The sequence below is a fragment of the Podarcis erhardii genome (assembly GCF_964252035.2).
Source record: "Podarcis erhardii genome assembly, chromosome: 3".
NCBI lineage: Eukaryota > Metazoa > Chordata > Lepidosauria > Squamata > Lacertidae > Podarcis > Podarcis erhardii.
Genome location: NC_138507.1, coordinates 100,747,030 through 100,891,208, shown reverse-complemented (window position 1 = coordinate 100,891,208; position 144,179 = coordinate 100,747,030). Strand labels below are relative to the sequence as shown.

The window sequence follows — 144,179 nt, the reverse complement described above, 5'->3', positions numbered from 1 at the left end:
ATCACAGAATTGTTGCTGGGTAAAATGTGCTCTGTTCTTGGAGATGCTACAATGTGCCCATGTGCCACACCAAACGTTTAAAGGACCTCCCAAAGAATTATGGGAACCGCTGTTTGTTAAGTGGGCTGGAAATTGTAGCTCTGTGAGGGGTAAATCACAGTTCTCATGATTTTGGGGTGGGGGGAGGAAAGCAATGTGCTTTAAACATGTCCTAAATATATTTATATTTATAGTGTGTATGCAGCCTTTGAGTGGGTTCAAATTCCCACTCTGTTGTAAATCTCACTGGGTGACCTTAGGCAGCTTGCTTACTACCTCTAACTTACCTCGCAGGGTTTGTGTGAGGATTAAATGCGACTGGAGGCGGAGGGAAGGAAAAGCCATGAATCCTACCTTAAGTTCCTTGGAGGCACGGTGGCCCATGAATGCAATAAAATAACTATTACAGTTCTGCCAAAGTCATGGAGACACAAATGGATGGAATCTGACTGCATAGAAATGACATAATGTTTTTGAATTATGTGTGGATCCTGTGAACTCTGTCTCTTGTGCAGCCTGAAAGAACTCAAGAAGGGAGGTCACATGAGGTCTCACAGCACTGAAGCATCCTGCCAGCTGAATACTCTAAAGAACTCATCGCTGTCTCTAAGGGACCCCATCTGAGCAAAACAGGTGAAACAGATGTTGCAACTCACTGCCCTGAAAAATCACAATCAGACCAGGGAGACGCAACTGAACTGACAAAAAAATGAGCATCTGGTTCATCATAGATTGAAATGGTAGGATATGTTACCTTCCGGACAGTGATGTGCAATTATCTGAAACAAACACAGAAGACTCTGATTAGGATGATATTCAGCCTGTATCCTTAAGGAGAGAACTAGGAACCTTATCTGAGGCCCTTTCATGAATAGGATGAAGCCCATCATCACCTGGAATAGCTCAGTTGGTAGAGCATGAGACTCTTAATCTCAGGGTTGTGGGATCAAGCCCCACGGTGGGCAAAAAGATTCCTGCATTGCAGGGATTGGGCTAGATGACCCTTGTGGTCCCTTGCAACTGTACAATTCTGATTCTGAAACTTCCTCTGAAAACTTTGCTGTATGGCAAACACCTCTGGTCACACAGAGGTCAAAGACAGCACAGTAAGTCAATGGTCCTTCAACCAGCTTCAGCAAAGGAGACAGCACCTATGACCCTCCAGGTCTCTGTTAGGCTTCAGTTATCCCCAGCTCCTTGCAAAGACAACATTTCCAGCAGCTGGCAGAGAAAGAGGATGCTTCAGCCAGCAGCGCTATCCAAGGTCCTGATCTTGTCTGCTTTGACTTGATTCAGAGTGGACACCGCTTGCTTCCTCTGCATGAACCAACTCTGCACCACAGAATATGTGCCAAAATGTTCTGCAGTGTACAGGGGTTCCTCAGCAGATACTTCAAAGATGAAAGGGATCTCTGACGGCACAAATTTAGCAAATGGGCAATAGGAGACCTCGTCATCTCTTCTCTAAGTACCACCTGTTGTCCTTTCCTTAAGGCCATGGTTAGGGAATCTTCTATGCAAATCTATGGTAAAGGTAGAGGAAAAGACCCCTGGATGGTTAAGTCCAGTCAAATTTTACTATGGGGCACAGTGCTCATCTCCTCTTTCAGGCCAAGGGAGCTGGCGTTTGTCCGCAGACAGCTTTTTTGGGTCATGTGGCCAGCATGACTAAACCGCTTCTGGTGCACGGAACACCACGGCAAGTGCCAGAGCACATGGAAAGGCCGTTTACCTTCCCACTGCAGCGGTACCTATTTATCTACTCGTGCTGGTATGCTTTCAAACTTCTAGGTTGGCAGAAGCTGGGACAGGGCAATGGGAGATTACCCTGTTGCACGGATTTGAACTGCCGACCTTATGATCAGCAAGCCAAAGAAGTTCAGTGGTTTATACCACAGCGCCACCTGCATCCCTTCTGCAAATCTATGAAGGAAGACCTGAAGTGCTTTCATCAGAAAAACAGGACTATGTTTAGGGGTAGCCTAAGATGACATAAACCCTAAACATTAAAAACTCATTTAAAGATTGGGTTAACAAGACAAAGATTAATATGTTCACACTGCGGCTTCTGCATACTGGCACAACAACACCTCCAGTTCGATTTGCAGCTCATCATCACTAATGGAATGTAAATGTTGCTGTCACTTTTAGTGTTCCTCCTCACTGATTCAGAAGATATCATTTTGTAAGAAGCGTGTTTAAAATTTAACAAGTTATTCTGCAGGATCAATGCAAAAACAACTTAAGCAAGATTTTGCAAAACTATTCTGATACTTGTCAAATACAGATTATAGCTCTTAGGTTTGTTTTTACAAATTATACCAATCCGTTTAAAAAAGCAAAAATGCAACCTATTTTAGGACCAAGCTTATGTGACTAAGGTGATACCTGAATGCATCTACTGACAGGGAGGGGTTGTCAAGTCTGGGGTGGGCATTGGATAAAGATGGATCCTGAACTCTGAGGCAAATCAGAGAGCATAATAGGGGAAGAGGGGGTTTTGGCTCATCAGAAAACCAAGTGGAATCTGTAAAAGGCTGCACGATTCAAAGTGAGGGTGCCAGCAGTACTTTGTGGCATCTCAGGGATCCAGACCTAAAAGAAATATTCTAAATACAAAAGCTGACTGAAAGCAAAGTCTCTAAACTTACTCTAACCCAGGGGTTGGCAATGTACGGTCCATGGGCCAGATGTGGCCCACGAAGACCATTTTACTGGCCCACGAGCTGCCCCTGAACTGAGCCGCCTGCTCGGCGAGTCCACCGCCCACTCCACTAAACCGTAAATCGCATCTGCACATGTCCAGATGTCAAAAATCGCTTCTGTGCAGGCATAATTTTCAGTGTCTGGGCATGCGCAGAAGCCATTTCCAACCCCACAGACATGCACAGACGCAATTTCCGGCATCACACTGCACCAGTCTGGCTCATGGACGATCTCTGTGGGAGTGATCTGGCCCATGGCCGGTAAACCTTGCCAACCCCTGCCCTAACCTAATAAAGCCAGGATGGGATGATGGGGAGGGGAGAGAGAACAAACACTAGAGTCTGGAGAAGACGGAAGATGAGGTCTGTTATGGTTTGCTAGTTAAGCTCATCATCAGAGGGAGTTATTTTGCCCAGAAAACAAATCCCTGTTAATTCTTCTCATCCCTGGGCCAATTTCTTTGAAATTTGGTAGGTTTATTACCCTGGGGTATCTCTCATAAATGTCTTCCATTTTCAGATCAATTGTCCATGAAACACTAGGGGAAATTACATTATTCTTTCTTTACTCACCCAAAAACAATAACAGCTGCCCTTGTGGGAAAATCAACTGCAGCTTTCCTTCTGAAATTTTGCAGGATTCGTGTTTTCAGAAAGGGTGAGATTGGCTGCAGATTTCATCCATTTCTGCCTCAAATTGAAACGTTGCAGATGGTTCATTGCTGAGTGGGAATTTGAACCCTGGTCTCCCAGGTCCTAGTCCAATATTTTAACCACTGCAGCGCACTCATCTCGTTCAGCTTTGCACCAAGACATTTTTGAAGGGTTTCCTTGGTGGATTCTCATGCAAATACAGTAATGGAAGTAGGAGAAATGGATTTTCATATGAGATACCCCAGGTGTGGGAGAAAAAACCACAATGGCAAACTATTGCAGCTTCCCAACCCGGGTTTATATGTCAGAGTCCTGAACAGAGCCGTGTGATTCATTATGCTGTGGAAATTACCAGGGTTACAGAGCTCTCTGTCTAACAAGATCACCTGCTTGGCTAATTAACACCTCCAGCAATTACAACCTGGTGTCTGAAGATTCCTAAAGAGCCCCCCCCCCCCACCTCCAAGCAGCAAGTAAACATTAAGCAACCTGGCACAGCTACAGCCCTTCCTGGGCAGACCACTTTTTCTACATCTCATACACCCACCACTGGGTCATTTTAACATAAAGGCCATTGCTAAATATTTGTACAAATATATGCTTTAAAAAGCAAAGACCTCACCTTGCCAACAAAGGTCCGTATAATTAAAGCTATGGTTTTCCCAGTAGTGATGTATGGAAGTGAGAGCTGGACCATAAAGAAGGCTGATCGCCGAAGAATTGATGCTTTTGAATTATGGTGCTGGAGGAGACTCTTGAGAGTCCCATGGACTGCAAGAAGATCAAACATATCCATTCTGAAGGAAATCAGCCCTGAGTGCTCACTGGAAGGACAGATCATGAAGCTGAGGCTCCAATACTTTGGCCACCTTATGAGAAGAGAAGACTTCCTGGAAAAGACCCTGATGTTAGGAAAGATGGAGGGCACAAGGAGAAGGGGACGACAGAAGATGAGATGGTTGAACAGTGTTCTTGTAGCTACCAGCATGAGTTTGAACAAACTGTGGGAGGCAGTGGAAGACAGGAGTGCCTGGCGTGCTCTGGTCCATGGGGTCACGAAGAGTCAGACACGACTAAACAACAACAACAATGCTTTACTATAAGGCTAAGCAAAATGCCCAAACACAAACACACAAATCACACCACCACATTTGAAAGTGGAGAATTGGGGAGACATGGTGTTCATTCGGTGACAGGAAATATTTCAGATCAACATATCAGAAGAAAGTTGGAAGAACCCAGTGGACCATCTTGTCTAGAATCCTGTGGGATGCCTGTGGGAGCCCTGCAAACAGGACCTGAAGACAACACCACTCCTGTGATTTCTAGCAGATGACTCTGCTTTACCTCCACTGTTGGAGGACATATGCCTCTGAATCCTAGTTGATGGGGAAAGCATCCCCTCCAGCATTTCTCCAATGAAAATAGGGACATCCTATTGAAGGCTAAGTAGGACAGTTTGGGGTCCAATCAGAAACAAGGGTGGCTTCTGTAATTCCGAGACTGACCCTGGAAAATTGAGACTTGGAGGGTATGGGAGAGTGCTGTTGCACTCAGGTGCTGCTTGCAGGCTTCCCGTAAGCATCTGTTTGGGCAGGATGCTGGCTGAGTTGAGCCTGATCCTGCAGGGCTCTTCTCCTCTTCTTATGTTAAGTCCCATCAGCCTCAGGCAGCAGAGTCAGGGATGGTCAGGGATGATGGGAGTTGCAATCTCTGCAGCACATCAGTTTGGGGAAGTCTTTCCTTTGGAGACAAGTCAGGAACATATTGTGCTGTACGGCCGGTAACTTCACCTGTGCCAGTTTAATTACACCAGTATTTATAGAAGCTCCAGCCAAAGTTTTGCAGGCCACAGATTCCCTCCTGCAATATCCATTAGGCCTTGCCTCGCTCAATTATCTCCTTTGAATCAGTCCTGCAAACATTATGAATAATTAAGGCCTTGGGAGACTTGCTTCAACTCCCACCCTTTGTTTGCAGCAGATAGACATGTACCGTATATTGATTTTGTTCCACTCACAGGATCATTAGCCTTTGAAGTCATCTGAATAAATGCAGCTTTTCCCCTGCAAGATGAAGAGTTCTTTCCCCATGCAGCCTTTCCTCTGACCGATAGCATATCAGCTTTGAATAGTGTACAATATTAAGCAGAGGCTGGGATGGATGACCACCTCTCAGGGATGCAAAAGCAGCAGATTTCCTGCGTCAACCAGGGAATGGACTCAGTGAACTCCCAACTCTGTAGTTCTAACAGGGCAGGAAGTCATTGCAGAGCCATCAGAAACTAGACACAGGTGTCCCAGGTTAGCTCAGTAGGTAGAGCACGAAACTCTTAATCTCAGGGTTGTGGGTTTGAGTCCCATGTTGGCCAAAAGATTCCTGCATTGCAGAAGGCCGACTAGACAACCCTCTTGGTCCCTTCCAACTTATTTATGCAGACAAAGATTAAGTGTAAGCTATTGGTTGTGTTTAGAATAGATTTATGAAAGATTAAGAAAACTTATTGATTAGAATATTTGTATGAGATTGTATGGGGAAAATATGGAATAACAGATACAATTTTGCTCAAAATGTATATAGGAAGTGTAGTGTAAGTGATGGAAGTACATCAATGAAATTTTATTATTGAGATATTTGTAGAATAAATTTGGAAGAATTTCTTCCAATTTTTCTTCTTCCAATTTTTCTTCTTATTTTTCCTTTTTCCTTTTCTTCCTTTTTTCTTTTTTGCTCTTTTTTATATACATGCGCTTAACTGAAATATATATGTATGTATGTATTTGCAGTATTTTGCTTGTATTTTTTAATAATTATGTTAAATGAAAATTAATAAGAAAGAAAGAAAGAAAGAAAGAAAGAAAGAAAGAAAGAAAGAAAGAAACTAGACACAGGTGTCCCAGGTTAGCTCAGTAGGTAGAGCACGAAACTCTTAATCTCAGGGTTGTGGGTTCGAGTCCCATGTTGGCCAAAAGATTTCTGCATTGAAGAGGGCTGGACTAGACAACCCTCTTGGTCCCTTCCAACTCAACAATTCTATGATTCTATCACTTACTGTGCTTAAAGTAATAGGCAGATCAATCCTGTGGGGGCTGGGGGTGAGCTTCTATGGTGGAGGAACATAGGAAGCAGCCTTAGACCAAGTCAGACCATTTGTCCATCTAACTTAGTATTGGTGACACTGGCTGGCAGCAGCTCTCTGGTCTTTCACTAGCCCTGCCTTGAAATGTCAAGGATTGAACCGGGGACCTTGCAAAAGTGTGAGATCGTCTACAGAGCTTCAGCACCTTCTTAGGTTTTTCTGGCATGCTGAGGTTGGGGGAAAGTTGCAGTGAATGGGAGGGAATTAACTGCAGCAGCTCCAGGGTTGGCACAGCTGAGGGCTTCTTCTGGGGTAATGTCAGAGGAACAAGGACTGGAAGCCTGTGAACACATTTCATTTCACTTTTAATTTGTGTACTGCCTTTCCATATTACTCTACACAAGGCTGTTTGCAAGCTGAAGAAACAACAAAGTAGACAGCAAAGATCACACACCTAATAACAATCTGATCCAATAAAAAAGTCATAATAAAAACATAACTTTAAAATAAACAATTTACAGCAAATAAAGCAATGTTCAATAATCCAAAAGAAAAAAACAGTAAACAGTAAAATTAAACATCAGCAAATAACCATTAAACCGTTTACACTTAACAATTACAATAAAAAATTACTAAACTAAAATAATGGCAACTCACGATGCATAAAATGCATAAAATACTACCAAACCATACAAAAAGATCAAATTGAGAAACATCTGTGCCCATAGTTTTCAGGGGCATATTGAGGAGCTGTCTGGGGCATAGCTGCCCTCCAACTTGCTGAGTGGCACTCATGCCACATCTGGCTAGCTTTAGGACTGAAGCCTTAATTGTATTAAATATTATTAGTAAAACGTGGGAAATGATGTTCTTGCTTCCGAATAATACCAGTTGCTGGAAACGGCAGATAGAGTGCTGCTGTGCTCAGATCCTGCTTATGAGCATACCACAGGCATCTGGTTGGCCACTGTGATAACAGGATGCTGGACTTCATACCCTCCAACATTTCTCCAATGAAAATAGGGGCATCCTAAGGAAAAGCGGGACATTCAAGGATCAAATCAGAAACCGTGATGGCTTCTCTAAATCAGGGACATCCCTGGAAAACAGGGACACTTGGTGGGTCTGGGACTAGATGGGACACTGGCCTGATCCAGCAGGCTTTTTTTTTCATTCTTAAGATGAACCTATTACAGGTTCTGGCCTGGTTCAAACCTTTTGCTCCACAATTGTTCTCTAGAAAGGCAGCTGGGGATTTGCTGTCCCAAAACTGTGACCCCTTTTGACAGTGACGGCATCCAAGTCCCCACAGGTTTAATGTTTTCCCCCCTGCGCAGCCCTGCCAATGTCATCCCAGTTGTCCCATCTTCATTGAAAATTATCTTTCCTCCCCTCCTTTGAACTCTAATGAGCATGAATATGAAAGAAAGCTTCAGCGCTGTTTGGCTGAAGACATAATTTCTTCTGCTGTTAAGTGGGAAACAATAAATATATTCCTTTGTGTAATTTTTTGTGACAACAGAAAGTTATGGTGACAACTAAATTAGAATTTTCCATGCCAAAAAGAAAAAAGAAAAAAGGATAGATCAGTATGCAATCATTTTGAAAGCGCCAGGGAATTTGTTGATCAGAACAAAAGGTAACTGGAAGTTGTGCCATGGGAAATTTGTTTCTTAAGAAACTCATACTCATTAGTTCATAAAAATTGCTTGTGCATTCACCCGTCATTAATTCAGAAAGGTGCTGGAGTTATCTAGCTGCTCCTGGGGCAAAGCAGTGCCATGTCATCCTGTCTGCTACTGAGCCAAGTTCATAGGTCTTGTAGTTGTGTACAAAGCCCCAAATAACTTAAGCCCAGGATACATTAAGGACTGCCTTACCCTGTGTGCCCCAATTCAACAATCAAGGGGAACACAATTAGTTGTTCGTTGTGGACTAGAAGTACAACTCATGTCAACAAGAAGACTTGTTTATGGGAAAAGTTTTTAATTAGCAATAATCGTGCCTCAGATTAACCTCATTGGCTACAATACTGCCACTGTGCAAAGTATAAAATGGAACCCAGCACACGTTAACTGGTGGATCAGGAACCATTACTGCAGGGGTGGCCAACACCTATGTGATGTTGCCTCTCTTACTACCTTCAAATCCACCCCTCCTCAAAACACACCTTTCCTGAGAGGCCTTTGGTACAATCCCCACATTCCCATGTCCGACGGTAACTTGAGCCTATAACAAAGCTATAAGCCCAGTTAACTGAAACAATAAGCTATTGCCTCTCTGTTTGCCCCTGCTTCCACTTTCTTCATTCGCAAGCTCCTCACATACAGTCGTACCTTGGTTTTCGAACAGCTTAGTTCTCGAACGTTTTGGCTCCCAAACTCTGAAATAGTTCACTCTGACTGTGAACTATTTTGGGAAGCCGAATGTCCGACGGGGCTTCCATGGCTTCCGATTGGCTGCAGGAGCTTCCTGCAGTCAATCAGAAGCCACACATTGGTTTCTGAACGTTTTGGAAGTTGAACGGACTTCCAGAATGGATTCCGTTCGACTTCCAAGGTACGACTATACTCAGTAAAGCACAAACACCAAGCACACCAATAGGTCTATACAAAGAATACATTATGTTATGAGTCTGGTGGGGTCAGAGCTCAATGGACACAAAAGTCTGACCTGGTATAACAAGGGAGCCAACACACACAAGATACAATTCAGATTTTGCCACCCCTTTGAGCAGGGCTGTTGCAACCATAGCTCAGTTGGTGGAGCATGAGACTTTTAATCTCAGGGCTGTGGGTTCAAGCACCATGTTGGGTTTTTCCTCATGCTCCTCTCCAATTCTATGAATCTATGATTCTGTGATTTACATCATAACTGATTTAAGTTGCCTTTATTTCACTGGGTCTATTCTAAACATAGCTATGCCTGCATCCAACACTTAATTTCTAGGGCGTGTGTGGGAAATCAGTGGCTCCTCTAGATGTTGCAAGGACTACAACTCCCTGCACCCCTCACCATTGGCCACACTTACTGACGCTGATGGGAATTGGAGTCCAAGTGTATGTGGAGAGCCACAGGTTCCCCACCCCTGTTCTGGAGACCTTGAGAAGAGGTTTGAAATAAGAAGTGTCCCCAAAGCAAAAAACCAAGCACAACCTGGCATGTCTCCCCAAAACAAGATCGCAACATGACAAGGTCAGAAATTTAACTGAAAAATGAACGGCTGGGGCATATGATATCTCCATGAATTTAATCCTGGTTTATTGCTTATAGAGATCAGACCAGTTCTGGCCCTAGGCAAGGACGTTGATTCCTGAAGATTGTCCTCTCTCTCTTTCAAGCAATTTCTCTGATTAAAATAATAACTTGGGAAGAATACAGTTTTGTCATATGAAGAATATGGACTGCTTGTGTAGCGATGTTGTGGCTGTGCTAAGTGAGGTAGAGTCGTGTGTGCTCAGATTCTAACGTGGAAGAAACGAGTGCAGTCAGACATGCTGTGGGTTTGCCTGTCTTCTTTTATAGAAAAAAAAGGAAGCTTTGGAACTCAGCTCTCTGTAGTAAAAGTTGCAGTGTGCACTGCTCAGTCACCTTCGCATGAAGATAAAACTGAAAATAGCTGTACTTGCTCAAAATCCCACAAAATCAATGACTTCTTGTTAAGATTGGACTCACTCCTTGCTTAAAGTAAAGTGCCACGCTAGAGGGAAGGATCTCCTGATAAAAGTGGTGCCTCCAATCTTTAAACCCCGATTGATGTTCCTCCTCTTCTCCCTCCTGCTGCCTGTAGATAATCCAAGGGTGGTCATGACCTACATGCAGTAATCATTCTGCTAAATTCTTTGCTGTGCCCTCAGTTTAAGTTCAAATCCGTTCCTGATTACAAGACAGTTCTGAGAGTTACCAGGGGCTTACATTTAATCTTCAAGGAGCAGACATAGCTGAGAGATCCAAAAACCCTTCTGTTCACACTCTTCTACCTAGTTCAAACTAACTCAAAGCAGTCACATCCTAGTTTTAGTGCCCGCTGTTGATGTTCAATTTCATTGAAAACACACACAAGCCATTTCATCCACAAGCACAAGAATATCTGTTATTTATCACCAGTGTCAACTCCTGTTCAAACATGTTCCCGGCTTGGTTTATATAAAAATACATCAAAACAATGAAATTTACAGATGTCATAGTCAATTCATTTCTGTCTTGCATCTTTTTTTAAAATAAGATTTTATTAAGACTTTCATAATACATTACAATAAAAAACACCATACTAATCTAAACAAAAGTAAAAACAGAAAAACAAAGAAGTATACAAAGTCCTCTCTCACATGGACTGCATTTTCCACAAATACGTCAGTGCTCAAGGGGGATCTCGTTAAAAGAAAACCCAGTCTAAATTCAGTAGAACAATGCAAAAGAATTACTAGGACACACTTTATACAGGTCTGACCTTGTATCTGGTCTGGAAGCTGAAGCTGGTGCAGAATGCAGAGGCCAGACTGCTCAAGGGAGCAGATCTCTGGCAACTCTGCTGTTGAGACAACTGCACAGGTTGCTGATTTGTCAGTGGGTCAGTTTCAAGGTTCTTGTTTCAATTTACAAAGCCCTAAACAATTTGGGTTCAAAAGTACCTCAAAGGCCACCTGATCCCTTTTGCTCCACCTCAGCCACTGATACCCTCAGACGGGGCACGACTGGTGGTGCCCATGGACCTCCAGATATTGTTGTACTCCATCTCCCATCAGCCCCAGTCAACATGGCTAAGGGCCATGCCTGCTGGGAGTTGTAATAATAATAGTAACAGCAGCAGCAGCAGCAGCAGCAGCAGCAGCAACAACAACAACAACAACAACAACAACAACAACAACAACAACAACAGGGTGTTGAATGGTCTCTTTAAATTTGAAGGTTCATTATTGTTTCACAAGATGTGTATTTTTTTAAGGGCCAGAGCAAATGACGTGACATAGTTTTACAGCTGTGAAACAGTATAGCAGGTGCTGCTAAGTTGTGTTAATTAAGCTGTGTCAGCAATTGGGTATAGTATATAAAGAGCAGCACCTAGCTCTCCCAGTCCCCTGGGGGATGGGTTAGTGGTTGGGTCATGCTTGTTGATATATTTAGTGTAAAATGAGTTTTTGTTTTTGTTATTAAAACCTAGCTAAAGTTATTTTGTGTTCCTTGTAATGTGTGGTCTCCCCAGCAAGCTCTCTGCAGCGCAACTAATGTGCAAATAGCCAACACAGGGTTGCCCTGGCTGCTCTGGGTGGCTCCCAACAGAATATTAAAAACACGATAAAGCATCAAGCATTTAGAAAATGTTGTAGTCCAGCAACAGCTAAATTGCAAAAGGAGCTCCACTGTTAAAGAAGTATAGAATTGCACCCTAGATTATTTTGAGCAGTCCATTCAGCATCTAGAATTGTGTATTTTATGAAATGTAGTAGAACTGTTTCAACTTTGTAGCATTTCAATGATGTTGCTTTATCAATAATAATGTATTTTGCCCCTCCCTGGGCTCTTTTGGGAGGAAGTTTCAATTGGAATAAAGATGGATGGATGGATTGCATAAGTAAATGGACTGTGGTCTTGCATTTGCAAAAGCTGGTAGCCTGAATAAGGTTTTGAACTGCAGGAAAATCAGAACATGCCTGACCACTGAAAATATGCTCGACCAGACATTCCCAGCCCATATCACAACACATGCTCCTGGAAAAAATGCAAGCAAGGAAACCTGACATCCAGATTAGGCGAGGAGTCCGTTTATCTCTTACCCTACTTGGCTTGCTCGAGCTCTGCCGTGTTGCGGAAACTTCTCTGCCAAAGGAGATCAAAAGGTTTTTGGCACCGAAAAACCATTCAAGGAAATAAGTGGCTCAACAAGTACATCATGAGTCATGTTGATTTATGTTCCATACGTGTTTGTTTTTGCAGGCTATTAAGCGAAGGAAAAATGATAACCGGCTACAGTACATCGATCACTGTATGGAACTGCACACAAAGGTAAGCACACGATTCTCAACACTATTTATCACCACCGCTGGAACGTTCACAAAATGTGAATTAAGTTCTCAAAAGGGAGGCCTCTCTTGTGTAATTGCGTGTTCCATTCTTTCTTTCTTTAAATGGGACAAGCCTTCAGATCACTTAAAAGCCAAGGCTCTGCATAAATGAAACCACAGGGGTTGGCTGACATTGGTGAAATGAATCTGTCTGGCCACTCCTTCCAAGCCTATTTGTATTGTCACTCCAGTGCTATGGCAATATTTCACTTACTGGCTAAGACCCCTTCTGTCATTAAGGCCACAAGTAAATGTGGAGTGATCCCTGTTCAGGATTTCACAATTCAATTCTGTTCCCTCCTGCCTCACCCAGTCTTCCACCCTTGTCCCCATTAGTCTGTCAGAACTTCATGACCAACGTTCAGTTTTCATTGGACCGATTACTAAAGTAACTCAGAAGGTGGTGGACTCTGCTTCCTTGGAAGTTGTTAAACAGAGGTTGGATGGCAATCTGCCAGAGATTCATAGAATCACAGAATTGTAGAGTTGGAAGAGACCCCCGGGGTCATCCAGTCCAACTCTCTGCAATGCAGGAATCTCAGCTAAAGCATTCATGACAGATGACCATCCAACCTCTGGTTAAAAACCTCCAAGGAAGTCCATCACCTTCCACTGAAGTCTATTCCACTGTCTGACACCTCTTACCATCAGAAAGTTCTTCCTGATGTTTAGTTTGAATCTCCTTTCTTGTAACTTGAAGCCAGTGGTTCAGGACCTAGCCTCCAAGAGGGAGAAAAACAAACAAACAAACAAACAAACAAACAAACAAACAAAATTATTTAGCTGTGATTGCTGCATTGCAAGGAGTTGGACAAGATTACCCTTGAGATCCATTACAAGCATACAATTCTATGGTTCTATTATTCTGGGGCCCCCTTCTCCCTTAACCTTTTTCAACAACAACAACAACTTCCAAACCTGCTGATATCAGTTGCCCTCTTGCGCCACAGTGGCACAGTTCTGCAACAACACAATGTTGGCTTTTTAATGAGCCGTCATTCTTATTTGTTTGCAGGCTGGCTGCACCATCAGAAGTGTTGTGCCACACTTTCCAGAGCATTTCCCCCCCCCCCCACACACACTTTCCTTATCGTAAAAGGTCCACTCTTCTGGGGGAAGCCGGTTGATTGCAACAACTATAACTGCACAACCTGAATTTGCCACCCGAAAATACTGACCATCTGAAAATGCCCGCAAACTCATTAAAATTATTGTCCTTTTATACCCGCCCACTCACCTGCTTCCTTCATATAGAGGAATGGAAGCAAAATAATATATATTCTGACCAGTTTCCAAATGCTCAGCATTTCCTATGCTACCCTTAGAGTTTTAGGATATCAGGTCAAAGTGGGTGGGTGCATTTTGGTGGTGGTTGTTTTGTTGTTAATTAAAAATTTCCTGCTCAATGGACCTGATTTATACTATTTTTTTTCCCAGAAGGGTGCATGGTGTTTGGAAGAATTCTGTTCTCTGAGTATTTCAGATATATCATGCCGAGCTACGGAAATTAAAATCCATTCCTCAGCAGTTCCGGTAACTGTTTATAAATAAAACTAAAAGAAATTTCATGGTAATTTATATAAGTTAATTAAATAGGCATGCTTATTTATTGTACTTTCATATTCCTTTAAGGTTTTTTTAAAAATAGGTGCTTATCGAGAAAACAGAGGCAGAAAACCTGCAAAACTACTGAATAGGAACTGATTGAAATGGTAACATCCAAAGTCATAGAAGCTTTGCTACTTATATATTTATTTGTATTTTCAACATTTATATCATCATCAACATAGATTTACATTCCTAGGGCAGTTAATAAAGTAGCACAGCTGTGGGGAACCTTTGGTCCTCAGATGTCGCTGAACTACAGCTCCCATCAGCCAGCATGGGCAATGGCCAGGGATGGGGAGACCTGTAGTTCAGCCATATCTGGAACACCAAAGGTTCCCCACAGCAGGAGTAGTGCATCTACGTTATGGACTACAATTCCCATCATCCCTGACCTTTAGATCAATTGGCTGGGGCTGATTGAAGTTGTAGTCCACAACACCTGGAGGGCACCCATTGGCAACCCTTCTTTTAGAGAAAAGAGAAAGTGGATGTCATGTTATGTCATGTTATGCAGGTCTTTGCAAGCATTTCAGGGAAAGATCATGTGTGTCATTGCAAGGTGGACTCTCCTTCCTTGGAGGTTTTTAAGCAGAGGTTGGATGGCAATCTGTCATGGCTGACTTAGCTGAGATTCCCGCATTGCAGGGAGTTGGGCTAGACCACCCTCAGGTTCCCTTCCAACTCTACGATTCTATTATTATATTTTTCTATGTGTATATTGCTTTTTAGGGACACGGGTGGCGCTGTGGGTTAAACCACAGAGCCTAGGGCTTGCCAGTCAGAAGGTCGGTGGTTTGAATCCCCATGACGGGGTGAGCTCCCATTGCTTGGTCCCTGCTCCTGCCAACCTAGCAGTTTGAAAGCACGTCAAAGTGCAAGTAGATAAATAGGTACCACTCTGGTAGGAAGGTAAACGGTATTTCCGTGTGCTGCTCTGGTTTTCCAGAAGTGGCTTAGTCATGCTGGCCACATGACCCTGTATGCCAGCTCCCTCGGCCAATAAAGCGAGATGAGTGCCACAACCCCAGAGTCGGCCATGACTGGACCTAATGGTCAGGGGTCCCTTTACCTTTACCTATATTGCTTTTTAATGAGAAGTCTCCAAGTGATTTACACTATACATAATGCAGCCAGACATATCAAAACAATGAACAAAATCAATACAGTAAAACACGTCTGAAGGACGCCAGGACCACATCCAAAGCATATGCAGTGGTACCTTGGTTCTTGAACTTAATCTGTTCTGGGAGTCCGTTCGACTCCCGGAACGGTTCGAAAACCAAAGCACAGCTTCTGATTGGCTGCAGGAGCTTCCTGCGCTCAAGTGGAAGCCACGTTGGACATCCAGCTTCCGAAAAACATTCACAAACTGGAAAACTCACTTCCGAGTTTGCGATGTTCAGGAGCCGATTTGTTTGACAACAAAGGCGTTCGACAACCAAGGTACCACTGTATTGAATTCTGCATTATACCACTTTACGAGTCATGGTGTCCTCCAAAGCATTCTGGGAAGTGTAGAATGGCTTATCGATCTATCCCTCTTCCCAGGGAACACTGGGAAGTTGTAGCTCTGTGAGGGGAACAGAGGTCTGCTAACAACTCCCAGAATACTCTGGGGGTTACCTTGATGGTTAAAGCAGTATAATCATGCTTTTGATGTATGGGGTGGATTGCAGCCTGTGAAGCCTGGATTCTGAAACAAAAGCCTGAGCTAGCGGATTTCTTGAATAGCTCGATATTTAATGTGGTCTGGTGTGATGAGGAGCGCAGACAGACCAAGCAAGGAGAGCTGCCAGATACTGAAGGCTACCATAAAACCAAGGCAGATTATTATGCAGAGTTGTGAATACAAACAGCTGCTCATGAAGCAGCAGCAAATTACATTAGACGGTTATGGTCCAATTTAAAAATTGCAACAGCTGAGAGCATTAAATGGTGACCCATGTCTCTGCCCCCACCCAGCTAACTCTCTTTTCAAACTTATTTTGTTAGGAAGGAGGAGAGGTTACGAACTACCAATGAAAGGCTGGCAGCAGCAGAAATGTCACCCATAATTTTCCTTGCTCCCCAGTAGCTATGGAAGCCTCTGTGCAAACCTAGGCCATATTCACACCACATGTTCAAAGCACTAGGATACCACTTTTAACAGTGATGGCTTCCCCCAAAGAATTATGAGAGCTTTAGTTTGTTAAGGGTGCTGAGAGTTGTTACGAGGCCCCCTCACAGAGCTACTGTCAGTATATGAGAACATCGCAGCTGCAGCCAGCTAGGGTCTTGTTGCAGCCTACAGCTCAGTTAGGGTTAAAGAGATGGGATGGTGTGTCACAGGCAAAAGCCATATACAATGTTTGTTTGTTTGTGACATCAAGTGTGATTATCTTTGGAGCCCACCCACAAGTGAAACTCTAACAGCTTGAAGATGAAGACAAAATGGGCAATGACACTGTCTGCAACAAAATACACATTTTCTTTTCCAGTCAGAAGGACTGTAGCTCAGTGGTTGAGCATCTGCTTTGCATACACAGAGGTCCAGGTTCGATCTCTGGCCTCTCCAGGTAGGTCTGAGAGGAAAACCTAGATGAAATCCTGGAGAACCACTAGCCAATCAGAAAAGACAAAAGATGGACTAGTGATCTGACTCTGCAGTTTCTTATGCCCTCACAAACCACGTTGGATTTCCAAGTAAGCAAGAATCTAACTTGGTCATCCCAGGTCTTAAGGCATATGCTGGGAAAATGCTTTTCAGCTAACTTATGGGGATGAAACTGGGAAGTTTCCCAAGTCAGAGGATCTTTAAATACTGGAAAATATCTGAATGTGGAACTCATGCCCTGTTGTGATGTGCATCTTCATGGCATGTTTGCTTTATTATTTTAAATGGATATGGGTGGACTGGATATTGGCGCCAGGATACAATAAAAAGCAGAATAGCTGGATGCCTCATGGTGAAATAAAAAACCAGGCATTTGGTATTGATTTTCTAATTCTAAAAAATAGAGCTTGGATCAGGTGCATAAATATATCGAAAGCAGGCTCTTTGAATTTTAAGTTTGCCAAGATGCAGAATCAATCCAGAAACCATTATTCTCACCATTCCCCCCCTCCCATTTCTTTACAGCATCTCATGAGCAACTTGTATGATCTGACATCGCCCTACTTCCTAAAGGCCTTCGTAGCATTACTATTTCAGGTAAAATTCTTCTAGATTCACATTTATTTATTTGTGGATCTGGAGGGGTTGAACATGAACGTCATTGCCATTCTCAGTTGTGATATAACAGCTTGCCTTGAAAGATATTCCTGGTGGTTAGGCTGGCAGATGAGGATGATCTGGATGAAATAATCTACTTCTTGTCTAAGAAATGGAATATCTCACTGCTAGTTCAGTGGCAGCAGGTGTCTGTAAACTCAAATAAAGGACTTTGTTGAACCTGCCCAGGTGCCAATATTCTTGGGTGAGCACTTTCTCTCTGTTCCATCAACACCAGAGGCAGAGTTCGTGGTGACACAAAAGACAGAGCCTTTTCTGTGGCTGCTCCCATATTATGGAATTCCCTCCCAAGAGAGGTTAGACTGGCTCCCTCTTTGTTACCCTTCCACTGACAGGCTAAGACCTTATTCAGACAGGCATTTGAAAATCAAGGTGCAGATGATCTGATCACTTGGGTCTCTGTCAGGCCAAACTGCTTTCAACTGCTTTTTGATGCAAGAAAGAGGCATTATGGGCGAGTGGTTTCCATGTCTGAAAAATTGATCAGCTGTCTACTCTGGATGGGGTTCCTCTTCCCCCGAAGGAGCAAGTTCGCAGTCTGAGGATGCTTCTGGATCCAGCTGTGTCATTGGAGGCTCCTGGGAGTCAGGGATCATTCTCCGTACTATTATTATTTGAGGCACTGAGCCCTTTACCCACTCAAGAGCAGAATATGCACATGCAACAACTCACCAAGCAATGAAATACTGTCCTGGCACAGTAATGTGTTCTGGATTTAGAGCACATTCTTCCGAGCTAATGATACATTTCTCTTCTCTTTATACATTTGAATTCCAACTATTTTGGTTGAATTATGGTCTTTATTTGGCAATGTGCTTTTGCAGATGAGCGATTCCCAGGCCTTGCATTAAAAGCTTTTAATCATTTTGCATGCTGGCAACAAGAGTGAGCTCGGGGGCTGTCCAGGGGCTTGGAGTATATTCAGTATAACATAATCATGTTCAAATGAGAGACTCCTTCCACAATCTGTTAAGGAGCAACTGGCCAAACAAAAACACTTTCATCTGACAGGGTTTTCTTCATTCCTATCTCAATTTCCCATTAAGCATTAATTCTAATGCCTCTTTTTGTAGCTATTATATTAACCTATCACAATAACGTATTATTCTTGTACCAGCTTGATAGCGGTATGAATAAATGATAGCAGCTTCGGTATTACCAAGCTGATGGGCAACTTTGAATAGCTGCAATGAAATATTTACTCCTATTGGCAGTAAAATAAAGCCAGAACGTTTCAAAACTAAACAAAAACCAAGAAAGTGGAACCTCCTTGGAAGTAGAATGGTAAGTGTATGAAGCCAAATGCTCCAATTTTATGGATGTTGAAACTACAATTGTTTAATTATCATCATTCCTTCTTTTTGAACTTGTTAGTTACTTGTTACAAAAAAGATCTCCAAAAATGTGCAAAAGAACTCGCTCCTGCAGGATGGCCAACAAGGATTGGAGAAAAAGACTGTCCATGCCTAATAGCCATGATGACTGTGCTCTGCCTCCATATATCTAAGATTCTAGAATAATAGAATCTTAGAATTGGAAGGGATCCAAGGGTCATCTAGTTGTGATGGCCTGGGAATCCAATTCAGAGGCTGAACCAGAGGAATCCCAGCCTGCACAGGAGTCCCCGCCTCCAGGGCCGGCTGAACTGGGGCAGGGCCTTGATTCTGAAGCGCCTGCACCTGTGCCAGATCCTCAGGAGCAGGCACCAGGTGAATCCACTCTGGCTCCGGAGGTGGTTGAGGACACAGTGCCTGCAGGTGAGTCTCCCCCTGGGTCCAGTAACCCTTCAGCCTCTCCTGAACTGCAGAGGCTCAGGGCAGAGAGGCGGAGGGAACTGGTTTCTCCCAGGAGGAGTGCTCGCCTTAAGGCCAGGAGAGGTGGGTCACCTGGGGGCCGGGACCGCCCCTGGCCTCAGAGAAGATAAAGGCCAGTCAGCCCGGTCCCAGGTTGCGGGAGCAACGTCGTTGAAGAGCTGTTTTGGCCAGCACCCAGTCCTGTTCCTCCAGAGTTCCTGTCCTTGCCTGGCTCCTCGCTTTGGACCCTGCTTCATCCGTGGAGGACTGTCTGCCGACCCTCGACTCAGGTCCTGGACCTCGCCCCACGGTAACCTCCTCCCGGGACCAGCACACTAGTCCAGCCCCCTGCAATGCAGGAATCTCAGCTAAAGCATCCATGACAGATGACCATCCAACCTCTGCTTAAAAGCCTCAAAGGAAGGAGAGTTCACCACCTCTCGCGGGAGTCTGTTCCACTGCCGAACAGCTCTTACTGTCAGAAAGTTTTTCCAAATCTTTAGTCAGAATCTCCTTTTTTGTAACTTGAAGCCATTGGTTCGAGTCCTACCCTCCAGAGCAGGAGAAAACAAGCATGCTCCCTCTTCCATGTGGCAGCCCTTAAGGATTGTTAAGTTGTGACTGGACATAGCAGACGACACAGAGATTTCTCCAAGTGGCTCTTTATAGTAAGCTGGAACTGAACTGAACTGAACTGAACTGAACAGCTCAGCCGGCCTGCTTTTATAGGCAACTGGCTGTCAACATTGTAAAAACAACCCAGGGTTTCCTGCCTAAATTAACTTACATGGACCTGAGTGAAAACTATATACAGTGGTACCTCGGGTTACAGACGCTTCAGGTTACAGACTCCACTAACCCAGAAATAGTACCTCGGGTTAAGAACTTTGCTTCAGGATGAGAACAGAAATTGCATGCCAGCGGCATGGTGGCAGCGGGAGGCCCCATTAGCTAAAGTGGTACCTCAGGTTAAGAACAGTTTCAGGTTAAGAACGGACCTCCAGAACAAATTAAGTTCTTAACCCGAGGTACCACTGTACACAATACCTCTGGTGGCCAGGGTGAGAACTTCAGTACATAACAAGGATGCTTGAAGATGGCTATCATATCTCCTCTCAGACAGAGGCAGCAGTGCTTCTGAATATCCGTTGCTGGAAACCAGAAAAAGGGAGAGGGCTCTCTTTCTCAGATCCATCTTACTGGTTTCCTACAGACTTCTGGTTGGCCACTGTGAGAACAGGGTGCAGGACTAGATGGGTCACTGGTCTGATCCAGCAGCCTCTTATGTTCATAGATGTAAAAGGAGAGACATAAGTAAAAAAAAAATAAAAATGTAAACACGTTTACATAAAAAAACCCCAAGCAATTCATTAAAAAAAAAATCACAAGGAGCGGCAGAAAGCTTCACCAGGAAGCAATTAACAACAAACATCATAGTCCATCAAAAGCCTGGAAAGTGGGACTATCAGTTTTTATTTGGCATTGAGAAGATGTCAGCAATGGCATCTGGCAGATCTCATTGGGGAGAGTGCTCCACAAATGGGGAGCCACAACTGAACAGAAAATGGCTTAACAGTATCAAGTAGGCCGTTCATTTCAGTACACACACAGAGAGATCTGTGCCCTGTTTATCTGTAAAGACTTTTGCAGCCTTGAGAAATGATACTTTAAAACAGGTAAGAATCACACGGCACTTTGAACACAGAAAAAGAATGACAGACTCAATGATTGAGCAAGACAAATTGACAAAAGCAAATACCATCTTCGGCTCAAGCAACAATCACTCCAGGCTTTGGGGGAATAAATCTGCCTCGGATCTAGCAGTTTTAGGCAGTGTCGTGCTTACTGTGCAATGCTGTTTTAGTGGCGTAGTTTTTAAATGATGTAGCTACTGTATTTTTATTATGCTGTGCATATAAACACAAAATCATCACCATCATCAATTCTGAGCCTCATATTCAAGGACTCTTTTGCAAGCGCAATTCCGAGGCTCTGAATCCAGTCACTGTTTTGCAAATTCACTTCACTGAAAAAAGGGCTGTAACTCTTAGCTTACAGCAGAGCTCCATCTAGTGCTTAGTTGCTTTTGGAATTAAGGTTTAGCACACTGACGCGTATTATTATTATTATTATTATTATTATTATTATTATTATATAAAAAGCCTATTCTTGAAGCTATTACCTACCTTACATTTGCAGTGAGGCTCCAATTGCAAAATGGCCCGCTTAATATGCAATCATAGCTTCTAGGTCATGGCACAGTGATGGCCCTGTTTTATGTGACACAGTGGAAATGAGAAAAGCATTGTAATGACATAGACAAAGGGCCTCTTCGGAAAGTATTTAGGTTTAAATCTGGGCATTAAAAATGCATTATACTTGTACACTATGGGTTTCCCTTCCCAAGAGAGTCAAAGAAGCTATCAGAAGCAAGAAGGCTTCCTCTAGAACATGGAACCCTTGTCCAAATGAGAACAAAAAAGAACACAAGCGAAAGAAATGCAAGCAGACAGAAAGTCATGTCATAAAAAAGAATTTGAGGAGTGCAAAAACTCTCTGAAGTATGTTGGGATCAGCAACAGTGATTGGGGCAACCAAGGGCAACCAGGAAGTTTTATCGTAGCTGAGATTTGAACCCGGAACCTGCCATTCCAAATCCAGCAATCTGAGCACTGCTCCATGCCAGTGTAAGCAGATTATAATTATTATTATATGAATAATTATTGATATCCTTATGTTAGGAGCCCAAAGACCTGTACAGCACTCAGAATTCTGGAAACAATATTTAAACTTTTAACTTTTAAAATTAAGCTTGATGAATGTGTGAGGAGATATTTTTTATTATTATTATTATTATTATTATTATTATTACATTCATATCCTCCCTATTCCTCCAAGTATCTAAAGGTGGCACATACAGTTCTCCTTCTCTCTAGTTTTATCCTCACCACAACCCAGTGAGGCAAATTAGGCTGAGGGAGAGCGGCTCCATTGAGCTTCCTGAGTGAGTCTGCATTTGAACCCTGGTCTCCAGGTCCTAGCCCAGTACTACTCTAACAACTACACCACACTGTCTCTATTGTAAATATTAAATTAATGTTCCATGGTTTATGGTGCAATTCTACATGTCTGTGCAGACATGAGTATATAGGATTGCAGCCTTAGCCCACAGAGCTGATGTCCCCATTGCTTTCTCCCTTTTAGAAAACTCAGAGATATTTTTTTTAGGCATTTCAAGTGTAGTGACAGACACTGTCTATCTTGTTTTTTGCCTCAGGTATCTTTGAGCAATGTAGGGCCTTGATTTTCAAGGATTCTACACCATGCAAGGACCCAACCATTGGAGCCAACTCCTAGGAGCTGAGGTCCCTTCGCCCCCCCCCCCAAAAAAAAATATTTGAAGAGGCTGGGCCACCCCAACGTTGATGGGCATTGCCATTCAAATGGTGTGTGTGTGGCACTGTGCTCAATTATGTAGGGTGGGGGGCTTACCCCCCATATTTTATTCAAGTTGGCACCCCTGGACCCAAAACATTGAGAATATGCTCCCTTGCTGCAGATAATTGCAGTGGTGATGGTGGGGTGTCAGGGAAGTAGAGCATGTCGTTTGTGGGCCAATCAAAAGAAATGTCTGAAGAGGTAAAAGACCCTGTCGAATTTGACTATGGGGTATGGTGCTCATCTCCACTTTCAGGCCGAGGGAGCCAGCGTTTGTCCACAGACAGCTTTCGGGATCAGGTGGCCAGCATGATTAAACTGTTTCTGCTGCAACTGAACACTGTGATGGAAGCCAGAGCACACGGAAATGCTGTTTACCTTCCCGTCGCAGTCGTACTTATTTATCCACTTGTGCTGGTGTGCTTTTGAACTGCTAGGATGACAGGAGCTGGGACAGAGCAATGGGAGCTCATTCTCTCTTGCAGATTTGAACTGCTGACCTTACGATCGGCAAGCCCAAGGGGCTCAGCGGTTTAGAAACCACACCGCCCCCTGTGTCCCTGTGCCTGAAGAGGACTCCATTTTGTCCTCATGTCCTTTTCTGTGCAAGCAACCATTTTCTGGGGTGCTTTCAGAGTGCCACTGTTTTCAGGTGGGATCCACATACCAGCAAATTCAGGTTGCACAATTATAGATGATCAGGTGGTCTCATGCAAAAAACTTGTTTCCCCAAAAGGTCAGACTTTCCTGCCAAATAAGGAAAGTGAGGTGGGAACGTACAGTGGTACCTCAGGTTACAGATGCTTCAGGTTACAGACTCCGCTAACCCAGAAATAGTACCTCGGGTTAAGAACTTTGCTTCAGGATGAGAACAGAAATTGTGCAGCGACGGTGGCACGGCAGCAGCGGGAGGCCCCATTAGCTAAAGTGGTACCTCAGGTTAAGAACAGTTTCAGGTTAAGAATGGACCTCTGGAACAAATTAAGTTCTTAACCCGAGGTACCACTGTACTGGAAAACCTGGGACAACACTTGCTCTAACCTCCCCACAAGCAAATACGAAATACTCCTTACATATAGCGAACACCATCTAACCTTCCAGCAAATGAGTCAGGATGAATGCTCAATAAACAGGCTGTCTGGAAGCAGCCCATCAGTTCCACAGCCATTTCACCAAAACTTGCATCAGTTATTCTTCTGCATTTTAAGGGAGTATATTTTACTGGGTGGAGGGGAGTGGAGAGAGGTAAGAAAAGGGGATTTATCTCTGACTTGTAAAAAAAGGAAACCAATGAGAAGTGCTTTGGATCCCAGTGAGGCTCATGCAGAAATGCTGTGCTATTTCATGAAAGCCGCTCTTGGTTCTTGCATTTGGAATATTTAGACTTCCAGGCAACACTCAGCTGCAAAGTATTTTGGCTTTTGGCAGAGTATACTCTTGTTCCAAACGCACATGTGAAATGCATTCCAGGGTAATCTTTGAGAGAAGTGGGCCAGATGGTAGCAGTCAGAAGTGACCCAATTCTTTTTTAAGCCTGCGCGTTTCAAATGAGGTACCCTGGGAAGGCTTGAGCTCTCTGCTCTGCCTTTCACACACAAATGCACACCATTTAAAGGCTGGTAAACAGCTGGTTTCTTGCCTTTTTTTAAGGTCACAGTAAAGGAAGAGAAAACACACACAAGATCAGAATGAAACCAACCACCAGGCCCTGTGGCCTTTGAGCTTTGAAAGGTCTCCCAAATAACAGCTGGACACGAACGCCAGCAAGCAATCCCCAGACTGTTCGCAATTCACTTCCTGAAAGAGAAGGATCAAGGGGGCAGCTGTCAATCCTCCAGCAGTGCTGAGGAAAATAAATACTTTCATAGGGCTTTATTGAAAAAGGAAGCCCCCCCCCCTTTAATGAAAAAGCCATGATGACTATCAGCTTGAGCTGCCATAAAAATGTTGGATGGGGGAATTCTTTGAAGGGGAAACTCTGCTTCAAATGTGCCACACTTCCCTGCCTGCCTCTTCTCCCACTGCTGGAGCAACAGCCAGGTAAGGAGGAGTGAGGAGGTCTTTCCCAGTTTGGGTTGCAATCTGAGCTAGGCGAAACTTCTGGAACCATAATGCTCTCCTATGCCAAGGGGAGGAAAACTGAGTGACATCCCTATGCATAACCCAACCAGTTAGTCATGACTAGGGATGGCGGGAAAATCCAGTCCAGTATCCATTTAAAGTGGAATTTATTAAAAATCACATTTTCTGAAACAGTACGATGACCAAAACACAGCTTTGAAATTTGCATTTCTTCGAATTTTGCGATGCAGTTCGCCAGCCAACCAATGTGTAAAAAAAAAAGGCTCTCCCCAAATAAGCACATCCATTCAGCTTCCACATGTTGAAGTTGTTGGGCACTAGCATTCAAGAGTCACCAGCAAGTGGAGGAAATCTGCTGCTGAGCATTAAAGAATCATAGAGGGCTGTGAGGATTTCAGCTGTTGCAGCTGGAGAGGGTGCACATATAAGCTTGGGTGTTGTCCTGCTGAGCATGTGGGATCTTTGCCTTGGGAAGCTGCATTAGTGCTATTGTGTGTTCTGAATGGAGGGATGGGGGATTTAAAAATATATATAAATTCCTTCCAGTAGCACCTTAGAGACCAACTAAGTTTGTTATTGGTATGAGCTTTCATGTGCAGGCACACAAAAACTCATATCAATAACAAACTCAGTTGGTCTCTAAGGTGCTACTGGAAGGAATTTTTTTATTTTGTTTCAACTATGGCAGGCCAGCACAGCTACCTACCTGTAACTCTCTCTCTCTCTCTCTCTCTCTCTCTCTCTCTCTTTCTCTCTCTCTCTATATATATGTTATTCTAACGTAATGACCATTACTAACCCAGAGTTGCAGTAACAGGGTAGAGTGGTACCTCGGGTTAAGTACTTAATTCGTTCCGGAGGTCCGTTCTTAACCTGAAACTGTTCGTAACCTGAAGCACCACTTTAGCTAATGGGGCCTCCTGCTGCTGCCATGCCGGAGCACAATTTCTGTTCTCATCCTGAAGCAAAGTTCTTAACCCGAGGTACTATTTCTGGGTTAGCGGAGTCTGTAACCTGAAGCGTATGTAACCTGAAGTGTATTTAACCCAAGATACCACTGTATTACATCATACTGTATACAAAGTGAGCAAACAATAAATAACTAGTAAGAGGGGAAAATGGTAACAGGCCAATACAATTCAGGACATCCATATATCCCAACCTGTCATGGATGGTGAATGTTGGCCATCTAAGTCCGAAGCCTAAGAAATAAAATCCCTCCAGATGTGTTCTGGATCTCCCATCCCTCTGGAGTCATGAAACTGAGGTGTTATTTCAAAGTCCATAAATTCTTATACCGCAAATATGGATCTACCCCACCCCCCACTTTTTTCATTGCTGGGCTACTGAAATCCTAGATGTGGAAAATTGGATTCATATCGTGTTCAAAACCAAATTTATCACATTTGCACTCTACGGTGCAATTACGAGAACTGCAGGAGTAAAAGACCCCAGGTCTCAAATCTTAAGCCTGGAATCTTTCTGCTTAAATTTGCTGACAAGTGATGAATGGAAGGGAAGGGGGGGGGGGGAGAGAACGCACACATGATGAAGGAAATGCAATGTTCTCTGAACTTTTTACTGCAAGCAAATTTTTGGAATGTAACTGCAGAGAACAAAACTGCAAGATAAGCTTTATCTGATGAGCTCAGAACATCTTTGTTCTTTGAAATGGCCTGCCTAAATTCCTTATCTGTAGCAGAACAATGCACAAGTATAAAAAATAAATGTAAAAATGCCTGCTTCCTCAGAGGACTTGCTTAAGCAGGACACACTGCTAGTTTCCTGTCTGCTCCTCTCAGTAATATATTGTTTCAGCTGTTTTGCAACCCCAAAATAGTTATTGAAGATTGGTTTTCCTCTACAGAACCAGAAAATGGATCCTTCAAAATTTGCACTTATCTGAATGTTGTGATGCACTTATCTGAACATTGCAATACAGTTCTCCAACAAATGCAGTGTGTCCTCTTCCAGCTCATAGAGAGCAACAGGGATAATAATAATAATAATAATAATAATAATAATAATAATAATATTTTTTATTTATACCTCGCCCTCCCCAGCCAAGGCTGGGCTCAGGGCGGGTAACAAGCAATAATAAAAACAAGTTGAATGAATACAACTTAAAAACAAGATTAAAATACAACATTAAAATATTGAAACATTAAAATATTAAAATGCAGTCTCATCACAGGAGGAGAAAGGAAAAAGGAAAAAGAAAGAGGGGGAAGGAATCAAATTGGCTCCAAGCCAAAGGCCAGGCGGAACAACTCTTACAGGCCTTGTGGAAAGAAATCAGATCCTGCAGGGCCCTGGTCTCATGAGACAGAGCGTTCCACCAGGCGCCAGTGTTGAAAAGGCCCTGGCTCTGGTTGAAGCTAATCTAACTTCCTTAGGGCCCGGGACCACTAGGGTGTTGCTATTTATGAACCTTGAGGCTCTCCGTGGGGCATACCGGAAGAGGTGGTCCCGTAGGTACGAGGGTCCTAGGCCATGAAGGGCTTTAAAGGTCAAAAGCAGCACCTTAAATCTGACTCTGTACTCCACCGGGAGCCAGTGCAGCTTGAAAAGCACTGGGTGAATACGCTCCCATGGCAGAGACCCCGTGAGGAGCCTCGCTGCAGCATTCTGCACCCGCTGGAGTTTCTGGGACAGCTTCAAGGGCAGCCGTAGAGCGAATTACAGTAGTCAAGCCTGGAGGTGACCGTTGCATGGATCACTGTGGCCAGATCGGGGCAGGAAAGGTAAGGGACCAACTGCTGAGATGGCAGAGCTCACATGTTCAAGCCCAGAACTTGTGTTGCACTTACTTGCTAGTGTAATGCCTGAATACGGCTAGACTTGCTGCATTTAACTGCAGCTTGCATTTGCCCTTATTCAAAAGAACAGTTGCTGCCTTTAGTATTATTGTTCACCAATTAATGATTTGGGAGCTGGCATTTCTTTCACTCCTTTAAATCAAGATCCATCTTCTTCCCACCTCTCTGTCCATGACTTGGTAAAGTCAAAGGAGAAGGCTGATGAAATCTGAATTCACTAATACTGACAGTGAGCAGACTCTGAAGAGACCATTTTGTTATGTTCTTCATATGGAATCAATATGGCAAATGGTAGCTCTCCCAAACATCCTCTCTTCGGGTGGGGAATTATAGGCCTCCAGCGCCAGGCAAGTTGTAGGCGCAGCGAACAACAAATCAATGCGGAGTTATGAAACGCCAACGCCGAGTCGATAAAAAAACCTGCAGCAATCGCACCGAGCATCTGATTTTCATTCTCACTCTTTATTATATGTAGTAAAATATGAATTTCAGGACAAGACCTGGCATGGAAAATCTGTAATGAAAACATGTGCATATAAAGTATGGGTAGTAGAGCATAGTCCAAGCTTGTCTCCTGCTCAGAATTGTGCAAAATTGCAGAGCAATAAAGAAAACAACCCCTATCTTCATAAAAGGACTATAGGTTATGGGGCATTGCAGACGAATTTTCTCTACAAGCTCTCTATAGCCGGATATAAAATAAATAAATATGTATCTAGCTGTGGTCTATATTATTGTGTGCAAGCCACCTACCACCAATACTGCTTTTAGGGGGAATAGTTATGGAGGAGCAAATGTAAGTGTTCCTGGATGGCACTGGATTATCTAGATTCACGCCTGTGTTTAGCCCAGGTTTGGCCTTAGGAGTTTTGGAGCACAGGGCCGTCAGCATGCTGACATGCAGCTCATACTTCCCCATAACATCTGAATTAGGATAGGCTGTACAAGCCCTGGAACAGCACCTTTACACAGTGGATGAGGGCCAATAAGCAGAGTTTAAACCCTGGGAAGACAGGCACCTTTTGTGGGTGGTGGTGCTGGGGTTTTTGTGCCCAGAAGATCTGCTAGCTGCATGTTCTGGATGGGGCTGGATGTTGTCCTTTGAAGAAGGCAAAAACCTCTTTCCCTTGTGCTTGAGTCCTGCTAAGAGTTAAAAGCAGGCCTGTAAGTTATCAAGCTCTACAGGCCTTCCCAATCTCTCTGGAGCAGCTTCTTTCTGAACTGATGGAATATTCTAAGTGCAGGGAGCCCACCCTGTAGTGCTGCGTACAGAGCACATCTTGCTGTAGGAAGAGAAGGGAGAGGGCAATTGACATATTTTACGTTGGTGAAATACTAATGGTTGGGTATCAGCTGTGTGTGAACCCCACATTACAAGGTGGACTGAAGCAATTTGGGGAACGTTGTGTTGTTCCCGAGTCAGATCACACCATCAACTAGTCTTCTCCAGGCACACCAGGGACTCCATAAGCTTGAGAGTGGCTACATGGCCTTTAGCCCTCACATCTCAGCACCAGAGTCCACTACTGATATAGTTGGAAAACAAAAGATTATTTCATTTGGTCCATGCACGAGCCTCAGAAAGGACAGTGAACAAGTTAACCTCTTCTAAGTGCCAAGAACAGTGGTGCTTAGAGGAACCACAAAATGGCCACCCACTGTTTCTTCCCACTTCCTGAAATATGCAGGAAACACATACCTAATGGCCAAGTTAACCTACCAACCACTCTGCTTCCAGACTGGATTTATTGCAATGTGGGGCTGCCCTTGAAGAGGACTCAACTTCAACTGGTCCAAAATGCGCTGGCCAGATTACTGGCTGGGAAGAGCTGCATCACTTGCCAGTTTGTTTCTGTGCCCTATTCGAGGTGCTCGTGTTTGTGTTTAAGGTTCTAAAGGACTCAGGGCCCAAATACCTCAGCGACTGTGACTCCTTGCCTACAGACCCCCTCACGTGTTAAGATTGACAGAGGCAGACCCCTTGAAAGCTCCACCATCTTCAGACGTTTGCAGGATCTGTGTGTGATGGCAACCCAGGAAAGAGCATACTCTGAGGCAGCTCCTAAGTGTCCCTCTCCACAGAGGTGTGTCTGCCATCTTCATTATGTAGCTTTCATCAGATGCTGAAAACATACCTTTGTTTCCCTGGCATTTTATCCGAGATATATATTTTAGGACCCACCCTATTCTCAATTGTTGTACGTTTTAAATATTGTATTGCTAAAAATTGTTTAAACTTGCCCTGGGATCTCATGATGAAGGACAGCTAATACTACTGTTACTAGTAGTAATATTTCTGCATTCATGAGGTACTATCGCAGCACACATTCATATGTTGTTCAAGAGGTGTGGTTTCCCCACAGAAGCCAAACTGTATGGGACTCAGCTTGTATGTTATACCACTTCACAAACATTGTGTCCACATGGCTCACTTTGTTTTTGGAGTTTTTCTGACCCATAAAATGATAGAAGACAAGGGATATATGTGGGAAAGCTGAAGGTAATTCCTAGGGCACCATGCTGTCTACAGAGAGGCTTCTCCTGAGACCACTAACATTATTAGTCATTGATGAAAAACTTGGCAGTATTCTCCTTTTTTTGCACTTAGTGAGAGAATAACAGACAGAAACAGCAAATTTTCTGAAAATTTCATTTTCTTTAGAAACTGGCATATTGAGAGTATTTAAAATACTGCTGCTGGAAACCAGGAAGAGAGTCTGCAGAAGCCGCAAAGCTGATCTTGTTCCAAACTTATCTCAGCAAGTGTTCTTGCTGCAGCCGACAGAGACTCCAAAATGGAGAGTGTGTGTACTGGAAATGGAGTTCTCCAACCAAGTGGAATGAAAAGCACTTCATGTTCCTTTGTTGCCGCATTATGTAAATAAAACCCAACTGTTCGTTGTTTACAGTTTCAGAGAACTGGAGTCTGGAAGCTGAGCACTAACCAAGATGAAGTTGCTTCTCCCTTTGCAGCATCTCAAACACACCCACCCACTACTTTTCTTCTGGCAATTAGGCAAAAATTCCAGTCAGGGCCTGAGACAAGGCACCACCTGAGGTGAGAGGGACAGCTGCCCTTCCTCGCTCTCTCTCACATCCCTTTTTAAGTTTTGCTTCTGCTGCTGATGTGGCAAAAACATGCCTCTCCTTCCTCTCCCTGCAATTTTCCAAGGTGGTTAGACACTTGCTTTTCAAACCGCTTAACCATTTTTAAAGGCCCCTTCCCTTCCCCAAAGAGAAAATGGAGGCATGCTAAGGCAGCAGCAAAATGTTAGGAGCAAGGGAAGCGAGAGAGGTGGTGGGCAGACGAGATACCTGACTGGGGTCCCAGGAAACAATAACTGCCCCCCCACACTGCCTGATGCAATTATTTTGCCGAATGGCTCAGCTGGTCCTGTCTCTAGTTCAGGCATAAGCAAACTCGGACCTCCAGATGTTTTGGGACTACAACTCCCATCATCCCTAGCTAACAGGACCAGTGGCTAGGGATGATGGGAATTGTAGTCTCAAAACATCTGGAGGGCCAAGTTTGCCTATGCCTGCTCTAGTTCATGTCTTGATCATCTCCTACCTTGAGTAACACAAGCTTCTCTTTCATCTATTATTTCACCTTTATGGGTCCCTGTTGTCATCATTATGTTAGAGCAACAGGTGGTGAAACACATTCTTCCTTAAACCCCAACACTCATTTCCTGTCTGTTCCTAAATGCAGCTCTCTTCTTGCCCCCCCTCCCCACTTTTCCACTCTTCTATTGCAATAGAACTTAGTAAAACCTCCAGATACAGTGGAAGTATATACCAGATTAAACAATTGAAGGCTATTGCCCGGTCCATTCTAGAGACATTCTAGAGACATATGAATGGCATTCTGCAGTGTTTGTGCAAACGAACACAGTTGAGTGGAAGGAGAACATCAGCACCAAGGATGGGTGCAGCTTAGCAATAAACTTGGCCAGAGGACCAAAGAGAGTGCCTGAGATAAAGGACCCCAGGAACCCCTTATCTGTGAGCAAATGCTTGCCTTTCCCCCATATAAAAAGTAGATTGGATCGTGGAAAGCGCTTATTCTTCAGAATGCCATAATCCGTTCTGCAGCTTCCCCATTCTTTAATGATTAAAGCCCAAGCAAAACATCTGTCACAAATAAAAAGACTGAAACAATGAAGTCTCCTCAATCTCGCTTGGAATGTGAACGAGCAAACATCAAGCAATTAAATTCTGTTTTCCATCCAGCTGTTAACTCCTCCAATGCCAAGAAGCCATTGTTTTCAAAGCACTTTGTTGTAAAAAAAAAAGCAGATGCAATCGTATCTTTTGGTACATTAAGTTATAATTGCAAAGGATGGGGCTTCCATGTTCAGGAGCCTGTAAACATCCCCTTACCAAAATGCCAAGAAGTGGCCATTTCCAGATGAATCTGAAATTCCACAAGCATCTGGCAGAACTACATGGACCTTGGGTCTAGTCCAACACAACTAAATCGCCACTGAAAGACCAGGCTGGTTGTGGCTCATGGGAACTGGAGTCCAAAAGCACCTTTGTGTAAGATGGGTACACAAAATCCCCCATCCCTGCTCTAGAACAAATGCAGTAGGAATGCTATCTAGTTCTAAAAGCTCATGTCATACTAATTTTAGTGAAACTGGGCTCCATTGGGCAACAATTCTGAACAAGCCAATTAGATAAATCACTGATATATTGCTACTAATGTTAAAAAACACACAACTCGATTCAAATAAAACAAAACAACCACACCAAATGAGGTGAAAACTATGGACAATAATGTCTTTTTTCAAAAAGTTGTCTTAAGATGTAACCTTATACGGTTGCTCTGAAAAAGGGTTTTACATGCAAACTTTATTGGGCACATCCCAGCCAATTGTTTCCTAGTCCCTTTTTTGACATTCCTTCTGGCTTGCTCCAGAGTTAAAAGCTGGTTGCTTGGGTGAAGCTATCCCAAAAATGCCTCTCCACCTACAGCAATCTACACAGAGCAGTGATTCCATACCACTAACATTCACTTTGGCCATTCCAAAGAAGAGTCTGTGGAAGACTTGCACTTCTCCTGATGCCTGTGAATTAGTATGGGGATAAAAGGATGAACGCTCTCTCTGTGCAATGGTTGCACAGCTAGCCCACCTAAACTGGAACCAACAATTCAGGTGAGCAGAAGATGGGTACTTAAAAACACGTGCAAGGTGCAGCCCTTAAAGAGAAAAAAGTACCACGTTATTTTGATTCTTTTATTATTTTTTAAATCTTCAAAATTTTTTCTGCCATGAGACAGGAATGCATGATAGAAATGGCTCAAACATCTTCACATGACACTCTTTAAATCATATTTCATTCACAATTTCCCCCTAGAACATCTACAGTTAACATAATCCCACCCATTTCCATCCATTATCACAGATTAAATTATCCATTAAACAGTAGTTGCCAGCAATCGAAAGCTGTAAGGCTTTTTTTTTTTTTTTTTTTTGCATAATAGAAAAACAACAACCCTCCTTTAGACTACAGCATGAGAAAAAAAAAATCACGTTAACTCTCTCATTTTACATGGCAACCCCCAGGTAATAGATATTTTCAAAATGAAATGCATTGTTTCATGGTATTCGTCGAGGATGAAAAAGAGAGTTATGTGTCCAATAAGCTTTGAAAAAAACATTACTACATAGTACTTTTTCACCATAAGTGTATTCCTTTTAAAGGAATCCATTACACTAGGATGGGAAACCTGTGGCCATTCACACATGGTTGAACTACAATTCCCATCATCCCTGGCTATTGGCCATGTTGGCTGGAGCTGATGGGAAAGTCCAAGAACCAGGTGGAGCAGCCTAGGTTCTCCATCTGTGCATTACACCTTGACACAATCATCTGCAATCGTCTGTCTTGCCCACTGACATTATTTGGCAAAGCAGCTAATCACACACAAGAGTTCTCCAACACCATTACTATTTAACAGCACAGTTTTAAAATAAAACGAACAGATAAATGGGTTGCTTGGAATCCACGCTTCTCTCCCGTTTGAAGAGAATTATTTTGAGGTTTTCCGGAATGGATGTAAACAAAGAGGAGATATATCTATCTATATATGTATATGCATACATACAAGTGTCCTTTGGGAGTTCATTTGAGTTCTCAATGTTACCAATGATGAATAGATACCTGATCTGTAGTAATTACTCCTGAGAAGATACTAGAAGGGAATGACAGTTCAGATGCACTTTGGAATGGCACAATCACGTAAACGCTTGCACACTTAAGACTTAACAAACTCATCCAAAGTTTCTAAAAACAATTCTAAAAACTAAACTCTAAGATATCAGCACAATAAAAAAGAAGATCCTATTAAATCAAAACATAAAACAACTAGGATTTTTTTTTCCAGAAAACATTTTTTTAAAATGTAGGAAACTCTAGGTAATTAAGAAAAACTTAGCCGACAGGATTTTTTTGTGGATTTTTTTTTTTAAATGGTACTTTTCCAAATGCATAATAAAATGCCATGGTATCCCATAACTGGCCAGGGTCCAGCCATCTCAGAGCTGCAAGATTTACAGCAACTGGGCAAGAGGAATAAAACAAGCACACAAAAACTGTAGCACGCAGAAGAAAAAAAAATCCAAAAATATCCTACATAATCCAAGTTAATGTGACATTTACATTAGAGCAATTAAAAAAGGAGGCTGTAAAAAACCCCATTTGAATTTTTCTGATTATGACGGTTTTTGTAAGCAATTGATTTGTTATGTTAATCCCAAGCACCAGATTTCATAACAATGATATTCCTCTAACATTGAGCCTCTTCGCGAGAGAATGAGCTGTATCGTCTGAAGGCCAAGTTTAACTTGAGAATCTGAACTTGTGTCATCATGCAATCAAGTCAGTTCACATCAAGGTCACAGTAGGTGTTCTTGAGTTTCAATATGTCTAGGCAAGTAGCCCCCTGGAAAAGACGTCCTACGGTGCCTGTCAATTAGAAAAACTACGTGAAGGTGGTTGTCTTAAAAGACCCAACTTAAAATCCATTGTCGGGGAAGGAGAAGTGTTCGTTAATATGAGTTGCCTTAGAGCTAGCTAGCAGCACCCAGGTGGCTAGTAGGAATGAGTAGTGTTAGAAAATTGCATAGGTGTTAACAAAGAAGGCAAAGGGCATGATGCGGGATCGTGTTGTCCTCTTCGCTTCTTCCTCTCTTTTTAATATAAAAAAAGAAGGAAGAGCTCCCATCAAGAGCTTGCCGTTTTATTGGCTTTGCTGCATCCGGGTTGCATTATGCAGAAGGTATGACTTAGTCCTTCTCATTGGTGTTAAAAAGTTATTTCACAGGAGGCTTCCCTCCGCCCCTCAGCATACAGCTGGAGCTAATTCCCCCTTCTCCTCTAGCCCCAGGCCATTTGCACCATGCCTCTTTCCGACGGCAATTTCAGAATTACATTTAATCTATGTTTACATCCTACTATCCTGACCAGCTCTTGAACGGAACTGCCAAGACGGGTCCTTACAATAGTTCCATGCATTGAAAACAGAAGATCGGACTAAAGGTCGTCAACTGAAACCCAACAACTTGGGTTGCTCCTAGACTGGAGATGCTTCCCCTTCCCCTTCCCTCTCCCCTTCTTGAACCCTACTCCCTTTTACAAAAGTATCCACACTGAGGGGATTTTCTTTTCTTCTAAAAAGACCATCTTGAACTTGCAGCTGTTAAGACAACGGAGAGGTTTCCTGCTGGTCTTCCGTAATAGTGGATTCGCTCTGCTCCTCGCTTGTTTCGTTGGATGGTTCTTCACCATTTGGCTCTCCTGGATCCAGACTGCTCCCCTCACTTTGCTCCTCGCTCTGCTCTTCATTGGCTTCCACAGTCTGCTCCAGATTACTCTCTGAGGACGTCGGGGAACCGTCCGTTGCATTTTCGTTGGCTGCCATTCCGTCCAACGGCTGAGCAAGGGGAATGGGGGTACTCGGCTGCACAAAGCTTTCGCTGGCACTAGCGGGCACTTTGGCCGTGCCCATATCTACCGTGATGTCGTTGTGTGGCAGAGTTACTTTCTCCACAAGTCTCCATTGGATGATACTCATGTCTTTGCCTCCAGTTGAAATCAAGTGGCTGTCGTTGTGAGTGAAGCTGACGTTAGTCACGTGGCTGCTGTGGGCGCTGTATTTATGACTTGGTGCCTGTTGAAACAAACCAGGAAATGACAGTCTGTGCTACTTGATGAGGATCAGAAGACCAATTGGAATAGCAGCTTCATGCCAGCATTTCAACACTGCGGATATACCCAGGAACAAAAATATGCTTCTTACAAGGCCAATCTAAGAATCTCCCAATTTAGAAGGAAAGTAGGGGTGATTCAGGAGAGATTTTCATAATCTTGAGCTGGATGGTGCTATTAACAAGGCATCTCAAGCTGGACTCCCTAGATTCCTGAGTCTGTGGACTTAGGTACCCCCAAAATGCTGCATTTAAAAAAAGTAAGGCCAACAAAGTTAATACTCTGAGCTCCAGGGGGCCGTGGGTTGAGAGGCAAGGGGAAATTTTCATTTTGGATGGCAGGTTTAGACTTTAATCACACTGTATTATTTTTCATGGGTACTCTAAACCAGTGATTTGGGGAAGCAATGTTGAAACAATCCCCTCCCACTTCTCCCATGAAGCCCAATGGATCTCTTCCCCACCCCCAGCAAAAACAGCTTGCATCCCAATCAAAAACTGAGTTGGGGGGGGCAAAAGTCCACTTGCACCAATGACCCTGGGAGCAAGAGAATATTTCTGTGAGTGGGGAGGAAGGGAGCAGGGGGAGTTGGTGAGCCTTTAGATGTGATACTGGAACAAGTTTACTACCACTCCAGTATGAGCACACACATGGTTCCACACATGCATGTATCACCCTTGCCCCTAAAAATGTGTCATCTAGACATACCTTTGCCTTGGAGCAGGGATACTGAAATAGATGGACTTTACAAAAGTCATCAGCAACTGCGATCACCTTCCTGTTGTGGGACCTGATAAGAGCATTTATGTCTGTCCCGTCTGATCCTTCAGGCCACACTCCTTCAATAAAGGAAAGCCAACAAATTAGGGTTGTCACCTGCTTGAAGAAATCTTTGCTGATTAGTCACATGAGTGAGCAAGGCAGTTCTGGAGACAGAGGCACTGTTTAGATGATGCACGGAATGGAATCCTGCAAGGGAAAGTGGCTAAAGAGTGAGGAATATGGCTTAAATCACTGTGTGCAAAGAAAAAGTCGAGCAACCTGCCCCTTCCACTACCAATTTCGGAAGCAGCTTCTTGAAAAGGAGGGTGGGAGAGGCCATTTTCTTCACACAGACACTTCTTTTTTGCAACATTAGCCTCTGTTGAAAAGCTGCATCCTTGCTTAAATAGTAGAGCTAAGAAAGTGCTTCACAGTTAACACTTAGCTTAGCTTTCCGGAGCACCCCTGATTTAAAATGCAAGAAGGGTCTTCTTTGCTACTCACCAAACACCTGAAATCCCAGCACACAAGTGTACGTCGTCCAATCGATATCCTTACACTCAGAACGATTCCTCATTAGTTTGCAGCCGGCTGGAATGTCCCCTTCAAAAAAAAAATGCCCGACTCTTATTGGAATCACATAAGCGGCATTTGTTTTAGCTGTTTCTGACATTAAGAGTGTTACTTTTTCTTTCTTTCTTTGAACAAGCATCCAAGTGCATCTTCTAGCATTTCTATAGCTTTAAGGGTATGAACTGAGAACTCATGGGTCTCTTGATGCTGCTGGAGTACAACTCCTGTCCCTGAAACCACTGGCTGTGCTGGTTGGGGGAGTTCAGCAACATCTGCAAGGCCACAAGTCTCCCGCACCTGGCCTAAGGCAAGCCTGTCTTTCTCACATGGATATATAAACACTGGCTTAACCAGCAGGGCTATACCAAATATTAGGGAGAGAATGTATACAAAGCTACATGCAGCTACCAGCCAAGTACCAGGGTCCCCAAGTGTTCAACTTCACCCCATTTTTGGAAACGCAGGAGGTTAATGGAGACCCAGCAAGCTGCTACACTCTGCCAGTGTCCTGCCTTTGGGCAGGCCGAAGGGCCATGAAGCACGTGGCGTGCTAAGGAAAGAATGCTAAATAAATGCCAAGTAGCATTATTCCATTGCTAAAGTGAAGTTTTAAAATGCCAGCAGGTGTCTGCACCAGTAAGTGACACAGGGCTCTAATGAGGCAAGGGTGTGTGTTGTTTTTGAAGCTGAAAACCTGCTTCGTGACACATCACACACCAGCACCACTCTCCCCTATAAACTGTTAAACTGATTGATGTCCCTGCAGAGATGTAAGCTATATTTGGAAGCTCTGTTAGCAAGAAGCAGCTCTGAATAATATCAGAAGGTCAGGTTACAGAAGGTCACGCCAGTATCCCCTGTCAGCAAGCATTTTGCACCAACAGCTTGACTTGCATCAGCTCTCCCCACCACCTCTCTCCCTCCACCTTCCCGCCCCACTGCCTCCCATTATGAATGTTCAGGCACTCCTGTAGGCTGGAGGTAATTACAGCTTTGTACTCACAGTATAGTATTTCATAGTCTCCCGAGTTTGACATTATATACTTATTTTCTGGGGACCAGTCAAGGTGTGTAATATAGCTGGAATGTCCCTAAAACACACACAAACACCAAAAAAAGAGAAAACAAGCAAGCTATCAAAATTCCGATCAGCAGAAAGAAGTATTTCCGCCTGCTTCGCTGTTTAATCCCCCTTTGAGAAGTTCATAGAAGCAAAACGTCACGACCGACTGTAGGAGTAATTTACCAAGTTCTATCGCTGCAGAGAACCCATTCATTTTGATGGAATGCACGTAGAAGCCCATGAATTGAACTGCATAGGGCCTGCTGATTGCACTCCACAGATACAAATGCTTAAGTTCTTCTGCCTGGTTATTATAGATAATTGGATTTTATGCTGTGTTAAAATTTCACCAAATCTTTAACAAAAGCAAGCTGATGGGATGCTAGAAGATATGCAGGGATGCAGTGTAACAAAGGACTGTTTGAAGTGTCTAAAGCTAAATTTGTATCTGGCAAATGGTGAGAGAAAGAACAGCAGCTTTCGTCTACAGCAGGTTTAGCTTTCGCTGCTTTGAAGTCTCCCCATGACCTGAGCTATAAGTAGGTTCAGACCATGGTTTAGCCATGTGCTTAGGCTGTCCCTCCTCGTCGTCCTGCAACTCTGATTGCCCTTCTTACTTCTGACTCAGCGGACTCAGCTATACAGCTGCAAATAAAACGTTTTAAGTGTGTTGTAAAGTGCAATATAAAAATATTACACTAGATGGCGATGGTGAGCTATGGCAAATTCAATATATATTGCAAAACGTTTTTTAAAAAAGCATTTTCACAGTGGGGTAGATTCCACCAGTATCAAATCGTAATTTGCCAGCAGGTTAACATTTCAGCAAACATAATTTGCCTGGTTCTCATGCAATGACAGATTATAATTTACTACTAAATAGGGAGCAAGAAGGGAAACTCAGGGCTCATCCACATTATGCCACTCATCCACATTTTGCCAATCCATGGTCTGGTGTCACACATCTGAGCAGCCATTTACACATTGCAGCAGCCATTTCTGCAATTACTCCAGCTGCAGTTCAAGTGGAAATTGTTGCTGTGAGATTCATCTACGTATAGGCTGGTTCACAACCAAGATTTCCTCATGTGATTCAAAATGCAGGGAGATCTGTCAGGTAGAGGGGGGAAATAAGCAACTGGTTTATTTGAACTAGCTTTTAAAAATGTCCTCAATTGGTTTGGAAGACATGCGCCAGGGTTAAAAAGCAAAAGCTCTCTCTTTCCTTCCCTTCCCCTGCTCCTTCTCCTCATCCTGAATCTTCAAGATGCTGGAAGCTAGAACTGACATGGGGGGAGGTGCGGGGAGAGAGTTGGGACCACCATTTACTACATCCTGCCAGACATTTGGCAGCTGTAAACATTCCGAGGGGAGGCAGAGAATGGGTGGGGGGGGGGGCCAATTGGGAAGGGGCGCTCTTGAGTCGGAAAATCCCTTTGAGCCAGCAACTGCGATGGGAGAGGTCTGGACACCACATTGCTTCAATAGTTGAAATAGCAGAGTTTTGCATTCCATTCAAAAGGAAAAAACCTCCCCTCGGCAGCGACCACAGTGAGAGACATATTACACTTTGCTTCTGATCTATGGATCACATAGTGAGAGTAATCACTACTGGCACCTTTGGCTAGTAAAACTGAGTGAGTGAACAGGGAAGCTCCCTTTCTCATCGCTAACGACAGTCTTCTTGGATATGACAAGGAGAGAGAATGTTAGGAGTTAAGAGTTGTTAGAGTGATGTTGAACGGCCAGACAAGCTTACTCACATTCAAGTACAGTGGTACCTCAGGTTAAGTACTTAATTCATTCCGGAGGTCCGTTCTTAACCTGAAACTGTTCTTAACCTGAAGCACAACTTTAGCTAATGGGGCCTCCTGCTGCTGCTGCGCCGCCGGAGCACAATTTCTGTTCTCATCCTGAAGCAAAGTTCTTAACCTGAGGTAATATTTCTGGGTTAGCGGAGTCTGTAACCTGAAGCGCATGTAACCTGAAGCGTATGTAACCCGAGGTACCATTGTATATATGAGCAGAAGCACTCTGAAGTCTTTCCTTACTGCGTAAAGGATGGGGACAAGCAGAGGTACACAGCACATGCAAGAATGCTGGCGCAGGAATTCTGCATGCAGCCCTGCCCCCTCCACACTCTGAACCTTCACACGCCCATAAAAATTCCAGAACATGCCTCTCACTCTGCATATATTGTATTATCATACCTATTTAGAGACCACTTCATGGCATAAAGCCATTGACAGCACACAGTAATGCCAAAGCACAAACTCTTAAGAACAATAAAACCATCCATACAGACTCTAAACAGAATGAAGCCATTTCATCAAAAACAAAATAATTAGGACTCCACAATGTGAAGAAGAAGAAGGAGAAGGAGAAGAAGAGGAGGAGGAGGAGGAGGAGGAGGAGTTTGGATTTGATATTCCGCCTTTCACTCCCCTTCAGGAGTCTCAAAGCGGCTAACATTCTCCTTTTCCTTCCTTCCCCACAACAAACACTCTGTGAGGTGAGTGGGGCTGAGAGACTTCAAAAAAGTGTGACTGGCCCAAGGTCACCCAGCAGCTGCATGTGGAGGAGCAGAGACGCGAACCTGGTTCCCCAGATTACGAATCTACCGCTCTTAACCACTACACCACACTGGCAAGACTTTGCTAACAGTTTGCTAAAAGTTTCTGAAGCAACCACAGGGATACAGTGTCATCTTGTTACATAGTACACATCAACGGACATATGCATCTACACACAAGTGCGTGCTGCACACATTGTGACGGTAATATCTGAAGGCAGTGCATGGATACAATGCTGTCCTTGTACACAGAAGATACAGTTTAATGCACAAAGGCCATGTCTCCTTCTGGTGCTAGAAATACGAATTATGTACTACTGTAAGTATGGCGCAGTGTTAGAGAGCCCTGACGTCCTCCCTGCCATCTGGACAACATCTGTATGGGCTGACCTCAGGTTTGAACATGGAATGCAAAATTTTATTCTGAATAAGCACACCAGTTTTCATTTAGATATGCGAGATTGCAAGGGAGATATCACATTGAACTACATATTTTCCGGACTCCTTTCGGTTCAAAAGACAGAAAGCTTCAAACTTCCACTCCAATGCCCCCATTTTCAAGGGAGATAGCACAGTGCATTGCATTTTGCATTTCCTTCTCCTGGGCGGTAGGAATGTTGAGCTGGTTGGTACCCAAACACGAGGCACACAAAAGAGCCCTAAACACACAGACCAAACCTATTCTGATCAGTGTTTGGAATCATCATATTACAGAACAAACAACCAAAGCAGGGATGAGCTAAGCTGAGGCAATTTTACAATGATTCAATATTCAAAATATGCACCCAAAACAATCCCTCTGAACAAGAAAACACTCTCAGAACTAGCAAGTGAAATAATGGAAACTGAAACTCCAGGAGCCTTTTAATTCATTTAAACTGGGAAGAACATAATGCACACCTTTTTTATGAACTGGCAGAGAAATCAAAAGGCAAGCAATTCAGAGCTTTTAATAGGAATTGTAGTGTTGGAAATGGCTCTCCATTGGATTGTTGGTCTGAATGATTGTCCAAAGCACAGAACATGGGAAGCTGCCTTTAGCAATTCAGACCTTTGGTCCACCTAGCTCAGGACTGGCCACACTGACTAGCAGTGGCTCCCCAAGGTTTCAGAAAGGTGTCTCTCCCAGCCCCTACCTGGAGATGCCAGGGAACCTAAATTTAGGACCTGCTTGCATGCAAAGCATGCGTTCTGCCACTGGGCTGCAGCCCTTTTCCAAGGTGCACAGATCGCCCCACCCATGACACTGTGTGGCAAAGCTTGGCCCTGATTCCATGTGTTGGAACAAGGGCCCCTGAAGAGGATTGCCTGCACAAGATCATGTGTAAGGAGTTAGGCAAAATAAGAGTATCCCGTATCTAAAGCAAGTCTGCACAACACTTAGCCAGCGAAGCTGAATATGGGCCACTGGCCAGCTACATGATAATTTTGCTGTGTTTGCAGCCTCAGGCAGGCCACAGCACATGTGAGCAACATCAGAAGGCTCAGAGTCTGGGAGGTATGTTTTGGCTGCAACAATAACAGGGCAGAAAGGCAAGAGGGGGCAGCAGCCATAGAGACCAGGCTGGGAAGGAATTCAAGGCAGATACTGGGGAAAGGGGTCACAGAAGGGACAAGGCTTGGGAAAGTATTAGCAAGTATTAAAACAACGGCAACCCTAAAGCAGGATCAGCAGTGGAGACTTTTGTATGAAAGACTGTCAAGAAATGCCAGGCATCTGTTTGATAAGTCCACCGGCATCCTTCTCTCGCTTCCTTTTTAGTCAGGTGCTGGGAATCTTTGGCCCGCCAGATGTTGCCAATCTACAACTCCCATGATCCTTGGCCAATGGCCATGCATATTAGGGCTGATGGGAGCTGTAGCATTTGGAGGCTGGGACCATGGAGGAAAAATAACAACCAAAGCAGTCTGGCAGAGAATGAGCGCCAATTCCTGACACACACTAGCCACCCCTTCTAGTTTCCACCATGTCAAGGTGGTTGTAGCCAGAGGTGCCAGTGTGACCTGCTATACTGTTTCATGACCTTTCTTAATGTCCTAAACAATGTCACTGTGATCTAGTGTCAGCTTACCAGTTTTGACTCTTCTTTCTCTTGGAAATAGCATCTACATAAGTATACCTAATACAGCACTGCAAGGGTAACATAGGATTAAAAATGACCAAAAACCAACCAAACAACCAGGGGAAAGAAAACCTGGAATTCTGTAACAGATGCGCCTGCGATGCATCGTTTGAATGTTTAACAACCATCGGTTCTTTTCACAAATAATTATGTTAAATTAGAAATTCCCCACAAGGGGGCAATAGATTCTACAGATACACAATCCTCGCGCTCTGGAAGAAGAGGATAAATGCTGTGCGATAAAAGTCCGCAGCAACCATTGAAAGCAGCATGAGTGAAAAGGTTATGTGCATTTCCTGTGTAACTTAGTGGAAGCCTGCATTTTTGACAAGCTGGAGCCCTGGTCCCAGAGGATGGTCTGAAGGCACACGGTGCAGGAATCTTGCCGAAGCTAAGCAGGTCTGGGTCTACTTAGTGGGAGACGACACAGATTGGAACCATATGCATGCTGCCTTGCGCTTCATCGCTGAAGAAAGCAATTTGGTATTCCTTACTCTGACTAACTAAGGCTCTTCAGAATCTCAGGGGAGAGGCTGCAGCTCAATGCTAAAGCTTTGCATGCAGAATGCTGCAGGTTCAGTCTCCTGCATGTACAGACAGGGCCAGGTAAGGCCTTGTCCAAGACCTTGCAGAGCTGCTTGCAGTCACTGCAGACAAAACTGAGCTAGATGGATCAAAGTCTTGCTCTGTCTTATAAAGTTTTCCTACCCTTGAGTGACACTCCTTCCCTTAAAATTCACATGGCATTTCATCTTTGTAACTGGTAGTCACTGATCCAGAGTTAACTGTAATCTCTGACACCCATGTTCCTAACAGTTAATGCACTTAAAAGAGCCCATATTGCATGGGAGGGAAGGACCCGTGCCACTGACCCCAACCACATGCTTCCCGCTTTCTAATATGATCACAGCTGAATTGCTATGCTTCTGCAGCAACGTATGAAGCACGCCTGAAGTTAGCGTGCTGCAATGGATCATGTTATGGTTTGGGATGTGGGTGCACAACATCAGTTCCTCCTACAAACTTTGTTGACATTTACCAGTAGTGTGAGGGCTGTTTGCTCCCTGCCTGTTGAAATTGTGTGGGGTGTGGATTGTGACTCACAAAAAAACCTTTGGGCATCACAGTACCACAGTGAGGACTTATGGGAGCAGCCAGACTTAAAAAACAAATAAAATAAAATGGAATTTGCCTAAGTGACAATTTGGGGGGTTTTGTGGGGGCAGAAGAAACTATTATGGGGGCTCATGTGTTGCAGGTTAGCCATGCCTGCTCTAGAGATACATGCTACCCCACCACAGTTTTTAAAGGCATTATTAGGGTTCCTGATCATTATGTGAAAAATTCCACACTGGTTGCCATTATGTTGCATGCAAAATCCTTTTACTGTAACCAATTCATCTTGCATAGGAACTTACAGTGCACTTTCCATATCTACTGTACTTCCTTCCATTTTCTGTCACTGTGTAGAGGTAAATGAAGTTATCGTGGGATCCCACTGCAAGTAAGGTGCCATCTGCAATGAAAATCAGAAACAAACTCTATGTTGTGATATCCACTGCCGACTGGCATACCAAACATATTCCAGATGTGCTGAACAACTCCCTCCCTGTATAACATCATCCAGAGCTCATGGGGTGGCCTCGCTGTTGGTGATGAAAGAGGACTGAAAATACCACATGATGCAAACAGCAGGGATAGGAAACCAGATGTTGTTGGAGACCCAAGCCCCATCATCCCCTCACAACCGGCCACATTTGCCGAGGCTGATGGGAGTTGGGAGTCCGATAACATCTGGAGGACCACGCATTTCCTATCCCTGCCATACAGGATAGCCTCTCATAATCCATTACCAAATTGGCCCCAGAGAACTGTGAGGAGAAGGAAGATTGCAGATAGCAATTTTCCTAATTCCTTCCCCTGCAACTCCTGAAAGCCATTTCTGGAGGCTGGGTAAAGGTACCATTAGGTCCAGTTGTGGCCGATTCTGGGGTTGCGGCGCTCATCTCGCTTTACTGGCTGAGGGAGCTGGCGTACAGCTTCCGGGTCATGTGGCCAGCATGACTAAGCCGCTTCTGGCGAACCAGAGCAGCGCACGGAAACGCCGTTTACCTTCCCGCCGGAGCAGTACCTATTTATCTACTTGCACTTTGAGGTGCTTTCGAACTGCTAGGTTGGCAGGAGCTGGGACCGTGTAACGGGAGCTCACCCCATCACGGGGATTCGAACCGCTGACCTTCTGATCAGCAAGTCCTAGGCTCTGTGGTTTAACCCACAGTGCCACCCGCGCTGGGTAGAAGTGGTCAAATTCAGATGGAGGCACCCAGTTTTCAGCATTCCCCGTTCCATCAACCCACATTGGTTCCCCGCCCCTACCTACTTTCAGGAACCACAATCTGGCCATAGTGCAAAAAACTATGAAAGAATCAGGTTTTGCTTTTGCTTTTTAGCATTCAATTAAAAGTATGTACGTGGTAGGCAAATGCACCAGAATCAGGATTGGCTGGCAAAGCTACTGAGTGTATGTCTTGTAGCAAACCAAGAATCATTGCAGTCCATGTGTGAGTCTGCCTCTCCAAAGTAGAGGTTTTCTGACCATTCCCTGCTAATTTAAGCCTGGTTAGCCAATAGAAATCTGGGCTCCCCTCCTTTTCTTTTCTTATTTAAAAAACCTCCTGTTATGTTGCTCAGGTGTTGTTTAAGGCTCTGTGGAAGGTTTATGATGATTTCTGTAAGCAGTCTCAAAAAACTTTGGAAAGGTGGGATACAGATTTACTGAACTTTTTTTTTTTAAAAAATTATTCCATGCATAAAAACTCTAAACATGCAGAAAGGCTATTTGGAGTAAGACTAGCATAGCTGGGTGTTCCTGCAGAATGCAGGCATTTTTTCACACTTTGCATTCAGCTCAAGAAGCACCTGTGCTAATTGAGAACTCAGTACGGGATTGTGAAAATATTTGTCCATCTGAACGCCTTAATTTAAAGCACAATTAGCCATGCTATGGGCTTGGAACATGACAAAAGAGTCCTCTGAAGTGTCTGCAAATGATAATGATTTCCAAGTAAGCTGATTCACACAGCAGGAATGGAAGAGCTGTCCGTGTAAAGTGACAATTTGACAGGCTCGGGGGGGGGGGGGAAGAAGAGACTTTATGTTGACTGCCTCCCACAGAGAATCTCAGCCAAAATCTTACAACATGCAGAGTTGCATCTAATTGAGCTCCAGTATACCTCTCCTCGCAAATGTAGCCTCTATGCTTGGCACACTATGACACAGAAAAAAGTTCCTTTTCAGACAAGGAACTCCTGGTTTCCGCTACAGCATGAAAGACCTCCTGTGCAGGCTACTCTCAGTCAGTGTTAGAAAGTGAGATACGAAAGCTAGGAGCTAAATGGCACCTTAAGCCTAGGTTATGGGTGCTGCAATGGAGTGTCTAGGCGTGCTTTTCTTATAACAGTAATACAAAGCTGAAAATGAATGAACTACAGCTAAAATATTATGTTCAGTTTTCACATGGTCTAGTCCTTCCCCTGCCCGGCCCCCTAATATTCTTAAGAGGGTCTCTTTCCCAGTCTTCAGAGAGTAGCTGGAAGTGGGGAGGCAGAGAAAAGGTCCTCCATTCCTTCCAGCAGTGGCAGTTTCAATTTGAAATCTTAGGCACAGGACTGAGCCCAGAGCTCAGAAACTGCTCGCACTAACAAAATTTCCTGTCGCAAAACGCGCCTAGAACAATGGGAGTTTTGAACGCTGCTCTCAGTATTAGCAGGGCCCCACTTGAGGACATGAATGAGCTATCCAGGGTCAGGCTCAAAACAAATGGCCTACAAGCCTGGCAAATCAATGGGGCACCTGGCATGAAAGCAGCAGAGCAAAAACTTCCATTGATTCTCCTTCCCCCCAAAATATTTTGCAAAGAATAGGAAATGGCAACTAATAAGAACTGTGCTGCTTCCTGGGGGGGGGGGGAGCTGTCATGGATTATTGAAGCCATCCCAAGTCATTTCCCAGCAATATGAAAATAGGTACGTACATCAAATTATATCAGAGACTTAAAATATTAAGGGCATAAACAACTTAGCAATACACAAAGATTATTGTACTGCTGAGGTTGACCCATTCAGCAGCTATTTTACATGCTTGGGTCATAACTCCATAACAAATTGTCCCATTTTTGTAGGCCTGCCATTGCTTATATACCTGGTGGGTTATATTTTCCATCTGAATTAACATCTCAAAATGCTTTATTTAGCCTGCTATTCATGGAGAGAAGCTGGCAAACAACACTGTTGATTCAGGTGCAGCCAAAACACAAGTGAAATCCTTCATTTCTGCACCTGCTTTACAAATGATCTACTTTGTTAATGCTGGAACATAATCTGACATGAGTGTTAAAGCCATACTAAGACCTATGTAATGTTACCTTGTTTGTTTGTTTTTTAAACGATAAATCTAAACATGTGTTTGGAAGGATGCAAACACTGAAATTCAGTGCAGTTCTGCCTACCTACTGTGTAGCGCATCACCGAAAGCTGCTCATTGCCATCTGTATGTATAGAAACCAAATCTCTTGTTTCGGCATCTAGAACAAACCACCTGTTAAGGAGAAACAGAAGGGAAACATTCTAGCAAAAGCTATGACCAATTTTTTTTAAGGCTCTATGGGCTATGATCACATCCCTCTGACATTACATTCCTAGAGACATGCGATGCTGAAAAATATATTTTTTGCTAATATGTGTGTGTGTAGTACATGCATATATTTGTGATATATTTTTTTCTGAATATGACACATTTTTAGTCTTTCCGGGGAGGTATGCCTGCCACCATCTTTGTGGTCTTTTCAGCATGAAGTGAAGACCTTTCTGTTCGGTCAGGACTTTTATGTGACTTAGGTAGTCTAGGCCTCTGTTTTTGAAACCGGTTTATAACTTTGGGAATGTGTGGAAAGTTCCATTCCATTGTATTAATGTTAATACAAGAGGTCCAGAGGACAGCAACACGAGAACAGGCCTTCTCTGCAATGGCTTCCCATTTGTGGAATGCTCTCCCCAAGAAAGTTCACCTGGCACCTTCATTATATACCTTTAGGTGCCAGGCAAAAACATTCTTTTAACCAGGCCTTTGATTGATTTGACTAACATCCTATGCCCTTTTAAAATGTGGGCTATTTTGGGGAGGGGAGGTTTATTGGGTTGTTGTTTTTATTTTGATTATATATTTTGTGGCTTTATATTTTGATTTTGTTCTGTGAACCGCCCTGGGAACTTCGGGTATAGGGTGGTATATAAATTCAATAAATAATAATACTTCTTTTTCAATGGTTTGAGGTCTAACTCTGTTTTTAATTATTTTTTACTTATCTATTGTAAACTGCCCCAATAACTTTGTATTAAAGGGTCGTATACAAATGCTGTATATGCATTAAAGCAGGTTGGACTAGATCAGGGGTCCCCAAACTAAGGCCTGTGGGCTGGATAAGGTCTGAGGGACTTGTTTATCCGGCCTGCGGCAACCCCCACCACCCGCTGCCGCCGCCTGCTCTTACCGGCGCTGTGCTGTGCGGCTGCCCACTTCCGGGTTGGAGGAGCACCGAAAATAGCTTGTGTGCATGTGCAAGCATTATTTCCGGTGCACATCCGGGTCAGAGGAGGCCCGTTCACATGCGCACAAGCTATTTCCGGTGCTCCTCTGACCTGGAAATGCGCTGGAAATAGCCTGTGCGCATGTGTATGGGCACGCGATCCCCTGCCCTCTGGCCCGCCATGCAATCAGCTCTGGAGACACTGGCACAAAGCGTGGTAAGTTTGCTGACCCATGGACTAGATGACCCTTGGAATCTCTTCTATGAACACAACATAAAATATATAGAACTGTGATTCTACAGCACACATTGTTACATTTAAAGCATGCATGGAAAACTGAATACTCTTCATAGTTCCAAAGGAACACGAAGGAACGTGATTGACTCAACCTGCCAGTGGCCTGTCATGCTCAAGTTGAGCAAACAAAACTCTCAACTGCAGCAGACAGCGTGGAAGCTGGCAATGTGTAGTGGTTCAAGAATGCAAGTCGCAGCTCGAATTTCACCTTAGTCCCACCTGCAATATCTGCATAATAGTAACAAGTCTGAAACCATGCCTGGGGGGGGGAAAGCACCCCAAGAATGGAAAAAAAGGAGAAACACTTCTCTTTGTGACTAAGCTCTGCAAAACTTTAGTTATGACCCTCAGAAGAAGAGGTACGTAAAGAAGATAGGCTTCTCGAATAATGCAAAAAGCTAATTTTACAGCTTTGTCCTACAAAAAAGGTATTGTTTCAGAGCTGTGTTATTATGACGGAATAACACAGCACTCAACTTAAATCCATATGGATTGATTTTCTCCACCTGTTGTGCGAATAAAACTGTATCCCGGTATGCTGCCGCTCATGAACAGGTTGCCAACAAGGAGACCAATTACAAGTAATCGTTAACATCCCATTTGCATGCACTGGGACGCACTAAATTTGCAGTTCACAAAGGTTGAACATTGTAAATGCAGTGCTCTTAAATCTGCAAGGATGCTGAATTTTTCTTGGGCCAGAGGCAACTGGGGCCATTTTACTTAAGCTACCAGACTGCCATCTATAAATAGTGTGCACAAAATTAAAAACATGGGACAGCAAAACAAAATTCATCTTGACATTTTAAAATCCACATCACGGGCAAGGCTACATAGTTAAGTTCTCAAGAAGAAGTCATCTCTCGTTATTTTCAAAAAGCACTCCCAAGTCTGAAAACCAGATATCTGGAAAATGGCCTATTCCAAATGGCTTGGACCCAATTTGTGGTTAAGGGACCACATGAAAGACATAAAACATGAAGCAGCTCAGCATACCACCACAGCTTGTGAATATGCTGTGTGCAAGATGGATGGAACCAGTGGAAAAAAATGGCTGAAATATTTTCATTGGACAGCAGCAGAAACCACTTTCAATAATATCACGGGGGGCAACGCAAAAATGTGGGTTTCACCTACAGCCAATTTTGTACTGCAGCTGGATGACCGACATGTTTCAGCCTGCTGCTTTGGTGTTGAATAACATTCAAGCTTTTTTTTTTAATGCCACCGAAATTGCTGGTGTTTGCTTCTGCTATTCGTGTTAAATCCCGACAGATCTAAAGTAGGGAAGGTGCTAATTCTTTATTGAAGGCACACAAAACCACCATACATGCAGCTTGTCATCTACTTGGGATCTCTTATTCACTTTAAATAATGCAGCAAGTATTTAAAAAAGTGAACTTAATGAAGAGAGAATCTAGCAAAGGGTACCAGGAAGAGGAAAACTGTGCTTCACTGGTCATGCAAAGTATCTGCATATGGGTGCATAAAACTTGTCCGTATCTTTGCTTATTAAGCTGAGATCTTGATGGCTTGAATGCAGCCAGTGCAAATCTTTGGATTTTGCAGTATCTGCTCCAGAATTTTAGAGTCTGGTTCTCCAGAATTTTAGAGTCTGCACTGCTTGAGTCTCAAGGAATACAGAGCAACCTGGTTTGGGTGAAGCCAACCTACTGCTTTGCCTCTGGGCACTTCAGTCAAATGCCTAAGGCAAGGGCACAAGGAACAGCAGGGCTTGGATATTCTGTGCAACTTGTGGTACCTATCCATCTATCCCGCTATTTTATATTTCTGCACTACAGCTCCAAGCTTGCTATTTTACTGCCATTGTGTGCAAATAAAGATTTTGTATTCATTTCTATTGGCACCTGTAGGCTCTTGCCAATTCACCAAAGTAAGCGAGGAAATAATTGCTGTTTCTGAAGTAACCATGCCCATTACCATAACCTCTGTGCAGTTCACTCCCATGGACACATATGCAAGATAAAGGTTCACATGTGCATTTGCACAGACATGGGAGCACGTCCGTGATCTTTACCCCAAACATATAAGTTTGCATTTTGTTGCTAGCCAGAGAGGACATTGACTATGTTGCTCCCATCAATGTAGCATGTTGATTAGTGCCATCCATACACAGGCATAGCTAATGGAGAAGTATTAACATGAATCTACATTATGACTGTTGGGCACAGATGAAGTTGCCAGGGACTCTATGGGTGTTTTGCTTTAAAGTATGGAGCTCTTTCTTCTTTGCTTACACCGCTATTGTGCTCTTGATGTTACCCCTAGGACAGCACAGAGTATTAACTAGTTATATGGGTGCAATTTCTAGCACAGCTCCCAGGATCTTAGCTGCCAGATAATTAATTCCAACCAAGACACTGAAAGCAGCAGCTATGTGTTCCTGTAATAAGCAAGCAGAGAGCAAATTTGGGTGTTAAGTTCACTTGAGGCAGTATTGTTTGCAAACTTTTTTTTATGAATAGTGTGTGCATGTGCTGTCACAAACCTTTTAAAGAAGTGGGTGGGATAGAAGGATAAGAGAGTAACCCCATGAGATTAATTTAAAAAGAAAACCAGCAATCCTGTAGACCCCTGGTCAGCCCTGTTAAAACTTACAAAACTTGGGCTACATGTCTGGCACTGTCCACATACGAGACAATGAATGCCACAAAGCTCCTACTTTTAACGAAGACTGGTGCTCTTTCATTCACTTGATACATGCATGGAAGGTGTCTGCTTATACAGACCACGACTCCGTGAAATGAATTTCCTGTATATGAAAATCCAGCAGTTCACATGCAAAGCTCCGTTGGAGCTTTTTATTACTACAGCTGGGTTTCGCTTTGGGGAAAATATACATTCCTTGAGGATCTCTCATTTCCAAGTGAAAACGTAGGCAGCAAGCAGATGGTAAACTAGCCCAGTAAAGTTGTAGCAGGCTGTGAAATGTTGGGCTTGGCTGCAAACTAAACATTAATACTTTTGATTGGTACAAGAAAATGAAGAAAGAAAGAAAAAAGACACTCCATAATTCTCCAAGCAGTAACGAACTCACAGCTCTCTGGGGGAAAAAAAATATCTCTTGTGCTTGGCCTTGTAGAATTGATGACTCAATTGTTAAGCAGTTGATGGATGTTTGGCTGTTTGAATGCAGAGCAAGCATGATAAAAGCCTGGAGGGCTGAAACAGGGTAAAAAGACAACATATATAGGTGTTGTTGTTTTTTTGCAAGGTTCATTGGCTCCCTCTTGACAAAATTTGAATGGGATTGCATTGTAACATATCACTGTGCTGATCATCACAATACAGGCCTTCCTACCCCCTCCCAAGTATTCAGTTCCTCCAGCCTACAGAGAAGACAAAATTTTCTTATGTATCAGCAAAACTGAGTATAAAAAACAGAGTCCTGTTTGGGAGAACATCTGATCTAAGGAGTTTTCCTTACTATTCCAAAAGACATTTGCATTTTACTACCATGAAAAAACAAAGGATGAAAATATGAATACACAAGATCTCTAACTGGAGTAGGTCAACTTTGTTTTGCTTGTGTAACGATAAACTCCACTGGCTTCAAAAAATATATAAACGTGTTAATGTGTCACCATTATATTTTTATGTTCTCTTCCCCCCACCTCCCCAGAGGAGGTTACATACCTGATATGTAGGGAAAGGAGAAGACATTGGGGTGAAACAAACAAATTACCAGAACAATTTCCTGAGATATAATAATTGCATTTGCTTCACCTGAGCAGAGGCACAAAAGCATTTACCTTCCTGAGTGTGTTCCTATCGCTACCACTGTTCCACTTGGATGGAAGTCAGCACAATGTCCTGGTTCCTGAAAGACACATTTTGGTCTTACGATTTAGGCTGAAACCTAGTTAACATTCACACAAAAACAACATATATGCCAAACTGCCTCACCTGGACTGAAAAAAAGGAAAATGGCGCAAGCACCACAGTTCTAACTTATGAAGTAAGATGGTCAGTGATTGCTGCAATATTTATTGTCCTCGTAGTAAGATTTGAATCAATTAACTCTTTCCCGCAAAAATAACATTTCCGAATAACAGATAGGTAGCCGTGTTGGTCTGCCATAGTCAAAACAAAAAAAATTCCTTCCAGTAGCACCTTAAAGACCAACTAAGTCAGTTCTTGGTATGAGCTTTCGTGTGCATGCACACTTCTTCAGATACACTGAAACAGAAGTTTCCAGACCCTTCTATATAGTGAGAAGGTGGGGAGGGGTATTACTCAGAAGGGTGGTAGGAATGGGTGATTGGCAGATAGCTGTGATGAGCCTGTTGACGACTCTTAACGACTGCAATAGGTCTTACAGGAGGAAGCAAGGGGTGAAAAGGTGAAAAATGGCTTTGTCATGTATAATGAGATAAGAATCCAAGGTCTTTGTTCAGGCCAGGTTTCTCCATGGTTTTAAGTTTGGTGATAAGTTGTAATTCAGCAGCTTCTCTTTCCAGTCTATTTCTGAAATTCCTTTGTAGTATTTATTTCCGAATAAATTAGTCACTCTGGTACCCTGATGAAATGGAAAGAACTGTACTCCAACTCTCCATGGTAAGAGATTCAATAGAAGAATATAGTTTGGGGATGGGGAACCTGTAGTCCTCCATCTGTTGTTGGGTATCAACCCATCAGCTCAGCCAGCATGGTCAGGGATGGTAGCAGCTGTAGTTCAGCAACATCTGGAGGGCTAGAAATCTTAATCGTCCCCTAAAAGGTAAAGGGACCCCTGACCATTAGGTCCAGTCATGACCGACTCTGGGGTTGCGGCGCTCATCTCGCTTTATTGGCCGAGGGAGCCGGCGTACAGCTTCCGGGTCATGTGGCCAGCATGACTAAGCCGCTTCTGGCGAACCAGAGCAGCGCACGGAAACGCTGTTTACCTTCCTGCCAGAGCGGTACCTATTTATCTACTTGCACTGTGACGTGCTTTTGAACTGCTAGGTTGGCAGGAGCAGGGACCGAGCAACGGGAGCTCACCCCGTCATGGGGAATCGAACCACTGACCTTCTGATCGGCAAGTCCTAGGCTCTGTGGTTTAACCCACAGCGCCACCCCTACCTCATGCCTAATTTTAAAGGGGACAATGCAAGAGCGTTTTCACTGTTCCTGATTACTAAAGCACAGTATATGTGTGCAGTGCACGGAAGATGCCAAGCTTACTAGCTTCAATGAAGGGGAACCGTAAGTAAATGCAAAATGAAGAAGAAACTTAGGGTTGCCTTCAGCTAACCCTTACCCAGAGCAGACCCAATGAAACTAATGACCTGAAGTTAGTTCTGTCCAATAATTCCAATAGGCCTATGTCTACAATCCTGAGGTTCCATGTTCAGATGACTACTAACCAGACTATATTAATGCCACACTTTTCTATTGTTCTTAATAACATGCGTACAAAAACAGTGCCAACCCTCCTCCACACCAATGAGAAAGCACACGTGCTCTACTTCTGAGCTATGCCCCGCCCCTGACACTGCAAAAGCATTGCCATTGCTTGTTATGAGATGTAGTAGTACAGGCCGGCTCCACCCGTAAGAGAAAGCTCTACTTGTGTAGGCAGGGAAGCATCCTACGATTACAGCTGACAACTTCAGAAAAAGAAGCTCGCATACCTCCACCAACCTGGTCCATTCAAGTGTGTGGTCCGCTGAGTTCCACATACAAACTTGCCCATCTTGAGCACACGTTAAGAAGAGATCTTTAAAGGGATGTGTCGCCAGGCCCCAGAGCTCATCTGTGTGCCCCTACAATGTAAGCAAAGCAAACCTGAATTACTGGACAGCTATCTATAACCTGTAAAGGTAAAGGTAAAGGTAAAGGTAAAGGGACCCCTGACAATTAGGTCCAGTCCTGACCGACTCCGGGGTTGTGGTGCTCATCTCGCTTTATTGGCTGAGGGAGCCGGCGTACAGCTTCCGGGTCATGTGGCCAGCATGACTAAGCCGCTTCTGGCGAACCAGAGCAGTGCACGGAAATGCCGTTTACCTTCCCGCCAGAGTGGTACCTATTTATCTACTTGCACTTTGACGTGCTTTCGAACTGCTAGGTTGGCAGTAGCAGGGACTGAGCAACGGGAGCTCACCCGTCACGGGGATTCGAACCGCCAACCTTCTGATCGGCAAGTCCTAGGCTCTGTGGTTTAACCCACAGTGCCACCCGCATCCCTCTATAACCTGTATCAAACCAATTAAATCTCAGTGGTGCAGCTGAAGTAGCAGGTGGGTTGGACAGGGGGCGAAGTGAACTCACCTGTACTTCCACTTGGAAACCGTCATTAAATGTTCCCCGCAAAATAAAATTCCGCGAAGTGCCAAGTAGAAATTGGTCAGCTTTGCCTTCTGCTACAGCTCTGATTGTCCCATATTGATCAGGAACCTAATAAAACAGATTTCCCATAAGCTCAATTATTTCAGTCCTCAGAGCATAAAAGTTATAATTTCTAAAAACAATAGCATCTTGAAGCACATGCAGAGCTGAGGAGGAATATGGAAATGGGTCTAAATCGGCACCAAACTATTTTAAATCTAGTGCTCCGCTCATGACATACACTACAATACTTGTAAAGAACACATTGAATGGAGTGGAGTAAGGGCAGCTATCAATATTTGCCTAACAGGCTAGTGGTTAGATTTGAGGGACATCCCTGCTCGTTAGACCCTCTGCTGCCGACTTATCCTCCCACTTCTCCAAAGCAAGGCTTTTCTGGACTTGAGGAGGGATTGGCAGGGAAGGTAGAGTGCCCAGAGACTGTAGTGCGAGATCCAGTTTAGAAAATGGGTCTGCTTAAAGGGAAAACTGTGCTCGCCTCAAACAGAGCTGCTCAAATGAAGGCAGACTCTGTCCCTACTCATCAACAGGAGCAGCTTGGATTATTGAAGCATCAATAAAACGTTTCCTTGGTGCCGATGACAGCAGCATTTAGAAGTAGCTTGCTGGGTTGAGTGTAGCTGCAGTGCTAGTTTCCTGGGAAGGAAAGGAGGGGTGAGCGGGATGGGAGGGGAAGTTGGTGTGGTGCAAATGCAACAGTGGAGCCAACTTGATCTTCCTGCCTGTGCATTTACACCATACTGACCTCTTCACTTCCTTGCCCCTCCTGGTGTGAAACTGACCTGCCAGGAAGCTAGCATAGTGGATCCACCACATCTGGCAAGACGCTTCTGGCAACTATGTTTGTAAAGGCCACTTAAAAGGAGCAATCCCACTAAATTCTATAAGCGGTGGGGATGATTCTTAGAATGCACCATTAAGGAGTTGTGTTGCACTGCTATCTGATTTCAGAAACACAAGCATCGAAGAAGACTACAGAATGGATACAAACAAGGAAAAACCTGCTATACTGAATTCTTCGCTGCACACCATTTTAAGTAGTCCCAATAGAATGAAGGCTTCTCATGCAAGTATGTTAAAGACATCTCTCAACATGTGAGGAACAAGCGTTGGGAGTGATAAAGAATCTTAACATCTTCTGGCTGCTTCCTTACATTTTCTTTTTTAAAATGTTCGATTTGCTTGCCTGTCTAATGCCAAGTAGCACTATAAGAGGAAATAAAATGGGGGACGGGGGATGGGGGACCTCAAACTAAAAAAATGCAAAGATGTTTATCTAACTACTATATTTTTCCCAGAAGAGCTGGCAGGATTTTTCAGCATCAAATAACAGCTGTATACAGAGAACATGGCACGTTAACAAAGGGAATAGGATTAGGAGAGATAACAATCTACATCACTCAGGTTGCTGTTTACCAAGTTCAATGGTGATTTATATCCAGTTGGCATCAAACTTGTTGATTTTATTAATTATCTTTTTAAAATGACTCTTCTGAAGCCATTTCCCTTACCCAACAGGTATATTAACAGCCCCAGAGGCTGTGAATTCATCACCGCAAATAGAGATTAAAATGTCATTTTGCTTTTTACTGGGAGTTGCCAAGGCCAGGTGAGGGGTGTGCTGGAGTGGGACTTGGCAATTTTGGATTCAAGCTGCCGATCACCTGTGGATTTCAAGACAAGCTGTGATGCATCTGTCATGTTTCCCTATTTGTAAACTGGGAGTGGCACTGAACTTGCTTCAGACATAAAACCAAGGGCAGAATTAATCAGTAACATCTCTCTGCATGGTGTTCACTAAGATGGAGCAGAGCTGCACAGACATCACTTTACACAACCCTGATTCAATGGGGCTTACCAAGGAACACTTCCCACTGGATTGAGCCCCAAGAAACGTACTGTGGTACAGACATGTGTTGGCGAGAGTCCACCATGGCAAATGTGGGCTTGAAGTTAGCAAGTTAGTTGTATATGAGAGAAGCGAAATAGGCACATGTGGGCAGAATAGGCTCAAAAGTCTTGTGTTCCCTACCAACTCATAAAGCTCACTAGGTGACTGTTGACCTAGCCAATCTCTCAGGGTTGTTGTGAAGATAAAAACAGAAGGGGGTGGGAATCTTTTATACTGTCCTAAGCTCATCAGAGAAATGATAAGGTAAAAATGTTAAAAACAAAATCAATGGGGGGGAATGTAAATGAAGTTGTAAGTAGCACAGCAATAACAAGAAGAGTAACAGCAGTACCACAACTGCTACATGCTTCCATTTTTTTGGTGACAGTAATATGCCTACCTCTATTTCCCTTTCAGGGTTCAAGTCATGATCCCACAGAATTATTTTTCTGTCCTTCCCACCTCCAGTGAGCAGCATCCCGTTCCTCATTTGGCAGAGGGTGAACACGCTGCCATTGTGAGCTTTGATTTGCCGACTGATCTGGTACACACCTGTGGTCACAACAGAAAGAGTACTAAGTTGCTATAATGGTTTTGCCAGCTTACACAGAAGAATAATCAGAAAAATGAAAATATGACATTAAAGACAGACACTTTTTGGGGGGTGGGTGGGTGGGTATTTTTTCCTATGTAGATGGTTTCAACAACACCGTGATTTTCTAGCCTGCCAAAACTGGAACTTAAAAGTGGTTACAAAGCAATTTCCAATGGCTTCATGATCATTCCTGTTGGGAACTTGGTGGTCAATTTCCTAACAGAGATTTTATGGGTTCAATCTGCCTGAATTTGCAATCTAACTATGCTGTGGAATCTTTTGCCCTAGATCCTAGACTGGCAGAGGCTTCCCACTGCTATTCTGTAGTGACCAAAGTTGTCTCTGAATATTATAACAAAAGCATGAAGTCAGTTTGGATGACCGTGTCTCAGTTTAAGAAGCTTCCGCCTGCACACTCCACGCTTGCGCTAACCCCTTCCATCCTCCTTTCTCAGCAGTAACTTAGGAAACCATCAAAACAAAACAAATTCCTTCCAGTAGCACCTTAAAGACCAACTAAGTCAGTTCTTGGTATGAGCTTTCGTGTGCATGCATTAGGAAATGCATTAGGAACGTATTAGGAAACCATCAGTTAGCTATGATTTCCCATTGCATCTGAACTGGGAAACTAGGGTTTCCAGATTTGGGACAAGCTGGAATCTTAAACTACACTCCTGGTTTGGGTGGAACAAGAGACTATAGGCTTGTAAGTTTAACTGTGGTGTGCCGACAAGGGCGGGGAAGGAAATGGCTGCACGTGCAGGCATAGGCTTATCTTGGCTTGCTAATGTGATGATCTGAACTGGGCCACGGAATCATAAAGAATTGGAGAATGTCTTGTAGGCCATTTAGTTCAACCACCTGCTTGAGGTAGGAAATCCAGAGCTAAGAGCCTTCCTTTCCCCCCAAGCAATGGTTGGCAAGCTTCTGTTGGAAGAGCAGCAGTGAATAAGAGCCCACAACGTCTCTGGATAACTGGTCCTATTGTCAAATTGCTCCAGTAAGAAGTTTCTTCTATTGTTCAACCAAAAATTGCTCTGCTGTTAATTCAAGTCCATTAAGATCTAGTCCTTTCTTCTGGGGCAGCAAAGAAAAAGAAGAAAACTACTTCTGGAACTAAAACATATTCTGGGGCTAACTGCCTTGGTGAATCATGGTTTGAATAAAGCTACATATATGCTTTTTAAAAATGAATTGATGTCTTTTTAACTTTGATAGATAAAATAGAACCTCTAGGCTCGGAGGCAGTAGGATTCTGAACGCCAGGTACTTGGAGGGAGTACGGGATGCTTCTGAGCTCAGAGGCTTCATATAGCTCTCATGACTAGAAGCTATCTGCCCAAATTTTCAAAAACAAGAGGATGTGTGTGCGAGAGGAGTGTGTGTGTGTTGTGGGGGCCGGGGATGTCTAGGGTGGCTTTAGTAAAAGTTGGGAATGATAGGGTTTGCTAATTTTCTACATAAACACTGCAGGATGAATTCAGAAACAAATATAAAAAACCCCTCTACAAAATCTGCATTAAGTGCAGCTCAGGTGTGAATTGGATTACTGGTGTAAAGGCTTTGCACGTAACAATGTGCCCAGATATTTTAATTAGAAAACCTTACCAAATAACATTAGTTCATCTGGCTGCTACTGCAAAGGGTTGTGTTTGGGTTTTTTTTGTTAATCTTCAAGATTAATTTTTAAAGGGCAGATGCCATTAGGTGTGAACTACCATCTGTTCTAGGATAAAATGTATATATAACAAATGTGTGCCTAGCTTCAAAGCGCTCCATAAAACCCAAGTGAAAGTAAAAGATGCCAACTTTACTTAGCAGGCCATCCCTAGGGAGCAGTTTGCTTTATTTCTAGATGTATGCACAGAGACACACACACAGACCTAAAACTCCATTAAAGCCATGATAAATTCAACAGCACACATCAGCCATAAAAAGCCCAACTCAACAAAATCCTGGAACCATTTAAATAATTAATACATTCAACTTTTCATTATGGAATATTTGCTATGACAACTATAGCAAAGAGCCATTCGCTTTAGGCGGGTTATTATGATATTAAATGTACAATCCATTTTATAATTAAATTTTTATTTTATTCTTTTCTTCAGAAAGAAAATTTGCTGAAAATATATATATTTGCAGTTAAAACGTCCTGTTCTGACAGTATGTTTTTTCTGGCATGCCCATTTAAGCCCCAGCATTTTAATTAGCTGCCAAAAACAACAATTATCCTTGGATTTAAGAGCTACCTTAGGGCTCAGCAATGCCAGACCTGCATATGGCTGGTTGCAAATAGTAATTATTCTTTAAAATTTAAAATTGAAACAAAACGCTGGCCTATAAAGCATGCTTAACTTGAAAGGCAGAAAATTAAAATTAGAGCAAACTCTAATGCCAGTATCTGATACGTTGCATTTTTTTTACGTGTTCCTTTCATGTGTGTGTCAATATTAAAGACCAAATACTGCTATATAAAACTGTATTATGTTAAGACATCTTCTCCAATGTGATACATTACACATCACAGTTAAGAGGTTTTGCACTGTTCATGCATATTTCTTAGTGTGCCTCATCCTAAGCACTGAGCAACTGCAGAAGCGATTCTTGACAATCTCATAGCCCATATGATGGCGCAGGCAGCCACATGCACCTGCTTGAGTCCCTAAGAAAAGGGGACCAAGTGTAGAATATGCTGATATTTAAGATGGGCCAGGCTAGGTAAGCCAAAGGATCCATCTAGTCTAGCTTCCCAGTTTTCACAGTGGAAAGCTGGATGCCTCTGGGAAGCCTGCAAGCAAGAGACGGAAGGCAATTGTTCTCTGCCTTTTTTGCTCCCCAGCAACTGGCTTTCAGTGCCATGGTGTCCCTGAAACTGCTGGAGGTAGCAAATAATCACTGACAGGCCTACCCTCCATGAATTTGTCTAATCTCATCTAAACCAGTGGCTGCCCCCACGTACTGCAGCAGCGACTTCCAATAAGCATATGAAGAAATAGCTTCATTTTGCCTGTCCTGAATCCAAGTCCCTTCTGAAGTATACTAGTAAAAATTTAACCTTGTTTAAAAATTCTTGCTGAGACGCATGAATGGGAAAGTTAAGCGCTTGCTGATTTCAGAGCAGCCTGGGAGAAAATTGTATGGTTAGACCGTAATAAGAAAGCATGGGTTTTTTAAAAAATCATTATGGCTACTGCTCCAGTGTGTCAAAATAGGAAGAAGGTTTGCTGGAGGGCAGTTCACTAAGAGTCATCTGGTGTTTTTTCATGGATTGACACAACAGGCTGAAGATGTATGAAACCTGCATGCACTTGAAAATTCCTTCAATTACCTTTGCAATTCCTTGCATTTTATGAATTTTTAAACCTATCTGCCCCTATATACATAAGCCAGTTTAACAAATTGCCATACCTTTCGATCCTTTCCCAGGAGTGGCTTCTACAGCAGTTTTGCTCCATATAAGCATTATCCCACCTGAGTCTCCAGTGAGAACATCTCCGTTTCCTAAAAATGCTAAGCACTGGACAAATTTGGGTTTTTCATATTTCTAAAAAAAAAAGAAGGAACAACAAAATGCATTTTTTAAAAAAAGTACAATGTGCAAGGCAGACGTACAAAAAGCAAAACGGGCATAATCCGAAACATCCCGTTCTCAAGACATTTCTGTGGGCTGCTTCAAACATGGTAGCACTCTCTCCATCTCAACCATTGCTTTGGAAAATGTGGGGGATGGCTGCCATTCATTATGCCGTAGCACTTGAGTAGAGCAGCAGCAGGACAAGATGCTTAGACTGGTCTCTCTCGCTTTCTGCTTTCACTGCTGCATCCACCCCACCTCACTCTGTGGAGTTCAAGACCTGTATCTTGGAGACTGAACATGCATTTAGAACTCCACAGGGATGGGTAGAATAGAGGTGCTAGAAAAACCAGAAAAGGTTTTGAAGAGGGCAGCACAGATGTTCAGCTGAGTATGGGAAACAAGTCCAACAAGATGGATGGAACTGGGTATATTTCACCTGGAGAAAGGAATACTGAGCAGGGGCATGATAGTGCTCTTCAAATAAATAAAAGGCTGCCCCAGAGAAGAAGACAAAGACTTGATTTCTGTTGCCTCAGAAGGCAGGACTATATCTAACAGGCCTGATATCACAGGAGGGAAGACTTTAGTTGAATATTACGAAAAACCTTTCAACAGCAAGAGTGGTTCAACAATGGAAATCGTTACCTAGAAGGGTGGCGAGCTCTCCTTTCCTACAGGTCTTCAAATGGAAGAAGGACAGCTATCTGAGGGGGATACACTCTTTCTCTGGATTCCCTATGTCAAGCTGTTGGCTGGGCTAGAAGATGGCCTAGAGAGCTCCACCCTGTTATTGCATGAGGTGGAGACATGATTATGAGTGGGAATATGGCTCACAAGGTTTAGTGGCCCTGCACCCCCTGCCCAAAATCACTCTTTCGAGGCTTTGCTACATACATTTTACAGTGGAAGTAGTTAAATGCATGTCTTTATGTAGTCACTCAATATATTAGATATGGGACCTATTAAGCAGAACAGTCCTTTCTTCTCCACAACAGTTATCTAAGGATCATCAGTCTGATAAATTCAGATGATCTTGACTACCAAGGAAGGAAGCTTGCCCAGAGAGGAAAGATGCTTACCCCAAAAATCCCTTGCTTCCTTGTCAAAGAATTGCCGCTCCAAGTCCAGAAAAAAATATGGGATTTGCCGGATGTTATTATTGTGTCTTTGTCAGTTGGATGGAATGCTACTGCAAGAACAACTTCATTTGTAGTCTGTTGAAACAACAAAAGGCAGTTACCACGGTTAACATTCCTGCTTACGCAGATAAGTGGAGACAATTCACCATTATGCAAACAAATACCACATAATGGGCATGTAAATGAGTATATTTATTAATAGCAGTTCATTTTTGCTACCTGGGGTTCTCCAAGCCACTGTCCCCTGCACATGCCTGCTCTGAATGTACTCCATCTTTGCTGCCAGGCCCCTACACTCTGTCCCACATTTTTAAGGAGGGCTTCCTACTTTGAAAAGAGGCTTTTTCAGAATCACCAAAGAGGGAAGGGAAATATGGAAAACCTTCCATCGTGAACTTCCTTCAGTTAATTGTCACAGGATCCAAGCCCTTGTTATCTGGAATACATTAATTTCCCAATGCTAATAATATGAGGCTGAAAGCAGAAGAGATCTAGGGTTTAATCCCACCTACACACTAGCCTCTCTTCAGTTTGCAGATGTGAAAAATGGGGCGAGGGATTGAGAAAATGACATTAGGTTCTTGACACATACAATGAAAGATCCTTCATAAAGATAACTTCTGTGTCAGAAACCACGTGTGGCTTTGTAAAAGCACCAAATAAACAAAAACAAACAGCATATATGCTGAACTCTTGCAAATATTTTGCTCTATGAAGCTCTAAAATAGGCTTTCTAAGATTATCTGACTTACATGGGCTTCTAAGTTTTCCATTCGCATTTCTCAATATCAAACACTGAAGAAGCTGCGGTCTCAGAAAACAAACATTACTACAGTTCACGGCATGTGTATCTGTGTAATGATTTTGTACATATATATATGTACAGGATACCGGATATATGAATTCTACTAATTACCTTAATCTCGGCTACTTTTGATCTCTTCTGCCAATCCCAGACAGTCAGCATGTGCTCGTTAGAATCATCGATCACACACAAATGTGTACCTGAGTCCTTAAGAGAAGAAATTAGCAAAGCATGTCTTCATTAGATGTAGGCTAAGCTACAAGTCAGATAGAATTCAAAAGGCCTAGTATGTCAAACAATGGTTTATCAAGACAGTGGAGAAGACCTTGCAATTGCTCCTTCCTAGTGAGGAGATAGTTTAACCACAAATCCCAGTTTGGATGACATGATGAGCCAAATATTGCCTTATGGTGCAGCACTAAAAAGAGCTGAGGAGGGAAAAAATGGCGGCAACGTCACTCCAAGAGTCCACACATTTGCTGGTCTTGGTAAGCCACAGTTTGGCCTACCAAGTCATAAGAAGCAGGCCAGTGTGATGTATGCAGATAAAACTTGTACAAATCCATTTCCCTATTATTTTGATGATTATTTGAGGTTATTAATACCTAGCATTCAATATTTACAATGACATTTTACTTTCAAGTGCAGATTCACACACAAACCAGGTGCAACAACAGCATGGCTTGGGTTACATGCTCAATCTGTAAATGACTCTGAACGTGGAAGGAAATCGCCCACAAGTGAAATTCCATAAAGCCAGCTTAATCTTTCTGCTAGACTCTCAAGCTGCTACGTGTAAAGTTTTAGCACACCAGAGCAGCTGCTGCTCATGCTGTGGTGTAGTAGTTGAGAGCGTTGGACTAGACCTGGGAGACCAGGTTTCAAATCCTCACTCAGCTGTGAAGAACACTAGGTGACCCTGAGACAATCACACAGTAACATACGAATACAATCGCATCTGGATAGGCTTAGGGTAGATAACATGCCCAACATTAGAAGAGTTGGAAACATCTTATCACATCCTAAAAGTCAATCCAAGCAGCTGATTTTCTTTTCTACCTTTGTCTAGTATACTGTCCACTGCCACATATCCCTAAGTACATTAAATGTGCCCAAGATGCACACGTGCACATGTTCCATTGGTGCTAAGTTAGAGAAAAACTATTATTAAAGTCGGGTCACCTTTGACCTGAGAAACCTCATACTTGTTTTCTTCTTCTTCTATAAAACCTCACTATTTTGACAAATCTGGGATGCACTGCTATCACCACCCACCAGAGATGTAGAAATAAAAATGTTTATGCTACAAACACTGATATGGCCAATGCTGAAGTACTGAGACTAGACACTTGCTATTTAAAGAAATGGATAGGGCTAAGCTATTTTTGAAAAGGGCAGAAGTGCAAAGCAAGGGTTTCCTTATTTCCTGTTCTAGGTCAAGTCCAACATCAGAGGGAAAAACAAATCCTTTGTATCAGAGCTTGCCAAAATTTAGCCTTCCTGAACTTCCTTACAAGAAACAAATCTTTCAGCAGGTGTTGAAACAAATACACAATGCAGCCTTCATTTCTATTTCTGGCATTGCTTGCAGACTTGGTGGGGTTCTTTTGTGGTTGTTGTTCCATCATCTGTCCTGTGTTGCACCATGGAGAGCTATCTACCCTCTAGAGAGCCGCGTTTGAGTAGAATGTACACACTCATCCCCACAGTCCTCAACACTCTTAAGCTGCATGTTAGGTGACTCATTCTGGTTTTTCATTATTTTTCACAATTAGGGCAATTCTGGGGGGGAGGGTACAATGTCAAAGCATAGACTTGCTGTCAGCAACTGTCAGAACACTAACTGATGGAGATTTCCATAGGATCTGGCTGCTTGAGAACTAAAGTAGGGTTGGGGAAACCCATGGTCCTCTCGATGCTGTCGCATGCCAACTCTAACCAGGCACTGCCAATGGTCACTGGCAGAACCCGGAATACAGTAACATCTGGGAGGCCATGGGTTTCCCATCCCTGAGCTGAAGCACCACAATTCCCATGCCACTGTACAGTGTGCATGTCATGTGTTGATCCAGCGCACCATGCTGCTGTGGGAGGATTGGTTCGAACGGCTAGGCTGACAGTAACCTTAGGACAAAGCTTTGTTGTACAAAGCTACAATGCCCTGGTGCAGTTAACTAGCAAACAAGCAAACAACAAGAAGAATGCACAGAAGCTGCCTCTGAGCATGGCTGCAATTGGACAGGACTGAGTTGGAAACCACGCACCAGCTTCGTGAGTACAGTACTCTGCACACAACAGGAAGCATATTCTTCCATAGTGGAAATGGAACTGATTAGCAGCATGGATGGGGCAGACTCTCCTACTCCCTTTATCTGCCACTGGATGCAACTTTACAAACAGGTTAGCACAAAGCATACTGCAAACCCTCAAAGCTATTTAAGTCCCTTAAGTCCACAGAAGTAATACAATATCAAGTTTTGTTGCTTAACTAGCAAAATACATACAAATCCACAGGAGTTTCATACAACCTTGCATATATTAAAGGTAAAGGGACCCCTGAATATTAGGTCCAGCCGTGACCGACTCTGGGGTTGTGGCGCTCATCTCGCTTTTTTGGCCTAGGGAGCTGATGTAAAGCTTCAGGGTCATGTGGCCAGCTAAGCCGCTTCTGGCGAACCAGAGCAGCACACGGAAACACCGTTTACCTTCCCGCCGGAGCGGTACCTATTTATCTACTTGCACTTTGACATGCTTTTGAACTGCTAGGTTGGCAGGTGCAGGGACCGAGCAACAGGAGCTCACCCCGTTGCGGGGATTCGAACTTCCGACCTTCTGATCGGCAAGTCCTAGGCTCTGTGGTTTAACCCACAGCGCCACCCGCATCCCTGCATATAGTAGCTAGTTCTTTAAAAAGGCGATGTTGTGTACTATATATGCCTGTCAGCCATTTCCTTGCTGTATCTTACATGATTCTGGTTTGATTCAGAGGGAGGGGGTGATGTTGTAAAATCCAGTATCTTTTTTTTTTGTTTCATTTGTTTAAAAATGCATTTCCCTGCTTACCGCTTTTGAAAAATCCAGGCATCCTACTCCACGCTCGAAAGTCCCAAGGCCAATGACTTGCAGAGTTGCCACACTCACCGAATCCCATACTCTAACATGGGGAGGCAAAGACTGAAAATGAAAACAATTTCATAGAAATGGTTACTGCAAGGAGCTGAAAACAGAGACAGGCAAAATTAGCCTTACATTAAGCAGTTTAATCTTTTGGTTGAGGTGAACACCACCAATTACTGAGAAATGAAGACCTTGCAACAATACGGGTAACTGAGCATGCTGCTTTTCAGATCAACCTTCAGAAACAGGATTTACAGTGTAATCTTATACGTTTGCTTTAAGGCAAGTTCCAATGTTGCTTGCTCCTAGGCAAGTAGGTATAGGATTTCAGACTTACTTGCAAACACCTTGTCACGAGAGGGGGAAAGTGCATTGAAACCCCAGTCTGAATAGCAACTAACCAGGTATTTGGTAAAACAATATTTGCAATGGGTGGGATCTAGAGCTGAACAAGCTGAAATCTGTTCACATCACAGGGTTCACCCCCTCCCCAAAAAAGCCTCCCCTGAGGGATTCGTGATAACAGACACAAAAAAGCTAATAAATCATGAAACTAGCAAAAATGACTGATGCAACAGGCTCTGCAATAAAGATTAATCTGCAATTAATCCAGAATGCGGCAGCTAGACTGGTGACTGGGAGTGGCCGTCGGGACCACATAACACCGGTCCTGAGAGATCTGCATTGGCTCTCAGTACGTTTCCGAGCACAATTCAAAGTGTTAAAGTCCTAAACGGCCTCAGTTCTGTATACCTGAAGGAGAGTCTCCACCCCCCTTGTTCAGCCCGGACACTGAGATCCAGCGCTGATGGCCTTCTGGAGGTTCCTTCACTGCGAGAAGTGAGGTTACAGGGAACCAGACAGAGGGCCTTCTTGGTAGTGGCGCCTGCCCTGTGGAACACCCTCCCATCAGATGTCAAGGAAATAAGCAGCTATCCTTTTTTTAAAAGACATCTGAAGGCAGCCCTGTTTAGGGAAGTTTTTAATATCTAATGCTATATTGTTTTTAACACTCAATTGGGAGCCACCCAGCATGGCAGGGGAAACTCAGCCAGATGGGTGGGGTATAAATAATAAATTATTATTATATTATTAGGTCAACTATCAGCTGGTGTAACTACATTTCTTTGGAGTGAATTAGTCAAAACGTGACCTTGGTCAAAGTGTCTCTTCCTCCCAACAGCCAAGTCGTCCATCTATATATACTTTGCAGAGATGAGATTGGCTTTAAGTGCCAATCACAGCAATACACTGGACTGTTTATGAGTGCTGCCACTTTGCTGTGTGCTCCTGCCGTGCTTTTTTGCCAAAGGCTTTGGGTCTTTTGACTAAGGCACGAGGTCATGTTTTGTTTTCCTTGAAGCTGTGAGAGCACATGGGTAGCCACAGTTCCAGTAAGAATTGCTCCCCGCCCCCCTTTTGAGAAGGGGAGAGAAGGATGGGAAGTCTGGCTAAAATAAATGTTTCAAGAGCCCCGTGGGCCTTCTGCAAGAAATATGCAACACACAACGCAAGATTATGCATGAACTTGTGCTTTTCAAATTATGCACCAGAGGTGAGCAGAAGTGAAAAGTGGACACTCCACAAGGCCTTCCTGGTTCCCATAAACACAAACCAGCTATTGAGGCAGGATTTCTTTAAAAGCTTACTCTTCCATCTTTATCCACTCCAGCTAGCTGTCCAGTTGCAATCCTGATTTTGTCTGGGTGCACAGCAAGGCTAGAAGACACAATGCCAACAAGGAAGTCACTTGTTGTGGGCCAACATTCATGGTAACAACTTGCTTTTACAAATGCCCTTTCATGGAACCCCTGTTCTGAGAAAAGAAGAGTGTGTCACTGAACAGCTTTTAGCACAACAGCAGCACATTGGTTCTGAGGGTTGTGCGGTCCGTGTGCAGCTTGGAGTGTGCTAAATCTGTTATATGGTGATGAAGGCGAAGATTTCATAAAATCATAGAATTGGCAGGGACTACAAGGGTCATCTAGTCCAGGCATAGGCAAACTCGGCCCTCAAGATGTTTTGGGACTACAATTCCCATCATCCCTGCCCACTGGTCCTGTTGGCTAGGGATCATGGGAGTTGTAGTCCCCAAAAAAAATCCGGAGGGCCAAGTTTGCCTATGCCTGATCTAGTCCAACAGCCTGCAATGTATTCCTAGGCCTCTGTAGCCTTCAGATCTCTCTCCATGCCACAACCCTCACTGAATCTGCCTTGCAGCTGGAGTGCTTTTGCCTGGCTGGAATGTGTCCTTGAACCCTTGTTTGTCTGGACAGAGAGGAGTGTGTGTGAATGTGCCCAGAACCAATCCTGTTCCACAATGGAGAAAAATGGCATTTGTTGCTCCACCCGCTTCTCCCTCTGGAAGAGCCTGCCATTGGTTTGTGGTCCTTAGAAGGTTTCCCAGGAGGAAATGTGGTCTTAAGGCTGAAAAATGTATCCCATGCCTGCTATGGACCAAGCTCCAGAGAAGGAGACTCTTCTTCTTCCTCACTAAAAAAAACACCTGTTGCTCTAATTCAGATTCGAATGACCTTGCTACTATTTTCAGCAGATCATTCGTATGCAAAATCTGGTACAGAATATGAATAGTCACATTTGTAAGACATACCACAGAAACTTCACAACACTAACCATTTAATGCAGTCTGTATGTCCCAAGTAGTGGCGCTGAGTCCTCTCCTCATAGTTAAACAGTACTACCACGGATGCTATGAAATATACTATTTCTCCAGTAGGAAGGAGGTAAACATTGGCTCGACAGTCCCTTCCACGATAGCCGTATCTTTTTTTTTAGGTCAAGGTTTTTAAAATCCATGAATATTAAGAGAGAATCAGTTCCACAAATCTCACACCGTGAAGGTCTGTGGAAATGGGAATGAATAGACCATTCTTTCATAATCTGCCTCAGATGTGAAACACAGTACCTCCGCCATACATATATTTTAACTTTTGGGAACTTAGATTCCCCTTGCTTTTTGGTGTGTGTTAAATAAAAGCCACATAGGAAACAAATGTACTGCAAGTTGCGTGAGTATAAAACAAACACACGAAGACTACCCAGAAGTATGAAGATTAAAACAGAGTCAAGTTTGTAAACCTGAAATATGAAATTTTCATTAGGCAATAATAGAAGCCGCTGCACAACCTTTAAGTACCTTAACCTGTTTTGCAGCCACGGAATTGCATCAGACAGCACAGGCCTTCCTATTGCTCCATTCCGGAGAGGAAGTGTATCAGTTCCATTTGGCCTTTTAAAAGAAGTGTGTGAAAATTCCAAAAGCTCCTCGCAAGGTGGCAAGACACCGCTAAGCAATTGCAAAATATTCAGAACCCTTTTTAGGATTCCAGCAGGAGAAAGGTAATTTTTAAAAATATGGTGTGAAATAAAACAACTTCTGCACAATAGAAACATGAAGAAAATAAATAAAATATTTATCCACCGCCTCTTTTTAGTTTCTGCTACCTGTCTCTATTTATTATTATACTGTTGGTTTCAGTTGTGAGCTGCCCTGAATTCTGTATACATGACAGATAGGTGGGATATTCTTTTTTCTTTTTTTAATATAAATGAATAAAAGAGGCCCAGGTAAAGAGGAGGGAGGCAGAGAGATGGGGCTGCAGGGCCTCTCCACCTGCTCTGCAGAAAAAACTGCAACTTTTGCCTTCTCCTCTCCTTGAAATCTTTATAAACTCCAGCTGCTCCTTACAATAATTCTGTCTAGCTGTTGTCGTTTTACTGCTTCCCTCCAAATCTCTTTCACCTTTTTGTCTTGTTTTGTGCAGTGACTGTCTGGTTACTGAAATCTGTCAACTACTCATGGGAGTCTTTTCTGACTAAAGAGTGGGATAAAAATGCTTTAAATAAATACACATAAAACATAAGGAGATTGGAAGCTAAAATACTCCTACACACACACACCCTTATTATTTCAGGAGATTAGCATAGTGGCAGCATAGTATCTGCGCTGGTACCTTCACAAACCATGGTTAGCACTAAGTCACTGGCCTGAATTGCATATTATGCTAAACCAAACCATGGTTTAGCAAGGATGCATCACCTAGAGGAGATCATGGCTCCTTTGCTAAGCCATGGTTTGGCTTAGTATGCTGACCAAATCTGGGTTGATGGTTTCGCTCTCTCCAGGCTAACTAAAAGCTACAAAGGTATAGGTGCCTTAATACATCTCGTTGCACTGATATATTTTATTTGGAAAGATTTCTGGGGTGTCAGCACTAGATATCCTCTACTGAACTAAATCAATCTTCCCCAATCTTGGCACCCCCTATTCTGCTGGACTCCAGCTTCCACCACCCCAGACAACAAGCCTAACGCTCAGGGATGATGGGGCAGGAGGTCTAACCAGGTTGGAAAAGATTGGACTAGATGGGCGCTTGGATCTGATCCTGCAAAGAAACTCTTAAATGTTCTCAAACGAAACAGTAACCCAGTGCTTAACTGTGTGGAATGTGCAAAGCATTGGAGGGACTGTGGGAAAATGCCTGTGCCAAGCAAGAAGGAAGAAGTCAACACAAACAGCACCAGGAAACTATGAGCGGTTACCAGATGAAAACCAATAGCCTATTATTTAGTGATCCCAAAATTATTTTTCCCTTAGAGGAAGGACTTTTCTTTTTCTTTACACTACTATTAAATTATGCAGGCTTCACAGTGATAAAAGAAAACAGGAAACTGGACAGAAAAAGGAGGGGTGGGGAAAGAAAAAAGAAAAAACCACTGGAAAAAACAAGTTGCTGGTTTTTTTAGGTTTGTGATAAGGATACACCCACTCCAGTTTTAATTTCTCAGAAGGCAGCTCTGTCTTGATTTCGTAATATTTGTCTACCTCCGAAGGAAGAAACATTGTGATTGGTCGTCCCCGCATGAACATCTTGATGTACTCTCCTTCTGTCAAAACAAAACAAAAGCATGCACTGTGAGTGAGTTTGCTTTGCAAGCAGAAATGTTAACAGACCCTGTAAAGAACTACATTTAAAAAAAATGTAAGCTATGGATTTGATACAGATCCTGGTGGGACACCATCAGTACAACTTTTCTGGCTCAGACCTAATGAGGTGGAACAAATACATCCTTCTTTCTCACTACCCACCAAGATACGCTTCTCACCATCTTATCAACTTCAAAGCCCGATGGATGTAATCTATGGGCTGCTGCCCTCTTACTGAAAGGCACTGAATCTTTGTAAACATTTGCTGCTTCTCCCCACTTCTCCATTCACTCGGTATTCATTTAACAGTTCTACATGGCCACTCCTAAAATTTCTAAGGATAGCGAGACTGAAACCTCTCTTCTTCCAGCCCAAGGAACAACTTAAGAAAAAGCAAAATGTGTAAGTAGCAGGAAGCAAGGACCAATTTTTACAGGTTCAGGAACAGGCTCATTAAGCCGTGCCTGGTGGGTGAGATGCCATCCCACTGCTTTTCAGGTTGGCATAACCATCCCATTACCTTTCTCCAACTTTGGGCTCTGGACCATATAGAAAATTTACTTCCTTTGCGGTTGAGCACAAGACTGTCTCCACTTTGAGATTATTCACCCCCACCCACTGCACGTTGAATGGAAAAGATAGATTAGGGTCAGCAAACTTTTTCAGCAGGGGGCTGGTCCACTGTCCCTCAGACCTTGTGGGGGGCTGGACTATATTTTGAAGAAAAATAAAAATGATATGCCACACAAATAACCCAGAGATGCATTTTAAATAAAAGGACACATTCTACTCATGTAAAAACACACTGATTCCTGGACTGACCGTGGGCCGGATTTAGAAGACGATTGGGCTGGATCCGGCCCCCGGGCCTTAGTTTGCCTACCCATGGATTAAGGTAAAGGTAAAGGGACCCCTGACCATTAGGTCCAGTCATGACCGACTCTGGGGTTGCGGCGCTCATCTTGCTTTATTGGCCGAGGGAGCCGGCATACAGCTTCCGGGTCATGTGGCCAGCATGACTAAGCCGCTTCTGGCGAACCAGAGCAGCGCATGGAAACGCCGTTTACCTTCCCGCCGGAGCGGTACCTATTTATCTACTTGCACTTTGATGTGCTTTCGAACTGCTAGGTTGGCAGGAGCAGGGACCGAGCAACGGGAGCTCACCCCGTCGTGGGGATTCGAACCGCCGACCTTCCGATCGGCAAGTTCTAGGCTCTGTGGTTTAACCCAAAGCGCCACCCACACGTCCCACCCATGGATTAGACACACTGAAAAAGTCAAGATGTATGCAGCCTGCAGTGGGAATAACATCACAAACAGAGACCATTACATTTTAGAGCCTAAAAAGAAAGTATTTCATAGGAGAGAGAGGTAAGGGCCAAGTCTATTAAGAAAATATGTTATTAAAATGAGAGGTAAGGCCTATGCGGTAAATAATATATACACATCATCCCAATTAAACTCTTAAGAGCAAGCTTTATTCTTCTTCAGGTGTTTTATTGTAATAACTACCAAAGGGGAACTTTTACACATCTCAACATTATCACCAGACTGATAAACGTTCACGTAAAGCTAACTACGGCTGTCACTGACTTAAAGGGATTATAGTTTTATTCTATTCAAGGTTTATTAAATCTGCATAAATCAATATTTTTCAAGGGGTGGGATCACCCTTCTATTGTCTAAGGCAGCCTTGCTGCAACTCTGGGTCCCCAGAGGTTGTTGCACTACAGCCCCCATCATCCCCACATAGCATGGCCAACAGCCAGGGATAATGGGAACTGTAGTCCAACAACTTTTGAAGATCAAAGGTTTATGAAGGCTGATTCAAGTGTTTTATATTGATTATCTTTTGGCTGACCGGTCTCCTGAGATTACTGCCAAGGAAGCTAGTTTTTGTGTGGTAGCCATAGCTTGTCAGAGCAGGATCTTGCCCTAATTTTACAATTATTAACACTTAAGTTGTCCCTCATCATTTTAATATATAGTGAGGGGGGAAAGTATTTGATCCCACGCTAAATTTGCCTGTTTGCCCTCTGATGAAGAAATGACCAGTGCATAATTTTAATGGTAGGGTTATTGTAGCTGTGAGAGACAGAATAACAACAGGAAAACCCCCAGAAGACAAAAGTCAGAGACTGATGTGCATTATAATGAGTGAAGTAAGTATTTGATCCCTTTGCAAAAGATGACTTAGTTGTTGTTGTTGTTGTTTAGTCGTGTCCGACTCTTCGTGACCCCATGGACCAGAGCACGCCAGGCACTCCTGTCTTCCACTGTCTCCCGCAGTTTGGTCAGACTCATGTTTGTAGCTTTGAGAACACTGTCCAACCATCTCGTCCTCTGTCGTCCCCTTCTCCTTGTGCCCTCCATCTTTCCCAACATCACGGTCTTTTCCAGGGAGTCTTCTCTTCTCATGAGGTGGCCAAAGTATTGGAACCTCAGCTTCACGATCTGTCCTTCCAGTGAGCACTCAGGGCTAATTTCCTTAAGAATGGATGCGTTTGATCTTCTTGCAGTCCATGGGACTCTCAAGAGTCTCCTCCAGCACCATAATTCAAAAGCATCAATTCTTCGGCGATCAGCCTTCTTTATGGTCCAGCTCTCACTTCCATACATCACTACTGGGAAAACCATGGCTTTAACTATTCGGACCTTTGTTGGCAAGGTGATGTCTCTGCTTTTTAAGATGCTGTCTAGGTTTGCCATTGCCTTTCTCCCAAGGAGCAGGCGTCTTTTAATTTCGTGACTGCTGTCACCATCTGCAGTGGTCATGGAGCCCAAGAAAGTAAAATCTCTCACTGCCTCCATTTCTTCCCCTTCTATGTGCCAGGAGGTGATGGGCCCAGTGGCCATGATCTTCATTTTTCTGATGTTGAGCTTCAGACCATATTTTGCGCTCTCCTCTTTCACCCTCATTAAAAGGTTCTTAAATTCCTCCTCACTTTCTGCCATCAAGGTTGTGTCATCTGCATATCTGAGGTTGTTGATATTTCTTCCGGCAATCTTAATTCCGGCTTGGGATTCATCCAGCCCAGCCTTTCGCATGATGAATTCTGCATAGAAGTTAAATAAGCAGGGAGACAATATACAGCCTTGTCATACTCCTTTCCCAATTTTGAACCAATCAAAATGACTTAGTACTTGGTGGCAAAAGCCTTGTTGGCAATTACAGAGATCAGATGTTTCTTGTAGGTGGCCACCAGGATTGCACACATCTCAGGAGGTATTTTGTCACACTCCTCTTTGCAGATCCTCTCCAAGTCTGTAAGATTTAGAGGCTGATGTGTAGCTACTCGAACCTTCAGCTCCCTCCACAGATTTTCGATGGGATTAAGGTCTGGAAACTGGCTAGGCCACTCCAGGACCTTAATGTGTTTCTTCTTGAGCCATTCCTTTGTTGCCTTGGCCGTGTGTTTTGGGTCATTGTAATGCTGGAATACCCATCCTTGACCCATTTTCAATGCCCTGGCTGAGGGAAGGAGGTGCTCATCCAAGATTTGATGATTTACGGTCCTGTCCGTCATCCCTTTGATGCGGTGAAGGTGTCCTGTCCCCTTAGCAGAAAAACACCCCTAAAGCATAATATGTCACCCTCCATGCTTGATGGTGGGGATGGTGTTCTTGGGGTTGTAGGCAACATTCCTCCTCCTACAAATGCCAAAGAGCTTGATTTTGGTCTCACCTGACCACAACGCTTTCACCTAGTTCTCCTCTGGGTCATTCAGATGTGCACTAGCAAACTGCAGATGGGCCTGTACAAGTGCTGTCTTGAGCAAGGGGATCTTGCGGGCTCTGCAAGATCTCAGTCCTTCACAACGTAGTGTGTTACCAACTGTTTTCATGGTGACTATGGTCCCAGCTGCCCTGAGATCATTGACAAGTTCCCCCCATGTAGTTCTGGCTGCTTCATCGCCGTTCTCCTGATCATTGCAACTCCACGAGATGAGATCTTGCATGGAGCCCCAGACCGAGGGAGGTTGACAGTTAATTTGTGTTTCTTCTATTTGCGATTTATTGCACCAACTGTTGTCACCTTCACACCAAGCTGCTTGGCAATAGTCTTGTAGCCCAGTCCAGCCATGTGCAGGTCTACAATCTTGTCCCTGACATCCTTGGACAGCTCTTTGGTCTTGGTCATGGTGGCTGCTTTGGAATCTGCTGGATTGATTGTTTCTGTCGACAGGTGTCTTTTGTACAGGTACTGTTAACGAGCTGGGATTACAGGTAAGACCTCTCCCTTACAGCAGGTGCTTCTAATCTCAGCTTGCTACATACAGTGAAGATACCACGTAACCTGACATCTGGCTGGTTGACAGGGGATCAAATACTTATTTCACTCATTATAATGCACATCAACTCCCCCCCCACTGTAATTATTTTATATTTCCTAGTGTTTTGATATTTTACATTGCTTTTAAACTCTATATTTAATATTGTACTTAATGTACCATACTGTGCCTTATGTGTTTTGTTTTCTTCTCTCCTTCTCAACTGGTTATTTACTGAAATAAATGAAATGCAATTATTGCCCTAAGTGAACTCAGAAGTGTCACGAGAGAAACAGGAGGTTCAAGTGTGGTGCTGTGGAAGTTCAGGTTATAAATAGCACTGACAAAAGACACCAAGCATCTCTCCTGTTTCCTCACCCCAAAGAAATAACAGGAAAACCAAAGTAGCATTGTTTTCTTCTGGTAGGCTATGCAAACTTCACAGAACTCACTGAGCGCATTTTCAGACCTTTTTAAATTAAAAAGTCTGTATAAACAAATTTTGATTGACCTTACATGGGGGCAGTAAAGCCTCTCACACACATCCTTGTTTCTCTTTTTGAAATCCAACACTACAAAACGTTCTCTTAGGTATACAAGCCCACAGGGCAATTATAGCATTAATGCAAAACTTTTTTTGGAAACTGTACAGATAATGGCAGCGTATCAACAAAAGCATTTTTACCAAACAGAAGGTTGTTGCCCAGGGACAAATTCCTGTAAATACAAGCTAGGAGAAGCAGCAGTTGAACTCCCTTTTAATTTATATTAGCTTAATTGCCATGTTCTAGAACATCAAACTGAACTTTATTGGTCCCCTCCCAAACTGTTTAACTGTGGGGGGTTTTTTATGGATATAATAAGATGAAGTATTTCATGTGTACTTCAGGCATACTTCCTATACCCTCTTGTCCCCTGCCCTTTTTCGTTCAAATAAGAAAACAAAAGGCCTCGTTTTAAAACAAATAGAACCAAAATGAAAAACAAAACAAAACACCCAAAGCATTTGTAAGAGGAAGGAGACACTGGTTTAATTTTAAATGTCATCATCCAGTTGGTGGGAGCTGCAACCTTTTATTAAGCTCTGTAAATGCAGCATATGGAATGTTTGTAACAAAAAACCTGCCCTGAATTGCTTCAAGATGATACCTTTCATAGCAGGGATGGGAAACCTATGGTCATTCTCAGGTTTCCTCAACCTCGGCCCTCCAGATGTTTTGAAACTACAATTACCATCATCCCTGACCACTGGTCCTGCTAGCTAGGGATCATGGGAGTTGTAGGCCAAAAACATCTGAAGGGCCGAGGCTGAGGAAGCCTGGTCCTTCTGATGTTGGTGAGCTGCAACAGCTGGCTGGGGCTTATGGAAGGGCCACAGGTTGCCCACCCCTGTTTTATGCATATTAAATGGATTGCATGCTATTACATCCATGTACACAGAACTCTTCTTCCCATGAAAGCAAGACACGGAGGTTTTCTCTTGTTGCTGCCTGCAGAAAAATTGTGTAACCCAAAAGCTCGCTACCATAGCATAATTAGAGCAATCAGGAAGAATCTTTCACAGTTTCTTATTGGTGTCATGTTCAAGCGGGGAATGGGAAAGCTGGTGTTTTCCATGGTGATTCAGCTGCTAATTCAACTATCATGCAATGATAGTTTAAAATGGACCATTCAGTGGTTTAGTTCTGCTGCTGCTGTTAACAGACGTGAGCCGGTTGCCATAACATACTTGGGCACCATGAAGTATGCATGTCAGCAACACACGTCGCTGGTATCCAAACACTCCACACAGTTCAGCAGTACAAAATGGAAATGCTTCTACATACTGCAGTGGGGGAAAGCCGTCACATAGAGGCAATTCCAAGCAGTCCCTATATGATTTAAGGCCATGTTGAGACCAACTCTTATTTTCCTAAGGAAAGAGATCCTACTGTTAAAATTCTGATCCAATGGTCTTCTTTTCACTTTGGAAAAACAACGGCACCAATCTGTGGTGTTGTAGTAGCACTTATATGATTTGGCAGCCTTTTCTGCAGGAGGTTTTCCTTCTACAATAATTGCAGAGTTGTCTCCAATGATTCCTTGCTGCAACTCGAGGTGGAAAAAAATAAATGCAACAATGCAACCAAGTAAGAGATGAGATGTGCATCTTTGCAATGCGGAGTAAGTTAGATGTGCATTTAGGAAGAGACCCAGAGATGTTCATCACCTCTATTCTATGGCCACTTTCAATGTGCTATTTTTAAAATTAAAAGAAATCCAAAGGCAGTAATGTATGAACGGGCACATGGTCTTAATTTTTAGAGCTCTTTTAGAACCATTCTGCACTAGAAAGGTAAATTGCAAAGTGCAGAATTATAAGAGGTCAGAAAAACCCTTCCTTCAATTTATTCTGTTGGTTTTAAGGAAAAAAATAAATAAATTCCCTACATTAAAAAAAGCTCCATGTACAAACTGCAAAGTGCTTCAAGAAGAAACCCAGCTTTAGGGAGGGGGTGGGCCTCATAATTTCATACATTCAAATCAGGTACTTAAACATGTAATCCTGTATCTCATTTCCACCATTATTGCTGAAGGCATCTGCATGTAGAGACCTGCTGCCACTGGCAGCCAAGCATAAAGGCTGTATTTCACGTGCAGCCAAGTTAAAAGCAAAGTCCTTAAAATAGGTACTGGCACACAACTGCATCCTTGATCTAAAGCCAAACATGGCAGAAAATTTATTAAACCGTTAGAACAGATTCTAAAAGTCACGGCATGTTCTAGATGTTAGTTTCAAGGAATTTGTACACTTTTTTAAAAATGCACGTACACTTGGCTATAGCTGCTACGAGAGTTGAAGTGGTTTAAAGGGAAGGGTGCCCCCATGGGCATGCAAGGGGCATGATGAATTCTTTTATTTAAACAGAAGAAATATTTTAAACGATCTTCTGAATTTGAAGGCGACAATTACAAAAGGACAGCAGACGCCAGAGGGGAAAGAATGCAATTGCCCCTTCGTAACTGCTGTTATTTCTGAAGACCAGAGACTCCTGAAAAACTAGAAGGAATTCAGAGCTGCCGAGTAGCTTGGACTCAACACCGTGGGAGGGCAACAGGAAACATAAGTAACGATAAGATTCCCATCTACATATGTGTTTATAGTGCCCACAGTTGAACTTGTTATAGTTGGATGTGTGAGGCTGTATGTAAACCACCCCCAAATGTAAGAAGGTTGGCATAAGCTTTCATAACCAGAGTCTACCTCATCAGATATCCTCAGCTGGCAAGTACATTTATATACAGGTGCAATGAGAGAAAGTAGACAGCAGGGCCAAAAAGCAATAAAATAAAATAAAACCACCAGCTAGCCTATGATAACTCATGCAAACCTTAAATGTGTACACAACTGGCACAATGACCACTTGCAATATCAGTAATTTGTAATTTATTCTAGCACTGCTAGGAGAGGAAATAATAATTATGTTATTTATTAAACATGTATAATGCCCTTCATCTGAAGATCACAACATAAAACTACAAAATGAGGACACATAATACATAATGAAAACAAACCAATAACTCGCCTCCTACAAAACACATATAAAAGGCCATGGATTGGCTGATTAAACGAAGCTCTGGTTACAGACAAACATTTTTACAAACAGAAATAATGCTTGTAGACAAGTTCTAATTCATCAGTTCTACTCTAGAATGTCATTTTGATTTTATTTTTGATTTTTTATGAGAACAGAAACTTTCAGGTCACCAGGGGGGAGGGCCATAGCTTAGAAACTTCTGGTCAGTAGGAGAAGGGGCATGCATTGCTTTTGCAGAAAAGGTTCCATGTTCGATCTCTGGTGTCATCAGGTAAAGAAAAACCATGGAGACAACAGATTCCGAGCAAAGAATTTTATGTCCAACTTTGGGCAAACTGAGGTCAGTCTTATTTACGGTTTATTGAAACCAATTTCAAATCTTGACTTAGGAAGCTGCCTTGTTTCAAAAGAACATAGACGAACCAGAAGTGACAAGTAAAGGGAAGCACATGAATCCAAGAATCATGTAGGTTCGTTCCTATTAAGATAACCATAGTCCATCACTTCACTGCAACACAGGGTATATGAGAGACAGCGCCCCATTAGTTCACACATCTGACAAAGGGGACTCCAGTGCATGACTGCTGATGCCATTGTGTTACACATTTGAGGTGCCAGAAAAAGGCAGGTAGTTAACCTCCACACATGACATTCAGAGCTCTAAAGCTGGGTTTCACAATGGAATGAGAATTTACAGCTTCTTCCAATGTGATTTCTCAACTACACCAGCAAGATTAGGAAAATGCCTGAAGGGCATTATAAAGTTGTAAGGCTACCGGAGAAAGCTCCAACAGGGATAATATGTCAATTACCAAAAGTCATAGCCTTTCAGTTTCACAATCACACTTTTTTCCTTCTCAACATCTTGCCGTTTGAAACGTATCAGTCGTTACATAAGAAAATCAGATGAGACACCTTGCGTTGAACTGCTACTCACATCTGCATCCAAACCAGCTAACCAACAACTTTAATTAAGATATTAAGCACACAGTTAAGTAATACAAGACTGAAAAAGCAAGATCTAACAGAAACAGTCCTATCAGCACCTGCTCAGACCTATTTTGTACTCCATTATCCCCATTTTGAATTTTTGTTTGTTTGTTCAAATGAGTAAGTCAGTAAGATTGGACCCAAACATGGTCCTGAGTTCTAGGGATAGGGAAACCCACAAGCTCATTGAGGTCTATGCTCTCCTACATATCATATACCCTATATATAATAATCTACATACAGTGTGCCACAAGAGGAGTGCAGAAGCAAACAAATGACACAATTGCGGAACAGAGCAGATAGCTGCTACAAGGCAAGCAAGTGATCCGAGTACAGGGAAAGGAATCCCCAGATTTCTTCCAGCAGGGAATTGTGCAGACTACAGATTTGTGGAAAGCATAAAGAACAGAATTTGTGTGTATGATTTTTTTTTTTAAAAAAAAAATATGCAGTGGCTATGCTCTATAATGACATGCACATGAGCCAACATGCTCCAGGTTTCAAGCTTCATGCTTCAGTGACATTTGCAGATCAAAGCCAGTCATTCTCAATCAGGAATAATATTCTTAGCAGACAGTAACGATGCATACACTGTTTTCTCTCTCTCTTTCAACAAGCCAGCAGCAGCCAGACAGAATTTACTGATAGAAACAAACTTTAATCTTTTTTTTTAAATTGTTACCAAAGGAGGATATTTTCTGTTATTTGACTGCATAGTACACAATTTGTAACCCAGAATACCGAGGGCAAAAGGGATCTTTTAGTTGGCATTTCAGGATACTGTTAGAAGACAATTGCCTGGATAATGTTTAATGTACATGTATATCATGTCCATTCTCGAAAAGAGGAAATTAAGCATATATCAATTAACATTTCATATTTTGAGGGTGTGGGGAGGGATATGATGCTTCTTAATTACAATATTGCATTATTTAGGTAAAATATACAGGAATAGGTTTGTATTGAAATTGAATAGGTTGAACCCATGTGCTTTGGGAGACTAAAAAGCCAAATAAAAGATCAAAAAAGCATTTAACTAGGAAAGCAACCAGCTTGCATAATTTTAATCCTTACCTTGGCTGTTCTTTTCTCGAGTTGACATTTTTGCTGGTTATGGGACAGAAATAAAACAGCTTACAGGTGTCTCCTGCCTTGGGTGAAGTCTACCATTCAAACCCAATCTAGTATTTTTAAAATGCACATGGGAAACAGATATAGCACATCATATACGCATTGCAGATTTTCCTGTTTTTTGGTTTGTTTGTTTTTAATGAATAGCATACAACATTCACAAGAGGCAGAATCCTCTTTGCTGAGACCAAGCCAGTTTCAAGAGTGCTTGGGAGTTTCTCGCTCTGATCCAGAGCCTCGTGTGAATTATGTGCGCTCTTCAGAGTGTTTGAACATGTGAGAAGCCTCGCTGGTTTATAAGCATGAAGGCAGCAGATACAAACCCACAAAGGAATGTGAATGTGGAGCAGCTTAAATGGGAAACCACTTATAAGCAGGTGCAGCTTCATGCATGCAAAGTTTCTCTGAGACATGGATATTCTTTTCATCTTTATAGGTCTGGAGCCAGTAGAGAAATGCTGCTGAATGCAGTATACAGTGGTACCTCGGGTTAAGAACTTAATTTGTTCCGGAGGTCCGTTCTTAACCTGAAACAGTTCTTAACCTGAGATACCACTTTAGCTAATGGGCCTCCCACTGCCGCTGCACGATTTCTGTTCTCATTGTGAAGCAAAGTTCTTAACCCGAGGTACTATTTCTGGGTTAGCAGAGTCTGTAACCTGAAGCGTCTGTAACCTGAAGTACCACTGTACTTTGAAGCAAGCCCTAATCATCATATTAAAACATGGCTCGACTTGTAGGTTTATTATAGTTATCTGAACTGGACATAGAAATAGAGTTATCAGTCTTAGCAGAAGCAACAAGCTGACCTTGAGTAAAGGTCTACTCAAAAACAAATGTTTCCAATTACCTTGGCTGACGATGACATCTTTGTGTCTAGGGAGAGAAATGCAGGTTCAATTAATATATATATATATATTTATATTTATATATATAAACATTAACTTGAAAAAGAAAGATGTTATTAAATGTTAGTTTGAGAGCCTAGTCAAGGGTGCCCAAACTTTTTCCAAAGAAGGCCATATTTGATGAAGTGGACATGTGTGAGGGCCGACAAAGTTGTAAAGTTGTTGCCCTTTTTTTAGAATTGAAGTTGTTGAGTTTTTTTGGGGGAATTTTACCCCAAAGTTGTTGATGTTATGAAACTATGTTGGGAAAGAAAGCTTTGGAACAGACACCTAACTATAGTGAGTAGAATTACATAGTCACCCTCTATCCGAAAGGTGGATAAAACACATTTTTTTAAAATGGCATTTTACAATTACATAACATGTCTAAAAGCTCTAATTAAATAAATTTCTCTTCTTAAAGTAACCTGGTGTATTGTGGAATTCAAGCTAAAATATCCAGTTAAGCATTACTAATCCAATAAAGAGCTGATTATTCCAAGCCAGGTATTTAAGGGGGGGGGGGGGAGTATTCGGTTCCAACTATCTATCTATCTATCTATCTATCTATCTATCTATCTATCTATCTATCATCTATTTATTTATTGTAGAAGGCTGCAATGCATGCAGCGCTTCACCCAATAGATAGAGCTGCATTGTTTGAGCTTTGTTCATACATTGCACTGAACACTGGTGCAAGCTGTCTCTACAAATGCACAAGTTTTTGAGTGAAACAGTATGCAGCTCAAACGCTTGTGTACAGATTGTGCACTCACTGAATTCTACATGTGAGTAACTGTATGAGTGTATAGCTTAACTATTTGTGCACACAGGGTTTGTATACTCTGATTGTATACTCATTCAATGTAACACACGAACTGGAAAAGCGGGAAATTCTAATGTTCAGGAGCATCAGTTGTGTATTGAAGAACGACAGGAGTTATAAATCAGGGTGAAGGACCACACAATGATATAATACACATTTTACAGAACTTTAGCATTAACTCAGGAGAAAATGTTCGGCACTGAATCATGCACTTACTTGTCTGCATTCTTGCCACTTTTTGATATCAATTTTGAGGCAGAGGTTGCCCTCATTAGTTTATTACGACTCTCTTCTGAACTTTCCCAAGCACTGTGTGATTTTTCAAGTGTTGATGATCTCTTTACACTAGAAAACAAGCACATTTTATGTCCGATGTTAAAGCAGGAGTGAATGCTGCCGCGTAACAATTTGTACTGGAAACACAGCAGCTCAAGCAGCAGCAGATGAAAGAGAGGCCAGGCCAGGACATCCTTCAAGCAAATCCAGAAGACCCCACAAATAAGGATAAGAGAAAGCGATCTAAATGGATGTTTGAAAACTGTCAAAAGGGCAACTTCAAACCTCATCAGTATAATGTTGGAACACTGTCAAGTGCAATGTAAATGCCATTTTTAAAAATTATGCACTATGCTTTCTCATACTTGGCATCTGCATTTATTATTATTATTATTATTATTATTATTATTATTATTATTCATGCTAAATGTAACAAAGGCTTTCATGGATGAGTAGTCTGACCATCCAATGCACCATCTGCAATTCAAAACTCTGCAAATGCAGATTTGTTAAAAGCATGCTTCTAATTCGGTTTGGTTTTAGATTCAGAACGGTTATAGGGGAAGATGCTAGTTCACATCACAATTCCACAGTTGCCCAACAGACAGCCTAGCAACTTATCCAGTTAAAACAATTTCCGGAAGGATGGTATGCGAAAGCTACCAACGGCAAGTTTATTTCTGCAAGACCTTCAGAAGCTAAAAAGGGGGGGAAGTGACAAAAAAGTTAGGAAGTCAAACATTAGGGAAAAAAGTGCACAAAGACATTTCTTTTTGCTTTGGCAGATTAATATGCTAAACCCAAATGCCAGACAGGAGAACAGACCAAAGTCCACTTTAAGTTTGTGCAAGATAACAGAGAAAGAGTTTATGAAAGACTTAAACATGCATTAGTTGGGGCTATATCAAACACTATGCTTTTCCTACGCAGGAAGCATTGCCATTTAGAGGAAAAACACACAAGCCGGATGTGTGGCAATTACAAGTTTATCTACTTTGCTATGTGTCCAGGTGCCGGGAAATGATATGTGGCTGCAGCGTCCCAGCAGGTATACATATGCAGAAAGAGTCACAGGTATACAAAGGCTTCAGTTCAAAGGTGCTGTGGCATAAGCAGACATTTCCACTCACGCAAGATACCCTCTTTATGCTGAAGCCTGCAGGGCCCCATCTCACGCTGCTGGGGGTCCTCAGACCTTCAACATGGGCTTTTCAAGGAATGCAGAATGATGCAATGAGAAGGAAGGGGCAGGAAAGACCAGTATAGTAAGAAGAATTCTGCTTATGTGTCTTAGGAGCCAAGCGGTGTAGGAGAGTTTATAATAATTGAATTAACTTTGAAGTAAGAATTTATGGAATCTCTCCCCGCTCCCCCTTTTGGAAGTATGACTGATGCAACCATCTTCTTGAAATCCTTTGTTAAGGGAGAGTTAAAGTTATTCCCCCCCCCCCATGATCTTGAAGCACCTTCCACCAAGTTAAATGAATTTTAGAATTTCTGCTTTAACTCTTATCGTTGTTTTTCGACAACTCTTAACTGCTGATGCGGTTGGTTGTTCTGTGTAAAGCATTTAAGTCTGATTTTAGAAAGAGATTTTAAGGGTTATTTTTCTGGCGCTGCTCTCAGTAACGGACCATATTCCTTTGCGTTTGGAAGGTCCCAGATTCCAATGCCTGGCATCTTTAATTAACATGAATGGGTAGCAATTAATGGAACAGAACTTTGCTTAAGGCCTCTGAGAGCCTATGAGACAATACTGGCCGTATACACACCATACACTTAAAGCACACTTATTCCCTCACATAATCTTGGGAACTCAATTTGCTCCTCTCAGAGCTGCAATTCCTAGCACCTTTAATGAACTACAGTTCCCAGGATTCTTTGGCAGGAAAATTGTGTGCTTTAAATTTATGGTGTTTATGCAGCAACTAAGGAGATGGTCAGGCAGCTGGTATTTGATTCAATTTGATTCAATTATCCAACTGAACTGGATTCAATTATCCAATTCTGGAGTTATTTTAGGGTACTAAAATTTGATATATTTTGAAGGTAAGGTTTAATAGTCGTGACCTGCTATGGGGTTTCACTCTCTTGAAAAAGAACGACAAGATAGAATAACAACAACCACTGTATTTGAATAATTTCGGAGACCGTTCCAACTGCTACTTTCAGTTGCAAAAGGATTATTGTTTCGTTTTTATCTTTTATGTATATTTTTTGTTAAAGTTTTTCTTGGTTTAGAAAAGTACATGCATTGTCTTTTTTCAGGTTGTACAGTCTGTTTCTGTTTATATTCAGTTTATATAGTTATTGCTCAGAAGCACTGAGAATTTTTATTCCAAGGACATAGCAGTTCATTTTTTCCCAGCTTTATTGTTCTCTTCCAGAGAGGTGTGTACCCCAGAACTACAAGTGCACTGGGGGTGCTGCTTGCTGTTTCTGCACTCTGCCCTAACCTTGCTGAGAACCCACTGCTCAGCGAGAGATCACATGCTCTGCCTGCAGAAAATCCCTGATATCTCCAGCCAAAAGAGTCTGGTAGCAGGTGATGAGAAAGACTTCTGTCTAAGACTCTGAAGGACCTCTGCCTGGAGAACCAGATACTGGACTGGACAGTCTGACCCGGTTGGTGTAAGAAACTCCCCGTGTTTATACAGCAGCAAGCAACATTTGGATTTGTAAACTGATGAAAAAGGGATAACAAAAGTCCAGTGCACTGGTCTAGGGGTGCCTCTGGATTGTCCCCGTTCTCCCAGCACCCTGTGGGGAATGGTGCAGAGACTTCAGACAGGAATTTATAACCCATCTGTCCATTGAACAGTCCTGTGCAGAGGTCGTAATGCACACATCATCCAGCCATGAACTCACTTTCTTATGCTGCTTGGTTTAGCAGTGTGCAATAGCATCCAGTACCACCCTGATGCAGCACTTAAGGGCTGATTTACACACACGCAGAAAGATCGTGGGTGGTTTTGTTACAGGCAGCGCTGTTGCTCAATTCATGAATGGTCTTTGTTCTATTTTCTGGTTTAAGGCGGGTGTTTATGTGTGATATTTATATTAATTACCTTAATGGATTGCAGCCTAAAACCTAATGAAATCGCTTGAGATACAAGGGAGTTCTCCAGGGCGCAAGCCTGGGCAGTGTGCATGGAGGTCCTGGGCTGCCCAGATCACAAGATCCCCCTTCTCAGCCTCACTAGTGTGGTCCAAAGGAAAGCAGAGCAATATGTTGGGCACCGGCTTGGTTGCCTGAGTTGCCGGAAGGAGACATACAGTTAATCTAGGTGTAAAGAACTGGATATTGTTGGTGAACAGAGGAAGGGGCCACTGTGCACCCATGCAGAGACTGAAAAAGAAGGCAAAGCAACAGACTGAATAGCTGTTTGAGAAACAAGGAGCCAAAATTAAAGTTTGCAAACTATACCAAGCAGACCCGAGAGCTATTAGTATGCCATCACGCACAGGCAGCACAAAGTATTAGTTAGATATGTTTACAGAAACTATGGAACGCATTTAGATTCAAATGTAATCTTTGCAGATTTCTGTTATGGTCATAGACGTGAATGCTGGGCTCGAGCTCATTAAACTGAAAGTGTCTCTACCGCGTTTACAAGAAAATCAGTTGTATCAAGGGTGGTTGGGTAGAGGCTGATACAGTCAGAGTAGGTGGCAGCAGTGGCTGGTGGGACTGCATTGCGGCTTCTTACTAGGATGCAGAGGGGCGAGGCAGCAGCAGGGCAGGCATGATGCCTATGTACCAGCGGGAGCTCTGGATGAGCTCGGTCAGTATGTTTGCACCATGATGTGCCAGCTCTTGCCCTCTACCTCCCCATTAAATAAAGAATTCAGTTGAGTAGCCAAATGCCACTGAGAATAGGGAGTCCATGCTCAACAGGGCTGATTGGGTCAGCCCCATCACTCTCACTCTGTTTCCTGCTTGGCAGGGGGTTGGACTCGATGGCCCTTGTGGTCTCTTCCAACTCTATGATTCTATGATTCTATGAATTTCCCCTTTCATGCCAGATGCTTTACTGTAGTATAAAGCCCTGGGGCTGGGGCTCAGAAGTGGACTTGTGGGGGACAGCTACTCTCTGGCAAACAGTGGAATACCATTCCTTTGAAAAGAGGAAAGGGAATATCTATCCTCATTTGGCTGGTTCACATGTCACTTTAAACCATGGCTTTGAGTTATGCTCACGGCCTGGAATGGGCCTGCTCCATGGGCTCATTTCTGCCCCCCTTTTGGCTCGGGTTCAAGTGTTATTTTCCACAAAACCTCCCTAGCCATTAGACATGAACCAGGGATTGTGCTTCATCAAAAGCCACCTTCATAAAGTCACAGTGTGCAGCTAAGCTGTTTTGAAACTGACCAGAGCTTGTCATAAACCAGGACCCCTGGTTCCAACAAGCCAGGATTCATGAAAAGTGAACCTAAACTCTGAAGTAGTCCATTTCCCAGGGACTGGAGCTGGGGAGCGTCATTGTCAGAGAGACAACATGTGAGTCTGTGATTCTCCTAAAACTTCTTCCACCTCACACATATGCTGTGCCACTAAAAGCATGGCTTAGCACCATGTGCAAATCAACCCATTATGCTAATCTTTTGGAAAATGGTTTTATAAAAGACATAGGCATGCTTTTAATTGGGAGCAAAGCGCAATGTTAGTATCGTTGCAACCACTTCCTAGCTGTGTACTTGGGTACTTAGGAAACCTTTTGCCTGGAGCAGAGCTCTTGACTTCTGGGGTCTGCCTGTGTGTTGGGAGAGTCTGTGCAGAGGGCTGGGGAGAAGGTGAAGGTGATGCTTGAGTTTGTGGGTTTTGATCATTAGAATGAGAGTCCTCTTTTTTCTCTGTTTGTCCGTGAAGTTTTTCCTTCCTTTTTTCTGTACCACTGAAAAACAAAGTATAAGAAAGAGGTAAAGATTGTATTTTTAAAATGAACGCAAAATGGAGAAAAGCGAAAGGGGAAAAAAAACCCAACACAATGAAAACATTTGTGCAACAGAAATAATATGTCAGGTTAACGGCTACAGAAATCAAATATGGAATTCATTTTCTTCATAAACAGCTTGCTTTAAGATCTTTTATTTATCTACCAAGCATAAAAAGTGGCTCTATTTTAGATTACATAAATCATCTGAAACTCACAAGTATAGGTTGTTATGTGCTGTATTGGTGTTCACATATCATTATTATTATTTTGCAAAAAGCAAGCAGTTGCAACAGAGTAGTTTTTATGTCTAATATACTTCTAAATCATCAAAATTATATGTCGTCACCTTCTGTAGATGCAGATTTAGTGTTCTGAAGAATAAACTAGAGCTTTGGTCTCATTGCTTAAGAAATAAATGCACCCCCAAATTTATCATGCATATTTCTTTTCCTTATGAATTTTTTGAAGGGTTGAATCCAATGGTTTCCTTTCTGCTGATGGAAGGCTCTTTGATCCAACAGGGATCATCCATCAGCAGAACAGTGAGGAGGAGATTTCTGCCCCTACAGCCCCCATGCTATTTCCTTAGCTGTTCCCACAGGATACCTGAACCATCTGCAGCAGATTTTGGAAGTCTATGGAAAGCTGCAAGCTGAGGAGGGATTGGTAAAAAAAAATGGCCCTCCCCATTCTTCCGATGGAAGACCCCATTGGACCAAAATACCTTCCATCGGCATAAGCGATATTGTTGGATGCAAGTATAGTTTACATTTTTGAAAAATAAAGTTAAGAAGAGGGGGGGGGGGGTAAAACCACTGCTGCAATTAACTTTCAACTTTTTCCAGGATCTCTGACAAAGCAATATTGTATGGAAAAACAAACCTTAGGAAATGTCTTACCACTAGAGAAAACAACTTTGAAGTTTATTATTATGACAGATGTACTGGCAGCTCTTGCTTGCTGGTATTGTGACAGTCATCATGCCAGTTATCCTACAGTGAATCAAATATTGTCTTTCTTTCTTTTTTGTCTCTTCCAGGGTAGTTACATCCTGAATCAAGACTCGTTTGGAAGTGACAGCTAGACTTCAAAAGGAACCACTGATGTTCTGCTTGCTATTAAAATATGTTGCAAATATTGATGATTTAAGCAGCATTTCTACTAATATGGCATATATCATACTTGATGGGGAATATTAGATTCAGCATGCATGAGCTAAGATCATTAACTCCTGGGGCAGAGATGGGAAAACTGATCCTCGTAATGTCATTGGACTACAAATCCCATCTTCCTCGATCACTGGCCATTCTGGAAGGCCACAGGTTCCTCATCTCTGCTATACTGCGAAACTATCTTATTCTTCCATGGATAGAGCAATGAAATTTCAAAGAACAGCAATTTGGACTTATTTGCACATACAACAACACAGGCCATTCCTGTAGGTCAAAGGCAGAAGGGATTAAGGGACAGGCTGTATTTAAACCACAAACAATGCAGACACCAACACAATCATCATCATGCAAATGGGCACATGGCAGATATATGACACAGACCTTCAGAGAAACTGCTTCAGCTTTGTGTCTTTACTAGGAAAAGCCCTGAGATTTTCAAATGCAACAAACAGAAAGCTTTAAAATAAATAAATAAGCCCAGAATACCCAGGACCTATAAATATATCAGAATACCACACAAACATGTTTTTGTTAGCTTCTGGCCATCAGGCAAATGGTTAAGAAAAGTAGTTAACTTCAACTTCTATCCTCCCTATCTCTTTTTATGCCTTGGGCTTTCGATAGACAAAAATGGAAATAATTGGCCCTAAATCAGGAAGCAGGTAAAACAGAGGCAAAACAAAGGGAGAATGAAGGCAGAATAGGCTACAAAGTGATATAGCCAGCCATTTTTTAAAATTTCTAATAATAGTAGTAATACTTGTAATAGTAGTAGTAACAATAACAATAATAATATCCGTGCTGACTACTGACATCAGTCAGAATCCTTTTTTTTGTGCCTGTAGAATGTAGAAATGTGCTTTAATTTTATCAGTGATTTTATTTAATTTTGGAATGTTATAAATTGCTTTTTTTCGATGGTTAATTTTATAGTTTTGTTCTTTTTGTAAACTGCTTTGAGGCTTTTATTGCAATCAAGCAGCATATAAATTATTGCGAATTATTCACAAGTGAGGTTCCTGGATGGATAGGGATTTGAACGCTGCTCTGTGAACTGAGTACACTCTGACTTGTGTTCCACATTTCTCAAGTTTATGTATTTATTGTTTCAAGGACGAGGTATACCTTTTAGCAGCAGACGAAAGTGTTTCTTTTCGAGCTATTGGTATGGAAGGGCTATGGCTAGCTTTTCTGCTTCCTGCACTTCCATTAGTGATGCAGGACAGGGAGATAGCTTCACGGAGGCCCGGCTGACCTACGAGAAACACAATGAGAAGGTAATTCGTAACAGCCTTCAAAAACATCCCCCACTGACATTCAAATTGAGATTTATCACATTTGAGATTGGCTTTGATAGAACAACAGTGAAGATAAAAAGGCTGCACATCTGGTATATGTGTGGCCGGCTTGTCAGTCAACAACGGTACTTGAGCAGAATCCAAGCAAAACAGCCCTTTGATATCCTTAAAAATCAATAAACCACCATTTGGAAAAACAGTTATAACTTGCTCCCCCCACCCCCGTTTTATACAGGAAGCATTTTTCCTTCACACAAAATAAATATCACTTTTCTGCCCACCCAAGCTTTCAACATTGTCCTATTCTGCAAAGGTTGTGAATACTGTAGAAACTAATAATCAAAACTCTATATATGCACAGTTAACAAAACAAGTAACTTGCTGACCAGAACTTGGAGTGCATTTGTTGTTGTATAAAATACTGAAATGGAAAATTTAACTTTAAAGTTTCTTTCTTTTAACTTCAAAGACTATCATTAGGAATAAAAATAAACCAAATACCATCAGGTTGCCAGATGTCATTTGATTGTTTTGGGTTATTATTTTTAAAGGATCCCCCCATACTCTAGATCAGAGAGTAAGATTACAATTAAAGTGAAGTCTAGGAATACAAATATATTTATATATACACACACACACTAAGTCAGACTAAAATGCATCTTGCCCAGCACTGTGACTCCATGGAAGACACAGTACATTGTCATCTACAGAAAAGATTCCAGGTCTTTGTCATTTTTCCTCTCTTTTCTGATAACTTGGCCTTGCAACTTATTCTTCAAAACCCTCCATGGGTTTTGGCCACCAGATGGCTCTTATTTCATGACCACCATCATTAACATACTGCTTCAGTTTAATAAGCAATATTAAACTGCAATATTTTCCCACTGCACACCTGATCATGACAGCTCGCCATTACATTTATTTACTTAATATGGTCTGATGACAATGAATACGTAAGAATGTACACTAATAGCTCGTACTGCCCTGTCTGTTCTATAAGGAGATGGCGACGATATCTAATATATTTATATTTAATAGGGGGTCCCCAAACTTTCTGAGTCTGGTGGCACATTTGGCAATCTAACAAACTGCTGTGGGCACCATAAATTTCACAGAAGAAAGTTTGAAAGAGAGCTCCCCAACAGGCAGAGCAGCTACACAAAGACACACAAAAAAGGAGGCAACTCCCCCTCCCTGAACTGGAAATTCAGAAAACCATTTAAAAACTGGGAAGGACCAGGGGCCTTGGCGGGTGCCAAGGGGGTGTCTGTGGGCATTGTGATGCCCACAGACACCATGATGAGAATGCCAGGTATGGAGAATGATGATATTCTTTAAATGTCTAAATGTTACCACTGCACATGGAACATTATGAAAATAATTTAACAGGTCTGATGTGTACTCAGTCACTTGGGCTCAGACATTGCTCAGTGAGAACAGGAATTGCCCTGGCCACTTCAGAGCGAAAGCAACTTCCTTTTGCACGCAGCAACCTGAGGAAATTTTGGCTGGGTGCCATCGAGTACTATTAACGAAACTATTTCTGAGATCCTTCCCAGGGATCAGAAAGGCAGAAACTATATCTGAGACGCTTCATTCGCCCTTGAACTGTAGGTGAACTCCCTTCCATTCTGCATTACCATAATAGATCAATACCTCAGAGGCTGCCAGTTCTATGGAGTTGTGAATGGGAGGGACACAACTACCACAGCTCTAAATTTCCTGTCAGACAGAAAGAAAGAAAAAACATGCTTTCAAAGTTCACAGGAAATATATAAATTCAGAACCAAAACAGGCATTTAGCAGATGTTCAAGAGGAATAAAATTTGCTTTGATGAAAGGAAAGAATTGGGGTGGGGGAGATGTCAATGTTTTCCCCTTTCATTTATCCTAAAATCACTAGCATCCATATAAACTGAAGAATAAAGGCTTCCTGATTGGGGAGAGGCTTCTAAGGTTGCTCAGCTAAACATGCTTACAAGCCCCCATCTGACCTTTATGTTAAATACGTTAGAGATGGGAATGGAGTGGGAGAGACCAGTAGGCATTATAATTTTGGGAGGGGGAAGGGCTGGTACACGAGCTCCCTGCCTCCCACATCAATTTTCCCCTCACTTGGTCACACTGAATTACCTGAAAAGGGCTAAATTTGTGTTGCAATGACATTCAACAGAACAAATTGTCCTGGGTGATAGATTTTACTTACTGGATGCATAAAAGGTAGCGTTGTGGGATTTGTTTGCAAATACAGGGGAACCTCGGGTTAAGTACTTAATTCGTTCCGGAGGTCCGTACTTAACCTGAAACTGTTCTTAACCTGAAGTACCACTTTAGCTAATGGGGCCTCCTGCTGCTGCCGCGCCGCCGGAGCATGATTTCTGTTCTCATCCTGAAGCAAAGTTCTTAACCTGAAGCACTATTTCTGGGTTAGCGGAGTCTGTAACCTGAAGCGTCTGTAACCCAAGGTACCACTGTAGTTAATGTTTAAGTATGACTTAACACAAATGAGAAGTGTGGTAATACACTCTGCTCAAACATCACTGCTTTATTTCACCCTGTAGAGAGCAACAAACCGCAAGCCTTGGTTTCTCGTGCTTTATGAACACGGGCTCATGGTTTGCTTCTCTCCAAAGCATCAGTACGGTTTATCCTCTGCTTGTGGTTTGAGGAGAAATATTGACTAGTTAAATGTAAACTATGGTGTGACGTTCAAACACAGCCAGTGAGATACTCATGGGCACTACTCAAGAAACATCCACAATGATCGTATCTAAATTCTGGCTGCCAGTCAAGCTGCTGGGAGTTTATTCCATCTTTCACAAAAAGCATCTGAAGAACTGCAAAAGACTAAATACCACTGTATTTGTTTATATTTCTAGATGGCCCTTCACCCAAAGGTTTCCAGGAAGGCGCACAACAGGACCATCAAGAAGGTTGGACAAATTCATGGGGGATTAAGGCTATCACAATGGCTTCTAGCCACAATGACTATGCTCCATCTTCATGGTTGGAGTTGCTGGAAACTACAGAAAGGACAGTGATCTCCCACTCAAGTTCTACTTGTAGGCATCTGGATGAGCACTATGAGAACAGGATGATGGAATAGATGAGCCATTGGCTTGATCCAACAGACTCCGGATGGAAAGCAGGGAAGCCCTGTTCCAAGATGAGAAGCATGATCCAAGGATGCTGAGACCCAAGTCATTATTCTAAAGGGGATTTTCAGGTAAGAAGGTGCTCTACACCTGGCTAAACTCTGCTGAGTGTCAGCAGCATTTATACAGACAAATAAGCCCTCTGGAATGATATGTTACATGACATCAATATTACAATGCCTTGGTGACGCTTTCCATTTGCATTAGCCACCACAAATGACCATGTCCATGTATCATAGAACCATAAGTGTTGGAAGGGACGCTGAGGACCCTCTAGTCCCTGCAATGCAGGAATATTGCAGCTGTTCCTTACGAGGATCAAACCTGCAACCTTCACCATGCTCTAAACAACTGAGCAATCCAGCTTGTGTAACCACTGCAGGGGGCGTTTATGAAAGTCCAAACGGAACTTGGTTATCTCAAACAGGCCTAACACAGTAACATTTTTGCACTTACTATACATACAACCATCTGATTTTATGCTGCATGTAAATTGCCAAACCAGAACGAACCATTACAGCTAGACTAGCTCTCGGTGTTATCTTTTGGCTCAGGGCAGGAGCCAGATGCAAGCTGAATGTAAAATGAGATCTTGTGTTTGGGCAATGAGGATTAGAGCCAAACTGCTGGAGATCAAAGTAGTGAAAATGTCTTCCACAGATAATGGATTCCATCTCCATTCTGATAATTTTCATAGAATAATATCTGCCAAGCTTGAGAGACCCCTTTCATTAAAAACCTGTCAAGTATGTGTGTGTGAATGAAAGATAACATAGATTTAGACAAAGCCCTCTTTAAACCTTTTATGTTGCTCCTACAGGCACATAATCAGAGAACAGAAATGGCTAGAGAAAGATTAAGGCCAATTTTGTTGCAAGAATGCACGAACATTGCTCTTTGGGAAACAGAACATTTGTGGGTTCCTCTGGGCTTTGCCTTTGTCCTCACAAAAATTCCAGCTTCTCAATTACCTTATAGTTCCTTTAAGCTCTTAAAATCTATTCCACAATGTGCTTTTCCCTACCTGCCCCATTTCCCCTCTCAGTTTAGAAAAGAGTTAACACTGTGCCTGCAATGGCATTTTTAATTATCTGTAAGAAAAGAGAGATCTTCTCCCCACTCTGCCGGTCTAAAATTTGGCACATTTGATGCTTTGGAAGGTAAGGAGATCTGAAACGTTCCGTGTCAATAAATGAAAAGCACCAAAAATAACAGACATCATTAGTTGCCTCTTATACTCCCCCTGAAATTAAGTACAAAGAAAAGCAACAAAAAGGAACATTGAAGACAAATGGAATTTATCATGGAATGAATACAACCGTAAGGAATGAACAATAAAAATAATAAAGTAACAAAACGTTCTTTTTCCACAACGCTTTTTGCAAAGAGATAAAAAATATGTTTGTTTGTTTGTTTTTCACAGTCTGAACTGACCTGAATCTTACAATCTTCACTCTAGAACAACTTGAGAATGTTTGCACCCAGAGAAGAACTTGCAGGCTACAGGCAGTTATGGGCAGAACTGGTTGCCATTAGAGAACAACGGTGAATATGCATTTTTAGATACACAGAAAAATTACAGACAGGAGGACTACAGGATACGTTAGAAAGCTACTATGAAAACCCTTGGAAGCTTTAAGACAGCTCAGTGCCACAGGACTGGAAGAAAGATCAAGAAGAGTCAGGATAGAACTGACAGAGATTAAGGGAACCGGGTGGTCATACATAGTAAGGGTGAGGCAAGAAAAGGGAAATAAAGCTGTCAGTACCTTGTGGCTGTGCACTAAATGACTTTATTAAAAACCAAACCTCACTTTTCATACCCTAAAGCTCCCACTTTGCTACAAATCTACCATCCAAATCCCCAACTGCCCATATGTCATAAATATGGCTATTACTATACTTTAATAATTCTTTAGCGCCAATGCACACGCATAATAGTAGCATTGCTTTCCTTAATGAAAAACTGCTGCACCAAAAGTATATTCGGGGGTGTAAAATGTACTTGTTTGCTTTCTTTAATTAATGTTTACAAATGCACAAACTCAATGCACGGGGTGGGATATCAGATTTTCTAGCTTTATCAAAAAGTAAGTATGACTGTACTGCTCCAGCCTATGATTCATAATTTCCGATATGCTGTCTGCCATGAGCGGCTGATGGACCAACCAACCCCACAGATTAACTAAAAATATTAGCACTGTTCATAAGAAGAACATGTTCCATCAGTGCATGAACAGATCAGCCATACTAACTAGCCTTTACTAGCAAATGCTAGCTTGCCTCACCTTCTGATGCCTACCCATTTAGCATGTCTGCAGTGAGGAAGCTTTCACGTATACAGCTGTATGCATGACGGTGTCAAACAAAATCTGGAACCCTTCTAGATTCCAGAAGACTTTGCACAGATACTCAGACATCAGGGGGCACTGTGCGTGACATGTGGCTAAGATAGTTGGCGTGATCCTGTCAGTTGAGAGAGTGAGAGTTTTGTAGGGACAGGGCTATTGTCAGGTCTGTTATTTTCTTTGTGACATACTTCACAACACTCAATTCTGTAGGCACACAAACTGTTGATTAACTGGTTTGTTTCATATCATCTCCCCACCCAAACTCCCTATCTGAACTTGATGGCCTCTATATGTGTGTTAATGCAAAACTCATCCTATGAATAATTTTTAAAAACAAAAATCGAAGCATCTTTCACATTTAATCAGAAGTCCATCATTTTACTCATAATTCATACTCACTGAAAAATATAATCAAGGGAATTTTTTTATTACGTTCACAAATAATTTCTTCAAAAGGGAAACAAATGTAGGCTCTTCTACATTAAAATAGAAACGGCAGCTGTGAGTAAGTGTGAATGAGAAGCGCTTCCGCTTTTCATACTTCCTGGGCAGTGTCCAAAGCATCTGGTATCCACTTATCTCTCCATGTCATTACAAAAGAAATCCAAAGAGAAGCACTCTGGCACTCTCCATCCCATTGCTTCTGGGAGTATCTCTGAAGCGACTAAATGGCCCCTGACCTCTAGCATTTAGGAGCAGTTAAGAATAAAATATACTACCAGTAATTCTCCATTGCAAGATCCATTTGCAATGAGTGGCTTTAACCAGATTCTCAAATCCAACACAGGTCTGATCAAGAAATGCATGCATAAAACCTCCCTGTGCATTCTTTACTGAATTCCTTAGAAAATACTGGGGAGTTTCCAAAAATCTGTGCAAAATCCTTTCTCTCTCAACAATTTAAATGTTAGCAAAATGCTAATTCTGAGTGACTGTTTAGAAAATTAAACTCAATGCAGAAGACAACCAGGGGTTCCCCACAAGGGTGAGGAGGTAGGTTCAAGACTCCTCAGTTTCTTCCCTTGTAAACTTTGAGGAAGTTCTATCTTCATCTGAAACCGGGGTACGCACCCTGGTTAAAAATGCAAACTCTGGTTAGCATTAGCCAGTGTGGTGTAGTGGTTAAGAGCAGTAGTCTCGTAATCTGGGGAACCGGGTTCGATTCCCCGCTCCTCCACATGCATCTGCTGGGTGACCTTGGGCCAGTCACACTTCTTTGAAGTCTCTCAGCCCCACTCACCTCACAGAGTGTTTGTTGTGGGGCAGGAAGGGAAAGGAGAATGTTAGCCGCTTTGAGACTCCTGAAGGGGAGTGAAAGGCGGGATATCAAATCTAAACTCTTCTTCTTCTGGTACAGCCTTTGTACTGATAAGGCAATGTTAAAGCACATAAAGAAAGGAAACTGAACAACAGGAAGGGGAGAGATCTTTTCATTTTAAAACCGCAATTTGCAGGGGGGTAAATCTGCACCATAGATCATTACTCAAAAAAGGTTTTGGTTATTTGTCAACATATTCCCCAAATCAACATGTAAAGATTCTGTTTCTAGTTGATATTACAGGAAATTCTCTTTAAAAAGAAAGAAAAGAAGGGGGGGGGAGCCATCTAGTTTCAAAGTCGCTACAAAAGTTGTACATTCATTCAAATGTAAACTAAACCCTGGCTGTACTTCTCCTGTAAGACAATTCCATCCAGCTGTAACACACATTTGCATCTCCAGAAACGGTGCTTATGTGGGAGACAGATAACATATCACATTCTTATACTCTCCTATTCTCCACACACAGAGTGCAAAGAATTTTTCGCCATTAGAGATTCCATCTAAGCCAATTCTCAGCTCTTTGCCTCCACGTTCAGCAAGAGAGGCTGGTCCATTTATCTTCCTCTGGGGTCAGATGCATTACGCTAGGCTTTCAGCCTGGAAGCAGCTTTTTCAGAGGGGGCGCAGTAGCCTTCATCTTGCCCTTCAAATGCAGGCTTAATCCAAGCAGTCTCTAACTAGTGCCATTGTGTGTGCTGTGGACATGTCTTTGCAGTCCGGGCCTGCAGTCTTATGTTACATATATTTTGACACCCTATGAGGTCCTAATGCATTTCCCAGACACCAGCTGTGGTGCAATCTATCTCGTTGGCAGCCACAAGCGCCAGAGTATACCTTCCTCCTCCTTCTCCTCCTCCGCTGCTTTCAGGTTGTCGTTTTCTGGCATACTATGCAAGTGCCAACATTTTGTAGTGTGAAGGGAAAAGTCATGAAATACTGAAATTCCGAGACTTTCCAGGAGGCAAAACATCCTAGCAGGAACAAGAGATGCTGCTGATCTGCCTCTCTGTTTGTCCCACTGCATACTATCATGTGTAAATAATTTCTTCATGAAAAAATACTACAAAAAAGTACACCTGTGGAAGGTCGGAGTTCAAAATTCTTTATTTCATTTATATCCTGCCTCTTCTCCAAGAAGCTCAAGGGGGCATACGCAGTTCTCCTTATTTTATCCTCACAACAACCCTTTGAGGTAAGTTAGGCTAAGAGGTAGTGACTGGTCCAAGGCCCCCAGTAAATTTCAAGAATGAATGGGGATTCAAACCACGATCTCCCAGCTCCTGTTCCAACACTCTAACTGCTACAACACACTAGCTCTTAAATACCTATTAAGAGATCACCTTGTGGTTTTAATCTAAGTGCAAATTTAGAAGACTAAAAGGCACCCCAAATCCAGGATCATTTCCAGATTATAAACTTGATTTTTCAAGGGGATTAACACCCCATCCAAAATAAAGGGTTTAAGCAAAAGGAGTTCTGTCTGTGCAACAGGACTTCCTCTCCTCCCCAGAACAGGGGGTGGGGGGTGAGATTGGACAAAGAGTCCCATTGCACAGACAGAAATCCTTGTGCTAATTAGTTTTATCCATTAAAAGTCATCCCAAAACAAATCCAGAATCCGCCTCTCTTCTAACCAGGAGCACCTGTTTTGTCTGGAATAAGCTTCAAATTATTAGCACTCATTCAGCTCCTTGCCCTCTTCCAAGACACTTTGCTTCCCTGACATAGATGAAAAGGAGTAACAGAGATGCATGTCATCTGCACATTGATAGCAATGTATTTCAATTACACTTACTTAGGCTTATTTGCAAGCTCAGTTACACATTAGGTCTTCGTGGAAAATGTGAAGAAAGCAAGACAGGCGTTCTGGGAGACAGTTCCAAGCGTACAGGCAGCAAGAAAGAAAAGTATGAAGCCTTTTGGCGGAAGAAAGAGATTCTCAGCCACTGGAGGATGGTGGAACTGGAGGAGAGAAGCTCAGGTGCAGGGATATATTGGGATGCAAGGGCTGAGAGACTTGGGTCAGGACCATGGAGAACTCTGAAGGCAAGGACATGGGGGATTGTGCTGGATCCAGATGACAGAAATCCAGTGAAGGCATTTAAGACAGTGTGTTGTATGATCAAAGAAAAAAGAGAGGTCTCTGCAAACTGGTTTTTGCAGGACAGCGTTGGATAGAAGGGGAGGGACCAGGATCAAACAATGAAAGAGAATAAGAAGGAAAGGAAAAGATTACTGTAGTCTAGGTGCTAGGAAGCCAGAGTTTTGCTGAGGTGACTGAGAAATAGGGCCATATTTTTGCAGTGCTGTAAAAGGAAGAAGCTACACGTTTTGGCAACAGACTGGATATGGGTAATGAAAGCAAGAGAGAGAAAGCAATCAAAGCTAAAGTCAAGGCTGCGTGCTTGTTCCACAGGGTGGATGCCAAAGAATTGATAAAGAATGTGCACAGGAGAAGGCTTGGGAGAAACTAAGGGAAGCTAAGTCTTGCACAGATTGCGTTTGAGACAACAACAAAGCAGAAATACCAGAGATGTAGAATTGGGGAATTCTTCAGTAGAATTCATGTAGAATTCTTCAGCAGGGCAGCAGCTGACGAAGGAGCAAAAAGGGTTTGATCCATCTTTTAGATTTAGGGGAGCTAGTCTCAAACGTTTGTTGGGGGAGACCTAGGTTTTTTGGGGGGGGAGTTATTTGTCCTGTCTTCACGCTTTTTATGATGGAGGACCGCTGTAGCCACCCCCAACGACACGTTCTCAAGATGGAGGGTGAGGGAATAGCTGCAGTTGCCTGCGGTTCCTGCGCAATGTTTGCCATCTTGCCAAAGGTTGCAGGCAGCTTTACCTGCAGCAATTGCATGTTGATTGCCCTCTTAGAAGACAAAGTCCAGCAACTGGAGGAACATGTAGCTACGCTCCAAAGAATTAGAGAGCTGGAGCTCTTCTTGGAAGCAACAGAGCACACCGTCTCCACCTAGGAGGAGACAGGGGACTCCTCTGAGAAGGAGGCTAGTTCACCAACACAGGAGTCAGATATATGGAGAAACGTGACTCAAAGAAGTAGGAGGCCCAGGGTTCGCTCTGATTGTTTAGAAATACACAATCGCTTTGAAGCAATTAAATGCACAAATTGTCATCTCATCTGTCCTCCCAGTTGAACAACGTGGCCTAGGGAGAGAGGGAAAAATAGTGGAAGTGAACAGCTGGCTTCGCAAATGCTGTAAACAGGAACAGTTTGGATTCTTAGATCACGGACTGCAGTTTCTTGAAGATGGACTTCTGGCAAGCGATGGCCTGCACCTCACAACGGTTGGGAGGAATGTTTTTGCCAAAAATCTCAGAAACCTCATCAGGAGGGCTTTAAACTGACTAATGTGGGGGAGGGAGACAGTGCTCCTGAAGGTAGGAGTCTATCAATTGATGAAGATGATCATCCAAATGTCATAGACCAAATGGAGCAAACAGCACGCAGACCTAGTGGTGGGAGGAAAAAATCCTTAAATAAGAGACACGGGGGAATGGTTAATGGACTTCAATGTCTGTACCCTAATGCGCAAAGCATGGGAAATAAACAAGATGAGCTTGAGCTCTTGGTACAGCAAACTAAATATGACATAATAGGCATCACTGAAACCTGGTGGGATAAGTCCCACGATTGGAATGTAATAATGGAGGGATACAATCTATTTCAGAGAAACAGACCAGACAAGAAAGGAGGAGGAGTGGCGTTATATGTCAGGGATGTGTATACCTATGAAGAGATCCAAGATTTAGAACCTCAAAGCCAAAGTGAGAGCATTTGGGTCAAAATTAAGGGAGAGAAGAATAACAGGGACCTCATTGTGGGAGTTTACTATAGATCCCCAAGCCAAACGGAGGACATAGATGATGCCTTCCTGGAACAGATGGCCAAGCATGCAAAAGGAAGGGAGATAGTAGTAATGGGGGACTTCAATTACCCGGATATTTGTTGGATGTCAAACTCAGCCAAGAGCATAAGGTCAAACAGATTCCTCACTGGCCTTCATTGTCCAGAAAGTGGGAGAAGCAACAAGAGGAACAGCCATTTTAGATCTGGTCCTAACCTATGTTGATGACGTGGTTAGTGGGGTAGAAGTGGAAGGATCATTAGGCGCGAGTGATCATGCTCTTCTGAAGTTTACTATACAGCGGAAAGGAGCAGCCGAGCATACTAGGACTCAATTTCTTGACTTTAAGAAAGCCGACTTCATAAAACTTAGGGAAGTGCTGGGTGAGATCCCATGGACAGTAATACTAAAAGGAAAGGGAGTTCATGATGGCTGGCAGTTTGTTAAGAGGGGGATAGTAAAAGCACAACTTCAGGCAATACCAATGAGACGGAAACATGGAAGGTGCCTAAAGAAGCCAGGGTGGCTATCTAAAGAACTTTTAACTGCGTTAAGATTAAAAAAGGATGTGTACAAAAAATGGAAAAGGGGGGAAACCACCAAAGAGGAATTCAAACAAATAGCCAGCACGTGTAGACACAAAGTCAGAAAAGCTAAAGCACAGAATGAACTCAGGCTTGCTAGAGAGGTTAAAAGCAACAAAAAAGGCTTTTATGGGTATGTTCGTAGCAAAAGGAAGAACAAAGAAACATTGGGGTCACTCAGAGGAGAAGATGGTGAAATGCAAACAGGGGACACAGAAAGGGCTGAACTCCTCAATGCCTTCTTTGCCTCAGTCTTCTCCGATAAAGAAAACAATGCCCGACCTGAAGAATTTGGAGCAAATGATTCAGCAGAGGAAACACAGCCCAGAATAACTAAGGAGATAGTACAAGAATACTTGGCTAGTTTAGATGTATTCAAGTCTCCAGGGCCAGATGAACTGCACCCAAGCGTATTAAAAGAACTGGCAGATGTGATCTCAGAACCACTGGCAGTCATCTTTGAGAATTCCTGGAGAACAGGCGAAGTCCCGGCAGACTGGAGGAGGGCAAATGTTGTCCCTATTTTCAAAAAGGGGAAAAGAGAGGACCCAAATAATTACCGCCCAGTCAGTCTGACATCAATACCAGGGAAGATTCTGGAGCAGATCATTAAGCAAACAGTCTGTGAGCACCTTGAAAGGAATGCTGTGATCACCAATAGTCAGCATGGATTTCTGAAAAATAAGTCATGTCACACTAACCTGATCTCGTTTTTTGACAGAATTACAAGCCTGGTAGATGAAGGGAACTCAGTGAATGTAGCCTACCTTGATTTCAGCAAGGCATTTGACAAGGTGCCCCATAATATTCTTGTAAAGAAGCTGGTAAAATGCGGTCTTGACTATGCTACCACTCAGTGGATTTGTAACTGGCTGACTGACCGAACCCAAAGGGTGCTCATCAATGGTTCCTCTTCATCCTGGAGAAGAGTGACTAGTGGGGTGCCACAGGGTTCTGTCTTGGGCCCGGTCTTATTCAACATCTTTATCAACGACTTGGATGATGGACTCAAGGGCATCCTGATCAAATTTGCAGATGACACCAAACTGGGAGGGGTGGCTAACACCCCAGAGGACAGGATCACACTTCAAAACGACCTTGACAGATTAGAGAACTGGGCCAAAACAAACAAGATGAATTTTAACAGGGAGAAATGTAAAGTATTGCACTTGGGCAAAAAAAAATGAGAGGCACAAATACAAGATGGGTGACACCTGGCTTGAGAGCAGTACATGTGAAAAGGATCTAGGAGTCTTGGTTGACCACAAACTTGACATGAGCCAACAGTGTGATGCGGCAGCTATAAAAGCCAATGCAATTCTGGGCTGCATCAATAGGAGTATCGCATCTAGATCAAGGGAAGTAATAGTGCCACTGTATTCTGCTCTGGTCAGACCTCACCTGGAGTACTGTGTCCAGTTCTGGGCACCACAGTTCAAGAAGGACACTGACAAACTCGAACGGGTCCAGAGGAGGGCAACCAAAATGGTCAAAGGCCTGGAAACGATGCCTTATGAGGAACGGCTAAGGGAGCTGGGCATGTTTAGCCTGGAGAAGAGGAGGTTAAGGGGTGATATGATAGCCATGTTCAAATATATAAAAGGATGTCACATAGAGGAGGGAGAAAGGTTGTTTTCTGCTGCTCCAGAGAAGCGGACACGGAGCAATGGTTCCAAACTACAAGAAAGAAGATTCCACCTAAACATTAGGAAGAACTTCCTGACAGTAAGAGCTGTTCAACAGTGGAATTTGCTACCAAGGTTTGGTGGAGTCTCCTTTGGAGGTCTTTAAGCAGGGGCTTGGCAACCATATTTCAGGAGTGCTCTGGTGGTGTTTCCTGCTTGGCAGGGGGTTGGACTCGATGGCCCTTGTGGTCTCTTCCAACTCTAGGATTCTAGGATTCTATGGGGTGAGGGGGATAATTTGGAGTAGTGAAAGAGAGAAGGGTAGACCTGGATGTCAACTGCATGCAGGTGGAACTGAAAAGTCATGGGGTTTGAGAAGGACACAGAAGACAAAATGTACTTAAACAAACAGAGGGTGAAGACAGATTAATTAAAATTATTTCAGCATAACAAAACAAGACAACACTCAGTACTGAAAAAAATCACCCCTAAAGAAACAGACTTTGAGTCTTCAGCATATGATGAAACAATCCTTCAGTGTGAATGAGGAAATAAAACTGAACTTAGCACTTTGTTCCTTCCATATTTGTTTGTTTGTCCCAACATTCCAGTTTAGTACTTCACAGAATAAATACACATCCATTTCAAGGCAACCAATAGAAGGGAAGAATGGAAACGGGAACTGTAGGTTTCTGGTTTGCATATGTAGATTTCTGCATCCTTAGAAAACTTGTAGAATGAACAAGGCTCTGCAACTGTTGATGCAGTGAAACACAATGTGCTGAAAAAAATCCACCCTTCACCAACCTGGTGCCTCCAGATGTTGTTGGACTACAATCCCTATAACCTTTGACCATTGCCATGCTGACAGGGACTGATGGGAGTTAGAGTCTTGCAACATATTGAGATCACCAGACTGAGGAAAGGCAATTTAAACCAAGTTTCTGACATTCAGAAATGTGACGTTTGTACATGTGAAATTGACCGTAACTGATGTTCCAACTGGTTGACTGACAAGAGAGAAGTGGGCATTGTAGGTAAACTCATGGAGTACCTGCGAATTACCTTAGGCTGGACAGCCAATCCAAAGAGTTTAAAGGGCCCTCTGTTGCCCTTGCAATGTTCAGTCAATGAGGTAAATGACTGGTCTAGACTCTAGACAATACACTCAGCCACGATGGTAGCTTGAACCGTGGCCAGGCCACCAAGATTCCCCAAACTGGACTTGGGTAACAGGCTAATCATGCATGAATCACTTTGAAATATTGCTGGACCTAGACCAACTTCTGTGATTTGCCAGACAGTTTTATGGAAGCCCCCCTCCCCTCCAAATTAATGTTCTGTTGCAAGATTTCTGCTTCCAATTTTTTAATATATATTTTCAGTTTAAATGCACAGTGGCTGAAGTGGTTTCCATCGATAATGTGCAAGTAATAACAGCTGCTTCAGAATCTTCAAGTCTCTTTCCTGTTCACAGTATTTGCACCCTATTTTGTTTAGGTACAGTACTGTAAAATCTATACCAATAACTGAATTGACCTTTTCTGTTTATAAGTGGAGTGGGGGGAGGGGAGAGGGATTATCAATTTTGAATCCATTCAGTTTTCTCTAGTTTTCTTCAAATAAATATTGTTTCTACATAAGATGACCCAAAATTCACAATGACATTGGATAAATTAAAATGTGCTTGCTTCCAGAAATAATTTTTGCTGCACTGATGCTGCAGAAGAAAAAATTCTTCTTTTACTGAGACTTTCAAAAAAAACACCCATCTGCTTTTTAAGGATCTAATAGAAACAGAATTGTCAGTTCTCTCTTGAACTCTTTTTTTTCCTGAAGGCTTGCCATGAGCATTGCTGGCCACAGGAATTATATTTCTTCCAATCAGCCAAATAGCATGGCTGGTTTTTAAAGCAGTCTGAGATAAAACCTGTCTTCTCTTTTTTTGCTCCTTTGGGCATCATGCCAAACCATGGCAAAGGAATCTTAAGTATGGTTGCCATGACTGACATCTGAACTGACAAACTGTAGACACAGCCATAATTATGTCTCTATGGTACAGCTGTTTCTGCAAGCAGAAGAGCTGAGCAGACGGAAAATCAAAACAGACAAACAGTTCAAAACTCTGGTTTGTCTTATAGTTTGGAAATACAAATCATGGTTTGGGTTCTAAACTATGGTTCATGGCTTGGTGTGACGTCTGAACTGAGCTCTTGTGTTGCTACAAGAAGCTGCCAGCACAAGGACCATATGCAGAATGAATATAACATGAACAACACGTGAGTGGCTTTGCAAGCAAGGCATTCATATAAAGACAATTACCTTTAAAAACCAACACCCAAGAATCATTCAGCCTTGCACATATTATATATTTTAATTGTGGCCCACAGTGCTGAATGTGCTTTCCACACAAGATTACAAGATTGCTTCATGCTACCCATCTAATTCTTAAGACCTTGAAACAGCCTGCTGCTCCTGTAATTAATGGCCCAAACATTTATTATGCTTTTCTACTTTGGAGTAAGAATTTCTGTGTAACTGCTGCCAATAACAAAAGGCATTAGAACGCTGCTAATGGCTCTTAAAACAACAAATTTGCTTTTAGAAATGCCATCTTGCTTCATGTACTTGTCATGGATCCTCTTATGATATCATCTTACTTCATCAAAAGCATTTTCTGGGTGGGATTACAGCCTTCAGCCAACTCATTATATTCATTCTGTTTGGCCTGCTTTAAACTAGATGCAAAGTACTTTTAAATAACCATTCCCCCCTTCCCCACACATAATAGATTAACTCCTTGGTCAACAGAGATACTTTAAATAACGCTGTGGAAAAAAACCCACACATTCATGAAACTGTGAATGGAGGGCTGTTTCCCTCCCTCCCTCCCACTTTCGTGAGGGCAGGAGGGCAGAACTACAGTGAAAAGTTTTCAGGGAGGGGTTCCTGGAATCATAAAAGAGCCTGCTGGATCAGGCCAATGGCCCATCTAGTATCACATCCTGTTCTCACAGTGGTCCCTCAGGTGCCTGTAGGAAACCAGGAAACAGGATTCGAGGTTTCTCTATTCTTCTTGCCCTTACCTGAAAAACATTATTAAGCCCATAGGAGGACAAGATATCAGGACACCCTTCCATAGGTTTCAAAGAAGAGTGTCTGGCCAGGAGGTGGCCTACAGAAAGCCAATAAGACCTGGGTGGTTTTTTAACATAAAAGTTACAAGCTTTTAATATAATAAAATTCACCTGGGGCTCTCAGGTGCCAAACAGTTTCCAGTGGGTCTGTTGATCAGTTCACTAGGCTATATTATGGATGGTGTATCAGCCAATGCATAAATTATAGTACATATAATAAACTGTGGTATGTATGTCCCATGAGTTACAGATGAAATATCAGCTGTCCGCCTACTGATGAATGATGCACAAGAATACAAGATGTGGCCTATATCAGGGTTTCTCAAACTTTCTGCCCCCAGGACCCACCTGAGAAAGATAGAAATTACTGAAACACACCAGTAACAAAATGGTGGCAGATGGGAGTCAGAGTTTGGCGTAATCACCTGGGAATTACTAACTTTTTAAAAAACTGATATTTAATTTATCTTCGGAAATTGCTAACATATTTACTGTAGAGTTTTGCTTGTGGCAAGGAGTTCCATACATTAGCTTTTCTCAAATTAAGTACAGACATGTGCTCTGGAGGTATTGTGAATCCTCCCCATTTTATGTATCAAAACTACTGCGAAGTTCCAATAGCTGAAACATTTCCATTCGCATTGGACTGAATAAATATTGCTAATTTTTTTTATTTTATGGGGAGGGAAGAACAAATACCTACAGGAAGCAGACTTAGTGCTACGACGGTGATGTTTGTACCATGCCCAAATATGCATTTGATTATTTGCTGGCAAAGTACCGTATTTTGTGCTGGAACAGGAAGATCTTCAATAGGTACTGAAAAGATCATTGAGACAACACCTGTTTCATGTGTGATGGAAGGGAGTTCCCAAGAAGGCACCTGCTCGATAAGTATTGGGAGAGGGTACCATATTTTTTGCTCTATAAGACTCACTTTTTCCCTCCTAAAAAGTAAGGGGAAATGTGTGTGCATCTTATGGAGCGAATGCAGGCTGCGCAGCTATCCCAGAAGCCAGAACAGCAAGAGGGATCGCTGCTTTCTCTGCGCAGTGATCCCTCTTGTTGTTCTGGCTTCTGAGAATTCTCAGAATATTTTTTTTCCTTGTTTTCCTCCTCCAAAAACTAGGTGCGTCTTATGGTTTGGGGTGTGTCTTATAGAGCGAAAAATACGGTATTTACTTCATATCTTATCGGTAGAGCCAGATGAATGACCCAAATTAGCAAGTAATGAGGAACTAGCACCTACCTCTGCGGTATAGCTTTCTTGGTGCTGCTAAACCGTTTCTGGGAAAAGTTATTAACTGCATCCACAAATGACAATGGACACTTACTGTGGAATACGGCCAATAAATCTTTATAACAATGCAGCACGGCAATTCTTGCCATTACTAATATTATAGTATGCAGGTGAAGTAACTGCTAATTTGTGGCAAGATTGCAAAAGAAAATTACTGTTTGTTTGTTTAAAAAATCTGCAAATTGCATTTTACATGTGCTTCTAAAATCCTCCTCACCCCCCCCGACACGCACACTTTGTTTCCTTCATTGCTAGCGCTAGCTTTTCTTATATTTTTTACGAGGAAGGCACACAACTCAGCAGTAGAGTACATGCTCTGAATGTAAAAGGTCACAAAATCTGCAGGAAGAGTAGGAAAGATGCCTGTATGAGACTCTAGAGAGCCACTAACAGTCACAATAGACAATTCTGAGACAGATGGACAAATATTCTGTCCATACAGAGAACAGCTTCATACATTTTCAACAGTATCATGTTGAAAACAGCTCACAAACTAGTTCTTAGAGCAGACTTCTCCAGTCTGGTGGTCTCCAAATGTTCTGGACTACAGCTCTGATCAGGTCCAACCAGTGCAGCCAAACTGGCTGGGCCTGATGTGAACTGCAGTTCTAAACATCTGGAGGGCACCAGGTTGGGAAAGGTTGTGTTAGAGAAAGCGCGTCTGTGGTTTTCTGAGTTTCTGCCTTGAGGGAACGTCCATGCCAACTTGTCTGTGAAGAACCTGCTGGCAAGCTGCCACAGAATTTCGGTGAATTACAGAAGATTCTAAGCCATAGTCTAGCCAATGAACTTAGGATGCTATTCAATGTTACTCATACTCAGCGTAGACCCAGTTAATTCAGTGAGCCTACTCTAAGTAAGCACCTTGGGGAAATGACCAATAATAATAATAATAATAATAATAATAATAATAATAATAATAAATTTATTATTTATACTCCACCCATCTGGCTGGGCTTCCCCAGCCACTCTATCAACCCTACCTACCATATGTTCATTCTAAGTGACTGCTATGCCAATAGTGATATAACAAGCCAGGGGGGACACCTGGCTTGCCATTAGTACACGTGAAAAGGATCTAGGGATCTTAGCAGACTACAAGCTTAAAATGAGTCAATGTTGTAATGCAGCAGCGAACAAAACTAATGCTATTCTAGTGTCCAGGTCAAGGTAAATCATAGTATCTCTATTATGGCTTGGTCACGCCACATCTGGGGTACTGTGTCCAATTCTGGGCACCACAATTTAAAAAGGATATTGACAAGGTGGAATGTGTGCAGGAGGGCAACCAAGATGATCAAGAGTCTGGAAACCAAGCCTTGTGAGGAACAATAGAGGGAGCTGGGTACATTTAGCGTGGAAAAGAGGATACTGAGAAGAAATATGATAGCCATCTTCAAATATCTCAAGGGCTGTCACATGGAGGATAGAACAAGTCTGTCTTCTCCTGTTCTGGGAAGGAGGACCCGAACCAATGGCTTCAACTTACAAGAAAGGGGATTCTGACTAAACTTCAGGAAGAACTTTCTGACAGTAAGAGCTGTTTGACAGTGGAAGAGACTCTGCTGGAAGGTGGTAGACTCTGAATCACTGGAGATTTTTAAGAGGACTGGATGGTCATCTGTCATGGGTGCTTTAGTTAAGATTCCTGCATTGCAGGGGGTTGGATTAGATGACCCTCAGGGTCCCTTGAAACTCTACAATTCTATGATTAACAAATAAGAACATTAATAAAAATGCACTCAGTTTCCCTAAAGAGCTGCTGCCAGTTAGTGTAGACAATACTGAGCTAATAGACCAATGGTCTGACTCTGCATAAGGCAGCCTTTTACATTAGTTGTTTAATATATCATTTTCAACAGTCATTCAACATAATTCACATCTTATACAATCTTTTGGACTTCCATCAACCACATCTGAAAATTTTCCAATTTCTTCACTTAATTTACATTTCTTAATTTCACTGTTGCTTTTAATTATCTTATCTATTAGCTCTCTCATCATAGCCTTCCTTACAATATTTCATATATTCCTCCTTACAAAACTTCTTGCAGTCCTTCTAGTAATCTGTTGATTACAGTTGCTTTTCAAATAGTTCGCATATTTATTCCAGTCTTCTGAGAATCTCTGGTCCCGCAGGTTTCAAATCCTTCCTGTCATCTTATCTAATTCTGCACAGTCCATTAATTTCGTCTGCCATTCATCTTTCGTCGAGCCTATTACATTCCTATGGTGCATTGGGTCAAGCTCAATCAGCTTCACTAATCTTCTGCAAGAACTGCTTTTTAGTTTGTTTGTTCATGTGGGTGGTTTTTTTGCCTTTGTCTTGCTTTATATTTTAATGATTGTTATTAAAATGTGTTCTGTGAATTAGCTTTTCTTTTCCCTTCGTGCTTTTGCACACTGCTCTCAAATTCTTTTTAAATCAATAAACATCCCCCAAATGAACGCCAAACCATGTGGAATCGAGGCCTGCCTTACCTTTGCTTGGTGCCGATTTTCTCACAGATGCGACATGATCTTCGGAGATGGCAAGGCGCCGCAAAACATCAGCCAAAGCTGCTTTCAGCACTGTGATTTCATCCTCTTGTTGCTGCACTCTCAGTTCAAGAGCCGAAAGGCGGTCTTGGACATCGGATGTACTTGCTGCAGAAATGCTGTCATCTGCCAAGAAAGAAATAATCAGAAGGAAAGTCATGCGGCGTTCTAAAGCTCTGTTTGTGCAGGGTTTTGAAATGAATGCAAATAAATCATTAGTCATGTTTATACCCCAACCCTTCTATACAAAGTGCCCAAAGTGGAAGGCAGCAAAATCGGCATGAAAAATAACCAGTCCACTTAACACCATTAAGCAATGCCACAGTATAGAATGTAAAGTCAGCAAAAATGCACGACAGAAGGAAAAGCTCTGAAGCTCAATTCTAACACATTTGGCTTTGTGTTAGGACCACCACACAGGGGCAGCTTTAAACAGCTTCACTGCTAATGGACATTTCAGAACTGTTTAGCATTTTAGATTTTGCCAATTTCCCTTAGAGCTCCCAGTGCTGGCGGTCCTCTGTCCTTCTGAAGCAGCTTTTCAGGAGGACAGCAGGGCTCTGCAAAAGGAACTGATGAAAATTGCCTCTCCCGGTGGACTATCTCATGGGTAGAGTGCCATGCAAATGTGATCCAACACAGTGCTGAGTTGAAGCTGCTCTAAACATCAGACTTAAAATTTTCTTTTAAGGGTGGCTCCTGAACAAGAAAGAGGGATGAATTGTCTATAGAATCTTAATCTTTGGAAATGCAGAATCTCAACTTGAATAGAGCATTGCTATTAACGACAATCTGAGATCTTAGGGGATATCTTATATGAAGTAGACATTCAAAACCTGCCCTTGGAATATGCTGAGGTCACTGGGTCAAAAATACATTGGCTTGTATCCAAAGGACCGCTAAGTAAGTGTTCAATCAGCGGAAGGATTTCTTCTTGTGCAGCGGGAACTGTCCTCCACCTGCCCTGCCCCCTCCCCTAAATCTGCTCCAGGGGGTTGTGTGAACCCTCAAAATGGTTTTAAATGGTGCGCAGTGAGAAGCCCTGTTGCATAAGCAGAAATCCTTGTGTTGACGGGGTTGTTACTTATTGCTAGACAGGATATAAGCCATAGAATGAAACTTACCACCATTGTTTCATTAATTTGAGGAAGTGAACCCCACCACCACCTGCCTGATCCTTCCTGCTGAACAACATTAATTTCTGGCTCATGCCCCTACTCTCATACCATCCTGCTCCAGTTACAACTGGTGTTCTTCGTGAGCAGAATATTGAATGTAAATGATGCTAGTGAGCAACACAGAAACACATTTACAGTGTCTACTCCTGTAATAATCAAATGAAGGCACACAAAAACAAACCGAAAGATGAAATTACTCAGGAATCAGTACTTAAAGCGAATCTGCTACCACAGACTCAATTCAAAGTATCACTGGTCTATTTCTAGATTACTCATATTGGTGTATGATTCACATCTCCCACTGCTGATCATTTCAAGATGTTCCACTGCCAGTATTATTTTTAAATTTGGCAATTATCAACTGATTATATTTTTAAGCGATAATTATGATAGCTGCTCAGCACCTACATCAGCGAGTTAATACAATGGTGACTGAAGAAGAAACAGGCCCGATTTACAAATGCAAAATCAACTGGCAATAATGCAGTTCCACAGATAAGAATCTAAAGAAGTGCTAGCGACTCGTGGCAGAAATGTGACCCCATTGCATGGAAAGTGCTATTTTGGGCTTACTATCAGAAGCAAAACGTGCAAGATGCAAAAGTAACAAGAACACTTTCTTTAATATACATTCAGCTCTGCTGAAATACAATGGGCAGTTGGGGGCCATCACATAGATATAAAGAGCCTGAGCTGGAAAAGCTTTACAGCTGGGGAGTCAGACTAGTCAAGAAGTTGTGGAATCTCTAAAGGTTATTAGCGAGAGGATGAATAACACCTGTTATGTCTAGCGATGTTCTAGAGAATTTGCCCTTCCAACTCCTGATTCTATTTCAACAGGAGCCAGATTCAACAGATACATATTTCTGGCTTTCATGTATCTTTAAAGGGGATTTAAATAGCTTGCAAACATATGCAAATATCACGCCGTTACAGACATTTCAGAACTGTTTAACATTTTACATCTCACGTGCCAACCCCACCCTCCTGGGGTCTCGAGCAGCTGTACTCCTGGCGACAGAGATACTTGGTGTGTTTTATAAGTGGTAGAAAGAAACTGGTTGTTTTAACAGCAAGTAGAAGATAATAAATTGGTAAACCATTAAAAAAATATTATGGCAACATCTCTCATACATTTCTGACAGTAAGAGCTGTTCAGCAGTGGAACAGACTCCGATGAGAGGCGGCGGACTCTCCTTCCTTGGAGATTTTAAACAGAGCTTGGATGGCCATCTGTCATGAACGCTTTAGCTGAGATTCCTGCATTGTAGAGGGTTGGACTAGATGACCCTTGGGGACCCTTTCCAACTCTCTGATTCTATATAGAGTTGCTGTTCCTGGCACACAGCCCACCGAGGTTTAAGTCCTGGGTGAGAAACTATTTGAACTTGCATCTCGTTTTGAATAGAGAAAGAATAGAAGCTAAATTTTCTTTTTTTCTCTTCCATGATATTCTTCCCCTCTGCCAAGAGCAATAGTCATGGTTACATCCCCACCGTTCTACCCAGACACTGAGGCCCAGCACCGAGGGCCTTCTGGCAGTTCCCTCACTGTGAGAAGCCAAGTTACAGGGAATCAGGCAGAGGGCCTTCTCGGTAGTGGCACCCACCCTGTGGAACGCCCTCCCACCAGATGTCAAAGAGAACAACTACTACCAGACTTTTAGAAGACATCTGAAGGCAGCCCTGTTTAGGGAAGCTTTTAATGTTTGATGCATTATTGTATTTTAGTATTTTGTTGAAAGCCGCCCAGAGCGTCTGGGGAAGCCCAGCCAGATGGGTGGGGTATAAATAATAAATAATTGTTGTTGTTGTTGTTGTTGTTGTTGTTGTTGTTGTCGTCATCATCATCATCATCATCATCATGTGAGGGTATCCCATCATCATCATCATCATCATCATCATCATCATGTGAGGGTATCCCAGGAGCAATCAAATGGGAACATGGGGAAGCTAGCAACTGCACATTGTCTTAGAAAGATGAACTTCTGGCATCTGCTCATGGAGAAGGGGTCATAACTCAGTGGAAGAAGAGGATGAGTTTGGATTTGATATCCCGCTTTATCACTACCCTAAGGAGTCTGAAAGCGGCCAACATTCTCCTTTCACTTCCTCCCCGACAACAAACACTCTGTGAGGTGAGTGGGGCTGAGAGACTTCAAAGAAGTGTGACTAGCCCAAGGTCACCCAGCAGCTGCATGTGGAGGAGCGGGGAAGCAAACCCGGTTCACCAGATTACGAGTCTACCGCTCTTAACCACTAGACCACACTGGCTCTCTTTGCTTTACACGCAAAAGCCCAAAGGGTTAAATCCTGACATCTCCGCTTAGAAGGAACTCAGGTGGCAGGTGGTGGAAAAAGACCCCTGGGGGTGTAGCTGTCAGTCAAGGAGACTACACTGGGCTGAACCGACAAAGTCAGCTTTATATGATTCATGTTCAAGAGAAGGCAATTTGCTTCTAAGCTGGGGCTGGGCAATATCTGGTTTTTAACACTGCGACATATCACCACCTAAACATCACAATATACTGAGATATAATGATGCCTGAAGTACGGATGGAGTTATGTAGAGGCATGGGCTGGCTTCATGTTTTTTCCTGCATCGTGACTTTTGTGATTCACTGCCCCCTGCAGGAATCTGCCAGCAGAGTTAACGGGCTGAAGGAATCGAGAGAAGCATTGGCTGGCTTCATATGGGGCTAGCAGGAAGTAAAAGCTTTAGAAACATAATGACTGTGAACTAGAAGGACATGAGAAAGAGAATGAATTTTGAATACTGCTTGGGTAAATAGAGTCTTTGACTGCATGCTTCAGTTGCATGCATCTCTGAGCAATTGTGCCCTGCTTGCACTGTGTGCACATAGCAACTTTCCTGTGACAGAGATTGTGCTGTAAACTACATTAATCCAAAGTACTGCTAGGAGGAGTTTTATTCAAACCACCACAGAAAGCTTTTACAAACCTAGTAAACGTGTTTTGCTTATTCCAATAACAAACTTTGGCAATTAAAAAAAAAAGTGGTGTGTGGCCTGTAGAACATTTCTGCCCAGAAGCAGAGTTGTGCCATCATTTCCTGATCAATTCTGGAACATTTCAAAGACAGAACAGGAAAAAATATTGAAGTAATTATGCTAGATAATCTAAGACAGCGCACGCTTGACTCTTCATTTATGAACTCATGTTTATTTTATTGTGTCACTGATGTTAGTTTGCAACTATTCGCTCTCCCAACTCAGAGACATGCTTGCAGTCTGAAATTAAGGGAACTTCCTTCCCGAAACAAGGTCACATTTATTTATCTGCCAAACCTATACCCCTCTTTTCCTCTAGGGAGCTCAAGGAGGAATACGTGGTTCCCTTCCTCCCCATTTTAACACAGCGCTGTGAGGTTTGCTAAGGCTGTGAGTGTGGCTGGCCCAACTTACCCAGTGTGTTTCATGGCTGAGCAGGGGAATTGAACCCTGGTCTCCTGGGTCCTAGTCCAGCACTCTAACCACTATACCACATTGGCACTCTATGGGGAACACTTCCCAATTTTACAATATTCCAACAGGATCTGTATTTTCTTGCAACTTCTACAATAGAAAGCTGGTCCTTTAGAGGAAAGAGCAAGAGTGGTAACTTTGCAGGGGGGAAGAGAGGCAGTAATTACACTTAAGTAATTCCTGGGTTGCAATTTTGAGCTGTCACATACAGTGTTAGAAACTGAGATATGAAAGCTAGGAGCCTTAAACCTAGGCTATGGGCGCAACAATGGAATGTCTAGGTGAGCTTTTTTATAACAGGAATACAAAGCTGAAAATGAATGAACTGCAGCTAAAATATTATGTTCATTTTTCACATGGTCTAGTCCTTCCTTTGCCCACCCCCTAATATTCTTATGATTCTCCAGTCTTCAAAGAGTAGCTGGAAGTGGGGAGGCAGAAAAAGGTCCTCCTTTCCTTCTACTCTGCAGTTTTAATCAGAAATCTTAGGCGCAGTAGTGTGCCCAGAGCTCGGAAACTGCACACGCTAATGAAATTCGCTATCTCAAAATGCTCCTAGAACAATTGGAGTTTCGAACACTGGTCACATAACTGAGTTGGCATCAGCTTGAATCTCTACTGCTTGTAGAGATATTACCATCCAGTTAAGGCTCCTGGCACCATCCATGCAATGTAATATGGCTGGAAACTTCCATGTAATTGAGCCTGGGCATGGACACAGGGGTTAATAACGACACAAAGCTGCCCTTTCATTTCAGTGGGGTGCAGCAGCTGTAAGAGTTCTTTGATGGATCATACCCTTTCTTGACATGGTGATGTGTGAAAAAATACTTTGAAAAATATATCCAACTTTCATGAATCAGCTGCAGCACTACAACGCAGTGGGACTAGAATTCTGACCAGGGAGTTCTTGGGCAAATGTGATTTTGCATGTTGGCCGCTTTGAGACTCCTTCGGGTAGTGATAAAGCGGGATATCAAATCCAAACTCCTCCTCCTCCTCCTCCTCCTCTTCTTCTTCTTCTCCTTCAGCTGCTGTTGTTTTTCCATGTGTTTCCTTGCCCCCTGCCCCTTATCAGAGTATTAAAGTTTGCTGAGAGGATAGGACTTGGTGCGTCCAGTGGCTAGGAGAGCCTTTCACTAGCTCCAGAGAAGACAACCAGAGCCATTTCCCGACCAGAATGGCCTGAAGACAGTAGTCCAAGTAGTCCTTGCAGACCAAATTACAGGAATTACGGGCTGCCCTTGAAGTTGATCCAGAGGCTGCAACTAGTGCAAAAGACAGCAACTCATCTGCTCACCGGGGCAGCGTATTGCCATCATATCATGCTGAAAGCACTACACTGGTTCTCACTTAGCTATCAGGCTAAGTTCCAAGTGCTGCTGGTATTGGATACCTAACGGTTAGTCTCATACAATATATACACAGCTGATTGCTACGCTCTGCAGGAATGTGCATCTTGAAGATAATAGTTCATCAGGAAGTCCATTTTTCAGAATATAGGATCAGGTCTACACTTTTGAATTCTCTCTCATTATATATCAATCATGTCCCTATTGTCTTTTAGATGCCTGTTGAAGACTTTTGTGTGGTTTTTTTTATAACAAGCCTTTTAAGTGGGGATATTTATCCCAGGTAGTATCTGGATTGGATTTGAAATTGTTTTTATATACGTAGTTGTTTAATCATTGTTATACATGCAATTGTTTTCTGCATTCTTTTATTGTACTGTGAACTACTACTACTAACAAAAACAACCACCAACTTCATTTCTCAACAACCAACACAGGAGGAGACAAAGAAATATACTGCTGTTCAGACATAAATTTAAAAATGCAAATAGCACAGAACACTCCCACCTCTTCCCATTCAAGGTAGTAAAGCAAGAAAATCCTGCTGTTAAGGAGAAGTCAGCTCAAAAGAAAAAATTAACCTGAATCAGCTCTTCCAGCTCCACTTAAAGTTGCTTTTAAAAAGAAAAACAAGCATTATTAATAAAATTAGCACTGAAAGGTACCAGTGATATGCTGATGTTAACATCTTGCTGAAATGAACAAGATATAGACAGGTAAGCACTACAGACCCTTGCAGCCTGTGCCACTATTCTGCAGCCAAGTTTTATTCAAGGATCACTAAGCCAGCTTCTCCCCAGCTTTTGCCCCACTGATGGACTGCAACTCTCATCATTCCTGACCACTTGCCATGCTGGCTGGAAAAGATGGGAGCTGCAGGTTCACCAATATCTGCAGGGGAATAGGTTGAGGAAGACTAGTATAAGCTATTATACTAGGCATAGGATTGGCTTGAAACTCACCTGCACGTTATCAAACGATGGGTGGGATTCAACAATTGAGCCCCATCAGCAGAAGGACCTCCATTTGTACAGGGGGGGTTTCCCCCCTCCCTTGAAATTGGCTCATGGTGTGTGCGTGCCAGGAGAAATGCCAGAACAGCAAGCAGGTGGAAGGAACAGGGATCATATTCCATCTGGTAAGTGGAAATGCTTTCCCATACAGAATAATCGCCTTAGCACAACACTGAATTCCTCCCTGGACTTTTTGTTCTCCTAGGTATTAGCTTCTGTGGAACAGCCATGTAGGTTGCCGCAAAGAGTTTAAACACAACGGGCATAGGATGGTGGGATGCCCAAGCCCTAAAGTTACGGTGCTCACTTATCTAAGCAGCAACATTTCTAAACATAATCACAAACACCTGCTAAGAAGGAAGTCTGGTTGATTTCAATGGGACTCATGAATTGCAAGTGGTTCTTCAAAGCTCTTGTTTGATCCCAGCTTCCAGCAGTGTGTGCCATATGAGAAACTCCACATCTTCGAAGGGAATCATGTGGAGAGGCTTCAAGACAGGAAGAGGCATTAAAAGTCAGGCAATCTTTCTGGGAAGCCTGTTCAAAGAACTTTCAGAAAAAGGCAAACTATAGGACCCCCCTCCCCCCCCCAAAAAAAAAATCTGTAGGAGTGAGGAAGGGCAGGCAATATTCTGGCGTAAGACTCTTTTTCTTACTTAGTTCAGAACAAGAAGTAAATAGCCAGGCAGGTTTTTCCCCCAAATACTGCCCAAGTACCATTATGAGCTGTTTAAGGGCCAATAAAGAGAACTTGATCGTTTAGTAGATTCAGAGTGCTGGGTTGGAATTTGGGATGGGTTTACACTTCCCCTAAAAGGTACAGATATATAATCCTGGGGAATCTCTTCAAGACTTGGTACTACTGCTGGATTCAGAGGTAGTGATTGTGGCAGCCCAAAGTCCCTTTCACCAGCTTAAGCTAGCCGAACTCCTCTCTCAGATTTTGATCTTTTATTTAAGCACTGGTTCCTGTGTACTTTAGGCAGAGCTGCTCTTGAAAACGGATTGGAGGCTTCAACTGGTGCAAAATGCAGTTGTTCGTGTATTGATGAGTGTGAAAAGCCATCTCCCTAGTTTTCGTTTGCACTAACTCCTTATTTCTTTTCAGTAACACATTATTATTTGCAAAGGTGTTTTTCTTAACCCAATTCTGACTAGTGTAACTTCCCCTTCCTTCACTACTGTGGTTTAGCTCTCTTTCTGTATCCCCCTTTCATAGCTTTCATGACACTTTTCAAATAATTTTAAGTCATCTTGAAACTCAAAATTTAATTAGAAAAAGAAAAACCATGTAGACTGCACTAGGCACATTTGGGTGCACAGGTTGGAGGAGAATAGTTCTTACATGCTCATCCTACTGTACATAGATCTTTATATTATTATTTTTTAGAACGTCCAAAAGAGTATGTTACAGTGGTACCTCGGGTTACAGATGCTTCAGGTTACAGACTCCGCTAACCCAGAAATAGTACCTTGGGTTAAGAACTTTGCTTCAGGATGAGAACAGAAATTGCGCTGCGGCACCGGGAGGCCCCATTTCTAGTTATGACCGGACCTCCGGAACAGATTATGGTTCTAAGTAGAGGTTCCACTGTACAAGGTAAGTCTAACAAAACACTTGAGCAGCAGAAAAAAATAATAACCAGCTAGATGTCCACATAACCACTTAAAACTGACAAAAAACAAACAGTTCTTTTTGGGGGTGAGTTGCTGAGGTTAACCAATACTGAAAACACTCAAACAGAGAACAGTCTTTGCACACGCAATGAATGCTTAGTGAGAGATTCAAGTGAATGTGTTTCAGGCACCACGTGCAGAAGCAAGTATTGTTTTTAATCCGACAATATTTTGTTTTTTAATTTATTTTATTGAATTTGTATAATGCCCTTTATCCGAAGATGTCAGGGCGGTTCACAATATTGGAACATACCACATACTTGTGGCAGTAAGGACATATTATGTGCACAGGATCCACAGGCGTTGGGTGTAAAGTGGCCTTTGGAATACTCTCCCTCTCCCTCTCCTCTCCCATGGTGTGATTTTAGCTTTCCAGTTGCAGAAGTAATTAAAGGTACCTTCCCGAAGAACGGTCACCGAGAGAACAAATTCTGAAGCAGAAGTGAGGACTCTAAGTGTGGCCTTGGGAAAGAACTTCAGACCAGACTGTTCACATCCTACTACCCTATCATTTCTGCAACAAACGCATGTGAAATGACAACAAGCTGCTCTTGGAACTTCCTGTTCCAACGAGCTCTGCTTTGAAAATAAGTTTTTAAAACCTTTCACTTCTCGATTCCATATGCTATTGGACGTGTTTTGATAGTACCGTAATCAACAACCCCCCAAACCCCACCTGCACAATCTTTTTGCATGGGAAAGTTTTGCTCAGACCCTTTGGTTAGGATCACATGCAGCAAGAGCACAGCTGCATTTCAGTGGCCTAGACTTCCAGGACGTCTGCTCCCATTATTCCACACAGAGTTCTAATTTAGTCCCACATCATAGACTTGGTATGTTTAGAAAAGCTCCACGTATGGGATCATTTGCATGCATGTGCTATTTATAAATCCTGTTTTACACATCACTTTTGTTTTTAAATACAGGATGTCATACAAGGCTTTGTTTATGTGGACTAACTGGTACCAGGTGGAGAATAATTTCACCAGCCACGTTTACATACGCTCGTTAAAAACCCTCCGTTCCCAGGCCAAGTTAACTGAGCTCCCACTGATCACCCTCACTGCTACAACAGGACCTATTCTTCCTTTTTGGAAACATGCAGCACATGTCCAAAGTTTGTTTGTGTGTGTGTGTGTGTGTGTGTGTGTGTGTGTGTGTCAGGTCTTAAGGGCACGCATTTACACTATTTAGATGCACAATTCTCTAAAGGGGGAAAATTTTGATTGTTGTTAGCCGCCCTGAGCCCAGCTTTGGCTGGGGAGGGCGGGGTATAAATAAAATTTATTATTATTATTATTTAAAAAACCCCCTCAGAAACAGGACCTGGGAAAGATGCAGGTTGTCACTTAGTTATTTTTTGAAAAGGGTGTTTGTGTATGTGTCAGAGCTGCCTCTAGGTCCCAGCTCACAGAGGACCAACGCCAGGCTGATGTTATGTACAAAAGTCTTTATTGAAGTTTAATTTCCATTTCAAAGCCAGAGCGTGCAGCCCTACGTCTAAACTCTAGATCGGCGAAGTCCTGTCTGAGTCTCCGCCCCTTCCACACCAGTTTAAGATCCTAGCCCTGCTCCACCTTCTGCGCTGCTCTCTTCTCCTCTGGGTCCTCCTGCCCTCTGGGGCATTCCCCTTTCTGGACTCTTCCGACGCTGAGTCGCTTAGCTCCTCCCCCTGCCTCCGGCGTGCTTTAGGACCCGGTTCCCAATCCTCACTCTCTGCTGTCCCGCGCTCCTGTACATTTGAACTTGCTTCTCGCGCCAACCCAGTGACCTTTCTCCTAACCGTTACACTACTTCTATCACTGCTTCCCTCTTCCGTGACACTGGCCGGATCTGACCTCCCTTCCGTTGTCCGACTCTCCGAGGGAGGCGTGGTAGGCTCTGCCTCGTCTCCTCTCCCTGGTGAGGAAAGCACTGGCCCCGATGCCTGGGACTCTTCCCCCCCACTCTGCTCTGGTGGGGAAGCTGGTCCTGATTTCCAACTACTGCTCTGGGAGTCCCTGCTGCCCCCTTGCTCCTGGGGCGTTCCCCTTGGGACCCCCCTGCCCCTGGCCACTGGCGCTCCCTTCTGTGAATCTTCCGATTCGCTGGAGAGGCTCATGGAATCCCTCGGACCACTGTCCCCTCCTACGCTCCCTTCGGATTCCTCCCCCTCGCTCTCCATCTCCCATCTTCCCTGTGCCTCAGCGCCTGAGCCCCTGACAGTATGTGTAGGAGAAAATGTTCACTCAAATCCATAGGCATGCGCCACTGCCACTTATTGCAGTGAATGTGCATTTTATAAATGAAAATCAGACCTCAGCTATTACAGTTTCAGTGCCCCAGTTGTCAAATCTTGCTATTCTCTCAGATTCCATGCTGTTTCCTGTGAGATTAAAAAGCACTTTCCAACTGATAAAAAGGAGACCCCGTGTAATGGATCTACGTCTATTTTGCTCAAACTGTTGCGCGCGCACACACACACACACATGATAGGTCAGGAGGGAAAACTACAACTAATCCCAAGAGATGCAGTAATGCATGGCCAGAATCACATAGGTACAGTCTAGACAATACTACACTATCCGGCTAAATATTTGTTTATTGTGGAGCTCACATACTTATAAGTTCTACTATGAAAATGAGGAATACAAAAACCTAACATTTCACAGAGAATAGCTCAGGTGAAGGATGGAAACGTGAGGTTCTCCAGGTGCGTTTGGGTTCCAACTCCCACCAGCCACAAGCCAAACATGGCCAAGGCAGAGATCATGCTAGTTGTTGTCTAAGTTCCCCATCCTTGGTTCAGGATAACCATTGCTCAGTGGAGAAATAAAATGTTGCAAATTCCCTCGCATGCAGTCCGATGGAAATACTGCGCCATGAGATTCTGCTGCATGTCTGAATCAGCCTTAAGGAAGTATCTTCTGCATTTCAGATAGGAATCAGATGTGCTCATTCAGTTCCTTGGTGGTCAACCTCACATGGAAGGAGAATTCATCGTTTCTGGTTTACTAAGGTGGCAAACTGGGAACATGGGCATTTTCTGTTAAATTGTGTAAAGAGTATGTAATAATATGGTGTATGTATAATACGGTGTAATAATAAATAGGGAATCTAGGTTATGCACTTTCTTGATTTACAGATACTCATTAAGAATCAATTAACTGCAGAATTACTCTTTCCTAAAACAAAGATTGCTTTAATGTTAAATACTTTTTTGTATATTATTCATTATCATACTCCGATCAACCTCCCTGCTCCTAGTTATTTGGGTGAATTATTATGGTCATTACAAAGGGGGAGTGCAAGCAGCACATGATGGATGGCTGATGTCACCAGTGTAATTATGACCAGCAGCTTCAAAAAAATAATAATAATTAACTAATGTTGCCTGGTTGCTCTCTGAGGTTACACAGAGGTAACCCATTATGTAAAGAGAAGTGTGAGAGGGGAACTGTAATTCCTATAATCTCTGCATATTTATCTTATGCAAGTATTAATCTCTTTAATGAAATTACTTCCTGCAGTCAAATACCAAACCATATAGTGGCCTTAGAAACCACACTAAGGCCGGAAGAGCCATAAGTCTCCTCTCTCCCCCCAAAAAGGAGAGCCTTTGTAAGCTACGCATTACATTATCTGGTTTACGCTGCTCAGCTAAACAATCGTTTGTTCAGTCTTAAAGGCAGGCTTTGCTCATCATTCTGCACAGTGCTGACATAGTCTAGGTTATTCTGGGCACAGCTGGAAAAGGCAAGACATGCTCTGAGGTATCAGTTACCTGAAAAGGGAGACGCAAATAAGAAAAGCATTCAGAGTGTATGTTTAATATAAAAATTGTGGGCCTGACCCAGACAACCCTGAAGAAAAGCAGTTACTAACTTCCCTTCATTTTTTGATACACGGTAGAAACCACAGTTTGCAAAACTTATCTATATGTGCATCTTCTCACTTATAATGAACAAGCCTAACATATTTGCAAGTGTTTTAAGCTACCTCTCAAGATAGCATTACAGGTTGGGTCTTTTCTTTCTTTTTTAGAAATTAAAATTAAAACCTCTAGAGGCACAAGTTGTTATTTGCTGCTTTTATTTGCCATTCATTTGCCCAGTTTGCACATAATGCCATAGCTAAGTGTAAACACAAGGAGAAGGGGACGACAGAGGACGAGATGGTTGGACAGTGTTCTCAAAGCTACCAGCATGAGTTTGACCAAATTGCGGGAAGCAGTGGAAGACAGGAGTGCCTGGCGTGCTCTGGTCCATGGGGTCACGAAGAGTCGGGCACAACTAAACGATTAAACAACAAAGTGTAAACAAGCAACTTTCTTTGGATGACAACCATCCTACCACAATCTTCCTTTCATCCTGTCAGATGAAAATATTGAATCTGGAACTCCAAAAAAATAAAAAATCACCTTCTCAGCTCCTTTGTCAGAATATCACTTCCACTATTTCTAAAGCTCATGGTGCGAGGGGCATTATTCATGCAGCCAAAATGGCAGCATCAACCCACAAGACAGTGAAATCTTCAGCCCTAGGGGAACTTTAAGGAGGAGAAAAACCTAAGCTTGACAAAATGGCCAAATAAGAACTCAGCAACCTCAATAAATTTAACCACCACCATCTCAATATCTGTGAAATACTGACTAAATGTTGGGTGAAGAAACCAAACCAAGGAGACTGGAATAGAGCTGGGATCCTAAGCAGGAAGTATTCTACCCTGCCATATATTGTTGCTGGTCCAACTTGGTTTTATTTAATATCGAAGGTATTAATAGGAATAAAGGGGAAATTGTTTTATGAGTTAGGTGTATACCCCACTCTTCATCTGAGGAGCTTAGATCAATTTCCACACAGTTCGAGAGTTATCCCATCTGGGAACCTTTAGACTCAAGACTCTTTGAACAGCACACTGCACATTTTCTTATGTACCAACTATAATTCTTTCAGGCATCAGTCCTACACAAGGCCAATTCAGTACTGGTTTGAGGTTTGTTTTGTTTGTTTTTACTATCAAAGGGTATATAAATGTTATGGAATAAATACATTTCATGACACCAGGTGAAGCACCTAGGATTATTTTTCAGAATCAAGGGCAAAAGTTGGAGATACATAGCACCTGATAGCAAAAACACATTTGTTCTCAAAATCTTGTTGTTTCCTCATCTTTCCCCACTACCCTAACAAACAAGAAAAATGATATCATATGTGAGCAATAGACACTCCTAAAGTCTTTGCGGGAATATGCTTCATCCCTGAAACCTGGGCCACAAATTTATACCTGTGATGTGAACCTTACTCTCACTGCTAGTTCTCTTAAAAAAAAATTAACAATTAGTATTAAGAGGCACAGCAACCATAGTATGCACAATATTCTAATTAAGGCTTGAACACTGGTCTTTGTAGATATTCTTGCTGTCATGCCTGGGACTTAAGCAGGAAACATTCCAGGCCACTAGGTACCCGGGGTTCTTATATATGGGGTGTTTAAGTCAAGCAATTTCCAGCCCTACAATATCCTGGTGCTTAATTGTGGCAGTAGGGTGAACAGCTGTGAAATATTTTCCTAATCATGACCTTACACTAAAAGTGGCTTTGTTTTGTATTCGGGTTCTATGAAAGATCTGGTGCATACAGCACTATCCTCTAGAAGTGGCACCTATAGACAGATCCTTATTGCCTGGTGGATAGTTTTAACAGTAACTTACAGAGAGTAACTGTCACCACCAGGAAAATCATTTTCCAGAATATGTATGTGTCCACAGTAAGACTATAAGAATATATGGAGTGGACTGTATTAGTTATTTTGCTTTCACCAGTTTGATTTGTTATGTCAGATTGTAATCAAAATTACAGGTTGTATTGCAAAGCTCTTTGATCCTGAATTATTAATTTGGCTCAGCCACAAATGAATTGATTTTGCACAACATTGATCCACAGATGACCTTTCAGTGTCCTCCCCTACTGTTTCGTTAAGTGCAGAAATGTGTGACAGGATGTGGCCCATACTACTTCTATGTTAATTGTGGCTACAGCACAAAACATACTTACCTGCAGGGAGTCAAACTGAACTGATAAAAAAGTCTGTTTGTGAACCATAACAGAACCAGAACTTCTATAAAATGTTTTTTCCAACTTTACTCAGACCATAGCCTTAAAATAAAATCAGGTGACCGGTTTAAAATGAGTGCTCAACTTTGTTTCAAGTGTTAAAAATGAACAACAACAAACACCAACCAGCTTCCCAAGTAAAATGAAATTGTGAACATGTACAATTAAAGCCCGATAGCTATTTTATGCATTCCTCCCCCACAATTATACAAATTTTGCTTTTGCATAGGATTCTATACTCTGCCCTCCTAAAAAGGTTGAAACGACCTTTTATGTTAAGGGTACAACTCACTTTAAATAAAAAAAGTGCTACAAATGGAACTATTTCCCCTGTTATTTTCATCTAAAAGCATCCTTTATAATATCTGTGGGTTATGTCTGATCTAGTGCTAATAAATTAGGTCACTTAAAAGCTGCTTTGCTCATGAAATGAAACACAACCAGTTACCAAACCTGTACTGGGGTGAACTGGAATAGCATACAAAGCAAGGTTACAGGTGTCAAAATAAATACAAATGCAATTTCCCCGCTTGCTTACCTGTAAGCACAAATATTTCAAGGGCTGTAGACCGACATGTGGCATGTGCAACTCAAGCTCGTCATTCAACTTTAACCAACCCTTCCTCAACTATGTTTAGTGCTTTTTTGTTGGAAAATAATAGTCCTTAAAAAGTTGTTATCAAAGCCCACAAATGTAACCCAGTGCCAGCAGTATCAACGGGATTTGTATTTGCAATCTCCAATATGGAACTCAGTGGAAACAAAGAAGGTGAATCTCTTGCCTCCCTCCACTCCATTTCCTGCCACATATCTGCATAATCCAAGGGAACAAATATTATCCTGCATGGTACTCAACTTCTTGTATTAGCAAGCATTCTAAACCAACAAAATCCAACTAACCCCCCCCCCCCACCCCAGGATTTCAGCACCTTGGTATTGCATATTGTGCTATCATTGTTTTTTGTTGTTTTTGCAGCACTGAACATTACTTACAGAATTTATTTTCAAAAGTGTGTTTTTTCCTACCAATAAAAGTAAGCGTGGAAAGATATAACTTTTTTTGGTGTTCGAAGCAGTTTCTATTTTAACATTTTATATCTTTCTGCAGAAGTCATTTTCTCTTCATCTTAATGCTCTAAAACTGCCCCCCCCCAAAAAAAAGAGAAAAGAGCCTGCCTTTTTTACACATGTATTAATCTGGACAAATCAGGAAGATGAATATTTCTATACTCACTTATCATTAGCTGCATTTGTAAAATAGGGTTGCATTTGGAGCTCCTCCACATTTTGTTTTGGCTCTGTACTCTTGGCCCAATATTTCTAAACAACCACTGCAAAAACTCTATGAAGCAAGAGCTTCTATAGGCAGCTTTCTGCTATATACACAGATCTAGCTACTGATAATGATGTATGCATATGAAGTTGTGCTGAGATGCTTCAGTAATTGCAGATTAACGATCACAAGAAAGCCAGGAATAAATTGGTCTGGAAAATATCACATGCTGTGCAGAAATACAAACCGTGCTGCGAATGCTCAAGACTGCAGCATACATAATGACTTATTGTGCATAGATGTTTTACGGTACTACTTCCTGAGGGGGCCCCCTGTGCAATCCAAAACTTTCCTCTAGGGGTTCAACCTTTCACTGAAAGTTAAGTCTAACTGAAGCATCTTGCACACAAATATGGAAACATGTTTAACACATGCTGAATGTTAAAATTCAATGATACAACAGGTTCTCCCCTCCCCCTTCCCAAGCATGCAATATTCAGATTTATTTCATGGGAGGGGATTTTTCATACCGCAAGAGTAGTCTCACCAAACGAAATTGTTTGGTTTCTGCTTTCCATTGTACATGAAAGGCACTAACTAGTAAAAAAAAAAACCAGATTTCCTTTAAGGCTAGGAAAGAACTAAGACTGCAAAGAGGTAAATACTTTTCTTCAAACTTTGTATGTATTTGTGAAGGAAGTTGTAGAGGAAGATTTACAAAAAATAAAATAAAAAAACCAAGGTTTGGGGGGGGGGAGAGACGAGAGGGAGATAGTCCTTTCCCCTAGTGGGTTAGCAAGAAACTGCGGTGGCTGTACTGGTGTTCCCAATTAAAGCAAGGGGACGGAGGGAAAGAAGTTATACTTTACCAGTGCAGAAGTTCATAAGTGCTGATGAATTGCACACCGAAGCAAGGCAAGGCAACGTGTCTTCCATTCCTGCCACCTACGTTACGAGCCGCGAACCAGTTCTGTCTGCGTTCCCTGCTTGCTGCCTTTCCCAGAGTTTCACGGCAATCCCGAGTTTTCCAAATCAGACAACATACTTTAAATATTCTGAGGAAATCCTGCCAGTCCAGATGGCCCGCCACAAAAGCACTTATGCAGAGCACAAGCAAGAAGTCCCGACAATCAGCTTTGCTCCTTCCGAGCCCTGGAACTCTACAGAGCAAAAGAGCTTTCTGCGTTTGAGAGCGAGCGTGTGTGTGTGTGTGCTAGAGAGAGAGAGGGAGAGAGGCAGAAGGGGGTGGGATACATAAGGGGAGAGGGGGAAGAAAATCTGTAAGGAGTGGCTAAACCTTAGACGTCACAAATACACTAATAAAGGCACTTACTAGCACAGACACAACACAGTAATCTTACTTTGCAGCACAAAGTAAGAATTAAAGAGCTCACTAAGGGATAAAAGTTTGCTTTTTCTTCTTTCTTTTTTTTTTTAAAAAGTTGGTGATTAAGCAGGCTATATGATTTATTATTACTATTATTATTATTATTAGCTAGTATGCTGAGTTGACAGGGACACAACAGTGTCAACATAATAGAGACCAATCTTTTTTTTAAAGCAGCTGAAACAAGAGATTGCATCTGAAGCCCTAAATCTTAAGCTCCTTTATTTTCTTCACATCAGGCTGAATTGCTGCCACAATTTGCACAGGCAGCTTAACAGATCTCTACCCGTGTGAGCCATCCTGGACCCTGTGATCCGAGGCTCTTCTTCATCTGCCTCTTCCACAAGAAGGGCGAAAACGTGAGAACGGGAATGCTTGTGGAATGCTCTCCCCATGGAGGCTCACCTGACACCTTCACTACATATCTTTAGGCGTCAAGCAAAAACATCCCTCCCCTTTCCCAGACCTTTGGCTAATTTAACAAATTGTAGCCAATGGGGGGGTATTGTTTCTGTTTCGTACTATGGTATGTATTTTTGTGTTTCTATATTGTAAGCCACCTATGATCCTCAGATGAAGGGCGGTATAAATTTTTTTTTAATGTTGTTGTTGGCGGCATCCTTCTGCCTCAAGAGACAATGGAGTGTGTCTCCAGAGCTGAAATTAAACTGCTGGGAGAATCAGAGAGCCTGCTGTGGCTGCAGAGATCGGTAACTCGTTAAGGTTGCCTCCCACATGGCTTTTGCTGTGTTATCAACACAGAAGTGATGTCTCCGGGGTGCAAGCATGGACAGTGTGTATGCCTAGATGACAAGACCCCACTTTTAGCATCGCTGATGTGGTCCAAAGTAAAGCAGAACAATACATTTGGCACCAGCCTGGCTGCAAAAGTTGCCAGAAAGAGGTGTAACATGATGCCATCCCACCGTCTTAGGGAGTCCACTCCGGATTTGCATAGGGTTTACTACTTAGCCTTTTCTTTTCCCAAAGATGTCCCACAGATCAGCAGATAAGACGTTAAATAAACAAATGCTGCGTTCCTGCAGCATCAAAATAAGGAGATGGGCGATTTGGCCCCTTCATTTGTTGGGCATTTTTACTCCTTAGGGTAGGGTAGGGTAGGGTAGGGTAGGGTAGTGATAAAGCAGGATATCAGATCCAAACTCTTCTTCTTCTATTACGGTCAGAGAACTCATAATTTGATTTATAAAATATATCCATCTACAATTAGTCACTTCAGGGAAAGACGCAAATAAAGGGGCAATATTTTATTTTTACTTTTAAAAATGAGAAATAAATGCACCTAGAAAATAAAAAATAAATAGACACTAGTGGTTTGAAATCATGCTAAGTCAATGTTGATAAAAAAATATTATCATGTGCTTTCTAAAAGCATGACTTGGGGCTTAAACGCTTGAAGTGGCACCTCTTCTGGTAGGCCCACTAGCAAGTGAAGCTTTTGGGAAGTGGGCTTTGGGCAGCGGTTTCTTAGTAGTGGTCCCCCAGCTATGCCTTTTTCCTATTTTGCCTCCTTATTGACTAGCATTAGCTACGGTCTCCTTTCTTTGTGCAAGGGTATTGCCAGTCAGGGGTACTGCAGCTGTTGCTGCTGATATAATTATAGTTTTAGTGTTTTGATATTTAGGAATGTTTATGATTATAGCGGGTGGCGCTGTGGGTAAAACCTCAGCGCCTAGGACTTGCCGATCGCATGGTTGGCGGTTTGAATCCCCGCGGTGGGGTGCGCTCCCGTCGTTCGGTCCCAGCGCCTGCCAACATAGCAGTTCGAAAGCACCCCCGGGGTGCAAGTAGATAAATAGGGACCGCTTACCAGCGGGAAGGTAAACGGCGTTCCGTGTGCTGCGTTGGCTCGCCAGATGCAGCTTGTCACGCTGGCCACGTGACCCGGAAGTGTCTGCGGACAGTGCTGGCTCCCGGCCTCTAGAGTGAGATGAGCGCACAACCCTAGAGTCTGTCAAGACTGGCCCGTACAGGCAGGGGTACCTTTACCTTTACCTTTATGATTATAGCATACCATGCACGTGTCCCAGAAAAAAACAGAACATCAGGTTTTTGCCCTGGCGAGAGCACAGTGGTCATTTTGGCGGCCGTGATCTCACACGGAACCCCAAAACATGTGTTTTTGGGTGCTGTGAGAGCACAGCCCCCCCAAAACACATCTTTGGGGCACCATGATCTCACATGGGTCACTTAACCCATACAGGAGCACTTATGGGAAGAAGTACACCATTTTGGGAATCAACATGTTGAAGGGTATGGTATAGTTGAATTGTAGTTTGCATACAGCTGTGGCATTTGCTATGTAGCTACTACTACAACTCCTCCTGGGACCACTACTGATGAAAGGCAGCCAACATATCCAACAAATAAGTGATAAAAGAAGATCCACGTTGAAAGATCAATGTGTGTAGCAAACAAGCTGCACCTAAGCAGACTTGCTCACATACATAAAATTATCCAACATAGTCAGTTTGAAAAGGCATTAAGTCTGTGGTTTTACATCTAGTGTGGTTGGACAGAACACTGCAAATGGCTGGAAGAGACCCAAGTTGGAATTCCTGCTTAACCATGAAGAAGCACATTGGGCAAACTTTGGTCGATTTCACTCTCTCAATCCGGCCAACCTCACACAACCATTGTAAGGATGACATGGGATTTCCCCATGTACAAATGCATCACGGAAGAAGGAGAAGATGCAAATAAGGCTGAATGATACATCTACAGCTGCAGCGTTTTAGAAGGAGGGGGCAACACATGCACAAACAAGAATTTGCACCGAGTTGGAGAGGCATAGTAACTCCCAACAATTGGGGGGGGGGAGAGATGCAGGTTTCTCAAGATTATCATTTCATTAAGTGTGTGAGAGAACTCATATTACAACTGCACTACAGTCCATTTAATATGATCATGCTTTTGTCTGACTTGCAAAACTGAGCAGAGCCAGAGGAAAGTTAATGAATGCAACATGTGTTCACTCTTTTGGTAGCCGTGCCTAAAGCCAACTGGCAGAACGATCACAGCAAGATAAATGTCAAAACAAAGCAATCTTACTGTGTGGAGAACTCTCCACTCCCAACATCTCTTAAATATGTTAAAAGAAATTTACATCTCTCCAAGCGCTTAGCCATCGAAAGATTTTAATACAAAGAAAAAGGAACCCTAGAAAAGAACTAGCATAATGTTTACTGGCTAACAAAGAGACACAACATTTTTATTCATAAATTGGTGTGTAGCATATAATACAGTAGTGAATTAGTGCACTACTGCAGCACTGTTCTCTCACACTTAATATAACTATGCATTTTAAAAAGCCCTCAGTTGTCATCACATTTCAGTGCACTGATTTACTCACCCCAACAGAGCTTACTGGGAATCACTGAATTCTAGAGAGGCAAAATCAGGTTAAACTGGCATTACAGTTAATTACTAATGTTTTACAAGACAGCGATTGTCAGAAAGATAGAGTAAATAAAATGCTTATACTACACTACATGCAACAACAAGAGATGTGCTGCAGAGTTAGAAATACTAAATGGTCATGTTCCACAGTAAGTATCAATTGTCACCTGTGGAAGCAGATAATAACTTTTCCAGTTTTCAAGACTCCCATTGTTCTAGGTGCATTTTGAGACAGGGAATTTCATTAGCACGAGCGGTTTCTGAGCTCTGGGCGCAGTACTGCGCCTATGATTTCAGATTAAAACTGCAGAATGAAAGGAAAGGAAGACCCTTTTCTGCCTCCCCACTTCCAGCTACTCTCTGAAGACTGGAGAAGAGACCTCTATTATATTAGGGGGTGGGCAGGGGAAGGACTAGAACATAATATTTTAGCTGCAGTTAAATGATTTTCAGCTTTGTACAGTGGACGCTTGGGTTGCGGACATGATCCGTGTGGGATGCACGCTCGCAACCCGTAGCGTCCACAACCCACAGCGGCACGTCTGTGCACACGCGGGTTGCGATTCAGTGCTTCTGCACATGTGCAATGCGCAATTTAGTGCTTCTGCACATTCACGACTGCCGAAACCCAGAAGTAACCTGTTCCGGTACTTCCGGGTTTCGGCGGTCCGCAACCCAAAAAAACACAACCTGAAGTGTCTGTAACCCGAGGTATGACTGTACTCTTTTTATAAAAAAGCATACCTAGACATTCCATTGTTGCGCCCATAACCTAGGTTTAAGGTGCCATTTTGCTCCTAGTTTTCATGTCTCTAACCTTCCAGAATTTCTTTTTGGGATGCTACAAGAAGCAACAGTAGGGAAGGCCCCTACTGTGCATATAGCCTCCTACTCATTCAAGTATTGGTCCAACACTTTATCCTTGAAATTCCAATGGCACTCCCTTCACCCTTCACCCATAAATGACAAGTTCAAATGTGGGCAAGTTTTGTGCACTCTGTGGCTGTCCAACACTGTCTCCTTCGTATCTGTGTGTGTGCATGCATGCACTTGTGTGTGTTTGTGTGTGTGAATGAGTAGACCACTAATATATCTACTTAAAGTAATAACCCTTATTCACATCTTTTCTGCCTCTCTTTGCCCCACCCTCCAGGGTACATATTGGCTTGTAATCCTCCCCCCCCCAGCAGTTAGGTTTATTGCAGGATGCGTAAACAAAATAGCTCTGCTAAACCATTTCCTTTAGATAAGTTTAAATGTTCCTGTTTATGGAGGTATGAGGCATACACCCACGTCAAAACAAACCACTATCTCCCATAACTCATAAATGTAACTGTTCTATCTGAACTACCCCTACAGCAACAAAACTTATCCCCCGCTATGTTTCCATGAGGTTCTTTTCTTGTCTTTGCAAGCATTTCATGACAAGGAGTTGAGTAAATGGATTTAATGTCAACTAATTTAATGACAGAGGTGGGGATTTCTTAATATTTGAGAGTATTGATTTAGTATGATGCTTGTGCATTTGCATTTTCAGGAGGAGGCGAAAATTCAGATCTGAAAAATAAAATAAAAATCAAAGAATGATTTTTAACTTTTTTTAAAAGAGCAGGTTTATGAACCTACTATTCAGTGCAATACATATAGTAAGTGTAAGAAATGCACAGCAAGCTTGTAATCACACTGTGTGCATTTTCTTTAATACTAATGTAATTTTTCTAACAGAATATTGCCATTGTTCTGTTGCAGTTAATTGAACTTTCTGTAGACTATTTTGCCCCCTCATGATTTACTTCATCTTTCTTAGACAGAGGAAATGTGCTTTGATTCATGAGCAACTGGAAGTGCTACGCAGAAATATTTATACTTAGGTGGCTGCTGTTGACAGTTTGATAAAGTCAAAATTCTGAGGGGTTATGATGGAATTTTGAGTGAAGATAGACAATATTTCTTCCTGAATGACACTTGCATCATATTTCATATTGTTGGGCATTTTAATTTAACTGCACTGCTGCCTCTGGTCAAACAGAGTTTGAAAGGTTTCGGAACAATACCCAAAAACCGCCCCTTTAATAGAGGCAAAATTGGGATGTGCCTGAGGTGGTGCAGCAAATGAAAGTCACCCTAAAGCTGATCAAGTTATTTTGGCACCTGACGCAGAAAAATCCCACAGGTGCCTCCTGGTAGTAAAAATTCAACGATAAGCTATTCTTTATTGTTGTCGTTTAGTCGTGTCCGACTCTTTGTGACCCCATGGACCAGAGCACGCCAGGAACTCCTATCTTCCACTGCCTCCCGCAGTTTGGTCAGGCTCATGCTGGTAGCTTCAAGAACACTGTCCAACCATCTCGTCCTCTGTCGTCCCCTTCTCCTTGTGCCCTCCATCTTTCCCAACATCACGGTCTTTTCCAGGGAGTCTTCTCTTCTCATGAGGTGGCCAAAGTATTGGAGCCTCAGCTTCACGATCTGTCCTTCCAGTGAGCACTCAGGGCTGATTTCCTTCAGAATGGATACGTTTGATCTTCTTGCAGTCCATGGGACTCTCAAGAGTCTCCTCCAGCACCATAATTCAAAAGCATCAATTCTTCGGTGATCAGCCTTCTTTATGGTCCAGCTCTCACTTCCATACATCACTAATGGGAAAACCATGGCTTTAACTATACAGACCTTTGTTGGCAAGGTCCAATTCTTTATTACTATTTATCATAATAAATAAAGGTCCAATTCTTTATTACTATTTATTAAATTTCTATACTGCCCTTCACCCAAGGAAAACAGGAAGGTTTACAATAAAAAAAAAACCAAAAATATATAACATAGTAAGAAACAAAAAAATAACCCTCCCCATGATAACTAACCATTTGCTGCCCTTTCATGGCACCCAAAACCACCTCCCTCACACAACAGCGTTGGGACATTGGCAAAAAAGGTGCGAGTGACTAAAAGAGAAGGTTCTCCACAGTGTGTCTGTTGTGGGACCGTGTTGCCCTCTAGGAATTCTCTTCCACAAGAGTCTTGCTTTAAAAGAGCTTCAAAGTCCCAAGTAATGCACTTAGATCAGCCTATGCTTTTCAGTTCAGAAATGGGTCTGCCTCAGGCTTCAGTAATATATGATTAAATTTATTTTGTTCAAGGTATATATTTAAAATGTTGGGAGCGGGGGCTCATAGTACAATTTAAAACGTAATAACCACTCTAGGAGAGCAGCACAAAAATATAGACAACAAAATTCAAAATCAATAAAATGTTATTAGTTGCTTCCACGCCTGACAATTGATACTGTGGAACATGACCATTTAGTATTTCTAACTTTGCAGCACATTTCTTGTTGTGTAGTATAAGCATTTTATCTACTCTATCTTACTCCAGCATTTCTGACAATCACTCCTCAGTTTTAATCTGAAATCTGAGGCACAGTACTGCGCCCAGAGCTCAGGAACTGCTCACTCTAATGAAATTCCTTGTCTAAAAATGTGCCTAGAAAAATGGAAGTTTCGAACACTGGGTTCGAGACACCTCCAGAACAGCTGGTGTGTGGCATGCAAGGAGCTCTGCCTGATTTGTAGTCACTCCCCTTTTTACTGCAGCCTCTCCCACAATATTTTGAAAGGGTCCCCGGACCTCTTTCGGAAACAACAGGCGACAAGAAAACCACACCATGCTCACAGCTCGGGAACTAACCCAAGGTCTTTTATAATAGTGCTAATCGGCGGGGGGAGGGGGGGGTTAGTTCACACGTGAAGCCAGATGGTTAAATTTGCACTTTCTGAAACAATACGAGAACCAAAACAAAAGCAAATGAATTGGAAAACAATAAAAGGGAGACACCCGTGGCAGAGAGCTATATATTCCAACTGGGGAAGTTTGTCTGAACAAAATGTCTTCATTTATTTCTGGAAAAATGCAGATAGTGGCCTGCCTGTCATATCTCAACAGGAATGGTATGCCACAGAAAAGAAACAGTTGTAAGCATAGGAAGTTTACTGGGTTTTCAGATGCCAATGCTAGTTAGCCGACTGATATTGTAAGACACAGGAAAGTTGGAAGCCCTACTTTTTAAAATGTTAGATTCAGAAGTACCCTTTGCATGACCCTATGGGCCTCCTAAATTTGTTGTACTGCAACTTCCATCAGCCCATTCACCATACCACTGGTAAAGGATGAGAGTTATAGTCCAATAACATGTGCAAGGCCACAGGTTCCCCACTCCTGAGTCAGCATTGACTTGGAAGCAGAACACTTAAGACAGAACCAGGGAAGATTCAAATACTTGGGATGACAAAAGTATTTTCATTAACCTTCCCTACCACAGAAATGGGAGAAGTCCTGCATTTTGTGCAAATTAAGGAAAGAAGGACAGAATTAGAAACTCTATTGGCACAATGTAAAAAACAAAACAGAAAAACAACCCTTCTCTATATATAGTTGCTGAAAATCAGTATTTAATAGTAGCTTTAGGAAAGAGTTGAAGATTGAGCCCTTTTGATTGTGGAAATGGAATTCAACATTTTGTTTTCTAGGCCTGCTTAAATTCGAAATGGAATACATTTTGTCCCCTTCGTCACCCTGGGTGATGTTTAACATGGAGGTTCTAGTTTAGCATTTCGCTCAATAAGAACATACCTAAAAAAAATTAAAATAATCAAAACTTAAGTTGTTAACGTTTACTACAGTATGATTACTAAACAAACAAACAAACAAACAAACATGTCTACCAGTTAAACTTCAGATCTGCGCATTCAGCCCATTCGCTTACAACTTTTCCCACTACACATAAATTGCTAACTTAGTATCTGAGCTGCTCAAGAGCTGGCTTTGAAGGTGACAATTTTCCTTTGGCACAAAGGCAGTCCATATGCCTCACACCTGTTAAGTTTTTCACATTCAGGAACATAGATGCATACGCCACAGGAGCAGATATGCCTGCAGCCATCTTCCCCCCAGTTCCTACCCACCCGTCGCCAATCTCATGTTCTGTATATGAGCAGCCCACTTTGGGTTCTACCCTTATGCTAGCAAGAATTACAGATTTCAAAAAACTTCTAGCAGCTCCAAATAGTTGGCATGCAACTAAGCTGGCACAGTGTTTCCAGCTAATATCAGTTGGGGATGGGGATGGGAAGGAAGGAACTCACTTGCCTGCTGCTTCCCCTTCTAACTCCCAATCTTACATCGATGTCAGAAAAAAAATAGCATGTAAAGTCACCTGGTTCAACAGACACTCTGTTATCGCCACAGCTCTCAAGCCCTGCAATTATGCCATAGACTGTGTTTAAAGAACTGCTCCATCAACAAGCTCTTGGGCCAGTCAGTGACCACAGTCAGATGTCATTAGCATCTCAAGAAGCCAAGAATGGTTGTGTGGTCAGCAGGGCAGGGCAGAGTCTCCTGCTGCTCCCGGCTCTGACTGTAAGCCTCTCCAAACAGAAAGGCAGGCTTGTTTCCTACTGCATCCCCAAGATTAATGTGTGAGTCCTTCCTAATGCTGAAATTACAAAGCTTTTGACACTTCAGGCATAGTAATTCACTGGTTCAAGCTCAGTTTTACACTCAAAGGGTTGTATCTAAAGTCATACTCAGAGAAGACTCATTGGAATTAATGGACACAGTGGAACCGCAAAGGCAGACTGCAATGTGAACCTACTGAATTACTTTCATCAAGACTACCAATGCCAAGTTATAAGATTCAAGTTACAAGACAGGCGATTCCGACTAAACACCAGGAAGATCTTTCTGACAGTAAGAGATGTTCAACAGTGGAACAGACTCCCTTGGGAGTTTCTGGACTCTCCTTCCTTGGAGGTTCTTAAGCAGAGATGGCCATCTGTCATGGATGATATAGTTGAGATTCCTGCATTGAAGGGCTGGACTAGAAGACCCCCGGGGGTCCCTTCCAACTGTACTATTCTATGATTCATCACTTGTGGACTGAAGCAGGACAATGGATTTTTATCACACTTCATGTGTGAATTGGTTTGCCAGTTCCAAGATGTTAAGTGCTACCAGCTGTTTTTGGAGGAACAGCTACTGCTTAGCATCCAATGATGTGGTTCCATTAGTGGAAGCATTTCGATTTGTGTAACAAAATTTGTCTCCTTTTGATGTTCACAGTCTGTTGCTGCCACCACTCCTGGCTTCCAAAAGAGTGTGTGTGCATATACCAAAATAAATTTGATAGGTTTTATTAGTGCCACAAGACTCTTGTTTTGGTGCCCTCTGGAAACTCCCAAGTGACCTAGTCACAAGTTAACTAGCAAGTCAGAGAACTAGCAATGGAATAAAAGATGTGAATAGCAGCCCAGAACAATAGGGAAACCACAAAGCCTGCTATCCCAGTGCTAAAGTAGATGCTACTCATCATATAAGCAAAACAGTCCATTTCAAGACTTGACCTTTTTTCAAGTTTGTTAATAGCCAGGTGGTAATTTTAGATTTTGGAATTTTTATGGTGCAATAAAAATTATACAAAGAATAGTGTAAACGGATATCTTGCTTGTTTAAAATACACCAGCAATTATGAAAAGAACATTTCTAGTTTGTATGTAAAATACTGTTTAGATTTAGGTTTGCTACCTGGCTGGTGTTACACTACACTTAAAGAAAAAGTGTTCCCAGTCAGGCTTTGGAAGGCAAAGACATTTGGGGATATTTATATGTGTGTGTTTATATGAATCTAAAGAAGTGAGATATCTTACCTGAACAATGTTATGATTTGTTTTAAAATATTCATATACAGTGGTGCCCCGCAAGACGAACGCCTCGCAAGACGGAAAACCCGCTAGACGAAAGGGTTTTCCGTTTTGGAGGCGCTTCGCAAAACGAATTTCCCTATGGGCTTGCTTCGCAAGACGAAAATGTCTTGTGAGTTCCTGCGGGGGGTTTTCCCTTTTTCCCCCCTTTTCCTAAGCCCTAAGCCGCTTATCAGCTGATCCGCTAAAAGCCGCTAAACCGCTAATAGCGCTAATCCGCTAAGCTGTCAATGGGCTTACTTCGCAAGACGAAAAAACCGCTATACGAAGAGCCTCACGGAACGGATTAATTTCGTCTTGCGAGGCACCACTGTACCATCTTTCACTGAAATCACAAGGTGATATATACAGGTAGTAGAAAGCACAATGCAAAATAAAACAGGACAGGACAGGAAATCCTGTTTTGTTCCAAACTGACAGATAAAAGGTATGCAATCACTGGTAACACACTGGTTAGCCAGCAACCTGTGTTTGGGGCCATTCTCCAAGATTAGGTACCCATCGTTAATCAAGTGAATGGACTTGGGACAGAGTTCCAGCATGGTTTCATCAAGATCAGAAGTCTTCCAGAAGCAGAAAATTTTAATTCGTACCCTTCAAAGTCAGTCACATTTTCAACTCAGAAAGATTCTAAATTCCAGAGCACATTTGACAAAGCTACCAAAGATGCAGAGCACTATAGAAGCGGAGACTGTGTTCTTAAAGGGTATGTTTTGTTAATTTTATGTTCTCTCTAAGGAGCTGACGAACACAGAGGGGGACATATTTTTTTAAAGTGTTTAAGTTCCATTGACAACCTGTGTGTCAACTGTGAATACCAAACACCAATGCTCTAAAACATGCACTTTCATAGCTATTGGGATAATTTTAAAAGTGCACACGGTCTACCATTTACTACAGAAGGCATTTCACTATACGGCAGTAAAACATCAAACTCAGTTGGCCACACAAGCAATTCTTCTTGCACAAGCAAGAGCTGACAATCCCATGAATTGTAGTACATGCAATTTCCCAACAAGGCTTCAGTGTTCAAGTTCCAACATAACATTGAAACACCTTCTTTTTAAACTCTTTGCGAACAATGGATCAAATGGAACAAAACTGCAATTAACTCCACCTGAAAGGGATGTGGTGTATTTACCATGCTGTAAAGTAATTGTGTCATTGAGTACATTTCAAATACCTGGCAAGATAAGGCATCATGTAGTTTGAATTATGGAAGAGAGACGGAAGGAATCTGGCCAAGGACAATGATGTGTCAGATTTCAGTGAAATTAGGAAGGCTCAATTTAACCTTGTTAACATTTCTACCATGGAAAAAAAATCCAACAGCTTTTATCTCATTTTTTTTTTAAAAAAAGAAACCATTCAGATAACTTTTTGTCAGCCTGGAATATGGTGCCATAAGGTGAGTTGATTACTGTATGCATATGCTTTAATTACTGTAATTGGGATTTTACTTTAAAAGTTAATTGCCCACCCTGAAGCCTTTGGAAAGGGCAAGATTTAAATACAAATGTTATAGATCCAATTATTGGTAGCACAGACTGAAAGCAGAAACCACAATAAAAAGAACAAACAACATTTTTTAGGAGTTCCACAAAGGAATGCATAGTTTTCGTATTCTGCTAGGGCTGCAGTATCTATTTTTTACTTTGTAACTATTTACTCCCAAGCACATCACAGAAGTTTCAGCTCCTGGGTTTCCTTCTCCAAAATAAATGCATTAAAAATATACACATTTAACTTCAATCCAGTCAACAACGAGAAGGAGAAAATCCAGAAAAGCTATTCCATGAATATGCAGTGCAGCACCACTATACATGGGGGGTTGCATTATAGTATAAAAACAGTTAATAAAATGCATATACTGCAGACTGTCGTGCATTTTAACCCAAGTGGATCATAAAAAGTTCTTGAGAATGAGCTTATCAAGGCCTTACAGAAGAAATGGCACAAACACAGTAACTCATCTGCATCTGGAGTCACTTTTCTCATGCCACACTCTTCAATCAAGTCTGAAGGAGCCCTTACTTTAATAGAAGAGCTTTTCCTGTATCCAATCTGATATGCAGAAGAGGCTTTTGGATCCAACCCAGAATGTATTGTTAAAATCTGAAAATTGGTACCCATTTCTCCTTAATTTCAAAGTGTGCTCCAAAACCAGTTAAGATGCTTTTACATCCCACAGAAAGCTGAAGTTTGCTATGCATGTAGTACAAAACACTGCAATTCCTGTTCAAGTAAAACAACAACCATACTTCTAACAGTTAAAACTCAGAATACAGTGTATGCCTCACAGTATTTGAAATTATATTTGCATCCCACACTTCTTTTTAAAAATTCATGAATGTTCTCCTGTTCCCCAACCCACCCAATTTTATCTTTATAGCCATTTGGTGTTCCATGTTAAGCAGAGGGGGGAAATGAACAGCCCAAATCACTCAGTAAGCTTCAAGGCGAAGCTGAGGCTTCTCTGGTCTACGTCCTGCCACAATACCACAATTTAGAGGACGCAGCAGGCAAAATCACACATGGGACAAAATGCTAGTCTGCTGCAGCTCAGTTTTCATTCGCACACTCCAGTCTTCCTTTGGGTGGGTGAGTACGGAGAGAATTATTAATCAGAAATATGTGCTTATGCTTTCAAAAAGCAAGCTTCATTTATAAAAAATGGAGCATGAGAATGAATACACACACACACACACACACACACACACACACACCCTCAGAATGACAGATGTTTCAAAAGTATGTCGTTGTTGCTTTAGGCACAATAAATATAGTTTTCATTTGCTTATAAAAGCAGAATGTTTTCACTATTTTCGTTTCTGTGCCAAGAACAAGAACGCCAAATTTGAGTTTGACAGATCTTTTTCACGTAAAAGGGGATATATGGCTCTCGTGACGATTAATCTGAAAAGGGATCAAAGAGAGAAAACTGTGTCAACCAGGCAAGGTTAGCACGCGAGATTCTTGCCAGTAGGCATCTACTTTTCAGCACCTCACATTCCACAGACCAGTACCAGTTAATGCTTTATCCACAGTAGTGAAACTTTTCAGTTTCACATAATAGAATATAAATGGTCAGAATAACCACTTGCTACCTACCCTGTCTCTACATAACTGTACAATACTGTTACACAGGCTGCCCGTCCAAAATATATAAAACTGTCCCATTAATCAGAGAAAACTCATCTGTGTTAGTAGCAGCTAGTCTGCTCCAGGGATGGAATTTGTATCCGTAGAAATCCCCAAGCAATAGGAATATTGCACCACTCCAAGGCTGCAGTCACTCCTGAGAACCAAATGAGTCTGAGGCTACTGAGGCAGATATAAATTCCTTCATAGGGAAACTCATTCTCACCAAGCTTATGAAAAGGGTCAGCAGTTCATTTGCTGCAAGTCTGAATCTTGAGTTATTTGAGACACACACACACACACACACAGAGAGAGAGAGAGAGAGAGAGAGAGAGAGAGAGAGACGTGCACGCATCAAAGATTATAATTAATTTCATTTCTATACTGATTCATATTTTTAAGAAAAAAATCTTGAAGCAGTTTACAACCTACATTGAAACATCAAACAAAACAACCCAGAAGTAAGTCAAAAATAAAGCATACATTCAAATTAACAGGAAACCAAAATATGTTAATTTTTTTCAAAAGAAAACATTACAAAGGCCAACTACAGCAGTTAACAAAAAAAAAGAAACTTACAAATTTCAGAGAAAACATTACTGAAGGTAGTCAAATATAAACTGAATACTTAATGCTGCACAATTGGCAAAATAATAAATTTTATGCACAGACCATACCATATTTACTCAAATGTAATGGGCACCTTTTTTTGGCCAAATTACGCTGTGAAAATTAGGGGGCACATTAGATTTGATGGCGCATTTACATTCGCCAGTAAGTACTTTTATTGTTTCTAGGTTTTCAAAACTGAGGTGCGCATTAGATTTGATGGTGCATGAGATTCGTATAAATATGGTATCTGCTGCTGTTGCTGCCAGTCCTGCCAATGGTGGTTCATGGTGAGCAACAGCTGTGAAAGCTCAAGCTGGATGACCTGGGACTGCAGGAAGAGACCCCAAGAGGTACAGATGTCTACTCCTGCTCTAGCATTCCCCACGACAGAAACAGATCAGCCAGTTATCTGCACCAGTCATACAAATATGCTTATGCAGCTCTGAAATATCAAATCCTGGGTCCTGGAGGACCCTCCAAGTGTATTAATATTTTAATAATTTTTAATAGTTTTAAGCGTTCAGTGCATTTCACAGATATTCTCTCCATAATCTTTGTAACAGCCCTGCAAGGAACACCAATGTTGATGTTTATTTATACACCTTGTGCCTTTCTGCCAACACACTCAAAGCAGCTTCTGTTTAATAAGGATTTACAGTCTATGAGACATGAACCCTTTTCTTGAAAGATGGGGAAAGGGGGAAAAAACAACCCATACACAACGCTCAGTCTTTTGGATTTTCTGCTTCTGCCCCTGAAATCGAACATGCAGAAAGGAAGGAAAAGCTGCATCTATGAGAACATATCCATTGATCAATCAATCAATCAATCAATCAGGGGTCTGTGTACAAAGGTCCCAGAAGATCCTTCATCACCATTACTCATTAGTTCTACAGGCATTTCAGACCAATACAAAATTTCCAGAAGAAGGGGTAGACATTTGAGAGTTTCTTTGAGAATAGTTTTTGGATTTTAAAAAAATGTTACAAAGATTAAAAAGTGTGTGTGTTTAAAAGAAGAAGAAAAATGAGAAGTATACAGAAGATTCCTAATTAAGTTCTGCTTGGCATAGAATTAATGAATATGACTCACTTAGGTCCATTAATTTCAATAGGACTACATGGAAAACTTGGCTGGATAAAAACCCTTGGTATCATCCCTGCATACACAAGCCATCTGGTCCGCAGTTCCTTTTTTCTTAACACGATCAGAATAGAAGCAGCAAGCAGTAAATTGTCTTGACCCAGTGAACATTCTGTGAATTTTTATTGTGCAGTGGTGACTCAGAGAAACGGCAAGTCTAAAACATACTTCAATAAGTTGTTATACAGGATGTAGCACTTGTCTCCCAGTGTGACCCACTTCCCTTTCCTCCCAAGTCAAAAAGCTAAACACTGTAAATCAAAACCAAGTTGTTACAAATCCAACTGAGCCCCGCTGGGTCCCGAGGGCTATTGCTATCATCTTTCCCACCTACCCTCTGAGTCTCCCTGCTGTTTTGCCTGAAGATTATTATTATTATTTCTGCATAGCAAATCTCTCAAGCTTGGAGAATTCATGAAACATTTTCCAAAGCACTATAGAGAGCAGTATGGTGGATTGGAAGTCCAGGGCCTGACTAACTTTGCCATTTCTTTTCATGCATTGCATCTGCATATCTACCTACATTATTATTATTATTATTATTATTATTATTATTATTATTATTATTACTAATGCCAAAAATGCCCCAAGGTAACGTACAGTAAGCAATTTTTTTTTTTTAAAAAAAAAGAAGAAGCAAAAAACTAATACAGCATAATTTTATAACTTGCATACAGGAGCAACAAAAAATGGCAATGCACTAAATTAAAAGAGAAAGAAAGAAACTTCGCAACCTCAGCATGATCCCCATAAATATAACTAAGCTAGCAGATAGTCCCAAAGCTAGAGGGAAGCTTGAAAGATCAACAAACAAATACCAAGGAGAAAGAGAGAGTCTTGTGTAGGTGCCAAAAAGATGGCAATGACAGCACTAAGCAGACAGTGTTAAAGTGTTCGATCTATATATTTCTAAGGGCACCAAAGGCCAGATTCAATTAACAAGTTCTGCGAGGGGAAGTCCGCACAAGGGCCTCTGCTAGTGCTTTCCCCTCCTCCCAAACTGAATCGGGGAGGGGGGTCAGGAGAACACCCCCCCCCAAAAAAAAACCCAGCATGCATGCAGGGGGAGAAGGGGGGGTCTTTCCATCCGGCAAGCTGAAAAGCTTTACTGACAGAACAAATACCGCAGCGCTATGTTGAATTCCTCCAACAGAGATCAAAAAAAGAAATAGTGCTCCTAATAGGGCTTGTTGAACCCATCACCAGGGAGATGGAGACAGGAGAGGGGAGAGAGAGAGAGA

General features: G+C 42.5%; 1 protein-coding gene across 3 annotated transcripts; it reads right to left on the bottom strand.

Annotated features, from left to right (window-relative positions):
• Positions 1-32,779: 32,779 nt before the first annotated feature.
• EML4 (EMAP like 4) lies at positions 32,780-127,714 on the bottom strand. Of its 3 annotated transcripts, XM_081854576.1 has the most exons (24): positions 127,356-127,714; positions 110,358-110,540; positions 90,363-90,492; positions 87,844-88,023; positions 83,068-83,196; positions 81,989-82,014; positions 81,082-81,114; positions 71,005-71,128; positions 68,855-69,004; positions 67,870-67,939; positions 66,167-66,277; positions 63,215-63,310; positions 62,239-62,373; positions 60,991-61,126; positions 57,385-57,536; positions 55,016-55,141; positions 54,379-54,510; positions 52,516-52,583; positions 47,368-47,456; positions 44,279-44,376; positions 38,106-38,193; positions 37,034-37,132; positions 36,476-36,606; positions 32,780-35,729 (listed from the first exon to the last, which is right to left on the bottom strand). In XM_081854576.1, exons 1-24 carry the CDS (start codon positions 127,420-127,422, stop codon positions 35,259-35,261), a joined length of 3,024 nt encoding a protein of 1,007 aa, XP_081710702.1. In that variant the 5' UTR covers positions 127,423-127,714; the 3' UTR covers positions 32,780-35,258. The 3 variants fall into 3 exon arrangements, with proteins under 3 accessions (XP_081710702.1, XP_081710703.1, XP_081710704.1); XM_081854577.1 differs by lacking the exon at positions 87,844-88,023; XM_081854578.1 differs by lacking the exons at positions 81,082-81,114; positions 87,844-88,023.
• Positions 127,715-144,179: the final 16,465 nt, after the last annotated feature.

Bases quoted from the DNA above. Each gene is read 5' to 3' on its own strand.
- EML4 (XM_081854576.1), bottom strand. From the start codon at position 127,422: ATGGAAGACACGTTGCCTTGCCTTGCTTCGGTGTGCAATTCATCAGCA. The intron at 82,015-83,067 runs GTAAGTGCATGA...TTCTCTCCCTAG, and splicing joins AGTGGCAAGAATGCAGACAA to ACACAAAGATGTCATCGTCA. The intron at 37,133-38,105 runs GTGAGTACAAAG...TTTTTTTTGAAG, and splicing joins AGACTATGAAATACTATACT to GGGACATTCCAGCCGGCTGC.